At 43.2% G+C, this 113,824-nt stretch overlaps 1 protein-coding gene and 3 long non-coding RNA genes across 20 annotated transcripts; 2 read left to right on the top strand and 2 right to left on the bottom strand.

The window, feature by feature from the left end:
* Positions 1–1,411: 1,411 nt before the first annotated feature.
* LOC147820511 (uncharacterized) lies at positions 1,412–61,123 on the bottom strand. 16 transcript variants are annotated; one of them, XR_015448442.1, is made up of 8 exons: positions 60,938–61,123; positions 57,508–57,563; positions 56,623–56,651; positions 54,961–54,990; positions 50,286–50,387; positions 13,005–13,142; positions 12,352–12,429; positions 9,854–11,051 (listed from the first exon to the last, which is right to left on the bottom strand). It is a non-coding gene; the product is annotated as an uncharacterized LOC147820511 (long non-coding RNA). The 16 variants fall into 16 exon arrangements; XR_015448445.1 differs by lacking the exon at positions 56,623–56,651 and adding an exon at positions 16,045–38,443; XR_015448444.1 differs by lacking the exon at positions 50,286–50,387.
* Positions 61,124–61,191: 68 nt separating this feature from the next.
* On the top strand, positions 61,192–64,534 carry LOC147820510 (uncharacterized). The gene is made up of 3 exons (XR_015448454.1): positions 61,192–61,381; positions 63,545–63,644; positions 64,100–64,534. It is a non-coding gene; the product is annotated as an uncharacterized LOC147820510 (long non-coding RNA).
* Positions 64,535–75,758: 11,224 nt separating this feature from the next.
* On the bottom strand, positions 75,759–104,650 carry LOC147820509 (anthrax toxin receptor-like). The gene is made up of 17 exons (XM_087204155.1): positions 104,077–104,650; positions 101,061–101,132; positions 99,735–99,806; positions 96,385–96,466; positions 96,252–96,285; positions 94,827–94,906; positions 94,682–94,750; positions 94,364–94,444; positions 94,162–94,273; positions 90,602–90,697; positions 89,027–89,096; positions 88,410–88,524; positions 86,878–86,991; positions 85,524–85,556; positions 84,415–84,564; positions 84,156–84,233; positions 75,759–76,492 (listed from the first exon to the last, which is right to left on the bottom strand). Exons 1-17 carry the CDS (start codon positions 104,316–104,318, stop codon positions 76,115–76,117), a joined length of 1,878 nt encoding a protein of 625 aa, XP_087060281.1. The 5' UTR covers positions 104,319–104,650; the 3' UTR covers positions 75,759–76,114.
* Positions 104,651–104,741: 91 nt separating this feature from the next.
* Positions 104,742–111,771, top strand: LOC147820508 (uncharacterized). 2 transcript variants are annotated; one of them, XR_015448436.1, is made up of 3 exons: positions 104,742–105,188; positions 110,303–110,374; positions 111,544–111,771. It is a non-coding gene; the product is annotated as an uncharacterized LOC147820508 (long non-coding RNA). The 2 variants fall into 2 exon arrangements; XR_015448437.1 differs by having other exon boundaries at positions 111,415–111,771.
* Positions 111,772–113,824: the final 2,053 nt, after the last annotated feature.

Below are 113,824 nucleotides of genomic sequence, written 5' to 3'. Positions count from 1 at the left end.
TAAATTATATCTTTTTGGAAGGTATAAGGCAGGGGGAAGGAAGTTATTACATATACCTTACAATCTGATTTTATAAACCTAAAAAGGACAAAAACATGTCTATTGCCTTTCTTTGCTATATTATCTATCACCACATGTATTGCTCTTACATTGTATTGTAAATGGTGTAATGATGGAATTACTATAGTAGTCCCACATTTGAAAAGATGTCTTTTTGAATGGTTAAGGAATCTTTAAAAAATACACACTAGTGTCAAAACAATAACAATATTAACTAGTGAATCCTAATGATGCCTGTCAATTCTTTAAGTATCATAAATGTATGTCTGTATAACTATGGGCCTATCTGTATGTGTGTAAAAGAAATACTGTATTTCTTTTAGGAAATATTTCTAGCTATTTATCTCAAAATACCCTCAAAAGACTTACAAGGACCAAATTATAGAAATCTATCAGAAAAGTATCAGCACAATACACACACTCAATAAATGTTAGCTAATATCTGTAGAATTTGTTTTGCTAAAAGTTTATCTATTTTGATTTCTCCTGCCATTCTATGAGATAAATATCACCATCTGAGAATCATATTCAAACTTTTCAAATTTATACATTTAATTAATTTCTTTCAAATATTAAGAATAAAAGCAAGAATGGCATATATTGTTCTGGTTATTACTTTAATTTCCATATATCAAAAATATGTTTCCTCGATCCCTGGTACCAAAAAAAAAAACAAAACAAAAATATGTTTTCTAATCAAAGTTATTTGATGGTCTGTGGTCAGCATATAGCTTATGCAGCTAAAGTCAGTGTGCCTATTCTAATCAACCATACTGTTATTTATACATTTGTTTTTTTCAGGAAACGTTAACAGCTATTTGGAAAAAATTTTTTTCACATACATTATTATATAATTCTTATTAAACTATTCAGAAGACATGGAAATGGGAAATAAAAGGGTAATTCAATGAGAAACAAACAGAAAGTTCTTAAGGTTAAAAGTTGTAATTAATATGTAATAGTTTAATAAAGTTTGTACCGATTATAAGAATAATAATAAGAAATATTACATGGTAATTTAGAAATTCTGATATAAGGAAAGATCTTGAAAGAAAATTCAATCCCAAAGAAAGTATATTTCTTTGAACTAAATCTCATTACAGGAAAATAGGAAATTTAAATAACATATTTCTGTAACATAATTTTAGCACTCATTATATTGGCACATGATAGTAATTATAATCAGGATCATAGCGAGTAGATCATTAAGCTCTTATCCTTCAGAGAATCTAATTTAGGAGGCACAGGAAATTAGGTAATTTTGGGGCCTTTGTCTTAAAAAATGCAAACTTATTACTTGGAGACTGTATACTAACTCTCTTGTTACTCTCTCAGGGCTTTGTCTCTTGGCTTCAACAGCCATTAGATAAAAAGAACTATATTTTTCAATTTCTCTGCATAATTAATATCCTTTGCATAGGATTTACACAAAAGTACTAATATATTTTGATTGTCTCCATAAACAGCAAAAATGAAATTGTGAATCTCTGTTTTACCTATTTTTTCAATTCCACCACCATGTTAATAACCAACATGTGGTTGACAGATTACAGAAAAATAATTACATAGATGTGGTCTCTACAGCTTATGACTTCTCATCTGTTTGCCTTTTTTTTTTTTTTTTTTTTTTTTTTTGGTACCGGGGATTGAACTCGGGTCCTTGCGCTTGCGAGGCAGGCGGCAGAATCACTGAGCTAAATCCCTGGGCCCTTGCCTTCCTTTCTAGTCTATAAGATCCCTATTATACTCATCTTCCCCACAGAGCAAAAAAGCAGTGGACATGGTACATTTTTTAATTCTCTAAAATTAAATGAATCAATGAAAGAACATACCATTTAAACAATCATCTAAAAGATATATGGAAAGTAATCATACTTCAAAAATGAAAATATTAAATACTATGCACTAATATGATGCCCACATGCTGAGAACAATGTAAAAAAAATTAAGGAATGCATTTGTTCTAAGGGAAGATGAAAAAGAGGGGGGAAAACAAAAAGAGTAATACTTGAAAAGAAGTAAACAAAAGTTGGTGGAAGAAGGGAAGTGATCTCAGTGATGTTGGCACTATCCAAAGATATTCATATAATTTTAAATTTTCTAGTAACCATATTAAACAAAAAATAAGGAACTAGTTAGCAATAGTAACATCATAAATATTAAGTCAAAGGAAATACAAAAATAATTTTGAGAAATTTTACAATCTTTCTTTGTACTGTATTTACAGAAAACCTCAGGTTGAACTAGCCACATTTTGAATGTTTGACAGCCACATGTGGCTAGTGGCAACCATATTAGAGAGCACAGACAAAGATTATTATGTAGTCCTAATAAAGTACACTGTATATATATTGAGGGGTGTCAAAAAACATATTAGAGTAGAGCCTATATGTAGATACAAGGTACTGAAATAGCTTTTAGAAAAGTTTGTAAGGCCAGAAAATCACAAGACCTGTCAACATCACATAACTTATTCATTTGGATATTTGCATTAGAGAAAATAAGCTGCATCCTTTATATTCCTATATGCAGTACGTAGATTCGTCTATGTGTAATTAGATAAACACAAATGCCACAAAGAAGAGGTGATATTATATCTCTGATTAGTATAGTCCATTGACTTAATGTACAATGTTTCAAATTATCCATTGGCTACTCATGGAAATTACTAGACTTTTGTTGTTTACTTTATTGTTAAAAAAGCTATGTAAAGTGAGGGTACTACACTAAAACTTTTTAAAAGTTTTTGTTTGTTTTACCAAGTCTTAAATGATGAGTACATCAATATTTATTCTATTGGAAAAAATTCAGATTTCTGCCTAAGAACTATTTAAAGTAAATGCATATTTGAGAAATTCTATCATAATGTTTAAGATTTTCAACTTCAAAATTATCATATGAATGTAATGAACACAGTAAAATAATGTGATCTTCTAAGGTTTAGGCTAATTTTTTATAAATACACATATAAATTAAGGTTTGTAAACTTGTATCACCTTGTTTAAAATATTAAAATATTATTTAGGCTGAAATGATTGTGGAAACTATCCTAAAATTTGATTAAATAAGAAAAACAGTAAATTTTATTATTTTTCTTTCCCAGTGATAATGAGCTATTTGGCCATTAAAAATATATTTCTAATATTTTCAGCCTTTCTTAAATTTTCCTAAAAGAATAACTTGTGTAAGGTAACTAAAAACAAATGAACTGAGTAGGTTTAAATTTCTACAACTGAAAGGAAAATAAGTTTAATAATCATGCATTTTTTGTTAAGGTGTGAACACATCTCAATTATCTGTGAATTTAACGATTTCATAAATCATGTATGGAAGACAAATTTTCCCACAATGCATGTAAAGAGAAAAAACAGACTTTCCTTATATGGGCCATTTATTTTGTTCAAGAATATTTTTAGATTTGGAAAACAAAACAGAAGAATCACCAGTCAGATACTAAGCGGGAATCACTGAAACATAATGTTAGTTCTAATGGATGGATGATTGTGTTTGGTCTTTTGAAACTTTGAAGTATAGGTAAGTCTTGATCACACAAATTAATAAATCCTAAAGCTGGAGTTAACAATAACCATTACACCCAAATTCTGCAGCTTAGCCCAGCCAATTTTTCAAAAGGTCAGGTTGTGAACTGGAGAAGATCAGGGAGGTCCACCGCATAGCTTTGTTGCCAGGCATCTCTCGTCTGGATTGTTGCAGGCATTTATTAGTATTCGTCAGCAGACTCAACAAAGCAAACAAGAAATTCAAGCACGAATAATAAAATGAAATGCTGCTATATAACCCTTTGTCATTCAGCAAATATGGGACTTTTTAGCTACATTGTTCCTAAACCTGGGTTACTACTTTAATTTTTCTCCACAGTGCTGACTGAATGAGTATGCGTGTGTGTTAAATGCAGAGCTCCCCTAACAACTGCAGAACTGCCATTTAATCTGTTGGTAGATGGACCATCTCCTGTGGGAACCCTAGCTATGATTTCCAGATCCACCAAATAAATCTCAGATTAAGATTCCAAATGAAACCTGCCTTTGGCAGATAAAAAATGTCAAGATGGATATAAACAGTAAAATTATAAATTATCTAGGTGTTGCATGACAAACCAATGCTCAATTTTTTTGTTGACATGTGCCCAGATATCAAAACTATATGAGACATTCATCAAATGTCACACTTTCATAATATTGGAGGCATCATTAAAACTGTTTGACTAAGGACCTCAAAGTGTTTAAGCAGTAGCTCAAAAGTATATTTGTGCAAAGTAGAAGAATAAATTTACATATCAGCAGCAGCTCATAAGGGATGGGTAAATATTCTGTTTATCTCTCATTGTAATTCAGGTTATTTTAAATACAAGGTTTTAGGAAATCATCATACTTATATGGCATCATTACATAACTTTATGTAAATGATATATTTTATTCAAATTTACGATTTGTCCAAACTACAAAAACAAAAGGGTAAAAGGAAAAGGTATGAGAGCTACTTCATTAACCAACTTAACTGCTAAACTAGTGTTTTATTAGTCAGTTAGCCTCTAGCATCATCAGACCTTGGTTAAGAGTTGGCATTTTAAGCTTTTTTTAAAAAGCATTAAGTACTTGAGACCAAAAAAAAAAGAAAAAACCCTCAGAAAAGTAAATTTGTTTTTTGATAATGTGTTCATTTTAAATGACTTGGGGGAGGGGCAGGGATACTTTAAAAAGAAAATAAGTAATAAAGGGCCAATACAGAACATCTTAGAAAGTAAATGTCCTAATAAAAATGCAGAGGAAGTCTCTGGTGTTAGTTTCTACTGCATTCTCAGGAGATTGAGCCCTGCTTTTTAATGAAAAAAATTTTTTGTCTTTGCTCTTCTTACCTGCACTAATGCAGTCTTGTCCTACTCTTAAACTCTATATTGGTTATAAAATACAGACAATGAAGGTTTCTAAAAGGAAAAAATCGGATTTGCTGGCTCCAATCATTCCTTTTTTAAACTTTTACTTCTTAAAAGCAATTGAATAAAAGGCCTCAGTGACTTCATAGTTTGCAGCATTTGTTTTTGATACATGTATTTAAAATAGGAGTTCTTTGACATTATAATTTTATACTTATAGTTAATGTGGCCAAAGGATACCAAATACTCTATACTTTATATTCCAAATCTCAGAATTTGAACATAAAACAGATCTTAACTACACATTTGTTGTTTCTCCTATCATATTTCTTTCCTCCAATACTTACTATTGGTGCAAGAAGATTAATGTTAAATAAATCTTACCTATCCTAATTTACTAAGAGTATCTACTTACCTATTTTTAATTTTCCAGGGTAGAAAAGGATATTTAAAAAGAAATAAGGATATTTTGTGCTTAACTTGACTATACTGTTATATAAAAATGCTCAAATCAATGAGCATTGTTAGTTATATCAATCCTGTTAATTTTCTAGTATACCAAGTTATTAGGTAGCGAAAACAAAATTGCATTAAAGTGAAGGATTTCATTGTTTATTTCTAAAATATTGAAGTAGCAAAAACTTACATATGTAGTTTCTATAAAGCAAATACAATTTTGTCAATATGAACTGACTGGTTTTCATTTTTCACCCATTTAGTATCCTAATTTTTAAGCACTAAAAGTTCATATGTGAAACATAGAATCAGTCCAAAAGTAAACATGAAAGTCAAAGTATGATTTTTTAAAATAATAACTTTATACCTTATACTGTATCAGTATATTTTACTATTTGGCAAAGGATTATCAATTTCACCCAAAAGCTACAGATTAGATTGGGGTGGGGGTGTACTGGGGATTGAACCTAAAGCCTCATGTACACTAATCACACTATGTACCAGTGAACTACACTCCCAGTCACCCTCAGAATATTTTTAATTTGATTACTTAAACTATAAAATAATCTACTTAACCAATTCAAAATTTTGAAACCTGACCTATTCTGTTTGGCTTTTCATATTCCCTGCAAACTAGCAAAACACAAAGAAAAATAATATTTGAAATTCTCACAAAAAGGCAATAATGTCCTAGGATTACAGAAACTAAATAACTAAAAGTTGGGGTATTTGGAGAACTCCTCCAAAAGATTTTATTCTACTCCTCTTGATTTATTTATAACAAAAAGAAGTGAATAAATGTACACTAAATATGTAATTTTGTCATTTAAGAAATATTTTTTTGTAGGAGCAATATTTTTAAAAAAGTATTCTGAATACCTTTAAATCAAGGAAGTCATATCAATCTTCTCTACAGTCAACCAGGATCAATTCTATAAATAGCCTCAAATTCAGTCTACATCCCAATGTATTTAGGTTTCCTACAAAATGCCAATGTATACTCAGAAATTTATAGGAATCATAGAAAGGAAACCATACCAGTGATATTAAAGAAAAACTCTAATTTCTAGAAAATTAATGATTCAGTAATATCATAATAAGATTTGTATTATAAATACATGTTCCAAGAAGTATTCTGGCATGAAAGATCACAACCAAAAATGAATGAAGATTTTTAATGAGAAACTTTAAAAAAAGAGAATCTAAAATGAAGCAAAATAAGTTAGGCAAATTCAAGTAGCTTCTTCTATTTCAAACATTTTTTTCATATTTTCATTGTCACAAATTTAAAAGAGCTTGCGTATTGGAAAGTTGGTATTTCCTTGAATCGAGAACAAAAAATAGAGTCACAAGTTCTACAAAGAGAAAATCATATCAACAGAACAGAAATGGAGGGCCAATTAAAAGAAAAATTTACGATTTTTATAAGGATTTCTATAAAATATAAGATAAAAAAATGTCATAAGAATTACACATGAAAAGTTATAGCCTGAATTTAATTAGGAAAGAAGGGAGAAGAAAGAAAAGAGAGAGACTGATTTCTAAAATATCACAAACTTGTCCCTTAATTAAAATTTATGGATAGGTTCATGGATTTTAATAAATGTATCACAGTAGTGCAGGACATTGTTAGTGAGGGAGATTGTATATACATGGGGTAAGAAGTATATGGAACTCTGTATTTTCTCTAGTTTTCCTGTTAACCTAAAACTGCCCTAAAAAGTCTATTTTAAAACCCCACCACAAATTTTTAAAAAGAAACATACAACATAAGCTCATCACTGTGAAGTATTCATATCATAAATGATGACTAGCAAAACAGTTCATAACAAATACTATAACCAGCTAGAAAGCTAAGTTACTCTTGCAAATGTTTTTTAAATTCTATTTTTCTACAGAAGCCAAGAGTAGCAGCAGAATCATTCATAGCAACAAAAGAGAAAAAAGAAAAAAGAAACCTAGAATCCCATTTATTTTCATAAACTCATTTAAATTAAATTATTTTTTAATGAAAGAGTACAACCTGAAGCATTATTCCAAGAGTAGGCTCAGTACTTCTGCAGGAAACACATCTGTCCTTACCGGTCCACTGACAGGATCCTACCAGTACTTCCTCAAATACTGGAGATGATCATGTTTGAGAAACTACTAGCACTCTATTAAGCTAGGTCGTTTGGAGCTAAATAGTAAATTTAATCAGACTTCATGCATGTTCCTTTTTTTAAAACTCTCTAGGGCATACAGAAAACTCTTAAATTTAATCTTAAGTTTGTACTTGCCAAAAGGAAAAGGCATACATTCTGTGATGTCACTAGTCTGAATGAAGGGTGTCACTGCAATTAGAATTTTAATACAAATAACATTAGATTTTACCCTAAATGAATATTAATGAATCTGTATTATACTCTATCAAATATTTAAATATAGGCTTACTTCTCCAAAAAACAATATTTTAGTGATGTTCAGTATATTTGAGAACAGCTAGAAAAATGGATGTTTACTCTAATCAATTTGCTATTTCCTTCTTCCCTTCCTTAAACATAACATAGTTACTAAAAATGATGTGAGATTCTACAATCATGTTTTAGTCATAATCATCAATACCATCTAAAAGTATATCATAGACATCTGTCAAGAGTGTTTCCTGAGTTGTCTACTTATAAAATATTTACAAATCATGCAATAGTTTCAGTTATAATTCCATTAGAGGACAATAGATAAACAAAAGGTAAAAAGAACATATACCTTGCAAACAGAAAGAATGAGGAATGAAACAATAATAAAAGAAGTAGATAGTGGCACAGGTTCAATACACCAAGTGAAAATAAACAGTATTCTAACTCAATAAGGAACTAGTAAGACACAAAACTTTTAAAAATTATACTTAGTAGAGTAATTCTTTAAACCTATAAAAATCATGGCTATAAAAGATACAGTCACCACTAATCTAATTCTAAAATAAAGAGAACGAAAGTTGCATTTTACTTAAACTTACCAAGGTAAGATTTTTAAAAATACTTACTGAACTCCAATATACTGCAATATGTAAGGATTCTATTAATATAAGAAGTTCTAGAAGTAGTTTCTCACCTTGTTTCATATGAGTTAAAAAGAATCCTAATTGAGAATTCTATTCACTTTACGCTTAAAGAAAAATTATACTAAAATACAATCCATACCAACATTTAGATAATACATAAGTGAAGATGCCATGTGTGCAAAATACATATTAAATACAATTCCAGAAAATAACAAAATTAGAAATAAAAATTCATTAAGAGATTTTTGTTTAAAGTTTCTTGGACCTGTGTGATTCTCACCATTTCTTACTTTCGATTAGTAAGAAAATTTAAAAGACAGCAGACTTAATAATTAATTTTGGTAGGCACAGTAACCTTCTTTAACCTTTCTTAGGGAACACTGACCCCTAAAGGCTCCAAATTTTAAATGAGTTTCATAATTTTCTAAATGTAACTGGTATCCAGTTCTTACTTTTAACTATATAATTGTAAATATGTACATTTATGCCACACATAGTGGTCCATAAATAATACATAAATTATTTCCAAAGGATTATCGTGTACAGTAAAACCATTAGACCTTGTCTTTGCTAATAAAAACCACCAAATTTAATTTAAGAAATTTAAGATGCTATTCTAGTTACTTATAAAAGATGTTTGAATTCCATACCGCTTTTCTTATATAGTTAAGTAAATACAGTTACGTCTTTGTTATCCTTGGGTGTTTGGTACCAGGACTGTTCACAGATACCAAAATCTGTAGATGCTCGAGTCTCTTACACAAAATGGTGTAGAATTGGCATATAACCTACTCACAATCCTTCTAAATACTTTAAGTCACCTCTAGATTACCTGATACTATGTAAATAGTTGCTATACTATATTGTTTAGGGAACACAAGCAAGAAAAAGTCTGTACATGTTCGGTACAGAGACAACTTTTTCCAAATATTTTGGAAAAGTTCAATTCTCAGACACAGAACCCAAAGTTACAGAAAGGTCAAATATAAATGGCTAAACAACCAACCACAGGCCCAAATTCTTTCTGAGTGACTTTGCATTAGCATAAACTCCTCTAATTATTTCATTTTTTTTCCTTAAGCAGACAAAAAGAAAGATTTCACAAAAAAAAAGCAAAACAATTTACTTCTTAAGAGGCCAGAAGATACTAAAAATACTCATATGGCAACAAACACTAATTCATACCTATATTGTTTCTATCAACTTAAAAAAATTCATTCAGGGTTGTTTTTAAACTACTTAAAGAAACTTTGTAGATGTCTTCACCTTTTCCAACTACCAACTTCAGCTTTTCATTTTCCAAGATGACAACAATGACAAAGAAAAAAATGTGAAGGATCATACCTGTTACATTATATAATTTATCAACTCTTGAAACTTTTCAGCAAAGTTTCTACCATAAAGCCAGGAAAAGAATCAGTACTCTTTATAAAGAAATTTAAGGGAATACAAAGGCATATCTGTGTAATACAAGCTTTAATTAGCTCAATTTGCTAAAAAATTGTGAAATAAAATTAAATAACTTTTAACACAAATAGATTGTGAATAGATTTGTATAAGATAGAACTTTGAAGCAATTTGTGCTTTAAGATAAGCCTTATGAACCTTGCTATCAAGATGACCACATGAGGGTTTACTGTGGAAAAAGTTATCATAGCACGCCAAAGATACTACATTTACCTGCTTAACTTTCTTAATAATGCTTATTAAGAGACTGTAATAAAAGAAATGTCTTGTTTTTATTTCCAATGGAAAGAAATGCCTTTAAAAATGCAAATTTTCTTAATGTTTCAGTCACATTTGCTGAGGTCTGCCTCCTGCAAACTACATAGCATCTATGTCATCACATCTAAAAGCTGCTTTCTTAAGTATTCAGAAGCTTCTTTGAAACCTTTACTTATTTTACATGTATGAGAAATACTTCCTCCACAGCCCCTATCTCTTTAGATTTATTAAAAATAATTCCCCTGGCTCCTTAAAGTCCTTTTGGTCTCCAGTGTGAACAATATGATTTTCACAAGGTGACTTGTCAATAAGGAACATAAATAATATGCACATCATTATTTGCTTACTTTTTCTTTATGCATAAATTTAGTAGAATGCTTTTTGAGCTCTTCAAAAGAAGACTTTTATTTACTTGAATAAATCAAAATAGCTACAAAAATAGTCCCCAACATCAGACCAATACATTCTTATCACAAATGTGAACCTAAGTACAGTGAACCAAAATGAGGTGTCATATAATCTATGCACTAAAACTATTAACTTTGCATTAAAAACCTTTTAACTACTTACTCAGTTATTATATATTATTGCTTTGTACATAATTCAGTCAATTATTTGGATCCTAAACTCATGCATCCCAGAGTCCCAAAGAAGAAGGTAATGGTAGCATAAACAGCAAGAAATTTTATAACTAGGGAAAAAGATACAAATGCAGAAATCGGGGGGGGGGGTACTTAGAAAGCACACTATCTTTCTATACAACAAAATAACATGTAATTTTTACCTTATTTAATGTAATGATTATAGAAGTCTCTCAAAACAGTCTTTAACCTTCTAAGCAAGTAATGTGGTTCAATATATGGGGAAAAGAGAGTTCTGCGGGAGGAAAGGGAACCAAAAAAGGGGAGAGACTGTATAGTGTTTTTAAAAGAATACTATGCTTTAATGATAAAACTGAAAGGAAATAAAAAATACATATAAAGGTTTAAGTCTCCAACCACAGATCCTCAAAATGATGATGTAATTTCCAAGGATTTCCAATTTTCAACATTTTACCATACCGGATCTTACATCCCCCTCAGCCTTCCCCATGTACATACTGTGCACACCCTTCTCTCTCTCCCCTCCCCTCCCCCTTTCCCTCTCCCTCTCCAGCTGTAGTCCTATCTCAATCTCTTTCTCTTCAGGTTATCTCTCAGTCTGTCTCTGTTTAGACTGTCTTTCAAAATGTGTTTCTGTCTCCTGACTGTTCTCTGCCTCTCAGGCTGTCCCTCTCCCTATGAATATCTGTATCCTTTCCCTGTCTCTCCTATCGTCTTCTTTGATCTGGGTCTCCAAGTCTTCCTCTGCCTCCATCTACATATTTCTGCCTAACTCTGCCTTTGCAGCTCTCTCTGGCTCCCTCTGACTCTGTCCCTCTGTGAACGCCTCTAGAGGAGTCTCATGATATGCATGTGGCTTTCTCTGCGCCTCGCTCAATCTCTTTCTACTCTGTCTCCATGTACATGTCTCATCCTCACTCTCTGCATCTCTACTTCTGGATTCGGTGTGTGTCTGTGTCTCTGGTGTCTCTCACTGCCCACGTGTGTGTCTTCTGTCTCCTCCTCTGGGAGTGTCTTTTGCCTCTGAAGAGTCTCTTCTCTGTGTTTGTGTATGTATGATGTGCTTCTACCTCTCCTTCACTGTTCATCTTTGTCTCCTCAGGGCATCGCTCTCACTCCATGAATCTATGTGTTTCTCCCTGTGTGACCTCCTACATGCCTTTCTATGGAATCATCTCCTTTTCTGTACCTCCTTCTCTCTGAGTGTACCTCCATGTCTCTCCCAGGCATTCTCTTAGTAAATTCTGTCTTTTTGTGGGCACGTTTGTCTTATTTTTTTCCCTGTGCATCTTTTTCCTCTTCCTCTCTCAAAACTTTTTTTGTGTCTCTGTATGTGTGTGTGTCTCCCTCTGTGTAGGTATCTCTTTCTCTGTGTCTTTGTGTCTCTTCTGTAGTACATGGGTCTATTTGTCTGAGTCTCCTTTGTGTGTGTGAGTGTGTGTGTGTGTGTGTGTGTGTGTGTGCACATGTGCTTGTCTGCTTCTAACATATTGGTTAGAACAAATACACTTCATTCAGTGCCTTGAACTGCCATAACACCTGGAGCTTGGTATTAATACCTTAAAAGACCTTACCTTTTGACCAGTCCTCCATTTGTACTTCTGTTCTTGTTTGCTCTGGCAATGTCCCTGGTTTTTGCTCCAAGACTGAAGCTAAAATAAAGCCAACTCTAGATAAATAAACTTACAACAATGTAACAGAACACACCTAAACCTTACCTTTATTTAACAGAGAATTTACAGGATAAATGGTTTTCTAAGACATGTATAATAAGACAATTAACTGTGTATTTTCAACAGGTGAAATTAAAATTTTCAGGAAAAGTTTCTTTTCTTCATAATTATATTTTCATAAATACCCTTCAGGTTAAACTTTTAGGTATTCTTGTTCCTTTGGTTAGAAAACATTTAGTATATCTAATTTAAATCTTCTCCAACTAAAATTTCATATGTTTATAAACATTTTATTATCTATGCTGTATGTTTTATATCAAGAACTTTAAAATGTATTGACTTGAATTTACTATGCATATATTCATATAAAACATTTAATACCTATAAATCCAATTTAAGGTTACCACTCTAAGTTTTTAGAAAATATAAAGACCAGCATTAACTTGTGGAAATATTGTTATTTCTCTCTTGCATTTGCTTTAACAGTAAACATGATAAAAGCTAAGCAATTTGCGGGGGGGGGGTGGTTTTAAGGAGAATAAAATTAGATTTACCTCACAGCTAGAACCCTGCGTTCTTTAAAAAGTCCTCAAATAAAGCTGTAGTAAGCTTCTCCTTTTCCAATTTTCTCTAAATATGTTGATCTGGAGTTGGCAGTCTTTTTCTAAGTTCCTCATTTACTTTTGGATTAGCTAGAAATATAGGAAGTTATTAATATCAAAGAAATATGTTCCAGTCAATGAAGCCATTTCCCTACATATTGCCCAAAAAGGTTAATAATAATTGCAGTATTTTAATAAGAGATTCATATACCAAGACATGTAGAAAATACAGTCTTTAATAACCTCTGGAGTATTTTAAAACATGTCTTACAGGCCTTAATGTGCTTAGTAATATACTATTTAAAACCATAATTTTATCCCTCTGCAATATACAGTCACTCTTCCTCATCATTTACCCAGCTAATGAATGCCAGCAATTAGTAAAATGTAATCCCATTGCACAATCATTTTAATGCTTTTAGCACTCAGAAAAGTAAACACCAAATTAATACTGCTCAAGCCATATCAGATCCTAGTTGGAAGCAAGCAATTATAGTTCAGCTCCTCAGGTGTAATTAAATGATTGGAATGATTTAGTTCCATAAATGCAAGTTAATTCATAAGCAAGCAACAAATATACTGGGAGTAATTACAAGAAACATTGACAGTCTAAGCAGGGCAAATTCGTTGAAGAGCCTGACATAGTAAAATGCTGCCCTCTCCTGGGCATATAAGTGAATATCTCAGAGACAGAAAAAATCCAATTAACCAAACCTTTTTAAAAGCTTCTTGGAAAAAAAAAAAGACTAATATATCAGTTTGATTTTCTTTCCTCTATCAAATCTATATGTGTTTTATATTATGATAATTTATAGATACCCACATAATTAATGGTTTTCCCAATAAAGTTCTTAGTCTGAGTCCCAAAACACACGGAGCAATTCTCAAACTTTTAATGAAACCAAGCAACACTCATATAACACTGACAGACTACAAGTGAATCTTCTAGTGCCCATGTGGGCTGCCAGTCAAAACCTATGATCTACCTGTGGTAGGGCTTAAGAGGGTTGTCACATACAATAATTAGACATGCTTTCTAAGTAGTAAAATTTGCATGAAAAAATATAAAACAAAATACCTAGTATTATTGTGACTTTGCATGATACACTAAGATTGTTTTTGATCAACAATAAAATAAAAGCCCACTGGTATGTATAACTGTCATAAGCATATTTGAAAACATAAAGTGTTAACGAGTATTACACAACATAGAATGCATGGTGGTTTTAAAACATTTCTACCTTGCATCCCTTTGCCCTTCTGTAAAATTGAACATGTTCTTCAATAAAACATAGTAATTAGGACAACAAATGTTTACTTATTCAATAAATGCAAATGGTACATGAAGAAGATAATGCACAACACTATACCAATATCATTTGGGAAGGAAAGAGCATTAAATTAATGCCCTTTTGATTTGCTTTCACATAAATACATATTCTAAGTCATATTCTGTGCAAACTATCAAAACAAATCAAAATATTAAAAAGTCCTGTCACTAAGTTTAAAATGTACAGCACATTTGCTTTGCCCTTGATGTCAGAGTCTTATTTTTCAATTCATATCTTGTACACTGTAAGTTAATTGCTTTTGGAAAGTACTTATTATTCATGTAAAAATTAATGTGCCAATGTGTTTAAATCCTCTTAAATGACCATCCATGCATCTTTCTTTTTTAAGTACCAATGAAACCTGTCAAAAGACATCACTGCAAAATGATCTTTAAGAAAGTTCTAATAGAGATTTTTTTCTGCTAACACAAGATTTTCATATTCACCAACTTTACTTAAATTCCATTAATTTTTTAAGCTACTTTTAATAAATTCACCAAGTAAAATTTTTAGGCCCCATAGTCTGTCATTTGTGTTCCAGCTGACATTATGAATATTAATAACAGTGTTATCCTGATTAAATAGGCTTCATATGAAATCCCTGTGAATCCTATAGCTCAGACATCTCATTTTTCCAACTCTTTATGAATTTGGATTCAGACATTAAACTGGAAAAATCTTTAAAAAACAGATTTAATGGCACATTTTCATATTCTTAAGCAAAAATTATATGTTTTAATGATCCAAACAATTAAAACATATATCTATATATCATAACAGGAGATTTCTGTAAACATGCAACATATTTTATCCCTGTGTCACTTTTAGCACAAAGCATTAATGCTGATAAAATACTATCTCTTGTCCTTATCTTAAAGATTTGATATTGAGAACTTATTTTCAGTAAAATAAAAGTACCTGGATATTTCACAGCTGACAATCAGATAAACTGGGCTTCTTTTTCTCTTTTATGGTGCACCTCCCATGTGGCAGTTCTCTATCAGTGAGCTATGTCTGCAGACCTAAACTGGGCTTCTTAACCAAAATGCTAACTTACTACAGACAAACATAAGTTAATTGTTTTATTATTCCTAATCTACACTAGGCTCAAAAAACATAGTCAAAACAATTTCCAACTAAAATTTGTTTATAAATTACACTGTAAAAAATTATTTGTTTTAAAAAAAACCTAGTACAACCAACAAAATACAGTATTAGTATCTATACAATCAAAACTTTCTCCATCACAGATGGCTAACTTCATTCTGCCAAGTTATTTTTAATTCTCAAAGAGAGTGAGTCTTATTATGCAGAAGAAAAGAAATATAAATAAAGCAAACTTCACATCCCTGACTCTCTAGATCCATGGGAATCTGAATATATCTGATGAAGTTTCCTACATTTACCAATCAAAACATGCAGATTAAAAAATTTAAACATCTCTATGCTCTTAAATGTGACTTGTCTCTTCCTGTTTACTCAGCATTAAAACACTCTGTGAAACAAAATTTGCTTTTTGACCAGTCTAAAACTTCTAATTTCCCTAAAAAATAAGCAATTCTGACATCTACCCTTTAAAATTAAATAATTCTTTTTCATAGAGAAGCATTTAAAATGAGATTTTATACCCCAATGCGTTCCCAGAATTTTGTAAAACTTACCAGAGGATGTCTTTCCTAACTTCCTCCATAAGTCACCTTCTAGCAAAGGTTATTAGTTGATGGAATTTTAAAAAATTATAATAGCCCTTTAATTTAATTACAAATTTGTGTAAGTTGAATCCAAGAATCAACCTAGGAATCATAATATTTTACATAATATTTTACTGTACATAATATTTTACTTTTACATAATATTTTACTGTATCCAAATATAAATAGAAAAATTCCAATTTTTTTTGTTTCATAGAAGGAGGAATGCTCATAATTTCTACAATGGAACAGTTTCATTAAATGGCCAAAAGAAAACATTGCATTTCACAGAGCAAAATATCACTTACTGTAATATACACAAGATAAGCATATGTCCTACTGTTGGATTTTCATCTCATTATACAAGACTCTCAGTCAGAGTTCTTGGCAAAAGTATCCCCTAAAAAATATTACGCTTACCCAATGTACCCACTTCCTGACCTATGTAGCAAATTAAGTTCCTCAAATCTGGATTAACAAGAAAAAATTCAGAGATTAAGGATAAGAGATAAAAATGGTTTTACACCATGGCTATCAAAATTCAAAATGCACATATTATTTATAGTTCCATGGCTGAAGTACAAAAAATATTTAAAATATAATTTTGTGTACAAAGATATTTGTTGAAGCAATATTACTGTACTTGAAAGAGCAAATACTTATGTCCCAGTCATGTGGGCTTCTTTCTTATGCTTGCTATTTCTGCTGCTTAGAATTCTCTTTAGTTCTCTTCATTTTTCTCATCATTCACGCTTTGCTTAAAAGTCATCTCTTCAAAAAGGCTTTGCCTGGCCATCCTATCTAGTATAAACTCTCCCTCATCACATTACCTACACTACTGCCTTCATGAAACTGACTTGTTTAGCTTTTCTTTGTTTTTTATACTATATGTCATGGATACTATATGTATCCTTAGACAAATGTGTGTATAAAGTACTCAGTACATATTTGAGGAACAGATGGGTGGAGGGACAGATAATAGCTGGATGAACATCAACAGAGAACAGGTCAAAAATTTTAGCTCAACCATATAGTAAATCTATATTGTTTATACCACAATTTCAGGGAATTATGTACTATGTATAAAAGATTATTTCAACAATACTTGTTAAAGAGCTTATACTATGATCCAGACACTGTTCTAGGAATTCGATACAAAATGATACATAAAACAAATCAATTTCTTAAATAAATACAACCTTAGTCAAAAAGACAGGCACAAAATATGGATGAATTAAAAATACAAAAATGTAAAACTATATGTACATATGTATACAGGCTTAAACAAGCCTACTATTCTTTTTCTAGATGGATATACAGAAAACTACTCACAGCAATTAGTCTCAAGAAAAAGGGCCTTAAAGGCCAGACATAGTGGCTTATGCCTGTAATCTCAGGACTGGGGAGACACAGGCAGGAAGACAGCTGTGAGTTCGAGGCCACTCAGGGTTACATTGTGAGATCAAGGCCAGACGGAACTATACAGTGAAACCCTGTCTCAAAAAAAAAGGAGAAAAAGCCTTAGAGTTGGGGTAAGTAGACAGAAAATAAGGAAAAGAAACATTTATCTTTCATGTAATATCTATATGTATTTTTTTTACCACGTGCCTGGTGCCTGTATTACTTTTTTTTCCCTTAAATTCTTTTATTGGTACATTTTTGGAGTACAATAATACAGTTACATTCATCATTGGGAACTTGTACCTTCACATGATGTATCTTGGTTCTGATTTTTCCCTATTCCCTGCCCTCCCTTCACCCCCTCCACCCTTCCCTATTTACAAAGACTTTGTTTCATTTTTTCCATTTCTCATAATTTTTCCTTTCCCTTCTTTAATCTCCCCTACCCCTCCCACTTCCCCTACCCCTTTGGACCTTTTCTTCCTATTTCGCATTATCAATTATTCATTTTACTCATTGGTACATTTTAGGTATACAATAAAGAGACATTCATCATTGGAAATTTGCACCTTTGCATAATCTCTCTTGGTTCTTATTTTTCCCCCTTCCCCTGCCCTTCCTTCAACCCCTCCATCCCTCCCTATTTACAAAGATTTTGTTTCCATTTTTTCTTTTTCTCATATTAATTCCATTCCCTTTTCCTTTCCCCTACCCCTCCTACTTCCCTTTTCCCTTTGTCCCTTTTCTTCCTATTTCACATTATCCTTATTTATACTTTCAATTTCTCACACTTGAGAAACTATTCGGTATTTACACACGCATGTCCTATTTATTTCACTTAAGAGTATCGCCTCAATGCGCATCCATTTAGCTATAAATGTCTCCAATTTCTCGTTTTTTATGGCTGAGTAGTACTCCATTTTATTTTTAAAAAACACGTTTTCTTTATTGCAGTTGATGGGCATTTGGGTTGCTTCCAAGTTTTAGCTATTACAAATTGTGCGGCTATGAACATGGGTGCACATATATCGCTGTGGTATGATTCTTTTAATTCTTTGGGGAAGATACCCAGCAGGGGAATAGCTGGGTCAAATGAGACTTCCAGTCCTAGTTCTTTGAGGTATCTCCATACTGATTTCCATAGTGTATTACTTTTAATAATTATAACCTTAGAAAATTCAAGAAGAAATCCTAAAGATGTCACATTACAAATGAGAATTAAAATGAAAAAAAAGTAAGTGATTTTTGTGACTCTCTTAAAACTTTGGATAAGTATTATTTCCTAAATAACTTTTTACAATTACACTCTTTTAGGGTTGTTTCCTTGTTTGCTTGGTCTAAGTAGAGTGAAAAGCTCAAAGCACACTAAAATTATGCCAAAAAAGTTTCAGGAATAAAGAAGTTCAAAATGTATGAAAGAGTTTCTGAAAATTAAGCAAATTTTCTTGAAACTACATTTCTTAGTTCAGTTAGGGACTATCTGTAATAGTGTCAGAGTTCAGGAGTATAAAGTTTAAAATGTATAATGAAAATAATATTACTATTTTATCTATGTTACAAATAATTCCTTTTTGGTACATGCTTTAGTAATCATGAAATTACTATCAAAAACAACTTTTTTCCATCACTGAGAGTCATTGTAATAGATAATTTTATGTATCAACTTCACTGGGTCACAGGTACACAGCTACTACTGGTCAAGCATTATTCTAGCTATATCCTGAAGGTGTTTCTGGATAAGATTAACACTTGAGTCAACAGACTAGGCAAAAGTGGACGACCCTTCCTAATGTGACTGGGCCAGTCAGTCAGCTGAAGGCACGAACACAATAAAAAGACTTACCTCTAGAACATAAGAGAGAACTTACCTAGCCTAACTGCCTTGGGTTGCAAAGTCAGTTCTTTCCTGGCCTCACTCTCTTTTTGGACTAAGCCTGCCAGTCCTGAGTGGAACTATAACCTCACCTCTCCAGGTTCTCAGGTTTTCAGACTTTGTTACAGAAGTATATCAGCTCCACAAGGTCATCCAGCTTGCTGACTATAGATCTTGGGACTAATCACTTGTCAGCCTCTACAACTGCATGAGCTACTCCTTTAGAGTAAATCAATCTCTCTCTCTCTCTCTCTCTCTCTCTCATTATGTTCTCTTGAGATTCCTAATACAATCACAAAATGACATCAAATTAAGAGAAATAAGTATCTGGCATTTCATATATATGGCTTCGCATTTTCAAAATTTGGAAAGCAAAATAATATATCATTTTGAATAGTGTAATAGTCTTGTATGTGAACTGCGAATGACACGAGAATGGACATGGTGTGACACACCTTACTGGTTAAAAAACAAGTAAAACTTTAAAGTTACCATTATTTCCAGAAGGCTGATCATATATCAGGATTTTATAAAATATCTTGAAATGCTTTACCCTAACCCAAACTAAACTAAATCACTTTTAATCTAGCACAGAACAGAATATAAAAACAGTCATCTTATAGAACAGTTTCTCAAGGGAATAAATAGCCTGGTTTCTTAAGATTCATATGGGTGCCAGGTTCTGATGTAATGACAAACTCCTGCACACACAAGCTTACATTTCCACCTAACTAACTGAAGTTCTTGGCAAATCAAAGGTTTTTTAAAAAAAAAAGCATTAGAGCAAGTAAAATCTCTCTGTTGTGAAGAGCAGCCACTTGAAATCAAATAAAAACAATGGCTAGCAGAAAATGTCTTTCTAAAGTAAAAATAATCATATAAAGTATTTATCATATATAGTACTGTGGTACTAGATTTTGTCTAACTGAAACAATCAATTTAATAATTTTCTATAAATTCTGTTTAATATTAACAAAAAGATGTAAAATAGAGGCATACATTTGAGAATAAGTATATTCTAATAACTAATAACATTAAGCTTTGAGTTTTGAACACTGAATAACAATTTCAGAATTGACATCATTTAGCTATGCAATTTGCCAAGATTATTCCCAATGGGTAATGGTGGATGTAAACAATGTATTTCATTTTTTAAAATTATAATATTAAAGACATCTTTTAGGTCATAGTATATAATTACTAGAAATCAAGTCTTTAAATATAGTAAAATAAATATTTGACTTATGGCTTGAATTTCTTGTCCACTATCAAGAAAGTCACAGCCAACGCTGTTCATTTTCTAAGAAACTATAAAGCTCAAGTAACTTCTTGAGTCATTCTTGATAAATGTTTTCATTAATAAAAAGTACACAATAAGAACATGATCCTAAAATAGATATCCCATAGTTAATGTAGAATAAAAAGGCATCATGAAAAGAAAAAGAGAAGCCAAATTATATAGAGAAATTTTCTTGAAGAAACAATACTTTTATTCTTCTTAAAACTTAAATTTAAAAGGGAATTTCAACCATAAATTACATTTAAGTATTATACTCCTTTTTACCAAACTATAATGTTTTATAGGATCTAGAAGTATATGTTCAATTAACTCTGAATTAAAAGATACACTTTTAAAAGATGTATTTTTAAAAATCTCAAAATGGAAAATTAGCTAAATTTTAAAATATTACATACAATATAGTAATATAATATCACACAGCATTCCAGATTGTATGCTATTTTTAAAATACATTTTCCAAGTGATGTTAATGATTTTTCATTTTAAAAAAGAATGTCTGAGAAAACTGCATCTCTGATATGTATACTTTATATAATATAATCATTACTGTAAAATGACTGTGAATAACTTGACATTTTACACTATTAATTCTACAAGAAAATCTTCCATAAACTGCATATAAAATGAAGAGAAATCAAAAACTGAACTTAAACCTGAAATAAATATTTAAAATATTACCAAAATATCAAACATTATATGCCTCCAATGAATGAACCACTAATAAGTATTTTCCTCAGGGATGAATTGGGATCAGGGAGAAAAGAGGAGGGTTCACAAAACAGGCAGAAGAATATGGGGATGTAGTTAAAGCAAGATTAGCCAATATGAGCCATAAAGATAATGTTGCGGCTAGGTGATGAGTACATAGATGTTATTTTTGTATATGTTTGCAGTCTCCCAAAATTAAGAGTCAAATATGTACATTGTAAAATAAAAGAGAATATACAAGATTTACTTCCTAGCAAAATTCACTGAGTAATTCTTTCACAGAACAAACAATGAGCATTTCTTTTTTATATTAAAATGTTATCAAAACCCCACAGTGTCATACCTGGTACACATACATACAATACACCATATACATCTTTCATGAATGAATATACTGTATAAATATATGTAATATAGACATTTATATCACAAGGGTTTTATACAGCACATCATTAAGAGAAAAATATACAAATTTCATTTCAGCATGGAGGCACTGCAAAGAAAATATTGTCACATGAAGGATATGTACTTTTTCAATGCTTTATAATTATTCCCTGGTCTTAGATGTAACAATTCTTTGAAACTAGTAATTTCTCAGCTTCAAGAAATTGTTGAAGCTCTTACCAATGATCTAGTGTATATGGGAAACAGGGCAGGTACATTCCGTCACTGTTAGCAAACATTTTCCTTACCAAGTTGTTCACAGGTCATCTGCTGTACCCTGAAGCAACTTCCAAGTTATTGTTATTGACCTGTACTATAAGTAATCAAGTTTATCATTTGTTGGAGTCATAACTATATGAATCTGAAATATCTCCTAATTTTATTTTAAAGGACATTTATTTTTATTCAGATGCTTCCCATTTATAGATCAGTCATAATTCTTTGCACAACTATAATATATTTAAACTAATGAAGGTGGTGACCTTCACAAAAGAATCATAAACAGAAATAGTGGTCATGATGTACATTTATGTTGAAAATTTCAGCACCTTTTATTAATTTTATTAATAGGTGCTAGGTCTATAGACAAAGGAACAAATTTAGGTAAAATGTGAAATTTATCATAAGTTAATAATAATTTAATAATTTATTAAATATATACACAAATACAAAGAATATATTATTTAAAATAACTTCATATCAGTGAAAGAAAACTATGTAATTTTTCAACAAAGTAAAAATCATAACTTGTTATAGGTCATGTTCTGCATCCAGTTTGATTCTTCTTTGACTCTGTATTCAAAGGATGCAAATTTAATCCCACTACAGTTAAAACAGCTAACTACTTGTTGAACATCCCCTGAAACCTATTATTCCAAATTTTGAAATAATACTGACCAAAATATTTTAAAATATATTTTTAAAAGATAAAATTCAAAAAAGAAAGAAAGGAAATGTCCATATATCAAAATCATCCCATAAGAGTTAGTAAGTGGGAGTTAAGCCAAGTAGTCCATGAAAATATGGAGACCAAGAAGCTAAAGGGTTGGATTTCAACTATACAAACTTATCCCTTCTTTGAATAGCAATCGGGTATCTCTAACTACCTGCACAATATCTTGGCCAGACACCAGTCACTTGCCAAGTTAGGTGAAAAAGACACTTATTTAAGGTCAAAATCAAAGCCTTTTTCAGAGTGGGGTAGCAAATCTAATTCTGTGATTAAATGAATCAACTAACATAAACTTCACTAGTAGTCTAATAATCATAGAGTACAGCCACGTTTTTTTTTTTTAAGTCACAAACTAGAGTCCTTTATAAGATAATTTCTTTTTAAAATAAGATCATAACCCAAAAAACTATACATGAAACAATCTGATATAAGGAGAAATAGAATAGACATATAAAAACAGGGGTGGGGATTCACACTTGAAAAACTAGAGACAGCAAAACAATCTGAAATCAGTCTTCAAAACAGGCATAATTTCTTAAATTGCCAAAGAGGTAAAGCAACACAACCCACTAAATAAAAGCAGAGACTTACTAAATAAACATACTCAGATTTTTTAAAAGAACAACTTAGAAATTATAGAAGTGAGAAATATGTTCACTTAAGTAAAGTTCTATAATGAAGCTAAAAACCATAGGAGAGTGGAATATAGAACTAATGATTTGGAAGAAGAAATAAGGAAATTTCCCAAAATGCAGCACCAGGTAATAGAGCTAGAAAATACAGAAGAGTCATGGAAGATAAAATAAAAAGCTGTATCATATGTCTCAAAAGGATTAAAGGAGAGAACCGAAAACAGATGGAGGAACAAAACAATTATACTACAAATGGTGTAGAAAATGTGCCCTGGGAAATGAATATGAGAAACAACATCACATGTTCTTTCATTTTCTTCAAACTCTCTAAAGTTATGACAACATATAAATTGTGGTGGTTTTTTGTGGGGGGAGGGGTTGCCGGGGATCGAACTCAGGACCTTGCGCTTGCGAGGCAGGCACCGGAACCACTGAGCTAAATCCCAGGCCGGACAACATGTAAATTGTTTAACTAGCTACAAACCACAGAGTAATCACCTAATACCTAGCATAATATCAAGAGATATTCAAGAACTGTAAGTCTACTATTATCCTCTGTTTCATCAACCTTTAAATGAAGGCACAGGGAGTCATAGATATACTGCATGTTAATATCCAGCATGATACCATTTCTGCACTTTTTATAACTTGCATACCTCCCATCAGCCAACTTGCTCAAAACTGATTGCCAAAATATTAAAATAAATGGCAGAATGTAAAGCCATCTTTAAAGGATGAGAGGATATATAGTACAGTCTGCAGTCTTAGTTCTCAATGGCTAAGAGCATATGATGGCACTCAAGAGTATAGGAAAACTACAGATGAGCAATGCTCCATAAAGTGTTTCTACATAGAGATAAATAGGGTGCAAAAACTGACCTCATCTCATGTCTCCATTCTTTCTCAGTTAGCTAGTAGAGAACACACTTCACCAAAACAAAGGAATAAAGCAAGAAAAAGGAAGATACTGGTCTTGGGGACCACCACAAAAAAAGAGGTAAAAGTAATACCCAAGTTTATAGTGAGGAAAAGTACAGAATAAAGCTATAACCAGACACACAGGGAAATAATTCAAAGCCAAAAATACTGTATTAAGAAAACTCCAGGAGCAATTTATTCAGGAAAGGAGGTTGAAAAGAGAGTAGAATGTTAGTTTGGAGTTGATTCAATCATAAGTACACAGAACACTAAGCAACAAAATAAACAAGACAATAAAAAGCTAAACAGAGGAGAAGGCAAGAGAACATAATCAAGTTACACTACAAGTACCTGTTGTGAACACATTTTTTATGACCATAATATAAACACTATATATTTTTCTAAATAAAATCACAATGTAAGCATAGTTGAAGGTGAAAACAGAAAGTGAACATGTGCATACTGGTAGTAGAATATCAAAGCTATATCTTTATGGTAGTTACTTGAATTGGCCCTTTCAAATTTCATTCTTCTACTTGGAAAAGATAAATAGCTAAAAAGTCCACTTCCCAGTCTCTCTGTAGGCCATGTTCTGCTGCAAAATAGGTTCTCCTAAGTAGATGTACTCCAGCAAGATATGGAAGGAGAATGGTCGTCTGTGCTGCATGTTATGTACAGACGGTGTTTCCAGTGGCTGAGACTCTGCAGTTCAATGTTTAGTATAAGCCTTTTAGATGTAACATGCAGCTGTGACCATGGCAGCTAGACTAGTAACACTACTCTGATTTCAACTGTAACAAAAATATCATGACCTTGAACCATGGTATGGAGATGGTTCTTGACTTCTGTCCTAACACCTGGAATACTTTTATAATTTTCTTAATTCCTCATATGAATTTTATTTCTTCTCAGAATGCCTTAGTGTTTTTAAAATTTTCTGTCCTGTAACATGACTAATCTTTCCATCTTCTAAAACAGAAAGTAAATGATTCAGATAAAACTGGAGAAGGAAGTAATTAAGAAGCAGTAATATAAGTATTCTATATAAAAACAAGAAGGTACATTTCAAAGACTGGCCAGAAGATTCTTAAAACAAGCCTTTTAAAAATTTGACTCATCAAGAAATGGGTAAACTACACAGATGTAATCCCAATACTCAGTTCCTGTAATCTTAGCATTCACAAGGCTGAAGCAGGAAGATCAGCAGGAGTTTAAGGAATTTAAGTCGAGTCTGGGCCAGATAATGAGTTCAAGGCCAGATTGAACTACGCAGCAAAATACTGTGGAGAGAGAGATGGGGGGGAGGGGCGAGGGGAGGAGGGAGAGGAGAGGAGAGAAGACTAGGGAAGGGAAGAGAAGAGAGTAAACTGTAAGATTATACAGGCCAACTCATTTTTATGCAGATAATATAAAATCTTCATTTTTTATAATGGAACACAATGTCTTTATCAACTTTCTAGTGTGATCAAAAATACAGTGTAAAAATAACACAATTATTACAAAAAAATGGACAAATAAAACATTGTGCAGGTGGACAGTGATGATAGCTGTAAAACAATATGAATGTACTCAATCTCAGTAAACTATATACACAAAAACACACAGTGAATTGAATATGAACAGAATATCAGTTCAATAAAACAAATTTTAGGTAGCAATCATGATTCTTCCTAGTGTCACTTTCTCTTCAGCTGTTTGGATAAAAACCATTTGTACCACATAAAGGTACCCAACCATAAAGGTACCCAACCATAAAGGTTCACATGCTACTTTCATACTGCAATCCTGTTCACAAGTTATAATTAAAAATTGAGTACATTAGTATTTTTACTACTACACTTAGGATTCAACTAAACCAATTTTATTTACTTTTATAATTAACTTTGTGATATAACTTACATTATGTGAAAAATGCATTCATTTTGAGTGTACATTTCATGAATTTTCTTTTTTTTTTTTTTTTTGGTACCAGGGATCGAACTTGGGACCTTGTGGTTCCGAGGCAGGACCGGAACCACTGAGCTAAATCCCTGGCTTATGAATTTTGAAAACTGTTTATAATGGTATAAGAAACACCCCCATTAAAAAGTGTCCTTCATGCTTCTTTACAATAAATCCACCCAACTCCCAATCTGAGGCAATCACTAATCTGTACTCTCTTACTAGAGCAATTAGTTGCTACTTATAAGAGTTCTCTATAAATGGATTCATGTAGTACATAACTGAGCAGCTCCTGACCAAAAGACCTACTTGTGATTTCTGAGGCTGAATCACAGGCAGTTACAGAGGCTTTACCTTGCAGGACACAGAGGAGGAAGCTTCCCTTTCCATACCAGACTCTGCCTACCCAACCTATGGTGGTCTCTATGAAGACAGCTGCAGCCAAGGACTTCGGTAACCCTGGCTAATCATGCTCTTATGCACAGCTGCATTCCTAGCTGAGGCACTTTTATTTGAAGTCCTCTTTATCTAGATAGAGCCTTGGCTAAATTCTTCCTCAGGAATCTCTTCCTAAACCTCCTTAACCTCTTTAGGGATGGAGTAGGGCTGGAGGGATAGGCCCAGGGTTGAGGGGTACCTTGAAGATGCTTTTCTCCAGGCTGACTTAGTAAACATCACTCTTCTACTTTTAACCTTTCCCCTTTTCCCTCCTCCAGCCTTGCTTTGCTCTGGTGCTCCCTCTGCAATGAGATAAGCCGATCTACCTCTCAACCAGATGCACTGCTCCAAGGAAGCAATGGAATTGCAGGTTTCTCAGGCTTAGCCTCTTGGTTTTACTATCATAATTAGTCTTGAATGTTAACTCATTTTGGCTTATTATTTTAATTGGCTACCCTGACACCTGGCAGAGAAGCTCTCTAGCTCAATGGCCCTTGACAATATTCTTTTGTATTTGAGTTCTTTCATTCAGCATGAAGTCTTTGAGATTCATTCATGTTCTCTGTAAACTAGTTTCTTCATTCCTATTGTTCAGTTGTATTCTATTCTATTTTGTAAATATACTGCGATCTGCTTATATATTTCTGATAATAAACATACAGAGGGCTGGGGGTGTAGCTCAGTGGTTCTGCCGCCTGCCTCGCAAGTGCAAGGTCCCGAGTTCAATTCCTGGTACCAAAAAAAATTTGGATTATTTCCAGTTGTGAGCTATTATGAATAAAGCAGTAATGAGTGCTAAGATACAAGCTATTTTACAGACAAATGTTTTCAATTCTCTTAGATAAATATCCAGGGAGGAACTGCTTGATCATACTAATTTTTATAAGAAACTGCCACATTCTTTTATTTCATATACTTATCAGCAATATCAGAGAGATCTAGATGATCTACATCTTCATTACCACTTTACATAGGTACACAGTGACTCTTTGCATTGGCCTCCTTCCCATGGCTCCACTAGGCATTGCTCTGCCAGGGACTCTGCAGAGGCTCAGCCTCCAACACCACATTTCCACTAAGCAATGCCCTGATAGGGGCATTATAGACAGCTGAGTTAGATAGAGATTAATATATATCCAAAGGGCTCTCAAGGAAGTCAGCAGAAAAAATAAAGACATTAGAATTATGGCTGAAGGCACATCTGAAGCCCAGGCTTCAAGAGAAAGATGCAATGGCCAAACCTAAATGCCTCCCTAAGGGATAAGCAGTAACTTGGAATTATACTGCAATTAGCACCATCTGGTCCAGGAAGTCCACACAGGCATCAGTTGCCCAGGTGAGTGGCCAGAGCATCTGGACCCATCCCTCCCCCAAAATGCCTTTGTTCTTTTCATGTACCCTTGCTATGTGCTCTGCTTCCCTACTGGACCAATATTAGCTAAGTAGTTCTACTTGTAATCCTATGGGTTGATTACAGTTTGACCTATGTTGTACCCATACTGTGACTTTGCTATATAAATTACCCTGGTCAAAGGTGGCAACCTACTTCCAGGACCTTTTCTGTCTCTCAGGAGTTATCTCTCAATAAACCTTTCCTACTCTTACCTTCTTTGTTCTTTGCAATTCATTCCTCAATTTCAGGGGAGAGGAACTCAGCACATCTAACATCTAGCAGGTTGGGAGTTATATTTTCCCTTACATCAGGGGTTTTTTACAGAGACTCCTTCCTGGCAACAAATCTCTGTCTGGGTGTTTAGGCTGTTTGCAACAACTGAAATCTAGGTGAAAGAAACCATGCCTCCACAGTTCTTATGCTCTGCAAGACTAGAGTTAATACCATGAGAGAAGTCAAGGTTTACCCTTTATGTCCTTCAGAGTGGTTCCCTGAGCTGTACCTGTACTCACTTGAGCTATGACTAAGGCAGCTGAGAGGAACTGTCCCAAACACAGGGAGCAGAGTTCCATCTTCCCCCAAATCATTCTGCACTTCTAGAGCCCTAGACCTATGATGAGAGGGTGTTACGGTTTGTATCTAGATGTCTTCCCAAAGCTTCATGTGCTCAAAGGTGGGACTTCTGAAAGATGACTGAATTATGGGGGCTTACAGCTGACTTGCTATTATAGGAGGTGAGGCCAGGTCAGAAGAGGCAGGTCACTGGGGGCGTGGTCTAGAAGGGTATTACTCCCTCCCTGGCTCCTCCCTTTGGTCTCTCTGCTTCAGGGCTGACGTGACGTGAGTACCTTTTCCTCTGCAATGCCCCTCTGTCATGTTATCCTGCCTTGGAGCCAGCAAACTATGGGCCAAAACCTCTACAAAACCTGCGGGTGTTGGGTATTGTGACTTTGTTACTAGGAAAGTGTCCCTCTTTGAGGGGCAGCCTCAAAGATCCCTGAAATGCCTTCAGTCATTCACCCATTATCTTGATAATAACATCTATTTACCTTGATTTAAAACCTCTGCCTTTTATGTTATGTATATCTTACGATACAATAAAAAACAATGGATCCTTCCTTGTGATTAATAAACAATATTTTAATTATTGTATGTGCACATACACATATAGACACAGAGAAAATAATAATGCTTTAAAATGGCCTTGCTGAGTGTAGTGGTACACATCTGTAATCCCAGTACTTGAGAGGCTGAGGCAGGAGGCTCACCATGGTCTGAGGCCACCCTGAACTACATAGGGAGACCCTGTCTCAAAAAAAGAGAAGCCTCATTCTTGATATATACCTGAAGAAATTAAAGTCAGCATATTATAGGAGTACCTGCAATACACCTGTACATTGTGGCACAAATCACAAATGCTAAGATACAGAACCAGTTTGGTGCCCAACACCTATGAATAGATAAAGAAAATGTTGTATATACATGCAATGGAGTACTAGCCAGCCATAAAGAAAATGACATTTTGCCATTTACATGATTTAGAGATCATCATGTGGGATGAAATAAGCCAGACTCAGAAAGACAAATATTTCATGTTCTCCTAAAGATGTGTCATCTAAAAAATTTGACAAAAAAGTAGAACAGTGACTACTATTAGACAAGAAGAAGGAGATAAGGGGAGGAGGATCACATGTAAGGGCAGGTAATGGGGGGATGGATATAAACAAACTATATTATACACATTTAAACCCACAGTATATGTTGGGGTGAGAGGATAATGGGAAGGAGAAAATTATCAAAGTATGTTACATGAATGTACAAATCTGCTAAAATGAAACTCATTAACCTGAACAACCAATATGCATTATAAAAAAGATGTGAAACAAAAAGTATTTTTATAACAATCAAAAAACCCAAGAAACAAAAAGAGTCTGAGATATTTGGTTTCCAAATTGTGTGCAAAGGCATCCCCAAATAATACAGCAAACGCAGGACTATACATTTTAAAATTTTAAGAGAAACAGTGACATCTATTGAACATTGTGTGAACTACTAGGTCAAGAAGGTTTACTTTAGAACATTAGCTCTCATTACATTCTTTTCAGTGATTTCATATCACCACAAATCTGTTTTCTGTGCTTAATGAAATATAAAGCATTTATTATGCATAATTACTATGGAATAAGACAGAAGGGTAGCTTAGAAGCAGCATGGGTATCATAAAACTAACACAAGAAGGGAATCATAAAAAATCATTTGGGAATTACTGCTGTAAGAATTCATCAAGTGGAGAAAAGATGGTTGAGCAGAGGTGTCTGCCATGCTTCCATTCAAAAGAAAGGCCCAGAATAAAGAACAACAGCTATGTCACTGGAGGGTTTGAGGCAGAGTGCTAGAGTGCAGTGAGAATGTAGCAAAGCTATTGTAAACAGTGGCCTTATAAATAAGAAAACTAAGTGGACAGCATCTACTGTCCTGCCAGGAAAGATGGACCCTGAACCAAGAGGGTGTTTAGCAGGAAAAGAGTAAGCAGGAAGCCCTCAAAAATCCCCACTCATACTACAGATACCTGGAGTGCTTGCTGGTGAAGAAGCCTGCAGAACACACAGGCCCTGAGCTTCATTAGCCTACCACCACATTGCTCCAGACAAAGAGTGCAAGCCACGTCAGAATCCTGCCCACAGCACTACTGGAGACTCTGCCTACCTGGGGTCCTGTAAAGCAGCCCAAAAGCTCAGCTAGCTCAGCCCTGCTAACCAACCAGGTTGCACAACCCACCTTCCATGGCTCTAAGATTTGCCTGGGAAGCCCACTGTGGGTAGCTGGGCTCACCAGGGCCTACATTTTAATGGCATACTCACATTTCTGCTGCCCTGGAAACAGCCATGCAAACCTATGCACCCAGTCTTGACCCCATGAAGTAGGTGCACACTCTGTCCTGCAGAGCTCCAGAAATCCCAGTACACAGCTGAGTGACCTTCTACAGTGTCCCTCTACAATGTCCTCCTTAGGCCTAAGGAGCAGCAGGGTAGCCATTCCTAGATGCTCAGGCCACAAGGCCTTGAGAAGCAAATGGCTGCCTTTCCCAGTCGCTGTACCTGGTAAGTCCACCCTAAGCAAGTTTGCCACCAGACACCTTATGAAATCACTTACACATCCCTCAAACACTGCTAGGTACCCTTTCTGGGCCCACAAGTACAGCATAGCCCAAGTGGGGCCCTCTGACAATGAGAGGAACTATGCTTCCACTATCACGTCACCCATATATCACCTGCATGGGCCCTCCAAGGTGGCCTCACCACTAGACAACCCATGAAAACTGACCAGTGCCATACCCACAGGTAGGCACAGCAAATCTACTCTAAGAGAGCTGCAATCCCTGCATCCTAGGACACTGACACACCTATAAATATCACTGATGTTGATTACAGCTGAAGAAGCTTCACAGACACTACACTAAAGCACCCACCAGGAACTAAAGACTATCTAAGAGAAAGTCTTTTACTTCGAGAGCCAGCCTATAAAACTGGTAGGACAACTGATCTGCCAGATGTAGAAATGTGCAAGTAAGGACACAAGATATATGAAAAAAACAAAATACCACAATATCTCCAAAGGAACTCAAAAACTCTCTAGCAACAGACCAAAGAAAGCAAATTGATGAACTATTCAAAAATCATTCAAAATAATGATTTTAAGGTAACACAATTACATAGAAGAGAATAAAGACAGAAAATACAAGGAAGACAATTCATGATCTGAAAGAGAAAGCTACAATGAGACAGAGGTCTTAAGAAAGAGCCAATGAGAAATGCAAAGTATAGTTGAAAACCTCAACAGCAGATTAGATTAAGCAGAAGAAGAATTTCTGAACTTGAAAAAAGGTCTTATGAAATAAGAGAAAAAGAACAAAAGAAAAAACACAATGAAGATTCTTGGGCTGGGGATTTAGCTCAGTGGTTCTGCCGCCTGCCTCGCAAGCTCAAGGTCCCGAGTTTGATCCCCAGTACCAAAAAAAAAAGATTCTTTCCAAAGCACATTATAGTCAAAATGTTACAAGCACAAAATGAAGAGAATTCTGAAAGAAGCAAAAGGAAAGTGTTAAGTCACACATAAAGGAATTATCATTAGACTAACAGTGTATTTCTTACTAGAAACTTTATAGGCCAAGAGAGAATGGGGTGATATATTCAAAGCTCTGAAAGGAAAAAAAAAAAAACTGCCAACCAAGGATATATTTATACCCATAAAAAAAGATACAAAATGAAACAAGGCCACGGAGTTAGCTCAGTGGTTCCACTGCCTGCCTTGCAAGCACAAAGTCCTGAGTTCAATTCCTGGTACCAAAAAAAACAACAACAACAAAAAAAGATATGAAATGAAACAAAGGAGAAAAAGTCTTTCCAAAATGAAAACATTGAGGAAATTCCTCATCACCCAATTCGGCATTATAAGAAATACTTAAGGCAGTCCTACACTACATGCAAAAAGACAGTAATTATCATCATGAAAACTTGAGAAAATACAAAATTCACTAGTAGCGGTGATACACAAAAGAGAAGAGACTCAAACCTTGTCAATACAGAAAACTACCAAACCACAAAAAAAAAAAAAAAAAGAGGGAGGGAGAAAGAAAGAAACACAGGATATGCAAAACAACCAGGAAAAAGAATAAAATTATAGGAGTATATCTTTACTTATCAATAATAACTTTGAATGTAAACAGATTTAATTCCCCAATTAAAATATATAGACAAAAAATAAAACTCAATGATATGGTCCCTACAAAAAACTCACTTCATCCACAAAGGCACATAATAATGAAATAAAGGGATGGAAAAAGATGTACCATTCAAACCAAAACCAAAAGTGAGCAGAAGTACCTATATTTATATCAAATAATACTGTGAAAAGAAACTAAGAAGGTTCCTGTATAATGATGAAAGGGTCAATTCAATGAGAGAAAATAACAACTGTAAATGGGGCCTTGGTTCAAAAACTTAATTCTTCCCACAATTCTGGTTGCAAACCAAACTGGATGAGAACAGAATCATAGGCAAAGGTTAGGTTCAATGTTGACCTTATGGGGAAGTTTGATTCAGTTCTGGTCCAATTCCGTTTGCAACCAGAATCATGGAAAGAATTAGGTTCATGAACCAAGGTACCACTGTAAATATATATGCACCCAATGCTGGAGCAACTATACAATGCAAAAATTATTACATCTAAGAGGAGAGAGAAAATCTAACAGAATAATAATAGTTGGGATCTTCAACTCCCACTTTCACCATGGATAGGTCATCCAGACAAAAAATTAACACAGAAAAATTGTGGTTAAACTCCACTATCGACACAGTGGACCTAACATATTTTCATGACATTTCATACAATATCTGCAGAATATGCATTCTTCTTATCACCATATGAACATTCTCCAGGACAGACCATAAGGTTGGGACACAAAAGAAGTTTCAACAAATTTTTTAAAAGTTGAAATCATAGTACATATCATCTCTGACCACAATGGAATAAAACTAGAAATCACCAACAAAAGGAACTTTTGATATTATACACATAAATGGAAATTAAACATCATTTCTTAGACAACCAATGGGTCAATGAAGAAATCAAAATGGAAATTTAAATTTTTGAAACAAATGAAAACACCATACTAAAACCTGTGGGATACAGCAAAAGTAGTCCCCAGAAAAAGGTTTATTGTGATGTGCCTTTATCTAAAACACTGTTTTCAAATAAACAACCAAAAGATGTCAGTCAAGGAAGTAGAAAGTCAAAACCCAAACAGAAAATTAGTAGAAGTAAATAAATAACCAAGATGAGAGCAGAAATAAAGAAAAGAGTTAAAGAAATACAAAAGGTTAATAAACCAGTGTTGTTTTTTTTGAAAAATAAAAATTAAATATTACCTAGACTAACCAGAAAAAAAGAAAGAAGATCCACCCAAAACTAAAATCAGAAATGAAAAAGGAGACACTACAGTTCATGCCAAAGAAATACAAAGAACTTGGAAAACTTATAAGAAATGGATAAATGTCTGGATCTATCAAAACTGAACCATGAGGACACAGAAAACCTGAACAGACCAATGACAAGTAAAGAGATTGGATCAGTAACAAAATGTTCCCCAACAAAGACAGGCCCAGGGCCAGATGGCTTCACTGCTAAATTTTACCAAACCCTCAAAGGAGACCTAACACCAATTATTCTCAATCTATTCCACAGAATGTAAAGGGAGGTTACTCTTCAAAACTCATTCTGAGGTCAGCATTAGTCTGATACCTAAACCAGATAAGAACACACACACATGCACACACACACACACACACACACACACACACACACACACACAAAGATCAATACCTCTAGTGAATATAGATGCAAAAACTGTCAACAAAATACTGGCAAATCAAAGTCAACAGCACATCAAAAATTATACATTATGAGCAACTGGGATTTATCCAAGGAATTCAAGGATGGGTCAACATAAGTACATTAATAAACAAATCAAATTATTGCACTGAAAAAATATGAATATTTCCATAGATGTGGGAAAACATTTGATAAAATTCAACATCTCTTCATGATGAAAAAGCCTAAAATTAAGTATAGAAGGAACATACCTTAACACAATAAAGATTGCAGATGACAAACCTACAGTCAACATCATAATACATGGGAAAAAGCTGAAATCCTTTTCTTTATGATCAGAAACAATACAAATATGTCCCCCTTTGCCACTCTTATTCAATGTAGTATTGGAAGTCTTAGCCAGAGAGATAAGGCAGGAGAGAAAAATAAAAGGCATCCAAATAGAAAAGGGGAAAGGAGGAGGTCAAACTATCCCTGTTTGTAGATGACATGATTTTATTTATAAAAACTAAAGATTCCATCAAAAAGTTCCAGATCAAGTAAATAAATTAAAAAAGATTTCACAATACAAAAATCAATACTCAAAAGTCAGTAGCTTTTTATATAATAATAATGATGAAATTCTGGGGAAAAATCAAGAAAGTAATTCTATTCACAGTAGCTACAAAATAAAGTAGGAATAAATTTAAGGAGTGAATGATCTGTGCAATGAAAGTGATAAAACCCTGGTGAAAAAAGCTGAAAACACACACACACACCACACCAAAGAATTAATATTATTAGAATATCCACACTATCCAAAACAATCTATAGATCCAGTGTAATTCCTAAAATGACAATGACATTCTTTACAGAAACAGAAAAAAAAAAATTCCTAAAGTTTACATGTAACTACAAAAGATCTCAAATAGACAAAGCAATCTTGAACAAAAAGAACAAACTGAAGGCTTCACAGTACCTGATTTCAAAACACTACAAAGTTATAGTACAAATAAATAAATAAATAAACAATACTGGCATAAAAACAGACACACAGTCCAATGGAAAGGAACAGAGAGCCAAAACTAAATTTGTAAGTTCAATCCCTAGTATCAAAAAAATTAAAAAGAAATTAATATATTTATAGTCACTTGATTTTAAACAAAAGCAGCAAAAACATACACTGGAGAAAGGCAAGTCTCTTCAAGAAATTTTTCTGAGAAAACTACATATCCATATGCAAAAAAAAAATGGGCCCTTATCTCTCACTATATATAAAAATCAATTCAAAATCCATCAAAGATTTAAACATAAGACACAAAATGCCGAATCTACTAGAACAGTGGTGGTGAGCTTACAGCACATGTTTCACAGCCAGCTGTCTGTTATCACTTAAAGCTCTAAAAGGTTCGCCATCACAGTACCAGAACAAAACAGGGAAAACACTTCAGGTTATTAGTCTGGGCAGACATTTTGGATATGATTCCAAAAGCACAAGAAATTAACAATGAGATTATATTAAACTAAAAACTGAACATCATTATTTTGTATTACAAACATGCACTAATAACAAAAGTATAGAAAGACTAATTACTTAATTGTGTAATTTTCTGTGAATTCTATTTATTAGTGAATAGGTAATGGTTTGGCAAAGGAATCTTGCTTTTCTTGTATACTGTATCTACTATCTACTGATCTATAATATATAATGATATAAAGTTATCATAAATACAGGTTATAGGATAAAAATAAGCAACAATGAAAAGCTATCAGTTACTCCACTGATTAATTTTTAAATTATTTTATTAGTATACTTTAGAGATGCTCTAATATCTAGATATGATCTAATGATCACATTCATAGTTTATAGCTGTACATAATACATCTTGATTAGTTTTTCCTCAATCTCCTCCCTTCCCTTTAACCCCTCTTCCTCTCCTTATTTACAAAAGCTTTGTTTTCCATTTTTACCTTTCTTTTCCCTTCCTTCCTTTCCTCCTCCCTCTACCTCATTGTTCTTCCCATTTGAACATGTTCTTCCTATTTCCCAATATCTGTTATACCCTTTTGGTTTCTCACACCAGAGAAACAATGTGATAAACATGTGTGTCTGATTTATTTCACTTAAGAGTATGGTCTTAAGATGCATCCATTTACCTAGAAATATCTCGTTTATCCTTTGTGTTAGAGTATTTCTCCATTGTATAAAAAAACCATATCTTTATTCACCTATCACAGATTGTGCTGCTATAAACATGAGTGTGCAAATATCACTGTGGTATGATGTTTTTAATTCTTTTTGGGAAGACACCAAGCAGGGGAATAGCTGGGTCAAATGGAACTTCTAGTTTTAGTTTTTTGAGTAATCTGCACACTGATTTCCACAGTGGTTGCACTAATCTATACTTCAACTGTGGAGAAGGTTCCTTTTTACCCACAGCCTCAATAGCATTTTGTTATTGGTTGATTTCTTGATAATAGCCACTCTTTCTGTTGTGAGATGGAATCTCAGTGTTGTTTTCATCTGCATCTCTTGAATGACCAGTGATGTTGAACATTTTTTCATATATTTATTTGCTGTTTGTACTTCTTCATCTGAGAAGTGTCTATTCATTTCAGATGCTCATTTCTGGATTGGGTCTTTAAATTTGGGGTTCTGATTTTTTTAGTTCTTTACTATTCTAGATATTAGTCCTCTGAGGAACAGCTGCCAAAAATATTTTTCTCACTCTGTGGGTTGTCTCTTCACTCAGTTGGTGGTTTCTTCAGCTGTGCAAAAGCTTTTTAATATGCTGATTCTTTGTAATATTTCCTGTGCAACTGGGGCTTTGTTCATAAAGTCTTTGCCTACACCTATGTCTTCCAGAGGTCTACCTATTCATCTTCCAGCAGATTTATTGTTTCAGTATTTAGATCTTTGATCCGTTTTTATTTTAACTGAGTGCATGGTGAGAGATATGGGTCTAGGTTTAATCTTCAGTATTCCACTGAATAGATGAGAGTTTAGAAGGAGTTCTGGTTAAGATTAGAGCTGCCTTAGACTCCCTTATTATGGAAGAACCAAATTATAGATCAGCTTTAACTTTTTGTTCACCACTCATTACCTATTCTTTACCAGTATTTTCTTGCCACGTATTTTCCAGTTACCTTTTTATAATTGTCTTGCAAAGTTTTCTACAGTATTTCATGTGAAGGAGAAACAGTACTATCCCAATGACCAGGGTTTCAGCCATCCCACAGGTAATCAGACTTTTCTCTTCAAGATAGGTCAATTGCAACTATATATTTTCATAAGTATCTTAACATAATTTTACCATTCTATTGTTCCCTCTTCTACCAACAGATATTTTTACCTTCTTATATGTATTGATGGAGACATTTACTTGCATGTGTATTTGTGCAGGGCCAAATTTACTTCTTTTTTGTCCATTTTCCAAAAGAATCTTGTCAGTTGAGGATTTTAAATCAAGCTGCCAAAATATTTCTAATTCTGGAGATCAAATAAATTTGATTTTTATTTAGTTCTGTTGATGAGCCTATCATCATATTGCTACATCATTCTACTAAGAACCAAATTATAGATCAGCTTTAACTTTTTGTTCACCACTCATTTCCTATTCTTTACCAGTATTTTCTTGCCACGTATTTTCCAGTTACCTTTTTATAATTGTCTTGCAAAGTTTTCTACAGTATTTCATGTGAAGGAGAAACAGTAATATCCCAATGACCAGGGTTTCAGCCATCCCACAGGTAATCAGACTTTTCTCTTCAAGATAGGTCAATTGCAACTATATATTTTCATAAGTATCTTAACATAATTTTACCATTCTATTGTTTCCTCTTCTACCAACAGATATTTTTACCTTCTTATATGTATTGATGGAGACATTTACTTGCGTGTGTATTTGTGCAGGGCCAAATTTACTTCTTTTTTGTCCATTTTCCAAAAGAATCTTGTCAGTTGAGGATTTTAAATCAAGCTGCCAAAATATTTCTAATTCTGGAGATCAAATAAATTTGATTTTTATTTAGTTCTGTTGATGAGCCTATCATCATATTGCTACATCATTCTACTATGGCTAAAGGCCAAACATTAAAACTTCATGGCCAGTTTAAAACTGCCAAATTCTATTGTGATTAAGATATTTTTGAAAGAAGATATAAAACTTCTCTGGTGTAGTGGATGTGTATACTATTTCATCAGCTTAGTCTGTCAACTCCTAACATAAAGAACTAATTAAACACTAGAAGGAAAGTGGCACCTTAGAAGATAGCCAAGTAAATAGGGAAATAAAAAAAGGCTTTCCATACTGCAACCACTCTCCCCAGAAAAGCATTGAGGCCCATGAGAAAATAAATCTGTTGATGCTTAAGATATTTATTAAATGATAGTATGTGTCAAATTATTATTCCAAATGGACCTTTATTAATGATATATCTAAAATATCAACTAATTTGCCTACGTAGCCCTTCCAATTAAGCAGTCTTGTTTCCTCTTATTGGTGTGCTTGACTAATAATACTCAAGAAATGTGTGAATTAATAAAATATCATTTTTATACATAAAGCTATAAGACAGGTTAATGGACCAAGTTATAATCTCACCACTAATAAACACCAAAGCTATTCATTCATTTATCCAGCAAATATTTATTGTTCTAGATACTAGATATAAAACCTAGACCTTCTAACTCCTAGACCAGTATTCTTTCCATAAAAGTTGAAGTGGAGGGATCTTCTACCTTTTAAAACATGAATTTGCTTTGATAGGATCCTGGTGGGAAAGGAAAAACTCCTATTGGAAAGGAACACACTACTAAACTAAAGCCTTCTCCTTGCATATCGGAAAGAAAAAAATCCTGTGGTAGTTATACCTGAAGAGGCAAGAGTACCTGGGCTAAATTTCTAGAGGTTTTGGGAAAAAAGAAACCATACAACAACAAATCATAAGATCTAAAAAACCCATTATATTTACTAAAAGTCAACACTGAAAAGCTATGTAATTTGGTAGGCTGTATCTTTGTAATCTTTAATATAGATTTATTTTCTTCTCAATACCTAAATTTATATAATTTAGATTAAAACAATCTTTTGTATAGAACTTACAGAATTTCATGCACTTTCTGTCCCATACTGATGCGTAAAAGCTTTCTAGTCTTATTCATAGCCTCCTCACATCTAATTTGGTATTTTTTTGTTTTAGCAATCTACTTTTACTTGATGTTCCAAAATATTCACCTTGTTTTTCACAAGAATGCTGTTTATAACATTTCCATTAGTTTTAATTTTATTAAATTATATGAATATGATCACAGACAATTGGTTTAAACAGATCTGGCAATAAACACAACCAACACTTGACAAATATATAAACCAACTTAATTGGTAGGCACAGAAGTATCTATAAGAGATCAATTTACTAGCCCAGGTATTAAGCATGCCATAGCAATCAGTCAATATGTTTATACCAAAAAAAAAAAAATGTAGAAACTCAATCATTTTGCAAATTGTTGAATGGAAGCCATGTAATATAATTTCAACTGTATACTGAAAAGTGTTTTACATGTTTTAGTCCTTTAAGCACTCAGTGAAAGTATAAGGATACACAAATAGAAACTTAACAACTCTGCTAAATATTCAACTGTACACATTCCCCACAGAGGATTGGTAACATTTTTATATATAAGGAATACAATTATATTTACTTGTATTAATATATTGGTTTACTTAAATTTAATCTAAGGTTATCTCAGACACATGGCCTTGTTTATAATGGGAATACCATAGAAAACAGCCCCATCTAGTGGAGAAATAGACTACCATTTCCAGAGCTTGTTTCAGTCCTTTTTATTAATGTTGCAGTAAATTTCACAAAACTGACTTTTACAAAGACTGGTTTTTCATTCATAGCATGTAATTACCCACATTTATCCTAATCAACATTCTGATCAGAATTTTTCATTTGATAGTGCTACTTCTTTCTGAACATGGGATTTTCTCAACATCTAACAAATTTTCCCACAGTAAAACAAATAGTGCCATTTAATTTTTCAAAGGCAAAACTCTGTAAAATAAAATACACAGAAGTTATTTCATGAAGACACAGATATGGAGCAATATTCAACAAGCATATGCAATAGTTCTCCTCAAAGTTCCTAGGGCCCTAACAACAGCAAGGGAGACACACAAAAACACAATGTTTCTAAATACTTTTAGTGACTTTTCTCCATTAATAAATCATATAATAAAAACTTGTATTTTAAAAGAAATTGATGAAAAAATTGTCATAACAGATTTAAAGATTAATAAAAGTCCCCTTTTTAATGACCACTTTAAAATGTGTATTTTATATTGACAAAAATTGATTAATTTATCCTGTAAAATATTTTGAAATATATTTATACATTGTGGGATGACTAGAGTCAAGTAAAATATTCATGAACTTCTCATATTTTTTCCTGGTGAAACACTTAAAATATACTCCCTCAGCAATTTTCAAGAATACATTGTCAACTATAGACAGCAACAATAGACAATACATCTACTGAATTTATTCCTAACTGAAAATTTGTATCCTTTGACCAAATCTTCACATAACCCTACCCTACCAGCACCAGCACCTGGTAACCAGCATTCATTTCTTCTGGTTCCACATACAACTGAGATCATGGGGTATTTGCTTATGATCCCCTGGATTACCACAGTGTCTGTTGTAATTTTTACCTTTTTCATTTCTAATTACCTTGATGTGGCTCTTCTCTTTCTCCTGGTAAATTTAGCTAAGGGCAATTTTATTTATCTTTTAAAAGAACCAACTCTGATTCATTGATCCTTTGTATTATTTTTTAAGTCTCAATTTCATTTATTTACATTGTAATCTTTGAATTTTTTCCTTTTGCTAGTTTGGGGTTTAGATTGTTTTTGTTTTTCTAGGACTTTGAGAGACATCATAAGGATATTTATTTAGGATTTTTCTGTTTTTCTAATGTAGACACCTCTAAATTATGAACTTCCCTCTTAAAACTGCTTTCACTGTATCCATATATTATATTTCTGGTGTCATTTGATTCTAGGAATTTTTAAATTTCTTCCTTGATTTCTTCTATGATCCACTGATAATTCAAATACATATATATGTTCGTGTATTTCTGTGGGGTTTTTGCTTTGTTTTTTGCTGTTGGTTTCTAGTTTTGCTCTACTGTGATCTGACAAGATGCAGGAGAATGTATCAGTTCTTTTGTATTTATTGAGATGTTTACAGCTTTGAATATTGTCTATTTGGGAGACTATTCCATGGGGAGCCAAGAATGTATACTCTGGTGTTGATGGATGAAACAATACTCTATAGGTATCTTTTAAACCAATTTGTTCTATGGTATGACTTAACTCTGGTATTTCTGTTGACTCTGTACCTGCTTGACATACCTACTGTATTTGTGAGAGTGGGATATTAAAATCAGCCAATATGATTATATGGGAGTCAATCTATCCTATTAAGTAGTTTTTGTTTAATGAAATTACGTAAAATGTCATTTAGTGCATATATATACTTAGAATTCTTATGTCTTCTTTGGGAATTGTCCCCTTTACCTACATGTAGTGAACTTTTTGTTTCTTCTGCTTTGAAGTACTGCGCTGAAGTCAACTTTGCTAGAAATCAGAATGACTACTTCTGCTTTCTTTTGGGCTCCAGCTTCATGGAATATTGTTTTCTATCCTTTCAATTTCAGTGTGTGTGTGTGTGTGTGTGTGTGTGTGTGTGTGTGTGAAGTAAGTTTTTTGTGGGCAAAATAAAGTTGGATTTTGTTTTTTGATCCTTTCTGCCAGTCTTTGGCTTTTTAAAAATTTTATTTTATTGGTACATTTTAGGTATACAATATAATGACATTCATCATTGGAAATTTGCACCTTTACATAATCTCTCTTGGTTCTTATTTTTTTGCCTTTCCCCTGCCCTCCCTTCAACTCCTCCATCCCTCCCTATTTACAAAGACTTTGTTTCCATTTTATCATTTTCTCATATTAATTCCATTCCCTTCTTTCATTACCCCTGCCCCTCCTACTTCTCCTTCGCCTCTTTTCTTCCTATTTGAAATTACCTATTATACCTTTTAGTACTTATTTAAACTTTCAGTCTGTGGCTTTTGATTGATAACATTTACACTGAGTGTTACTGAAAGATATTTATAGATGCCTGTCATTATTGCCTTGTGTTTCTTCTCTTTAATTGCTTTCCCAGTGAGATTAGGTATTTCCTATGGATTTTTCTTTTCTTTTATTATTAATTATATTGGTACATTTAAGGTATACAATATAATGACATTCATCATTGGAAATTTGCACCTTTACATAATCCATCTTGGTTCTTATTTTTTCCCCATTCCCCTGCCCTCCCATCAAACCCTCCACCCCTCTCTATCTACAAAGACTTTGTTTCCATTTTTTCTTTTTCTCATATTAATTCCATTCCCTTCTTTCTTTTCCCCATCCCTCGCATTTCCCCTTCCCCTTTGTACATTTTCTTCCTATTTCACATTATCTATTATACCTTTTAGTCCTTATTTACACTTTCACTTTCTCACAGTAGAGAAACTATTCCGTATTTACTCATGTGTCCTATTTATTTCACTTAAGAGTATCGCCTGAATGTGATCCATTTAGCTACACATATCTCTAGTTTCTCGTTCTTTAAGGCTGAGTAATACTCCATTTTATTTAAAAACCACATTTTCTTTATCCAGGCTACAGTTGCTGGGCAATTAGGCTGCTTCCAAGTTTTGGCTATTACAAATTCTGCTGCTATGAACATGGGTGAACATATATCACTGTGGTATGATTCTTTTAATTCTTTGGGGAAGATACCCAGAGGGAAACAGCCGGGTCAAATGGGACTTCCAGTCCTAGTTCTTTGAGGTATCTCCATACTGATTTCCACAGTGCTTGCACCAGTCTACACTCCCACCAGCAGTGGAGTAGGGTTCCTCTTTCCCCACAGCCCCACCAGCATTTGTTATTGGTTGATTTCATGATAGCAGCCATTCTTTCTGGGTGAGGTGGAATCTCAGTGTTCTTTTCATTTGCATCTCTCAAACGACCAGTGATGTTGAACATTTTTTCATATGTTTATTTGCTATTTCTATTTCTTTGTCTGAGAAATGTCTGTTCATTTCAGATGCCCATTTTTGGATTGGATCTTCAAATTTGGGAGGTCTGATTTTTTAAAGTTTTTTATAGATTCTAGATAGTAGACCTTTGTCTGAGGGACAGCAGATGAAAATTTTTTCCTACATTGTGGTTTGTCTCTTTACACTGTTGGTAGTTTCTCTTTCTGTGCAGAAGCTTTTTAATAAGAAGAGATCCCACTTGTTGATTGTGCTAGTTCACGGGCTACTGAGGTTTTGTTCATAAAATCTTTTCCTACACAAGTGTCTTCAAGAGTTCTTCCTAACCTCTCTTCCACCCTGTTTAGTATTTCTGTTTCAATATTTAGATCTTTAATCCATTTCAATTTTAGTTTAGTGCATGGTGAGAGATATAGGTCTAGTTTTAGTCTTTGGCAAGTTGAAACCCAATTTTTTCAGCACCAATTATGAAAGAGGCTATCTTTCCTCCAGTGAGTGTGTTTGGCTCCTTTGCCAAAGATGAGGTGGCTGAGAGTGTCTGGAGTTGTTTCTGCATCTTCTAATCTCTTCCACTGGTCCTCAGGTCTGTTTCTTTGCCAGTACTATGCTGTTTTTATCACAGTAGCTTTGTAGTATAGTTTCAATTTGGGGATTGCAATACCCCCTACCTTCTTTTTATTGCTTAGTTTTGTTTTTGCTATTCTAGGTCTCTTCTTGTTCCAAATGAATTTTTGGATTGTTTTGTCAAGGTCCATGAAGTATGCTGCTGGGATTTCAATTGGGATTGCATTGAATCTATACAGCAGTTTTGGAAGTATGGCCATTTTCACTATGTTGATTCTTCCTACCTAGGAGCAAAGGATGTCTTTGCATTTTCTGCTATCCTCTTTAATCTCTTTTTTCAGAGTGCAATAGTTTTCAAGTAGAGGTCTTTGATTTCTTTTCTTACATTGATTTCTAGGTATTTCAGTTTTTTGGATGCTATTGTGAAAGGAATTATTTGCCTATTTCTCTCTCAGTGAGTCTGTCATTAGTGTAGAGGAAAGCTATTGATTTTTGTGTGTTGACCTTGTAACCAGCTGCTTGACTGAATTTGGTTATTAAGTCTAGAAGACTTTTGGTGGAGTTCTTGGGGTCTTCTATATAGAGTATCATGTCATCTGCAAATAATGACAATTTGACTTCTTCCTTTCCTATCTTCATTCCTTATATTTCTTTCTCTTGTCTAATTGCTGTGGCTAATGTTTCCAAAAGTATATTGAACAGGAGTGGTGATAGCGGACATCCTTGTCTTGTTCCTGATTTTAGTGTGAAGGATTTCAGGTTTTGACCATTTAGTATGATACTGGCTGTTGGTTTTTCATAAATGGCTTTTATCAGATTGAGGTGGAGTCCATCTATTCCAATTTTCTGTAGGGTTTTTATCATAAATGTATGTTGGATTTTGTCAAATGCTTTTTTGCATCTATTGAAATACTCATATGGTTTTTGTCCTTGGTTCTACTAATAGAGTGCATTACATTTATTGATTTGTGTATGTTGAACCATCCCTGCATCCCTGGGATAAATCCCACTTGGTCAGGGTGTATGATCTTCTTGATGATTGTCTGCATTCTATTTGCCAGTATCTTATTAAGGATTTTTGTATCTATGTTCATTATTGAGATCTCTTTTGGGGATCAAGGTGATGCTTGCTTCCAGGAATGAATTTGGGAGTATTGCTTCCCTTTCAATTTCCTTGAAGAGTTTAAACAGTAGTGGCAGTAGTTCCTCTCTAAATGTCTTGTAGAATTCTGCAGTGAAGCCACCAGGAACCAGACATTTCCTTAGTTGGTAAGTTTTTAATTACATTTTCAATTTCATTGACTGATATTGCGTTGTTTAGGATTTTTAGGTCATCTCCATCCAACTTTGGTAATTCACACGTATCTAGGAATCTGTCCATTTCTTCTGTATTTTCCATGTTATTGGCATATAGGTTCTCAAACAGGTATTGATGATCCTCTGGATTTCTGCTGTGTCTGTTGTAATTTCACCCTTTTTATTCCTAATTGCATCGATTTGGGCCTTTTTCCTTTTTTTGATAAGTTTGGCTAAGGGTTTGTCAATTTTGTTTATTCTTTCAAAGAACCAACTCTTGGCTTCATTGAGTTTTTGTGTCATTCTCTTAGTCTCCATTGCATTGATGTCTGCCCTGATCTTTATAATTTCCTCCCTTCTATGGGCTTAGGGTTTGTCCTGCTCTTCCTTTTCTACAAGCTTGAGGTTGAGCATCAGGTTGTGTAATTGGGCTCGCTCTGTTTTCCTAATGTGAGTATATACTGCTATGACTTTCCCTCATAGACTGCTTTCATTCTGTCCCATAGATTGCAATATGTTGTACTGGCATTGTCGTTTAGTTGTATGAACTGTCTGATTTCTTAATTTCCTCTGTGACCGTTCATTATTCAGAAGTGTGTTGTATAGGTTCCATGTGTTTATGAAATCCTTGAGGTTTCTTTTGCTATTGATCTCCAATTTCATCACTCTATGGTCTGACAATATACAGGGGATAACTTCAATTCCTTTGCACTTACTTAAACATGTTCTATGAGCAAGTATGTGGTCTATTTTAGAGAATGACACGTGTGAAGCAAAGAAGAATGTGTATTCTGATATTTTAGGGTGGAACACTCTGTAAACATCTGTTGAGTTCATTTGTTCAAGAGTTTGAATGACTTCTAGCATTCCGTTGTTTATTTTTTGTCTAGTTGGTCTGTTTGTGACAGTGGAGTATTATGGTTCCCCACTACTATTGTATTAGTGCTTACATGATTTTTCATGTCCGTTAGTATTTGTTTTATATAGTTGGGCGCACTAGTGTTTGGTGCATATGTATTTATGATTGTCATCTCTTCCTCTTGGATTGTTCCCTTTGCAAGGAGGTAGTGTCCTTCTTTGTCTCTCTTAATCAGTGTTAGTTTGAAATCCACTTGATCTGTAAAGAGGATAGTGACTCCTGCTTTTTGGGGGGTTCCTGTCACATGGAGTATTGTTTTCCACCCTTTAATTTTCACTCTATGAGTTTCTTTTTGAATTAAGTGTGGTTACTGTATGCAGCATATTGTTGGATCTTGCTTCTTGACCCATTCTGCCAGTCTATTTCTTCTGATTAGTGAATTGAGACCATTAACATTGATGGTAATAATTGATATGTATTGACGCATCCTTGTCATGACTTTTTCTTTTTGTTGGATTCTTCCCCTTTGTGTTTAATTTCTTGTCGTGCTTGATGGATTCATTCTGCAGGGCTTCCTGGGGTTGTGATCCTCATTGTCTTTTCCTAGTATATTGTCTAAAATTTTTTGGAGTGCTGATTTGGTATTCGCAAAGTTTCTAAGGTGCTCTTTGTCATGAAAGTATCTTATTTCTCCATCAATTTTGAAAGGTAGTTTTGCAGGGTACACCAATCTGGGTTGGAGGTTGTTTTTCTTTAGGGCTTGAAATACATCATGTCATGCTCTTCTTACCTTGTGGGTTTGTGTTGAGAAGTCTTCTGTGATTTTGATGGGCTTTCCGTTATATGTGATTTGTTTCTTTTCTTTAACTGCTTGTAGAATTTTGTTCTTCTGTTGCATTTCTGGAATCTTAACTATTATATGCCTATGTGTAGATTTTTTTTTTTTTTGATCACCGTTAGTTGGAGTCCTATATGCCTCACTTATCTCCATGTCAAGTTCTCCCCTATCTGGGAAGTTTTCTGCCATTACTTCTGTGAAGAGATTTTTTATGTCATCTGCACTCTCTCCTGTTTCTTCCTTCACTCCAATCACTCTGATGTTATTCTTCTTTGCACCGTCTAGCAGCTGCTGGATTGATTTCTCATGCTCCCTTACTATTTTTAAGAAATTTTTCTTTTCCTGGTCACTAAATGCAATCCTATCTTCTATTATCTGAAATTCTATCCTCCCATTGGCTCAGTCTGCTATGTAAAGTTTCAGTGGAGTTTTTAATCTCCTGGAAATCTGTTTGCTTCTGTTTTATGGATTCCATTTGTCTCCTATGTTGGGTTTCCATCATGTTCCTCAGATCCTCTATTGTTTTATCTGTGTCTGCTCTAGATTCATTAATCATGTCTTGTACTATGGGCACAATCTCTGCTGTTATTTGAGAAATTATTTCTGATTTCATTTTTTCCAGGTCCCCTTTCATTGCCAGTTCAGGGAGTCCAGGTGCCTGAGTATCAGATTGTTCCATCTTGTTTCCCTTTGGGGTTCCCTTAGATGATCTGGAAGTCTGGTTTGGGGGCTCATTTACGTGTCTTTTCATTTCAACAGATGCAGCCTGCTGTGTCTTTGTTAAGGCGACTTTTTAGTCACCCAGTGGCACCCAGTGGTCTTGAATTCTCAGCAAGCCACTGAGCAGCCTTTACTTTGCTGCTCACCAGTACACCAATTCCTGGGTGCAGAGTGGTGGCCTTCTAGCTCCGTGAGCTGACCTGTTGTCTGGGCAGGCTTCTGGTTGGGGCCTGAGCACACATGGGATGGTATCTAGGTGTGCCTCTCGCTCGGACCCCTATGTAGCTATTGTCTGGGAGGGCCTTTGTTTGGGGGCTGTGTACCCCAGTTTCTGTTGTCTGCACAGGCTTTGGCTAGGGTCTCCTCACACTAATGAATGGCATGGGGCAAGCCTCTGGGTATTGCTTGTGTGCCTGTACAGCTCTTCTCCAGGTGGCTCCTTGGCTGTGGTCAATGGTATGCTAAGCCTCTGGCTGAAGCCCATGTGCCCATGCAGCCCCTTTCTGGGTGGGCCTTTGGCTTGAGCAGGTGTGCCTGAGCCTTTGGGGTCAGGGCAGAGCCCCGGCTAGGATCTGTCTGCAGCCACCCTGGTCTGGGTCACACAGCTACTCCCTGGGATCTGCAGGCACTCACAGATGGAATGGTGGGCCTCTGGCGAGAGCTCACATGCCTAGGTAGCTCCTCTCTGGGCTTTCCTACAGACTTCTGCATTATGCTGAACTCAGCTCTGCTTAGGATTTTCTCGAGTATTTTTCTCCAATGCTGTTTTGATGGTCATGAACTTTTAAAATTCTCTATACTGTGGAAGGTCTTTATTACTCCATCAATTCTGGAGAATTGCAAGACACAGTAATCTGGAAATTATTTTCAGCCATAAAAAAGGATAAATTTGAGTCATTTGTTGGAAAATGGTTGAAAGTTGAGACCATCTTAGTAAGTGAAATAAGTGAGAAGGTTAAACATCACATGATTTCTCTCATAAAAGAAATATACTAAATACAAAAAATAAACTAAACAGTAAAATAATGGCAGATGTTTTGAAGCTGAGGAAAGGATCAGGAGAAGGGGGGGTAGGGTACAAAACTGGAAAGAGGGGATTGAAAATTATTAAGATATGCTATGCATATGTACAATCCCCCAAAATGAATGTAAAGTTTATGTACTACAAACATATACCAGTAAAAAAAAATGAAGAATGAAGCACACACACGAAAAGCCCACAAAATCAATCAACAGCATAAACAACTAATCAGTCTTAGCAGAAACATATTTCTCTTCCTAATAGTTTGAATTCCATATCTGCACATAAATTCAATACAGAACTTAAGTTTCTTGGTGTTGTTGAGATAATTTCATTAATATTAGTCTATTACTCTGAAATTAATATAAGCTTTTAATACTTTAATCTTTTAACAATGTTTATGAATTTAATGATGCACATGTTTCTATTTCTAGTGTTCATTAGGCACAGTACCTAACAGAAGAGTAATATATATGTTTAAATAAACTACCTGATGTTAACATTTTCAATATAATTCATGGCTTATTTTCAAAACATTAACATTTCCAACCTTCTAACTTTTCTTTAATGGCCAGGGTGCTTTTTTTAAAAAATCAAATAATTAGTTTTTAATATGCTTTTGAGTGTCTTAAGAGGCTAACTAAACACTAAAACGTTTGAAGCAATGTACTTGTTTTGAAAAAGTGATTTTTATATTATTTCAGACCCTCACTCTGACCTGAAGAGAGAGGGTGAGAATAGTGTCAGTAGTTGGAAAATATGCTTGTTAAAGCAACAATCTCTGGCCAAAGTAACCAAATACAAAGTTTTCTCCTATTCTCTGGGTCACTTCCAGATAATCAAAATTGGCTTATCAAAATTATTGTGATCAACAACATAGGAAGAAAGTGCATTTTCTATTTATAAGGACAAGAAACAAAACTGTTTTCTCAGTTAATACTAGGTTGCAGTTTTTTCCCTAAGGAAGTTTTATTCAGAAATAAGGAAGGCTTCCAGTTCCTCTTAACACAATGAATTACAAAACGTTGCTGGCTCTCTCCGCCAGCATTAGCACAGAACAATTACAAAAGGAATCAATGACCCAAGAAACAAATCAAAACCTTCAAGCGGTCTTGAAACAGAATTGAGGGAAAAGAAAACTAAAGTCTTGGGTGAAGAGCAGATACCACGGATGCTAAAAGAATGGGTGAAAGTGGGTCAGGGATTTAGCTCAGTGGCTCCGAGTCGGCCTGGCAAGTGCAAGGCACTGAGTTCGATCCCCAGTACCAAAAAAAAAAAAAAGATGAAAGAAAAATTTCTGACTCTTATGACCACCTTGTTGCCTTAGAAAAATTCTTGTCTGGCCCATCAATACATACATCAGCAGTCACAGTCCAAGTGACAAGTGCTGTAAATTAATGTTAAGGCAGGGCAAAAATCTTACCAGGGTAATGAAGAGATGAGATCTAACCATCATTTACTCTTCTGCCCTCTCCCCTTCCAAACTTCAAGACCGGTTGGATTATAACTGTAGCAGTTCCCATCTCTGAAACCAAGAAAATGCCATTTCCTAGGCTTCATCACATTGGGTCATTGTGCTGTAACCAAAGCAGCATTAGCAGACATAACACAAAGCAATTTCAGAATTCAACCTTAAAGGCAATGGATAAGATCCATTGTCCTTCTTTTTCCCTCCTTCAACAACTTTGAAAACTGTGATTGTTACAGTGGAATCGAGGTTGTAGATGAACTTTTGGGAAGTGACTGCATAATAACTTTATCAGTAGATTAACACATTGATGGCATGGGAGGTGTGGAAACAGAAAGTGCAGCCTAGGTGAAGGGAGTGATCAAGGAGATGTGACCTTCAGACTCTCTCCAACTCTATCAACTCTATCAGTACCTGACCCCTTCCTCTCTAGTTTTTCCACTCTCTCTGCTTCCTGGATGCCATGAAATAAGCAGCTTTCCACTACCACACCCTTCTACTATGATGATTCTGTCTTCCCACAGGCCTAAAACAATGGAGCTGGCAGAACACGGACTGAAATCTCCAAAATCATGAACCAAAATAAATCTTTCTCCTTTAAGTTGTTTATCTTAGGGTATTTTGTCACAGTGACCAAGAGCTAACATAGCATTATGGTTTACACCAGCATGTCTCCCTAAAGGCTCATGTGCTCACAGAAAGTCTCCTGAAAGGTAACTGAATCATGGGGGCACAATAGCTAAATGTCATGTTAGGAAGTGGGGCCTGGTTGGAAGAGGCAGGTCACTGGGAGCATGGTCTGGAAGGGTGCATTTCCTTCCCTGGTTTCTTCCTTCACACTGCTTCCTAGCCACCATGAAATGAGTAGCTTTTCCTTCACCATGCCCCTCTGCCATCCTGTCCTTCCTTGGAGCCAGCCAACTATGGACTAAAAAGTGAGGCAAAATAAACTTCTCTTTAAACTGTGGGTGTCATGTAAGTGTTCCAGCAATGACAAAGTGACTAAGACACACAGTGATGATGGTATCACAAGATGGAGGAAACTGGGATCTCTGCTACAATTTGGATATGCCATGAGAATAACCAAGACATTGCTACATAACTTGTTAGTAATCATGTGATGAAACATTCTTACATGAGATCATAATTTTAAATGATTAACATATAATACATGAGCATTTAAAGATGCATATGAGGTTTTAATTTAAAATATGGTCAAAATCAATAACATGCATGCAAGAGAGATAGCAGAAATTAAGATGCTGAAATCCTAAACTCAGACTTTACCAGTGAAGAATCAGAAAGAAATTCTAACAGCACATTTTTGTACATGTACTTCCTAAGCTGCAGATCACTTACCCAGATGAATTAGAATAATCTTGCCCACTGTGCCAGCTCATGCCACTGAATAAAATGTTCTACTTTGGGATATCATAAGCTATAACACACAGTATCTGAAGCTACCATGCTGGCAGTAAGCTGTCCGACATAAATTAAGAAAGTGGCTTCAATTTACATTAATTTTAGAAGATAATAAAAGTATTAAAGTATTCATTAGTTTTAAGACATACTGCTTTTAAAAAGTCTGTCATACTTCAGAAAAAAATTCATTGAAAGAAATTTAAGTGTTTAAATTTTATTTAGGTTTATGCATATGGTTCAGACAATGCTAAACAGCATTTTAACACTCATATGCAAATATCTGTAAGAAATTACATTCAAATTCTATCCAAGAAAATAATACTGCAAATTGTTTTCTAATAATGTGATGAATACTTATATCCTTGTGCCTGTGCCTTAACATAAAATTACAGGATCTTAGTTCACACTCGATATTTCCTAAAATCAAAATATTATTTAAAATAAGGATAATTTGAAATAGGAAGAAAAGGTGCAAAAGGGAGGGGGAAGTGGGAGGGATAGGGGAAAAGAAAGAAGGGAATGGAATTAATATGAGAAAGAGAAAAAAATGAAAACAAAGTCTTCGTAGATAGGTCGGGGTGGAGGGTTTGAAGGGAGGGCAGGGGAATGGGAAAAAAATAACAACCAAGATGGAATATGTAAAGGTGCAAATTTCCAATGATGAATGTCATTATAGTGTATACCTTAAATGTACCAATAAAATTAATTTTAAAAATAAAAAATTAAATAAGCAAATAATAGATTGCACATAAAAATGGAAATATCCCACAAATTCTCCTTAACTATGTATTACTTATGGTAACAGAGCACAATAAAAAAAACATGTAAATACTAATCAAAGCAAAGCAGGAGTGGCCACATTAATATCTGAGTAAAACAGAATATTACCAAAACTAAAACAGTACACTAAAGGGTATGATTCACTATTCAGACATAAGAAACCACAAATATGTAAGACCTTAACAGTAGAGCATCAAATACTTAAGGTAAAAACTGATGAGAAGAGAAACAGACAAGTCCATAACCACAGATGGAAACTTCACCATACCTCTCAGTGAGCAGAAAAGTAAGCAGTCAGAAAATCAGTTAGGTTACGTAAGACTTAATCTATCAGAAACAAAGCCCAAACCTTAATTAGGCTGCTATGAATCCTCAACTCAACCTGTAGGCTTCAGTGTTGATCTTTGCATTGTTTAGTTTTAACAAGAATCCTGATAAATCAGTTTATAGAGCATCTCCCATCCAGCAATCACCCTGGCCTGGCATCAGCAAGAATCCTGTCCAGTGGGTTTAACTAGAACCCTCCTTCCCTTGATGTTCTTTCCATCCACTGACCTCTACCTTGCTCCTTCGAAGTAAAGTCTTACTTGTCCTTGTTCTATTCAGACTTGAGTGTGGCTCAATGCTGACACTTTTTTCCTATTGCAATAGTTCCTGAATAAAAATCTGTTCTTATTACCTTAACTATTGCCCAGTTGGCTTTTTTTAATATCAACCAACTTGACCTAACAGACATTTATGGAATATTCCACCCAACAAGGGCAGAACACATGATCTCTTCAAGTGCACATGGAGTACTTACCAAAATAAACCCTATTCTGGACCTTAAACAGACCTCAGCACATATATAAGAACTAAAATCATAAAAAGTGTGACATCTTACTACAACAGAAATAAACTCATAATTAGTTATAAAAGATATTTGTAAAATCCATGGGCAACTCTAAATTACAGATAGTTCAAATAGAAAGTCAAAAAGGAAATCATAAAATATTTGAATAAAATAAAAACAGAAACAATACATCAAAATTTTGGGGATACAGCTAGGTCAGTTCTTTGAGGGAAATCTGTAATAGTAAATGTATTACTGAAAAAGGAGAAAGATCTCTCATCAATATTTTAGCTTCTACCTTAAAAAAATTAAGAGGAAAAAATCCAAATCAACCAGAAGGAAGGAAATGATAACAAAAACCAGTGAAAAGGAAAATGCAAAAATCAGCACACAAAATTAATGAAAACAAAAGCTAGATCTTTGAAAAGACGCATGAAAATTAAACTTCTTGGAAAGTTACAAATAAAGAAGACAAAAATTACCAATATGAAGAGGGAAAAGGGATGTCAAAAGATGCTACAGACATTTAAAAATGAGAAAAAATAAGAAAATATAAGTAGCCCTCTTATCTGAACAGGACACGTTCCAAGACTCCCAATGGAACCTGAAACCAGATAGTACTAAACCTCGTATGTGTTTTTTGCTATACATACATACCCATGATAAACTTTAATTTAAAAATGAGCTACATTTAATCCCTGGCACCAAAAGAGCACAGTAAGAGATTAACATTAACTAATACTAACTGAAAAATTAAAATAATATAGTATAAGTTATTCAAAACTTATAAACTGTTGATTTCTGAACTTTTCCGTTTAAAATTTCCTGACTGCAGTTAACCAAGGAAAGCTGAAACTGTAGATACAGGTGCAATGGGAGGCTAATTGTATTACAAACAACTTTAAAATAATCTATCCGTGCTAACTCAGTTAGAGACACAAAGCCGGTACAATTTTTCATCTACTAACAAATTGAATTCACACTTCAAAAAACTTTCCAACAAAGAAAACTTCAGGCCCAGAGATTATAAAACTTCTTAAATCATCTTTATTTCCTGGAAACCTCCTTTCCTGGAGGCTTATCTCTAATATGGACAGATTACTTCTGGGCTGGCCATAAAGCAGCCATCCCTCATTTCACTGTATTTCTGGGCTGGGTTTAGCATTTCCTATAATCCAGGCCTTATTTCACTTCTTTATTTTGCTAGTCCATAACTCAAGAAACTCCTGAGATGTTCTACTTAAAAATATCTTTGTTGGGCTGGGTATTTAGCTCAGTGGTTCCGCCGCCTGTCTCACAAGAACAAGGTCCCAAGTTCGATCCCAGGTACAAAAAAAAAATGTCTTTGTTCTGCCTTCAATGATTATTGAATAGACATGGGCTTTGGAGTTGAAAAGTCTTGTCCTTTAAAACTGAAATCATTGCAACACTGTCTTTTAGGAGCCAATATTCTATCAAGAGGAAATCAGTATGGAGAGTCCTCAAAAAACTAGGATTAGAGGACACATTTTACCCAGCTATTCCTCTACTGAGTATCTTCCCAAAAGAATTACAAGCATCATGCCAGGGATTTAGCTCAGTGGTACTGGCACCTACCTTGCAAGCCCAAGGTCCCAAGTTTGATCCCTGGTACCAAAAAAAAAAAAAAAAAAGAATTATAAGCATCATACCACACTGATACATGCGCATCCATGTTTAAAGTTGGTAATACTTAAATCTTGCAAACAGCCCAAATGCCCATGGACTGGTGACTGGATAAAGAAGATACTTTTTTTTTTATATAAAATGGAGTACTACTCAGCCATAAAGAATGATAAACTACAGATATTTATAGCTAAATGGATGCACATTGAGGCCATACTCTTAAGTGAAATAAATAGGACACACATGTGTAAATACCAAATAGTTTCTCTGGTGTGAGAAACTGAAAGTGTAAATGGGGACCAAAATGTATAACAGACAATGTGAAATAGGGAGAAAAGGTCCAAAGGGGAAGAGGAAATAGGGGGAAAGTGGGAAAGGAAAGAAGGGAAAGAAAAAAATTGAGAAAAGAAGAAAAAAACAGAAACAAAGTTTTTGTAATTAGGGAAGGGTGGAGGAGTGGAAAGGAGGGAAGGGGAATGGGGAAAAAACAAGAGCCAAGGTATATCATGTACAGGTACAATTTTCCAATGATGAATGTGATCATAATGCATACCTAAAATGTACCAATAAACTTAATGAATAATAATTTTTGAAAAAGGATGCTGGCCAGCCCTGGCAGCTCCATTCTGGGAGGTGATGGCAGGTGGATACCAAGTTTGAGCCCAACTCTGGCAACTTAGCAAGACAAGTTTGTCAGACACTGTGTCAAGGGAAAAAAAATTAAAAAAAAAAAAGAAAGCATTTATGTAATATATTCAGTTGTGGTCATTGTGGTGGTTTTCTCTTTCAGTCAGTCTGTCTCTGTCTGCCTGTCCATCTCTCTCTCTCTCTCTCTCTCTCTCTCTCTGAAAATATTTAGGATGTTTTTTCATCCCTGGAGTTAACAACTTTCACAAATATATGTCAATGAGCAGGCTTTTATTTTGTAACTGAACACTCTTAGGAAGAGAAAAAAATACAGTACACTTGATTTTTAATGAAACTTGTTTTGGTTAAGGTGGTAGAATTCAGGGTATGTTTCACTGTCGTCTTTTTATTTATCTACATTGACTAAACAAGTTTATAATAAACATTTACCATTTTATGAAAACAATGTCATTTAAAAATTAAAATGTCTCCAAAATATGAAAACTTTACATACACAAATATTAGTTTCTATGATAACTATTAAAAGAATGCTAAAATATAATATATAAAGGAATGAAGTGACCAGATTACCACATATTTTAAGACCAAAATCTCCCACTGGAATTCTTTTTTTAAACTCCATATAGTAACCAAAGGCAAACTGATATAGTTATATCAAAACAGAAAATGGAGGGCCAGGGATTTAGCTCAGTGGTTCTGCCACCCGCCTCACAAGTGCAAGGTCCTGAGTTTGATCCCTGGTACCAAAAAAAAAAGAAAGAAACAGAAAAAGGAAAAGAGTAAAAAAGAAAACAGGAAACATGACAATGAAAACAAAGAGTATCACTAGAGATAAAAGAGGGTAACCCACAATGGAGAGAAAAGTTTTGATTTACAGGAAACGTGAATGTCTTAGTTACTATTCTCATTGCTGAGACAAAATACCCAACACCCACAGTAAAAGGAGGAAAGGTTTATTGAGCTCACAGTTTGTAGAGGTTTTGGTCCATAGTCAGCTGTCTCCAAGGCAGGGTGGTGTGGCAGAGGGGCATTGCAGAGGAGAAAGTCATTGGGAAAGCAGGCCAGACAGAAGGCAACAAGAAACAAGCCATAGCAGCAGCCCTGTTTCTGTCCCTTATATTCCATCCAGGCTGTCCACCCTTAGGGTAGGTTGCTTTCACACTCAGAGTGAGGTTATCTTTAATCCCAGCATTATATCCTTAATTCCAGCATCACATCCTTAATTCCAGCATCACACACCCTAGATGCAGCCACTTCCAAAAAGCCCTACCTATGACCACATGAGCTTTGGGGGGACATCTAGATACAAGCCATAAAAGAGATCGATCCTAAGGTTATATATTTTGAATATGACCTCAAAATAAATACATAAAACACTGACAGAACTACAGTCTGAAACAGATTCCACAATTACAAAGGGAGATTTAAATTGTCAATAATTATCATTGCAAGCACATACAGGCATGTACATACATACATACGCACACATATAAATCATTAGGAGTTTGATAACAACGTTAACAAACTTCACTTAACATACACAAATAAAACACTGGCCCCATCACATGAAGAATCTCTCTCTCATATACATGCATACACACACACACACACACACACACACACGCACGCACACACACACAGAACATTTTTTAAAAAATAACCATATGCAAAGCAAGTACTAAAAAGTTGCAATGATCATTCAAATAAAAAATATTTTGATGGTAGTTACTTGGGTGCTTTCCATTTATCTAGTAAACCATGTATGTTTTACATTTTTCTTTACATGTATTATATTTCACAATAAAGGTTTTAAAAAGTTAATTGATTTATATCATTTATTTACATACTCACTTATTTTTTTCAGTTCTTCAAGACTTGTTCCATAGCAGCAAAATCCTCAGGAAAAACTATGAAGAGGAGAGGTTGGTATGCTTCAATAAGAAACAATAATGCAAGATTCAGAAGTAAGAGTTCCAGTAAAATAAACCCCATTGTCTATGAGTAGCTTTCAAAACACAAATCCAGGGAATTCTCAAGGTAATAATTATACATAAATCAAATCATCATAATGCAGAACTGCAAATAACAAAAGTAGCTACAGGTCTTATATATCCCAAACAGTATAAAATCTAAATTGAAAATACTTTCAATATTAACTGCATCAGAACTAGAGGTCCTCTTGCCAATGGTAAAAAGCAGTTCTACGGTAATTTGTCCCATCAGTGATCCATTTTATGAAATACCAAACCAACTAACCTTTCAAAGAGACCATTTTTTATGTTGCCAGCTTAGAGATAAAAACAAATACCTAGCAATTAAAACTATGGAAAAAGAAATTTATTTTTAAAAAGATATTTATGGTTAGATGGTTAAAATACTAACATTTCAGGACACAAAACAACACATCCTCAAACATATTTAAAGTGATACAGGTCAGGAGTAGTGTGCATCCCTGTATTTCTAGATACTTGGGAAGACTACTTGAGCCTGGAAGTTGGTGCGTAGGCTGGACAACATAGAGAGTCTGTTTCTTTAAGAAAGAAAAGAGAACAGCAAAAACAAAAGAAAAAAGAATAAAGTGATACAAACGGCTTGAAGCTGTATATTTAAAAACTTTATAACAAACCATTTCATTAAAATTTTTCTGAAATAAGAGCAATGTCTTAGTTTTCTATTGCTGCCCAACACATTATCTTATCCAGAATTTCTATGTTAAGAAAAGCTTAAGGACTGCAATTCCTTGGTGGAAAAAAGTGGGGCCTATCTTAAATCTGTGTTTGCTAACAATTAAAACACTCAATTATCCATATCAAAGAAAGTACCAAGTTGATGGAGATCACCTCCAAGCCTCTCATTAATATTGATATATATCCATCTAAATATATACTAAATTCACTTCTATAACCCACCTAAAAATAGAAAGTGTTAGCTGAAAGTGTTAACTGAGATAGTATTCAAGAAAACTTTTTGTTGGTACTAAGTAAAAGGCAGGAATCCAGAGTGAGAGGAGGTGGGTATTTAAAAAGAGAGAGGACCTCCATCCTGAGCAAGGGCATCACAGTTGTTTCAGGGCCCACGCCGCTGACTACTGCTTCCCACATCATGCAAATATTCCATCAGAGATGAAAATTCAATCAAGCCATCTCAAGATAAACAGTTCAGAAGACAGTATCTCTCTCAAAGTATTGAAAAAAGTTCATTATACTTTTTACCTCTGTTTCTGTACATCCTGCGAGTTAAGAATGGTTTTCACATTTTTAAGGACTGTAAAGAGATGGTGAGAGGGAGTTAAAGAGAAAAGGAAAGAAGAATATGCAATAGACTTTTACACTTGTGAAACCTAAAAATAAACTGGTAGTCCTAGCTTTGCACAGTACTGTGCTAAAAGAATCTCCACAAAGTAGGGACTGCTTAAATTTACTGTCTCCCTCCTACAGAAATAGAGGATATGCAAATGGTCAATAAAAATTGAAGAGGTGTTCAATAACACTAGTCATTAGGGAAGCTAAGGGGAAACCCCAACATGGTATCAGTCTAAACACATGTGAGTGGCTAAAATGAAAGAGATAACACGAAGCGTTACAAGTATGTGGAGGAAACACAACTCTCATACACTGCTAAGGGAAGTGCAAGTTAACACAACCAATTTGAAACACTTTATGATAGTGTATACCATAAATACATATTTGCATAGCCTGTAACACAGCCATTTCACTAGTAGAATATACCCAACAGAAATGTATGCATAATTTCACCAAAGTATTTATAATTGACTTTTTTTTTTGGTACTGGGGACTGAACTTGGGTTCTTGCGCTTGCGCAGCAGGCGGTGAAACCACTGAGCTAAATGCCCGGCCCTCACCAAAGTATTTATAAAATATATATAGCAACCCTATTGGTAATAATTACAAATACTAAAGCTCATGGCCAAAATACTAGTTATAATAACGAGAATTAACAAACTATTGTTACATAACTGGCATAAATCTCACAAATACAATATTGAGCTAAAGCCAGAAAGAGATCTGTATATGATTCCTTCAATGTAAAGTCAACAATAGGTAAAAGTCATTTATAATATTATAAGTCAAGATAACAGTTGTTACCTTTGGAAAGCCAGCACAAAGTGGCCTACGGGATACAGTGTTTTCAAGTGCTTTCTTGATCTACAGAACTGATGCGGGCATATGCACACTGTGAAAATTCAATGAATTGTACTACCCATATGATTCAGACACTTTACTCGATGTCTGTTATGCTTTTCAATTAACACAAGAGAAAGATTTCTATAAACCCTGTGACCTTGAAGAAAATTTGTGTACATTTCCCCTTCACTTTCATAATGTGCTAACCTTCCTTCTCTTTTAATTCCTATTACCTGTCAGAAAAGTCAGCTTTGCTTTAAGTTTATTGGTACTAATGCATAGTATGCAATGATTATGTACTGTCACTTTAGGATCATTCCATCTGTGATCCCAAGGAGAAACTTTGCTAACCCAGTATCTTGTGGTAGTATGTTAAAGCTATCTGGCGATGAAAGAAAAAAAAAAACCTCCTTGAAATATACTACCACTGTTACTACTACCACTGCGATTTAACTTGCATAAAATGTTCAAAGAAGTTTTTCAAAAAACCTGGTCTCGTGAAAAGTTGTTTGTTTCTACTACCCTTGTCTAATCGTGCAGCTATCTTGTGTTTGTCCAGCCCCTTCCATCCACAGAGTTTAAAGTACTCCGCAAACACTGTAGGGTGGTGTCGCCTTCCAGTCAGAAAAATGCGGGCCCCCGGATGTTGTGAACCAAACCATTTCTAACAGTATCTTTCTACGGCGTGGCTCGGTGTGCCTACAGAAGAAACACTGCATTCTTGCTCACACAAGTGTGAGAACTGAAATACAAAATGATCAAGTGCCTTGCAAGGGCGCAAAGTCGATCAGACCTTGAGCCAGAACTAGAACCCTGTAACTCGCAGGGATTTAAGGGAAAAACAAACAAAACCCTACACTTTTTAACAAATGTTCAGCTGTTGAACTCTTGTAATAGCAAACGGATGACGATGCCAAACCCAGGCCCAGAAAGAGCGGTCGGTCCCCTGAGGACCCCACGGCGCTGACCTTCGAGGGTGCCTGTCACCCATGGCCAAGCGAGGCCAGCCTTCGCTGGGGCAGATTCCGTGCGGCCCTGTCGGCTTCTCCAAGGAGGTTCGGCCGTAAATTCCGAGGCTGGTTTGTACCCATTCCTCTGTTCCTGCGGTCGCCCAAAACCCCCACCTCCCGGTTTACCTGGGACGCGCCTGCCAACACCCCGGGAGCGGACTCTGCGAGCTGGCCAGGAGTTTCTCAGGCCCGAGGCGGCAACGCGTTAGCCAATCGCCGTCCGCTCGGAGCCTCTGGCGGGCGCGCGCGTCCCCAAAACACGGTGCGTGGCGGGGCGCGGTCGCGAGCGGGAAGGGAGCTACTGTACGCCAGGCGTGAGGGCCCGCTGGGAGCAGAGTCGGCGCGCTCCGGGCATGCGCGAGGCGCAAGGCCGTGGCGCGGGGCGGGGCCTCCAGGCGAGCGAGGGAATTTGGAAAGCCCTCACTGGAGCCGAGGAAGAGAGGGCACCGAACTGTGCTTGTTGGGTCCGGGACGTCGGGTGCATCCCAGAAGAGCGAAAATTGACCAGGCAAAACCTTATCTGGTTGGAGGAGGGATTTGAAACGCGTCGTGTGGGCTTCATCTTAGCGTGTGAGTCTCCACGTAACTTGTGGAACTCGGTGTGATAGAAATTGTGTGTGGGGGGGGGGGGTTCAAGGTGAGAGGGAATAGGGCTCAGGGGAAGACAGAGGCGTGTAGCGAGGTGAGGTGATGGGTGGCTGAAAAGGACACGAGTGAGTGAGCAAAATGATTCCTTGATCCTAGCCAAAGAAGACTAAGATCTTGAAGCTAGTGACTTTTTTACCAAAGTACTGAAAGGATATTTGGATTCTTACAGTATATAATGTGTAAATTCTCAAAGGCCTTCCAGAATTAATCAAAAACGCCTCAATTTGTCTACCCCGTTCCCTGCTGAAACAAGAAATAGCCAAGAATATGCATAGAAGTAAAATAGCCTGGTTTAATTAATTGCTAGTAACTCAAATGTGATTTTCTTGTTCCACAGTCGAATATTGCTTTTATAAATGTCACTTGAACTCCTGTTACTTATTAATCTGTTAGACACCAGGTATTTACTGAGCACATGGTACGTGCAAGGTACTCTTCGGACTGCTGGGTAATGAATTATAAAAATAAAAATAAAAATAAAAATGTGGAAGTTTTGCACATGCCCAAAGAATAGGCATACATTGATGATAGATATCCAAGTTTATCGGTCTTGTCAGGCCCCGAGCTTCCCACCAGGCCTCCTGCTTCTCATTCATTGCTGCCATCACCACCCAGTTGCTCAGGCCAGGTTCACTGGGTGTCATCCTCTATTTAATTCTCAGACACCCTGAGTCAGATTCGTCAGCGCATCCTGTAAGCTCTGGCTGAGAATGGACCCTGAGCACATCACTTACTATCATCTCCAGCTGCCCCTACACCAGTCACAATGAGCTAGGCTGGTCTTGTCACAGACAATGCCACACTCCTTGGGGCTTACAATGACAAGGTCATTCCTTCTTGTGCTATGTGTGCACTGTGGGTCAGAGGTCTGTCTCTTCAAGCAGCCCTGGCACAAAGACCCACTCTGGCTATGCCCTGTCACCAGGTCAGGGGAAAGAGCTCTCCCAGAGTTCTCCATGCCGCCTGTCCTCTTGGCCAATGTTGGTTACAAGGTCACCCCTAACTTTAACAGCAGTGGGAAGTGCAATCCTCACGGATGCAGGTAGCCTCCCTGGGGACACAGGTGAGCAACATGAGCCACTGCCACACCCACCATAGATCCATCTCCATTCTCTCTCCCACAGCACTTTAACAGCTCAGGCTGGTATCCCCGTGTCCTCTTGCCCTGTAACCCCTTCTCCAGTGAACCCCAGAATGATCTTCTAAAACATAAATCCGAGCCCTTCACTCTTAGGCGTAACACCTAAAATGTCCTCCATCTGGTTAACAATAAAAGTGAAAATCCTCATCCAAGCCTGCAAGGCTCCAGAACAAGGCAGCCAAATCTGGCCCTTAGCCTATCTTTGTCAATACAGTTTTATTGGAACTAGGCCTTACTTATTCATTTACATATTTATTAGCATGTTGCTTTCATGCTACAATGGCAGAGCTGAGTAGATACAACAGCAGCAAGACAGAAGCATCTGCCAGCTGGCCCTTTTCAGAGACAATGCCAACTCTTGCTCCTCCTGTCTCTCTTCTTCACCCACATCCGTGGATCCTCTTCCTCGGCTTTCTAGCACAGCTCATTTCTTCCTCCCCTCCCACTTTGTTCTCCAGCAACACTTCAGGGCCTCCCTGATCCCCACCATAGCACCTGGCCTGGGCACTAACCCATCTGCAGGGGCCCTCCACTCACAGTGACATGGCAGTCTATGGTCATGTGTCTCCAGGATTTCCCCACACTAAGGCTCATGAATCCAGAATTTGGGACCAACAGACTCCAGGTGGTCTCAAAACCTTGAAAATCTTCTCCTAAAACCTTTGCCTTCCAGTGTCTTCTTCCAAGCTGACTAGTGACCTCTTGGGGAGGACATTTTCAGTTTTTTTTATCTCAGCTCCAAAGAGACCACAGGAGTTTTCAAAATCATTTCATGCTTGAGGATTTTTAATTTTTGTGTTTGAGGCTCAAGGACAATAGCGGCATTGTGATGCTGTGTGTGTGTGTGTGTGTGTGTGTGTAGAAGGCTGCCAACATCTTTGGGTTGGCCCCGGGAGGCAGACTTTGAACATCTCTGCTGCCCTGAGAAGAACAATCTTCTACAGCTTTGAAGCCGACCAAATGGGATTTCTGAGAAGGAAGTTACAGTAAATTGAGAAATATCATCGGAGCATGGAGAACGGTGGGCTCGGAGGCCCGTGCTGGGTGAGTCTGAGACAGGGGCCTGTCTGACTGGTAGACCCACGAGGTGGCGCAAACATGGTGGCCAGTGGACCAGGGTTCAGAGACCACCATTCAGGAAGGGTGAGCAGTGAGCACCTGTTCTCAGGTAGACAGTTCAGGTGGGTGGAGATGGCACAACTGATGCAGTAAGACCCCTCACCTCTTTCTGAACAGAGGTAGTTGCAATTCAGCAGGCACAGAGTAAACACAAATGACAGGTGGTGGGTGAGAGGGGAGGGTGGCCCAGGGCCCTGGCCACCTGATCAGGCTCGTCCCTGCCCTGTCTGCCTTCCTGCCAAGAGGACCTGCTGCCCAGCTGTTTCCCATACATGGCCCCCGCCACCCCACTCTTGGTGCAACTGCTCTGGGCCCTTCCAGAAGTCTCCAGAGTCTTCTGTCCTGGGCCACCCTAAATGACCTCCTCTGTCCCTACACAGGAGCCACAGCTCAGTGTGGCACCCAGGACACCTGCACCCTGGGCTCGGGGTCTCCTCCATCCTGCATGTGCCTTCTCTGTGTCCAGCTGGTGGGCATCGGCTATTCCTCAAGAAACCTAGCTTGGTCCACTCCTGTTGGACCAGGCTCTCCGCATCTCCCTGGGCCTCCTCCTTCGGCAGGGGACAGGTCTGTGCTCCCTGGCTAACTCCAACTGACCTCCTTCCGGCCCTGCCTAGGCTTCTTGCAGGCATCTGTGCCCCCACCTGAGCATACCCAGAGCTGCAGCAACGGAAACTCCTTCCTCCAGGAGCCTCGGTGGGACCAATGTGCACCTTCTTCCTCTTCATCCTTCTCTACCCTGGGGTTCCAGCACCATGTTCAACCAAGAGGATAGGTTGGTGTTTATCAAACGAATAAATGTTCTGAGAACAAGACCAGTCCTCTAATTTACACTAAGATGTAAATAACAAATAAGATTTCCTGGGTGGTCCTTTGAGAAAGACCTGGCATCCCTGAGGTAGGATGAAGGTGGTGGAAAGGGTAAGAAACTTACACCTGGGAAGACTCAGGCCATGGCTCTGGGACAGGCTGGACTGCTGCAGGTACTGATGGGAGTTACTGACTGGGGTCAGGGGTGGGGATAGGATCATCTCCCTGAGCCCTGTGCAGGGGACTGGATGTCTGGTGGCCAAGAGGAGTATACAGGAGTAGCACATCTCTGGGAAAGGGCTGAACTAGAGAGAAGGGGAGGGTCCATGCCAGCCTGAGGGATGGGGTGGGCTAGGCCTTAGAAGAGGCAGGGGCGAATGCCCATGCCCTGGCTGCCACCCCTGAAAAGTTTCCCTAGCTGTGGCTCTGATGACAGGCAGGCACTGGCAGGTTGCCGGGCTCCTGCTCCCAGCACAGCCGACCATGGTGCCAAGCACTATGCCTGCTGGGGTTGGCACAGAAGAAAGGCCCAGCAGGCCCTGGAAGCCCTCAAAGGCTGCTGCTTCTATCTGGCGGCTGCACACAACACAGCAGTCCTTGAAGTTCTATTAAACTGTGGAGCCGGCTGTGCAGAGGGAAGAAAGGACCTGTCATGAATGTCCCAGAGGGGCAAAAGGGCAGGGAAGGAAGGAGTCAGGTGAGCAGGAGGGATTGTAGTGTCCAGGTGAGGGTGGGGTGAAGCAGGAAAGGGCTGGGACACTGAGATATGGCAACTTCCTGTCTCAGCACAGCCCCCAGCTCTGCCACTGTGGTGGGGAAAGTGAGTCTAGGAGTAGAGGGTCCTTCAGGAGCCAGGGCAGTAGAAGGGACAGAAGCATCACAGCATGGAGGGGTAGCTTCCCCTTTCCTGTGGACAGTCACATCTTCCTGTGCATATGGGCAGACTCTGGTGGGCCATGGTACAGCTGTGTAGGAGAGGCTAATGGTTACTCTAGAGGGCAGTGAGGCCCTCCCTTCCTGTCGGTCCTTCCTCACCACAGTGGCATTCTGTAACAGCAGCCTGGTGTCTTCCCAGGCCTACCTGCTCACACAGGTGTCAACTTGGCATCAGGTAAGTGACTCTCCAATCATTCTCAGTGGCCCTCTTTCCAGTCTCTCCCTGATCTTCTTACTTCTCACTCCCCCTCTCAAGAGTGCCCCCTGCTGTCCCCGCTTCTGCCAGCCAACTCTACCCTGAGCTCTTCCTCAAGTGGCCGTATGGCTCAGGCCCCCAGCACTTCACTTTGCTCCACTCTAGGAACACATTATGTGCTTTCATGACTTCTGTTGGTGCTTTGTGCAAGCTGTTCCATCGGTCTTGCTGGAATAGTATTCTTCTGTTCTCCTGCCTTGGGCAAATGCTGTGTGTAGGGAGGAAGTTGGCTCTCCAGTGAGGGAGTCTGGGCTGGGTCCTGCTGGACAGCAATCCTCAAACTAGCTTGTGCAGCACAGCTCCTGGAAGTCATGAGCTCTGTGCAGAATTCCATGGCTTTCTGGTCAGTTGCATCCCCCTCTGATAACTGGAATGTACTAACTAGATCAAAAGATTGTCTCCACTTACACAACCAGTCACATCACGTGCCCGCTGGTGTTGGCACACGTAAAATGTCTTAAATAGATCATATTTCCAAGTATTTCATGTAATGTGATTTTCTACTTGCTCAATAACTTTCTGATCTGTTTGGGTTCATAAATGGAGTATGTATCTGTGTATATATCCTTACCTTGGAGAGTCTTGGGTTTCTTTTCCTGGAAGATAGGAATGAGACCTCCTAGAAAAATTTGAGTGAACTGAAGCCCCTGGAACAAAGGGAGATATTCAGGATGTGCCAGAGGCCTTGGTACCCATTTCTTTTCCAATATACACCCCACTGGATCCTCTGCTTGGCATATGCTGTGGCCCATGGCCCCTGGTTAGGACCCCAATCTGTGTCCACAGCATATACTGTATTTAGTTATTTTTCCCTTCCTAATGCCACCTCACCATCTTTATGGGGAATTTATCTTTTCCCTGAGTGGAGGATTCAAGGAGGTCAGTGCAGCTGCCTGCCTCCCATTAGGACCACAATACGCTTCCAAGTGGGGTTGTTGAAGGAGCCAAGGCTATTTCCAAAGTCGTCACCATGTAAGGTTCTCAGATGTACCTTTTCCCAGTAGGATAGGTGCTTGTGGCCTTGTCATTAGATCTGTGGAGGTGGCTGAGACCCAGGAATTCTCATGGCTGCCTATTACTGTATTTGTCATCTTGACCTTGCCAGTGAAGTCTTAGAAGAAAGTGGTGGAGAACCCTGGGTTCCCTCAGGTGGGTAAAATGCTGAAAGGCTAAGAAGAAAAGGATTATGTAGGTCTTGGGCTCTCTACTGACACCCAGGGAAGAAGGCCATTTCTTGGACCGATGTATGGTGCATCCCTAAGGGGCATAAATAACCGCTCCTGACAGGACAAGATCCAGCCCTTCAGAAGGCACATGAACATGTCCACAACCATGGTGGGTTGGGGGGCCCTGGAGAAGGAGGAGCTGCAGCCATGTGAGGCAGAGAGAGACAGGTGGCTTTGGAGCCTCAGTGTCCACCACCTTGGCCAGTGTACCATCTGTTCTAGCATCATGTTCTAGTTCGGATCTAGGAAGTCCCCCAAATGCCCATATGGCAAAGGGTTGGTCCCCAGGCTGTGATACCACTGGGAGGGGCTGGAAAGTTTAGGAGGTAAGACTTAGAGGAAGGAAGTTGGGCCATAGGCCTATGTCCTTGAAGGGGCTCCTGGGACCCTGACTCCTTCCTGTCTCACTGTTTGTGGCCTGGCTTCTGTGAGGTGAGCAGCTTTGTCCCAGCCACATCCCTTGTGCCACCTTACAACAGGCTTGAAAGCCACTTGGCCAACCAACTGTGGACAAAGCCTCTGAAGCTGAGAGCCAACAAAGACCATTCCTTTTCTAAGTTGATTACCTTAGGGATTTGCCCCAGTGACAGAAAGCTGAGCACCACACACCACTGGGTGTGTCCCTGAGCCTCTCTCCTTATCCAGTAAGTGAAGATGACATTTGTCTCAGGGTTGTCATGGAGATTAAAGGCCATGATGTGGAATCATGCATCAGAAGCTCCTGGGACACTGTGGACACTTGATAAATGTGATCTTCTTGTCCTTGGGGCAGATTCCAGCAGAGGCAGAGGGAAGAAGCCTCTGCCATGGAGGAAGTTGGTAGCGTCTACCTGAGCCCATGTGTAGAATTTGTAGCAAAGAGGAAAAGCACATGTGGCCAGGGCTCTGATGAGGGCAGGATGGCAGCAGAAGAGCAAGGACTGAACCATAACAGAAGACCACAGGCTCGGAGCTGAGACCATATACCCCTCCCTGCCCCATGCTCGGGGCTCCTGGTCCCCATGCTGGTCTCTGTGAGTTCAAGTAGAGACTGTGGGGTGCACACTGTGGAGGTGTAGGGTGGGCATGTAGGGGTTGGGGATCAAAATAACACACACTAGAAAATTCTTTCCTACTTAGTTGTTTCTCTGAACTTAACTGCCCAGCAAATGGAATTTGGGCGTTTCTCCACAGTGTGATTGGGTTACTCTCTAATAATCTGCTCTGAGCTACCTATGGAAGAAGGCTAAGTGGACAGGGCTTGTTTGCAGTAAGGATATACTAAAGCAGGTGGGACCTTCTGCTCCCAGGTGGGGCCTGGACAAGAATGGCTCTGTGGTTGGATTGGCACCCATGCAGGGAGAGGAAGGCCCTCATCATGGTCCCATATGGGCCATCCCAGTGCCCAGTTCTGAGGATGAGGACACAGATGGCAGGCTAGACCTCTCTTGTTCATTTCCTCCTCCCTAGGAGGCAGCATGGCCTCACTCCCTGCATCTCCCCTTCTGAGGACACAGCCCAGTCTTCCAGAAGAGGAGAGATGAATTTCTAATGTAAAACAGAATTTGGCTGACCCAAGCCCAAAATGGGTATCCAGTTCCCGGCTGCCATGCCAAGGGACCCTGTGGTATGGGGCTGAGGGTTGGAGGAGGATGGAGAGGACACAGCTGATGACTCATGTCTCTGCTGCCCTTCCTCACCTGCCCTTGTCATTCTGCCAGGGCTCCTCTCTCCTGCCAACCTTGAAGGGGCCAAGGTCCCTGGACCCCGTCTGAACCTCATCCTAAATGGGGCTGCCAGTCAGCCTATGGGACAGGCTGTGGAGATACAGGCAGTTGGCCTCCATCCACTCCAGGGTACTACTCATCCGGGGACACAAGAGAGGCTGCCATGCTGGAAGAGACACCAACAGAGATCTGCCAGAGGGGACACAGAACATGTGTGGGGACCCACCATCCTCCCTGCTTCTGGTCTCTGCCACTCCTCCCAGCAGTGCTACAGCTTCTTCCTGGTGAAGGTGGGAAAGGAGACCTGAGCAGGGGCCATTAGGTATCAGTGCTCAGTGTCTCTAGCAAGAAGGGCAGACTCTGTCAAAGCACAGGGAAATGCTCAGAAGAGAAGCAGAGCTGAATATCATCTAAGCCCTTCCCAAATTGTCAGGGACATTTGAAGTTCAAGGGTCTCCCTAGCTGAGGTGAACCCAGGCCCAAGACCCTCATGTGTGAGAGAGTTACACACCAGGGACCAGCTACACCTCACTTTATAACTCTGCAGAAAAATCAGCCCCAGACTGTAGCTCAGAGGAGATGTAAATAGACTTCAAACTGTGCAGGAAAAAAACCTTGGGGAGAATGTACCTATGCTGTATGACAACACATAGAAATAACTGTCTGTATCAGCACATGCAAGATTGAAACATATCAAGGCATCTGTGCTAGTTAGTCTTTTTTCTCCCCATTAACTTTATTGGTACATTTTAGGTATAAAATACAGTTACATTCATCATTGGGATCTTGTACCATTACATGAGTATCTTGGTTCTTATTTTTTCCCCTTCCTCTGCCCTCCCTTCACCCCCTCCACCCTTCCCTATTTGCAAAGACTTAGCTTCCATTTTTTTTCTTTTTTCATATTTTTTCTCTTCTTTCCTTTCCCCTACCCCTCCCACTTCCCCTGTTCCTTTAGACCTTTTTTCCTGTTACACAATATCAATTATACATTTATAAAGTTACAATATCAAGATCTAGGAGACATTACCACAGATTTTACAGATTTTAAAAGGATATAGAAAGCATATTACAAAAATCTGTTTTGAAATAAATTGGACAACTTCTAAGAAGTACCTTGGAAGACAAATTAATGAAACTAACTCTGGAGGGAATATAAAATTTGAATAGCACCTATTAAAGAAAGTATATTCCTAGCTTGAAAACCTACCTATATGACAACAACAGGCTCATGTACATTTTAACTGATAAATTATATCAAACATTTAAAGCAGAAAAAAGAAAGAACATGTCTCCCCTCATTTTAGGAACTCAACATTGTGCTAATCCTAAAACTGGATAAAGATAATAGGAGAAAAAAGTATGAACATAGATAAAAATTTGTTTAACAGAAGGAACTATAAGAAGTCAGATCTGGCAGGATGTAGCTAGTGGTTTTGTTATAGGGATGGCAATGTTGGTTCAGCATTGGAAGATCCACTCCCAAAAGTCATCATTTTAACAGTGGAAAGGAAAAAGCCATATGATACTGTCACTAGTTGGAGAAAAAGTATTGGACTAAATTCTACAGCTGTTCATGGTAAAAGCTATCAGGAGACTAGAAGTAGAACAGAAACTTCTCAACAGATCAAAGACATGTACTCCATACTTCCAGCAAAAACACCTTATATGAATTGAGAAGATATAATGCTTAGTCCCTAAGGTGGGGAACAAGGGCAGATATGCCTACTCTTCATCTGTCCATTAAACTTTGAAACACAAGCCCAAACCAAAATAGTCTGGCAGTAAAATGACACAATTAGGATAGGATTGGCAAGGTAGAAGCAAAATCTTTATATGTAGATGAAATGATCATCTACAGAGAAAATATTAAGAAATCTCTAGGAGCCCATAGAACTTGTATTTGAATTTAGCAGGATTAGAAAACACAAGGTATATATAAAACTTCAGGTCTGTATATACTTGCTATAAATGAAGAATTGGCTATTGAAATTTAAAAGTTATGTAGGAGTACAAAGGACCCAGAAAAGTAAAAAGAATAAGAAAAAAAATAGTGTTGAAAGACATTTAGTACCTAATTTTAAGACTTCCTCTAAAGCTACAGTAATCAAGGCAATGTTGGTCTAAGGAAAGGCATATAGATCACTGGAATAAAACAGAGAATCTAGAAATAGAACCACACATATATGGTCCACTGAGTTTTGAAGATTATTTAACATTAACATTTTGTAGAATGTAAACTCAATTCAAGAGCAGAGGAAAAAGATAGTGTTTTCAGCAAATGGCTCTAGAACACCTGGTATCCATATATAAAAATTAACCTCAACCCTTTATTTCCATACATAAAAATAACTTGAAAGGATCTACGAACCTAAATATGAAAGACTAAAACTATAAAACTTTAAGAAGAAATTATAAGGGAAAATATTTATGAATTCAGGGTAGGCAAGAACTACCTAGGATACAAAAAACATGATGTATAAAAGAAAAAAATTGATAAATGAGATTCCATCAAAATTTAGAACTTTAAATGACATCGTTAAAATGAAAGTAGTCCTCAAACAGACCATATTTCCAATGCATATAACCTATGATGTGCTGTCAACTGGCCTGGATTAACCCACTAATGCCCGAAGCTGAATGTGAAATTAGGAGATGGGACTAGTTGCAGCTAGTCCCTGGGTGTGGGCCTTTGAAGACTATCTCTCACTGGTGCTCTCCTCTTGTGCTCTGCTTCTTCACTATCATGAAGTGAGCAGCTTTGTTTTGCCACACCCTTCTGCCCTGATGTTCCTGCCTTGGTGCCAGCCAGCCATGGACCTAACCCTCTGAAACCATGAGCCAAACTAAACCTCTTATTATGTTTAGATGCCCCCTCCCAAGCCTCATGCAGTTTTAGATGGGGCTTTTATAGAGGCAGCTGGATCTAGAGTATATGATTGATTCATGGTACAATGCTAGGATTACGGGTGCTAGGATTAAGGGTGTGTGATTACTGCATCAGTCCACTGATTGGTTTGGCTACCCTAAACCAGGTAGCCTAGATAGAATATAAAAAGGGGAAAAATGGTGAGCATTTGGGCCAGAGCTTCTTTCCTAGGATGCCCTGCCCATGCACAGTGAGCCAGAAAAAAGGAAGGAAGGACCAGAATTTCTGGTCACAGGAATTGTACCCCTGAGCTTGACGCCCAAGTCAACGTTGGGCTCCTGAGCTGAACCTCTGGCTTTCTGGCCTGGATGTCCTTAGAGTCCCGGAACCTGCACAAGGACCTCAAGCCCAGGGCCATGGTCCAGAGAATGGCCAGGACTCTGGCCCGTGCTGCCCTAGCTCCTCATGGTGAGAGGAGGTCCTGTAACCAACTTGCCAGCTGCTGAGCTGCTGGGTCCTAAGCTGGTATCAAATGCCAGAGCCCACCCTGTGGCAGCGGCTGCTCACTGTGTGTGTCAGGCAGGGTGTCCATAACCTCACCCTGTCCTCACCTCAGCAAGAGGGGTCCTGGCTGTGGCACCCCCTTCCCTGTGACCATGGAGTCCATGAGAGACCGTGGCTTTGCGTGTGCCCCAGGACCCCATCAGCAGAGGAGCTTCTGACCATGTCACCGATAAAGACTGGTATGCACTGAACGTGTCCTGCTGGATCCTTGTATCAAAGTCCTAAGCCTGTGTCTCAGAATTTAGAGATGAATTAAGTTAAACGAGGCCAAAAGGGTGGGCCCTGTGTGAGATGGCTGGGGTCCTCATGAGAAGAGACGGGGACACAGAAAGAGGCAGAGGGAAGACCATGGGCAGAGATGGTGGGAAGGCAGCCACCTGCAGCCAAGCTTCCTGGAGACTCAGAGCCTCCAGACCCTGCCTGCACCTTATACCAGAACTAGGAGTTGGGATGGCCCAAGGCCCATGTGTGGAAGCCTTAGTCCTCGGCTTGGCACTGTCGGGAATTGGGGGAAACTTATGAGACAGGGCTCAGGAGAGGTTGCAGGCCACTGAGGACATGTCCTTGAAGGGGACGGGGACCCTGGGCCTTCTGCTTGCTCTCTCTCCACCTCCCCAGACACCATAGTGGAGAGCTTGCTCTGCCACACTTTCCCCACCGTGAGGTGTAGCCTCGCCTTAGCCCCTAAAGCAACTGGGCTTCCCAGCCATGGACTGAAGCCAGCAAAGCTGTAAAGCAAAACAAACCCGTTTTCTCTTCAAGTTGATGATTTCAGCTATTTTGTTACAGGAATGGAAAGCAAATATACCTTGATTTTGGATTTCCAGCCTCCAGAGTTGTGAGAAAACACATTTTGATTTTTAAGCCTCTTGGTCCATGATGATCTGTTACAGCAGAGCCCTCACAAACCAACGCACAGGTTTGCTGCTAGCAGCCCAGACCTCAAGTTCTTGTACAGAAGGGATGGAGCTCCCTCGTCCCTTCATTGCCCAGGGCCAGTCCTCTCGTCCCAGGGGGCACAGGCTGGTTGTAGGACGGGGACTGCAGGCAGGAGAGGAGGCCTGTGGGGGGAAGCAGGGGCCGGGGTGGGAAGAGTGGAACTAAGGAACTTTGCTTGCCACACAGCTCAGCTTCCTGTGGGACAGCAGGAGGGGAGGTGGTGACAGAAAGGAGCAGGCATGAAGGATGTGGGTGGCAGGGCCGCTGATGGGACACAGGTGGCAGACCCTTAGCATGTAGAAGACAACTGCGGTGGCACCTGTCCAGCCCATGGCCACATCCTCAAATTTCCCTAAGCCTCATGCTCGGCCCACAGTAGCCACGTTTGTGTGAAGTGACTCTGTGGTCAGACCAAGTGTGGATCCTGACTTGGTTTAGGTCTGAAATGCCCTTCAGCAGCCCATGTGTTGGGCTGGAGGTATGGCTCAGTGGCAGAGCACTTGTCTAGCATGCGGGAGGCCCTGGGGTTTAGGCCCAGCATCTTTGGTCTTTGGGGGTGCCCTGGAGGGGACTGTGAGACCCCAGCCCCTTCCTGTCTCATTTTGTTTTTGTGGTTCATGTTGTGAGCAGTAAGTCAGGCATCTCAGGTATTTCATTATCCTGAGGCAAAGCTGAACAGCACAGATATTTGACCCAGGATCTTTTCCCCATCAGTGGCCCTGGGGAGCAGCCAGTCAGCTTCTGCAGGTCATCTGGGCAGAGGACAGGCAAACAGGGACTGGAGGTGGGCAGTGGCAGCCAGGTGCATAGACAAGGTAAAAACCACAGGAGAGGGACACAGAGGCAGGGAGAGGGAAGACACCAAGTTCAGGAGCTACATGGCCATAGAGCAGGAGGACCTTAAGGAGAAGGCCAAGAGTGCTCCTGGGGGCTTTGCAGTGTCTGGCCACTGAGACCTGTCTGCCCTTCTGACCACAGACCAGTGAACCACAGCCACCTATTCTGTCGTTCCATCTCCTCTCGGGCCCTGCTTCCGTGTAGCCAGGACAGTCCAATGGCAGGGTTTCTGAAATGTTCCCATGGCAACTCCCCAGCTGGCAGGAGGAAACACATGCTCATAAGCTGGGGCACATTCCCATGTGGTCTGTGATGTGTTTGCAAGTTTTGTCATTCATCTGAAAGACTTACAATTTAGAGATTTGGGAATATTTTTCCAGCCTGCTTGTGCCTTCAGTCCTGGTGGCTATGGTGAGGCTGGGTCCCTGGGCCTGGTCACCACCCAGCTGCCCTCCTTCTTTCTTTTACCTGGCTGCTAGGATATGAGCAGCTTTTCTCTTCCATACCCTTCCACCATGCTGTTTTTGCCTTGGAGCCAGCTGACCATGAACTGAACTCATCAAAACTGTGAGCCAGTTGTGTGTGTCAGGTATTTTGTCCCAGGTATGAGAGAGCTGGCTCATACACCCTACATGCCAATCTGCCTCCAGTGTGTATTTCTTGAGCTCAAATGACCCAGGTGAAGGGACTCATCAAGGGATCTACAACCCCATGGTTGTTGCCCTCAGTGATGGGAGCCATGACAGACAAGAAGCTCCCCACAAAGCCACACTGACTCCTCCTTCTTGGGCCACACCTGGATTCCATGACAGCCTTCTCTGTGTCTACATGTCATGTTTGAGCTCCCTGCAGGATGCCTGGATGTGGGTGTAAAAAGCCCAGCCTGCCACCTTTCTCTGGTGGCCTGGAAGCCATCTCAGAAGAAGCTTCCTGGGTGGAACAGCCCCCTGGTATGTTGGAGTCCTTGAGTGACCAACAGAGGATGCAGTACCCTGGTGACCTAGAACCTGTGAAGTGACAAGGTGAAGGCAGTCTAGAGCCAGTCACTGCACTCCTGGGAGGGTGTCCATCCCTCCCCACAAGCACGGCACCTGTGACTGTCCCTTCTGTACCTTTCAGCCTGGCTAGGAGCCCTTAACTTAAACACCTCTCCCTGTCTAGCAGGACACTGAGGATGTTCATGTCTTTGTTTAAAAAAATCTCTGTATGCACACGACTTATAGAAACTGCAACAAAAAATTGACCAAGTTTGGCCTCAGATTCCAGTAGGACTGTCTGGCTGTGCCCTGGTTGGGGGGGGCGTTGCTGCTTGTTCTCCCAGCTGCTCTGGGTCTGAGTTTCCCAAGGGGCTCAGGCTGGACCACCAAGTCCATCCCTGGATCGTAGCTCCCTTCTCCATTGCCTGGATGGTGACTCTGTTTCCCTGGAAGCCTCTCATAACCAGCTGCAGATGGAAGAGAGGCTGAGAAGGGTGGGCACCACCCAGGTCCCATCCTGGCAGCAGGTGAGACCAAGGTGTGGAGCCCAGGCTGTGGCAGCTCAGGATAATGCGGGACAGAGAAGTGGAGGAAGGGACAAGGAACAACAGTTCCTGGAATGAATGAAAGGTCAAAGTTATGGGACCTAGAGAAAGCCTGTGAATGGCCCCTACATGTGAGACACAGCCACTCCAGCGATCCCTGTCACTTTGAAAAGGTGGGGGCAGCATGGTCATCACTGGCCATCCTGTTAAATCCATGCTGAGTCAAGTCCAAAGTCTGGCCTTTTTCTACTTGTGCGAACTTTACAGAAATTCACCTGCAAAGCTGAAGGCAGCCTGCAGGGAGAAGGGGGCAGATGGGAGCTGCCATTTAATTAATTCTCAGGATGGATTAGGGACAACTGGGCAGCCTGGACCCGGCCCCTGGGAACCCTCCGGAGGTCCTCAGGGCCCCTTGTTGGGTTCCCATGCCTGTGTGCCCTGGTCCTAGGTGGTTGGTCACAAAAACAGTGGTGCATGTGCTGGGCGGTAGGATGCCATGTGCTACACAGCACTGTGAGGATCACACTTTCTTCTCTGGTGAAATGCAGGGCATCTGCTGGAATCACCTGGGCTTGTGATGGTGTGGGTCCTGGCAGGTGTAGCACAGATATGTTTCAGACCGGAGCATCTCCCAGATGACAGACTCTTATTGATGAGCAACAAAACCCAATACCTTTTGACAATAAACCAAGACAGAATACATTATGTTCAGGTCAGAAACAGAGATCTCTTAATCACAGGTTTTTGTGCCATTAGAGATTGGGCAGTGGAAATGGGAGTGACCAGGGGATTCTGCGGATTTCTGGGTGAGGGGTGAGAGCAGCGGCAGGATTCTGGGAGGACACTTGGATCGTCTGGCTGGGAGGTGGTGACACTGTGTGCAGAGACTGAGTGGGACATTCTCCTGGCTGGGAGATAGGTGCATCCGTGGGCTGCAAGGTATCTGTGGCATGGAGACACACTTCCTGCTCTGTGGAAGGCAGATGCTTGGCATACATGGTGGCTGTGTAAGGTGGTTGGACTTCCTGCTGGGTTGGCGGCAGATCTTCTGGTCACGGGAGGCCTGCTCACAGTGGGGACTGATCAGGGTGCTGTTGGTGTACCTCCCCTGAAAGGAAGAGGAGAGGGAGATCACCAAGATGCCAGTGGGAGTTAGGCCAGAGGCTGCAGGTGCCAGCTGAAGGGGATGAAGTCTGGGCCCATCGGGATGGGCAGTGTGGGCCTTCCTTGTCGATGCTGTGAATCAAATCCAACCACAATCAAGATGGAGTCACTTGGGTCAAGTACTAATAAAAATGAAAATTAAAGTAGATAAAGCTGAGAGTTTATGAAGAAGGGCAACTCATGGATGGTTGTTGGAGAAGCACAATTGCAAAAGTCTCTGCCAGGACCACAACTTTGAACCAAGGCCACCACAAAGCTTTCAAATCAGTGGGTTTACAAATACACAGATTCACAGCAACCAGTAGGCCCAGATGCTGAAGGCTCTTCCCTTTTTAAATCCCTTATGCTGAAAAATACTGCTACAAAGACATCTATACATTAACTGTACAGCCAAGGCCACCTTTGTTATTGATCCTGTAATACCCTTTTATGAATCCTTGCAGCCAGGGAGTCTTGGTTCAAAATAACTACATAGTTGTTGTTTTGCCTTTCAAGTTCCCCTCTGCTTAGCCCTTTTAATAAGCCCATGGTTTCTCCTGCTGTGCATGTTCCCACTGCCATGCTCTGCATCACCCCAATAAACTCATCATCACTGGAGAGTCTCTCATGGTTATTTAGTGTGGTATGTTTGGTGTCAGAAGTGGGATGTGAGAAGAGATCACCTGCAGAAGACATCAGTGACTCTGGGGACCAGGTGCAGTGCCCACCTTGACCCCTGTGTTTCCCCCTCTCTATGCTTACCTTTCTGCCCCAGTGCATCTTCTCTTAGGTGGGGCCCCTTTCATTTTGCCTGGGAGTTCCCATTGAATTTATTTGGGACCTATTTTGCATAAGGGTACCTTAATTAAAGAACCTTACCATTAGTCTTGGGACTATAACTTTTCTGTGAGCCTTTTCTGGTATAAGGATAGGTGTCTTTCTGGTTTCTAAGAACTCACATTCTGTCTGTAAGGACCGCAGGTCTTTTCTGGTGAATTCACTCTTGATTTTCCATGCTTGATTACATATTTCATTTTATCTGTACACTTAGTTTAAAAGTTTTGTTAATTCTCCTATTTTGATTTCATTTTTTATATGTATCTATAAGTAATTTGGCTCCTTTACTCCCTGCTTGTTTCTGAACTTTTTTCAAGAGCAGAAATGAACATCTAAATGCTGAAAATGGTATGGCCGCTTAAAAGCCAACAAGGCACTTGATCTCCAAGGAAACAAGGGACTCTGATTTCTAAAGAAAAAAATCTCCTTTGTAAGGACAAATAGGTCACAGATAGGCAAGAGTACTATTATGACATCTGCCAGTCTCAAAACAATTTCCATGCAACTAGGGAAAATTGGTCACAGGCTAGACAAACTAGGACAAAAGTCATCCAACAAACCACAAATGAATTTGAGTCAGGTGCACTCATCAGAGCAAAACAATGTGCTCAAACCATTAAAATTAATTGATGGGGCTTGAAGGACTTTCCTATGTTCTTGAAAGATTCACAAGAGACAAAATAGGATCCCAGAATTCCAAAGCATGCAAAAAACTTCCTTTTGGGGGACTCTAACTGGCTTTATTATGGTACCTTCCCATGCACACCTTTCCACTGATTGGCAAATTATACCACAGATCTACTCTTCACAAACAACTCTGGGGTTCAAAAATCTGAATAGACACTGGCATTGGCAGGCAATAGCTCCTGGCTGGGCAAGTGCTACAGATGGGGAATCTGTCCTCTGCCCTGTCTCCTCCCCCATCCCAGTTCTGAGTTTGTCTGCTGTGTTCTCACCCTCTCCCACACATGGAAAGAGGACCAGGAAAAGTGCCAGAAGAAATCACATGGAGCACCTTGTGTCTCAGCGCCCCCTACTGTGGGGCTTCACCTTGAAACGTGCAAAAGGGAAACAGTAGCTCAGAAAGAGGAAGAGGAACTCTGGGATTCTCCTGGGGTTCACATTCCCAGGCAGGTGTCTCCATTCCTGATGTCCCCAACAGCCAAGGAGCCCAAGCTGCCTGTCCATCCTGATGCTGAAGAGGGCATCTGCTGCCAGGTGCAGGCGATGACCAGTGGGCCTGGATTGAATCTAGAGACAGGACCTGGAGAACTCCTGGTCATGTGGCTTTACTGGTGCACCTGGCTGTCCCTTCTGTCTGCCATGGTGTGGTCCAGCTTTCTTTATAACTGCAGGAGTTTCTTTTTATCCCCTTTTGTGAGATGGAAAAGGTAGAGCTCAGAGAGGTTAAGCAATCCAATGTGGCTGAGCCAGGTTCTGCTGTGGTCACCCTTGAAACTGCCACAGGGGCTCCTCTTCATTCACTGCAGTTGTTCACAGAATAGATTCCTGTCCCTTCATGTACATCAGATAGGAAAAGCCTCCTTATGTCAGAAAGGACTGTAAGTCTACTTGCAGGAGCATGTCTGACTGGGCATGCTCATCCATCCATTTATTCATTTGCCTATTCATTTGTCAACAGACAGCTTTTATTTATTTATTTATTTTTGGTACTGGGGATCAAACTCAGGACCCTGCACTTACAAGGCAAGTGGGAGAACCACTGAGCCAAACTCCTGGCCCAACAGAGAGCTTTTATCTGTGAGTCCAGACACAAGACCACTGCTTCAGCAAAGCTTGTTCCTGTCAACACTCACACCCACATGGCTGCTGTATGTCTGTCTCCCCCCTCCACATAAGTGTGATGATAACTGTTGTTGAGAACAGCTTGACTTGGATAACAAAGACAGTGTTTGATTCTTGCCTTTCGCTTCATGAAGTCCAACCTGCCCCAGGGCATTTGTACTGGTTGTTTCTTCTGCTTGGAAGGAGTTCCTCTGATTTTCACTTCACTGACTTACTCTTACCAACTCGTTTTCAGTGTAAATGTCAGTGTCTTTTCTGGCCAGCCAGACATTTGCTGGCATATCAGCGACTTCCAATTCTCTGGACCATATGTGTTCTCCCCTGACATTCCCCAAAGAAAATGTAAGCCCATCATGATGGTGGAACTTTCTTCTGCTTCACTGTATGTCCTCAGCACCTGATGTGGAATAATCTTTGCTGAATTAATGGGGACAGTTAACCCCATGACTGTTTTCCTTTGTGAGTTCTTCCCACTGCTTTAATGCTTGCCTAGATCTCTATGCTGACATAATTTACTTGCATTTTATTGTACTTCTTAGCAGTAATACTTTTTACCTATTTAACATTTGAAACCACTTGGGATTTATTCTATTATGTCATGAAATGAAGCTTCAGTTTGTACTTTTTCCCAATAGCTTGTCAAATTTTACAAAATTGGGCCTGAGGATTTAGCTCAGTGGTTCCACAGCCTGCCCCACAAGTGCACGCTCCTGAGTTTGATCCCCGGTACCCAAAAAAGTTTTTACAAAATCATTAAACAAGCAGTAAACATACATAAGTCCATCTGAGTATGCCCGCATTCCCAGTTTGATCGCCTTGGGCAAGTGCTGTAACTGCAAAACATATTTATTCCAGGTGGTGCTTGGTTGATTTGGGGCTATTGTTTGATGGGACCATTATTTTAATTGTTGGAGCTTAAGGTCTTGATGATATAGGATAAGGCAAAGTTTCCTTCACTATTTTTCCCTTTTGAAAATTCCTTAAAGGTTCTAGACTCTTTACTATTTTGAGTGAACTTTAGAATCATTTTGATCAAATTCCTTAAAATATTTCATTACAATTTTCACTAAAGTAGTATGATGCTCATGAATTGCTCTGGGAAAATATGACACTATGGTTCAGGCTTTTATATTTTCAAATCTTCTCTTACAGCAATGAGTAAGGCTTTGTGATGTCTTTTCATCACAAGTGGGTATATTTCTGTTGCATAGGCATTTGGGTTTTTATTGTTTCTAGGAACAGAATGGAATCTGTTTTGCTTATTTCCAGATTTTCTGCTTATTTACTCTCGAACATGTGCAATCATCCCAGGCCTAGCGCTTACCCCTCAAGAGCACGAGTGCAAGGGAGGGGGCTGGAGCTGCAGGAACATGCATGGAGATGGGTCGGGGACACCACACCACGGGGCCTGCCTCCAGTGGGCTGCAGAGGCCCAGAGTCTGTGTAATTGCAAGGGGAGGGGGAGGTTCCCCTTTCCGGTCAGCCTGTCTACCAAATGCAGAGGTCTGAGCCAGCAAACAGTTATTTCTTACATCACTCAACTACTTCACAGTGAAGGGACATTTCCCAAGGTTATCGGCAAGAATTTGACAGATGGCTTTTTCTTCCAGTGCTGGGAGCTCTGTTTCTGTATTTCCTGATTATTTCATAGAGGTGTGTGTGTGTGTGTGTGTGTGTGTGTGTGTGTGTGTGTGTGTGTGTAGGTGGGTGGGGTCAGAGGACTGCCAGCTGCCATGGCAAACCTATACCTGGGACCTGAGACTTTGGCTTGCAGGACAGTTAGGTTAGAATTCCTGGGCAATGGAGCGCCACCACTTGGCTTTATCACAGTGTCCCTTGGCCTAGTTCCTCCCACGTCAAGGTTAGAAGGAGAAGAATGCAGGTGCCCCTTGCTCCTGAATGCATTCTGTGGCCCATCTGTCACTACGCTGTGACTGCTACCCAGAACAACGGTTTCCCAGCAAATAACAGGTATGTTCAAAGTTAGGAAGTCAGCAAGTAGTATGAAAACCAAGATACAAATATTCACAAGTGTTTTGTAGGTAGCCCATTTTGGGCAGAAAGATGTACTTTCTGGATATTTTCATGGATCTCACCCTGACAGTATGATGCTGGGGACATTGCTTCCCCTGGGTCATTTCACGGCACAGTGATAATCCTGCATTCTGAAACCATCACTAAACATCAGAGGCTCAGTTTCCATGGCTGCAATATGCACTGTGGTGACCACCTTGTATAACAGAAGGGGTCCCTGGAGCTGAGCTGCTGGAGGCAGGCCCTGTGGTCTCCTGGCTACGTGGCTATGGGCAACTTACTCCACTTTGCAGACTCTAGCTTCCCTGCAACCATAGTTGTTGGTTTAATTAAAAGCACCCATTTGTGGGAAGCACTCAGAACAGAGTCTATATAAAAGGCAGCTGCAATCCCTCGGGGGCTGCCATGACAATGAATCACCCAAGATGTCCAGATCAGCCTTGTCTTGATTAATTTTAGGCCCCTTTCCTTCCAGACCCACCACACCCAAAATTCCTCAGGAAAACTGCAAGTCCATAAATTGGCTTAACTGAGAAAGTGGAGTAGAAACCTGAACCTAAGATAAAGGAACAGGTTGATAGGAATCAAAGAATGCTTACATTATCCATCCTAAAATTAAAAAAAAAAACCAAAACCAAAACCAAAGCCTGGGCTCATACCTGTAATATGGACCAGCATCCTTCTGGGGTGTGGGCCACCTTTTCCTGACGTCTCCATCTCCCTCCAAGAGAAGCAGTTTCCGGCTTCCAGAAATAATATGCCTCTCTCCCTTGGGCCTGATCTCTATTTCTTTGAGTGTATTCCCTTTAATTTCTATCTAATAAACCTTTCCTGTGTCTCTTACTGATGAGTCTTGAAAATTATTATTTTTGGGGATGGCAGTCAGTGAACCTACAGATCAGGACCGTGTGAGTTAGGTTCCTTATTCAGCTCTGGGGACTGCCTTGGACCCTGTCTGGTGACATGGGGTAGCAGCTCCTATAAATTCTAGGCCAGGTTCATATGAACAGGCTCATTACCTGTGGAGCTTGTTTTCATGCCCAGGTCAGCTACCACCTGACACCAGGAGGAGGAGGAGGAGTTTGGAGAGCCCCCTGCCAGTCCTATGGGCAAGACTCTGAGCACAGCTTCAGGAAGAGGGGTGTGGGGCACACAGGTGACTTGCGGGGAGAGAGGGCCAGCAACACCTGTCCTGGGAAGGACACCTGGTTGATGGTGCTACCCTGTACCTGGGATCAAGTTGCTGGGGTGGTGAAGTTACCTAAGCTGGCCACCAGTGGGTTCCCACGAGATAGGATCCTCTGGTGCTCAGCCAGAGGGGCACCCCCGATGATGTAGCCCCAGGCTCATCCCAGCAAGTGGGAACCTAGCTGAGCTTGCCAAGTAGGCAAGGCTGGTGTCAGGGCCCTGTGTACTCTGCAGAGCTCTCTCAGGGCACAGTGCACAGGAGACACACCTTGGACTTGGGTGCCTGGCCAAAACCTTATCAGACACTCAGGAGGGCCTCTAGGACTACAGTAGGAATGGATGAGGTCAAATTAGATGGTGGCACAGAAGCCAGAAGGAAGGCCAGGTCTAAGTAGTATGAGCTTCCCTGGGTTCCAGAAAGAGCTCCATTGATTGAACATAGCCCTGGATGCTGGCCCTGACTATCTGGGTGCCCTTGGGAAACTTCCTGTCACCCTATGGGCCTCTGCATGGCCACCAGTGACACAGGGCTCCTCGCCATAGGATTGCAGGGTGAACCTGCCGAAACAGTAGTGGAGGGGGCCTGGCACAGCTGGGCAGCTGTTAGAGTTCTCTACAATCACTGGAAGCCTGCCTCCAAGCCTTTGTGACAGGGCTGCCCTCAGGTCCTGAGCCTCACCCTCTGAGCTTCTTTCCAGCATCCACTACCTGGTCTGCTGCTTTCCTCTGCTTGGGGGAAGGCATTTTCACACCTCTGCCCCTTGCTCTGTCCTCCCTCTCCAGTGGACACTGGATGTCACCCCAGTCCAGTGCATAGGACAGGAATGGAATACAAGGGCCACTTGGGCTGTGATAATGGGAGCCCCACAAGAAGTAATGTGGAGAATGGGCATGCAGGCAAGCAGGGCAGGCCTGAGAACCCCATCAGAGAGAGACCAGAGCCCCCTGCTGGAGAAGCCACAGCCTCCACACCAAGCAGCCCTACTGGAGTCCCTGGGCCTGGGTGCCTAGCTGCTTTTCCTGAGCAGCACCAGGGCGTCCAGCCAACACGGACCTTCTAGATATTCCATGTGCCCAGCCACTGAGACGGAGTTGCCTGATTCAGGGAGCAAGGCACCAAACATCCTCCTGTCCCCAGCCCTGTTTGTGCAGAGGGCTGGGCTGTGGCCCAGGAGCATCTAGAGGTTTAGGGACTTGGGCCTGAGCAGGACGGGCCTGAGCAGGACAGTCCTGAGGCTGACCCAGCAGGGATCTGGGCAGTGGGGAAGAGGGAGTCAGGCTCAAATTCAAGTTCTGATTTCTCCCTCCGAGGCTTTGTCATGAAGACTCTCTGGGCTTCTGTCCCCTGGGTAAACTGGGAAAAAATAATTGGCTACTGCACTTTGTGGGAGGATTACAAGGGAACACAGGGACAGTCCTGGGCTGGCCCGAAGGAGGATGTGGTGATTACCAGCCCTCAGGGGCAGGACATTCCAAGGAAACAATCCTAATGATGTGGCTTCTCCCCATGGTTGCCAGGCAATGGCACATCTGGTAAATGGGTCTGTGCTGGATAGCCTGGTCCACCTGTCTTCCTGGCCCAACTCACCAGTCAAGGGTTGGCATGGGTGCCACATCAAGACACCATCTGGGAAGCTATGAGCTCCATGTCCTGTATCCTGGGGGGGCCCCCTCAGCATGTGCCTGGCTCAGCCCTGAGCCACATCCCAGAAACAAAGCAGGGGTCATGCTACCCATAGAGAGCTTTCCAATGTTCCACTCACCGTTCTGGGCTGACACCATGTCCGTGGCATTTGGTGGCAGCTTGGGTAGCCACAGTTGGAGGAGGAACCCAGATTTCCCTGAAACACAAATGTGGCACTCAGGAAGCAGCATAGCATAGACATGGCCAGGTTTCTGGCTGTCCACTGGCACCAAGAACCACAGTGCCACAGAGCCACGTGCCCTCCCAGGCTCAGGGCCCAGAGCTCCTGTCCCCAGAGTGACCATCAGGGTCACGGCCCCCACCCTAGGCCTTCTCACCTTTATGGTTCTGGCCTTCCTGCACCCGCAGCGGTGGACGATCACAGTGGGCCTCGTGTTTATAGGAGGAGGAGGAGGAGGTGGGGGTGGCTGCTGAGAAGGAGTGTATGGTGGGGGAGCAGAAGGAAGCAATCTCTCCCCTTCTGGCTCCTAGAAGTGAAAAAGAGCTGTCTGAAGGCCCTGGGGAGCAGAGACATGGGGACCTTGACCTGGCACCTGCATGTGGGGTCAGCTAAGGTTTCGGGGTGACAGAAAGGACAGTAAGCAGCACCCACAGTGAGGGGAGGGCCCTGTGTGGAAGAACAGCCAAACTCCCCTGCTTCCCACATCTGGCTCTGCCCCGACTGCCCACAATCCCAGGGCAGAGCCTTGGTCTCCTGAGGTCCCCCTGGCTGGCCGAAGACTGGCAAGGGGCTGTGCAGGGATCGGGTCACTGGCAGGTGACTATCCCCTCCCCCTCGCCCTGGCCTTGCAGATGCCACCTCCCCAGGCCACAGTGCTGCAAGCACAGGTCCCAGGCAGCACCCTGTTTCCTGGTACCCCCTGCCGGGTCCCCTGGCCCAGCCACTTAGCACTTCCGGTCCCACTCAGCTGAGCCCCAGGCTGCCCCCGCCCCATCCCTGTGCTCTCCTGGGGAGAGCCTCACAGCTCAGCCCCCAGACCTCTCCACCCTCAGCCCTGTGTCCACAAGGCTGGGCCCAGCCCAGCCCTGGCCCTGCAGGAGGCAGAGATGAAGTTGAATCCGAGGGAGCCCAACACAGCCAGGGTGGACACAGAGCCAGCTCTCCTTTCCCAAAACCCTGAGTGTTCAGATCCCAGAAACACCTTTGGGGCTGAATAGCCCATCAGGGCAGTAGGGACGGTGGCTGCTGAAGCAGGTCCCCAAGGTGCTCTGTCTGTGACAAAGGTCAGGACCAGCAGGTGTTGGGGCCTGGGGGTGCTGTCTGGGGATGTCACTGAGTCTCCTGTTATTCCCTCCTTGACCCTCTGTCCCCTCTCCTTCACACAGGTGGGTGGAAGATTTGGGCACAGGCTTCCTGGTTGCCTCATTTGATGGTTGCTACCCTGCATGGATCTGTGCCAGCATCAGGACACAAAGCAGGACTCACCATTTGTGGCCTGGGCGCGGGTGGTGGCTTGAGCTGGAACATAAAGAAACACAGCATGGGCTGAGAGTGTAAGGGTTGCTATGGTTTCACTGAGAGTTCCCCAAATGCCTTGTGCGGAAGACTTGTGCCTAGGATCAGGAGGTGCTAGAGCCTAGGGGTGCTGTCTGGGGACGTCATTGAGTCTCCTGCCCTCTCCTTGACCTCATGTCCCATTTCCTTTGCCCAGAGGGGTGGGAGAACCTAGGCACAGACTGCCTGGTGCCCCTTTGGAAGGACAGCACAGTCCTGGGTGTGTGAAGACGTCTGGACTCAGACCTCCACTAACCGTTTCAGGCTCAGGTGGAGGTGGTGGTGGCTCCTGGCGGTGCTGGAATGGAAGACAGACACAGCCCGGGCTGCTGGGGTGGGTGGGCTCTGCCTGAGCCCTGCAGCCTAGGGGATCCTGGTCTGAAGCAGCAAGTAGGACACAGGTTTGGGGTGCGTGTTGGGCACCCTGTCTCTGTGGCACTGTGCCCAGAAGCCCACCTGACCCACCCCTCCCTCTGTGGTGGGCCAAGGCACTGTCACCCCCAACCCACCCTGCACCACAGCGCACTCCGGCCTCTTCCTCCCTCTGGGAACCTGGCTGTCCTCAGCCCTCCCTGCTGACCCTTGCCAAGTGCACCCTACCATGCCTGCTGGCTCCATCCTGGCCAGAGCCAGGCACCTGTTCCGGGCTGGACATCAGCCCCTTCAGGCCTGCTCTCTACTCCCTCCTCCAGTTCTGGATGCCTCCTTCCACCTAGTTGCCCAGTGCTCCACATGCCCTGCACCCCAGGCTCTGCTGTGCCCAGGCCCTGGCCGCACCCAGGCACTGGTGACATTTCCCTTGTGGCTGAGCAGAGGCTGCTCTGAGCTCCCCGTGGGTGGATGGCAGCTGCTCCATCCTCTTCCGCCCAGCCCAGCTCAGGCCTCACACTCTGCTCAGTGACAGGGGCAGTGTGTATGGTGTGGAGACATGTAGGTAGGTCCCGTGGGATTCAAGGCACAGCTGCCCCAGCCAGTCCTCCCTGATCAGCACCACCCTGCATCTAGGCCATCAGTGCTCCATGGGTACCCTGTCCCCTTCCCCACACAGTGGCTCCTGGATATGCATCCTCCTAGGGCCTGCAGACTTTCTGATGAGGGCCCCTGGAGTGGTCTCTCTTCTGGAAACGAGGCCTAAGGGAGCCTGCCTAGAACTAGGGTTGTGACCCTGAGTCACAGGATAACCTTGGAGCAGATGGAGATGGTCCACAGCTGGATCACGGGCTGCCACATGTCCCTGTCCCTTGGCAAGAAGGTGTGTGCAGTGCCGGATAGCAGAAACCCTTACCTTCCTCCACCACAGTCCCCAGCAACAGCACAGCAGCAGTGGGATCAGCAGCAGGGCTGGCAGGAATTTCAGGTAGGGCTTGATTTGGAACCCTCCTCCTGACACAGGGTGACTCTTTGGAAAAGGATGAGGCCAATAGCATGAAGGGCTGGCACTGGGCATGGCTAGGGGGCTTCTTCCTGAATGCCCACCTGGCTTCCCATCTTCCCCTCCTCCTCCACACAGTGCCAGACATGAGGGACATCATGGAGCAGGGGCCGGCCCTGACCCTCAGGCTGCAGGCTGCAACTCTGCCCCACTCAAAGCTCTGCACTGAGCCCAGACAAGAAGGCCCAGGAGCCCCATGTGACCCCAGCCTCACTGCTCGCCTCGGGGCCAGCACAGCTCATCCTGAGGACACAAAGAGCTACAGGTGCCATGTTGGGGAGGCCGGGCTGCTGGGGATCCCAGGGAGGACAGGAAACTGGGGCCCCTCAGGCCTTGCTGCCCACCTCCCAGTTCTGGATCATGGGCTCACCTCACCCTCCCCGAGCCTCAGTGAGCCCCTGTGCACAGGGGTGGGAGCCACCTCCTGCCCATGCACTCAGGGGCTCAGAGAGTTTGGGGGAGCCCAGCTCAGGCCCCATGCACACGGGTGAAGTAAGGGGTGTCCGTGGTTGTCACAGTGAAGGTTCACAGGCTGCCTGGCTGGCCTCCCCTGAGTCAAGGGCTAGGTCGGGGAGGATGCACAGGGGACAGGGCTGAGAGCACAGAAGGGGCAGTGCTGGCTGTGGGCTGGCAGATCCCAGGTCTGCACCTGCTCTCTCTCCTGTCTGTGCTGTCCCCACACAGCTGTAACAGGTGGGCCCTGAGATCAGATGCTACCCTGTGTGTGGCTGTGCAAGGATCGGCCAAAGCAGACACATGGGGGCGATCACTCTGTGGGTCCCCACGGGCTGAGCCTGGACCTGGGTGGCAGTGGGGAACAGCCCTCTTCCTCCAGGGAGGTCCTCCCACCCTTGGCCCTGCCTGAGGGCTGGTGACAGGGCTGGAAGAAGCCCCTTGTTGGAGCAGCATCTTCCCTCCCAGGGTGTCTGACTGTGCTGAGCTGACACACCTGGACAGCATCCCCAAGCCCAAGAGGGAGGAAAGCTCTGTGGGTGACAGAGCAGGCAGGGGGCTAATGGGAGCTGAGGCAGGAGGAGGGCAGGAAGGGGCAGAGTACACTGCAGATGACAGGGCTGTCACCATGCAGGCTTCAGCCTGGGCTCCTGAGTGGCTTTGGGCCATCACTGTATCTGGGGCACTGATTCAGTGACACAAACTCCTACCCCAGCTGGTGGGACTCCAGATTCCTGTGCCTATAACACCCATGTGCCAGGGCTGGGTGCCTTGGACCTTTGGATAGGCTCCAGGCAGAAGCTTCCTCCTCCCCGAGTGGCTGAGGGAGAACCCAGGTGGGGCCCAGGGTCTGTGTGCTCAGTTGCTGTCTGTATTGCTGAGACCCCCTGCCTTGACTTCCCCAGGTGGATTGTGTCCACTTCAGGGCTCACCAGAGTCGGGGAGTGCAGTCCTACCATGGGGTTCACACAGTTGGTGCTGCTGATTTTGAATTTGTCCCCAATGAAGCTGGTGCCATTGTTCAGGCTGAGGTCAACAGAGAGCTTCCTGTGCACAGAGATGCGGCAGATGGTGAGCACCAGCCAGGGTGCTGCAGCCCAGGGCCACCCTCTCTAGAGTCCCAGCATCTGGAGCTCCCAGAGGGAGGGCAGGTGGGTCCTGAATTCTCCTTCCAGTCACTGCAATGCCAGCCTCAGCAAGGGCTGCAGCTCAGGCAGTGAGTGGCCCTCACGGCGGATGGTGCCATCCTCGCCATGGCTGAGGGACCAGGGAGGTCTAAACAGCATCACCGTCACACTTCTATCACGTGCTGTGTGGTCCTGGCCGGGAAAGGTGACCGGAGGAAAGGCAGCCATGCCTGGCCCAGCCTCTCCTGCACCTGCCCTCAGCAGTGCCTGGGCCTCTGTGCGTCCCTGGGCACCTTGAAGGTCACCCCCAAGGGCAGGTGGGGAGGGCGCCTCAGCCCAGAGCAGGCCGACCCCAGGACAGGAGATGGTGGCAAACAGGCCACACTGTCCCTACCTCTAGGACCCAGAACCACGGCACTTACCATGCAGGCTCATCTATCCTCGGCCCAGGACAGGTTATGGAAGCTTCTTCCACACTGGTGGGTTTTCTTTCTAAAAAACAATGGCGCCCAGGTTTCTGTGCACCTGTCTTTCCCCCATGCCCTCCACCTGCCCTGGGCCAGCAGAGCCACCACTGAGCCCAGTCCAGCACCTCCTGCCCTCCTTCCTTTCTAAGACCCCTGCTCAGCTCCTTCTCTCCTGGGCTCTGAGCAGTGCTGGTGTGTGACAGGGGAAGGCAGCGAAGGTTCCAACTTCCCGGGCTCAGTGTCAGGGATGAAGGGGACAGAGGAAACACTGCAAAGCGAGCAGCCCAAAAGGCAGGCGCATGGTGCTGGGGGGTCCAGGCCACCTGTACCGCCTTTGGAGATGCAGTTGCTCTTTGAGAGACACTGAAATATCGGCACTGAAATGGTGCCAGCCCTGGAACTGGATCACAATGCTCTGTGGTGCAGGCGGTAGGAATCCAGAGGACATGGGTAGGCACCCCAGACAGCAGCCACCAGGCTTCCAGTTCCATGCAAGTCTTGTTCCCCTTACAGGCAGGGGCCTGGTCTGTCAAGTCAGCTCTGCCTGAGCAGCAGGTTTCAGCTAAGCCCAACCAGAGCAGCAGCAGCTGGGAGCGACGCATGGGAGCAGAGGCTGGGCTGTGTGAGTGGCAGGTGCCAAGGCCTGTGGCAGGAACTGAGGGGCTTGTGGAGGAGGGAAGGACGGGAGCCCAGTGGTGGGTGTCAAGTGGAGGACTGGGTTTTGCTCCTGGTGCAATGAATCCTTGTGGGTGGGCAGATCCTGGGCACCGTGTGGACGGCAGTATTGTGGGACTAACTGGGGGACTGGGTGTGAGAGGACCAAGGGTGACCCTGGGATTTGACCATAGGGACCAGGTGGGGTCATTACTGAGCTGGGGCAGCCTGTGGAGGAAACGGGGATGTTTGATGATTTCACTGTTTCCTTCCTTCCTCCTTTCTTTCCTTCTTTCCCTCCCTCCCTCACTCCTTCCCTCCTTCCCTCTCTTCCTCCAGAGCCTGACAACCATTCCATAATGTGTAGGAGTAGAAACCTCCCAGTCTGGAGCCCAGCCCTCCTGACATGGAGCTGTGCTTGCATGCTTGGGATGCTCGGGATGCCCACTCTCTGGCCTGGAGCTTCCAGGTCCAGTGTCCCCTCTGCAAGCTGGAGTGGGTGGTTTCCCAGCAGCTTCTCTGTGCACCTGGCCAGGTTCAGAGCCCAGGGCTGCAGTGTTCTCCCTGTAGCAGACTCCTGCCTGGGGTTCCAGCTCTCAGGGAAGGGCGTGGAGGACCAGGTGAGACAGATGCTGCTGTGAGGCCAGCCCAGGCTCACACCAGCCTGCCGAGGGCGAGACCTACTCCAACCCACTCCTGGGGTGCTGGGGTTTACCAATACCCACTTTGCAGAGGAGGAAGGGTCCCCTGCTCCCCCTGTCCCCTAACCTCATGGCATCCTCTGGGAAAGGTCAGCCCTGGCTGGAGGCTTCCAGTACTGAGGGGAAGGATGTCCTGAGGGAACATGTGACCTAGAGGCAACCAGGAGCCACTTACCAAAGATGGTGCCACCGAACTTGAATCTGCAAATAACCTGGTCTGGGCCTTTTGCATTATGAAAACCTTGTCCTCTGATGACCACCGTGTAGGGCTCTGCAAGGATACATTCAAACTGGGAGTGTGGGAGTGGGGCTCTGGGTTCACAGCAGTCACCCCCAGGGAGACTCTCAGGGTTCCAAGAGGTGGCAGCCGTATGTGAGCCTCTGTAACCCCCAGACCAGATGCAGCAGAACCAGCCTTGAAAATGTGGGAGCCCTCCTCCTCCCACCATCCAGACCACAGCACCATGACAGGCACCCAGCTTCCAGGGACCACCTCAGCTGGGGCCTCCACCCTGAATTCCCATGGTTCCCATTGAAGTCCCCAGGAGCAGGGCCAGGATGGGAGCACCAGAGGCCCCTGTCCTACCAGGAGGGGGGCTCATGGGGGTCAACACCTCCACACCTAGCCTCTTCCTGACCCACAAGGAACACAGCCCACTGCCCTCTGGACCCAAAAGCCCCTCACTCTACCAGCATGGCCCTCCCTGCCCCTTAGCCTAAGCCACAGGGGACAAGAGAGGGCAGCTGGGCAGCTCTGCAGCACCCAGGCTGGGTTCCTGTGGGTCTTCCAGTTGCAGTTTCCAGCTACTTGGCCTGACAGCAGCTCCTGGCCCAGGCCTGTATCCTTCCTGTCCCCATGGCCCTGGAGTGGCCCCAGGTCACCCAGCCCAGGACCCTGGGCTGCAACAGCCCTGTCCCCCAGTCCCTGCACATGGACTGGCTCTCCACGCCGGCCTGAGCACCCAGGCCATTCTGTGTCACCTGGGGCCCAGGCTCCTGCCTCAGCTTGCCCCTGATTCACTATGCGTATGGCAGCTCTGCTCAGGACACCCAGGAGTGTAACAGGTCAGCAGTGGAGCTGGTGTCTGGAGGCACCTGTCACCTCAGCTCTGTGGCTGGGAGGAAGCAGTGGCAGCTCCTGTCCTCACCTGGGGTTTCTCTGGCTGCCCAGACGTCAGGGCCTGTGTGTCAGGGCAGCTGATCTGCTGAGGTGCTTCACACCAAAAGCAGGAGAGACCCTGGGGTGAGGTCCCTGACCCACCTCCACCCAGCACTGCAGCCCCCACCCTGCCCAGCATCAGAGGGGCTCGGGTGCAGAGCAGAGGTCCAGGGTGGAGAGGTCAGGTCCAGGCATCCTCAGCTCCTATCCACGTCCTGATGCTATGCCATCATTGTCCATCTGTCCCCCAATGTCCCCACAGTGCTATTTCTATCCATCGAAGACCACACTGCAGCCCAGGTGTTTGGCACCTTATCCCTCCCATGGGCCGTGGGTGGCAGAGCTCAAAGTGGGCACAGTTCTGTCTTCCCACAGCCTGCAGTCATGGTGCCTCCCACAAGGGACACAGAAGCCAGGACCCAGCAGATGCAGCACCCAAGATGCCACTTGTGAGAGAAAGAGCCTGACCCCCCCTGTCCCCTCCACTTGGGTGTCAGAAGCCAGCCACGTGGGGATGATGGCTGCATACATAGTGCCCATGACAAAGAGAGGTGGCCTCCCTCTGGACCACTTAGGAGCATCCTCAGTGCACCAAGGCAGGGACCTGGGCTGGACTAGGGGCATCCATGTCACTTCCAGCCTTGGGGACAGGCACTGCTATTTCCCCATGGGCTCGAGGTGCACCTGGCTGTCTATGGAAACTAGGTCAAGTGTGGAGGTTTCCTTCTCTCTCCAGCCCAGGGATGGATGCTGAATTTGTACAATGCTTTTGTTTCATCCCATGTGGTGACACCTTGCATCTGTCTCCATCTGGGGATGTGGAAACTGTTTCTATTTCAAACCCTGTATCTGCCCATCCCTTCTTGCTGAGCACTAGCTGCTGTGTCTGTGTTGGCCTGTTTAAACACTGCTCTGTCCCATTGCTGGGTGTCCTTCAGCATTTCTAAAACAAACTTTTCCTACATTCACAATTAAACTTTGTGTTGTGATAAGTTTGAACAGTGACTGTACACATACACCTACACTGTCACCAGACACACAAGTGTACAAACCCAGTGCACAGTCAGGCTAAACATCCACTTACACCACACATGAGATGCATACCATACCCTCAGGAAGACAAACATACCCATCCGTGTACTGTCTGCTCCATGCACAATCACACCACACCATGAACACTACACAACCACCATGCAGATGCACCATGCACCCAAATACTGTGCTCCCAACATAGGTACAACAACCCACACACATACTATAAAAACACAATGTGCACAGCATAAGAACACAATGCTATACTCACACCATACTTTCCACATACATACTTCACATTCCAACATACACACTGCATTCATACACAACATATTTTGACAAACATCCCCACACACACCAAACATAACACACACTGCACATATATGCATATGCTTATACCTTATGTACCTACAAACCAGAAATACACTCCAATATCACACTCCCTGTAGAAGCACCGCACACCACAAACACACATGTCACAATACCATACACACGTTCCATACCTCGTAACCACTCACAAATAGTCACACCCCACACCCTCCACAAAACACCACATGATTCATATACAGCCACCTCACATGACATACACATTCTGGAAACTCAGTACTCTCGTGCTCACTAAATACCATATACACCACCACTCATATACACACGTACCACACACATCGTGTACCACATGTAAACTCAGAGATACACCACACATCACAAAAGCATATCATTCCATACAGACACACTTCATTCCCTCCCACATACCCCACACAACACATCACAACCACAACATAAACAGACCAGACAGCCTCTGACCATAACCATGTGTGCCACTGCCTCCATAAACCTCACACACTTCACATACATCACACATGCTGCACACACTGCACATACACCACACACATCACAAATACACTCACATCATGCACACATCACACATACAACACACACATCACACATACCACCAACACCGAGTGCCCTCCACACACATCACACACACTCATCTCCCACACCACACGCATAGCACATACTCATCCCCTACACCACACACATCACACACAAGCACAACAGTCCCACACCATCCATTTCCTCACATCCCATGGCACACAAACTATGGAGACACACACCACACATTGCAAACCCAGCACACAGACTCCTCCAACACGTATGACACCAGTACATATAGGACACTTGCTACACAACCTGACACTTTCTCCACACTCATACCACACACTCATACCACATCTACACACATCCCCATCACCTTCTTCCCTAGTATACCACAAACAAGTGTTATTAACATGTCACCTAGACACACAAACAACACAAGCCCCCTACATACATTTCATATACACATTCTAATACATATACCACAAACCCCTGCTCATGAACCACCCACAAACAATACATACACACATCACACACCAAAGAAGGGCCACAGGCTACCCAAACAAAAGCACAAAAAGTATACACAAAGCACCCACACAAAAGCACATGGCACCACAATCACCTGTTCACACACACACACACACACACACACACACACACACAAATACCTGCAATGACGGATTGAGCTGTCTGCTGGTTCCCAAGCCCACAGACCTTACTTCCCACACACAAGTTGGACGGCTCCACCGACGTCACCTCAAGACAGGACTTGGAGACAAGCTGGTAACAGGGCAGAAGGAGGATGGGAGTGTGACACTTGGACCTTGGAGTGATGTCCCCAATGTGCCCAGGTCCCCCCACCCTGCTCACCAAGTCCACGATGTCCTGCAGACCCTTGAAGCCACTGTCCACCGTGAACATGTGTCCTGGGGTGTCTGCGAGTGCCACCATCTATGTGGGGAAGAATCAGCTTGATGCCCAGGCAGGGCCTCAAGGAGGCACCAGGTCTCCAGACCCAGGACAAGGACACAGTGCCTTGCCCTCAGGGCTTGGGGACAGTGGAGAGTCATACTCTCACAGACAGACTGGCTCCTGTGTCAGGCCAGGTTCGGGGAGGGGGAAGGTCTCTACCTGCCCTGTGAGGCCCCATGTATTCAAGCCCCTTGGTGGGCACCTGGTCTGAAGTACCTGATCTTTGTCGTAGTCTAGCACACCCACAGTGTAAACAATGGCCCCCAAGTACCGGGCATTGTCAGCCTACAAGAAAGGAGACATTTAGGATAATGCACCGAAATGGGTGGGGCAAAGTGCTGGTGACCACACCTGGGCTCACCTCCTCCTTTGTCTCTTCAAATGAGTCTTTCCTCAGCCTCCCACTGGTCAGCATGATAATCACACTGGCAACTTTCTCGCCTGTGTAGGAAGCAAGAAGTAGGGGCCAGGTGAGCGAGGCTCAGGAGTGACCGGCAGGGGACCCAGGACCAAGGCAGACTGTCAGGACCCAGCACTGCCCACGAAGGCAGGTGGGTGCTCCTCATACTTAGGGCTCCTGGGCCAGGTGGCCAGACCACAGAACCTGCCACCCAGAGACTCCAGAGTGAGAAGGGGGCCTCGCCCAGGGCCATTTTACATATGAGAAGAGAGGGGTTCAGGACCTTTCCTGACCCTAACCCTGCTGTCCCCCAGACTGCACACCCTCCTCCCTGAGGACAGCCCAGCCATGTGCCCACCAGTCTCAGCCCATTCCCGGGCACAGGAAGCAGCAGCCCCTCCTGCAGAGCAACCCAGGGAGGGGAGGTGCCGGTGCCTATTTGGGGCACAGCCTGTCGGCTTCTGCTTGGGACAGCGGCCCAGCTGCTCAGCACTCTCATGCAGGGTCCTGGACAGGGGACCCCATTCTTCCCCAGCGCTGTCCCCACTGGGCCCCACCACTCTTGCCCAGAGCTGCCAGCCCACAGTGCAGAGGGATATGTGTCCTGGGCCACACAGACATTTGTGTGGTGGGAGGTGCAGGTCCAGGAGCAAGTGGGCCACGGAAGATGGGAATGGAGAAGGGGAGGAAGGTCTGGCCCTGGGGACAAGGTGGGCACCTCATGCTGGTCCTCAGGCTGCTCAGGATCTGGGCTTCCTCCTTCTGCATGCAGAGCCCAGTGAGGGACCAGGAGCTCAGAGTGACCAAGTGCCCTGGGTAGACCCATGGGGCCTCCTGTCCTGTGAGAACCATGCCGAGGCGGGCGTTCTGCCCACCAGAAGGGCTGGTCTCGGACAACTGTATTCTATTTTGGAAACTTGATGTTTCCCAGAATCTTATGTGTTGAAGGTTTGGTCCAGAGCTGCTGGTGCTATTGGGAACTGCGGGAAACTTTATGGGGTGGGACCTCACGGGTGGAAGTTGGTAATAGGGTGAGTCCTTGAAGGATGAACCTTATCCCTGGCTCCTTCTTGTTCTTTCCTTCTCCTGTCCATCTTGACATGAGCAGCTTTGCTCCACCACACACTGCCCACTATGGTGTTCTGCCTCACCACAGCCCAGAAACAATGGAGGCAGCTGACCATGGACTGAAGCCTAGGAAATTGTGAGCCAAAATAAACCTTTTCTACTCTTAAGTTGATTTTCTCAGCTATTTTGTCATAGCAATGAGAAGCTAACACAGAGTTCCCAGATTTGGGACTGGGAGGAGCCTGGAGACTGTACACAGACCTCCCTGAGAGCCACCAGCTGTGCACCCAGCTGCCTGAGGGGGTGCAGGCCACTCACCTCCAAAGTGTGATCTCATGATCTGCTTGTTTGCCTGCAAGGGAATGGACATGGGTTGGGGAAAGCACTGGACAGACATGGTCACATTCTATGCTGTTAGGTGGTTTTGCCCCTGGGTTCCAGCCTTCTCTACCTTTTCGAACCCTTTCTGCATGTATGTGTAGTCTCCAGGCACCACCGATTGGAGTCTGTTAAAACCATTGTTGATTTTGTCTCTGAAAAAAAATCAAGAAAGAGGTTAGTTGTTACCACACACCCGGAGCTGTCCCACAGCCTTGTCCATTGACCATCAGGATGGGTGGCTCTGTCCCCTGTACTAAACTGGATCATTTGCTGGAGGTCTGTTTCCTTCTCTGTCCCCAGCCTGCTTAGCCCTTTGGCAGGTGCAGTGGCTAACAGCCGGTCTCATGGGAAGGCCTGATTTTCTCTGAGCTCACCCTGTCTCAGGCACCCCACTCTTGGAGACATCCCATGGGCCCCGTGAGGCCTTCCTGGTGAGTGTGGTGCCCAGGGATATGCAGCTTGAGGCCGGGGATCCAGGGAGACCCTCATGCCTGGTGCTGACCAGAAGCCAAGGATACCCTGGCTGAGGCCTGCTCTCCAGCAGAGAAGGCTGGGTCACATGGATCACTAGCTCAGCCTGCCCTGCTCTGTCCCCATTGCACAGACCCTGACCTGCCCCTCCTTAGCCACCAAAGGAAGGAGCCAGGCTGCTTCATGAGCAGTGTGGGCCCAGGACTTCAGTGTTCCTGACACTAAAGTCCTGAGGTGGGGACATGGCCACAGGCAGCTAAGGCGGTCAAGCCCGCTCAGGCTGCTGGGACCAGGCTGTCAGGGGCTGTTAGAGACAGGGTTGATTGGGGCAGGCAGCACCAGCTCTGGTGGCAGCAGTGGGACAGAAAAGGAAGACTGTGTTCAGGCTGATTGGCTGTGACAGGGCTGAGCCTGCACAGCAAGGCCACCTAGAGTGAAGACCAAGGGCAGCTTCTTCCTGGGACAGAGACACTGCTGTGGGCCAAGCTCTGAGGGCCCTAGACCCATCACTGCCTGGCCCTGTCCATGAGGGGTGAAGACACAGCCAGCCCTACCCAGGGGAGGCTCAACCAAGTTCTGCCCAGCCCAGCCCCTGCCCTGTGCCCAGCACAGTCCCACTGCCCCTCAAGAATTCTGCCAGCTCCTTCTCATGGACCACTTCCCCACCCATTGTGGCCATTCAAGTCTCTCCCACACCCTGCACCAGGCCTCTCGTGTGTCCATGGAGCCAACCGCTCTCTGCTCTTCCTGTCAGCTGGACCCGGGGCAGGAGGGAGTGACCCTGCCTCAAACAGTTATGGGCCACCATGGGGGATGGTGTTGGAACAGAAGGATGGGATGACACATTTAGCTCCTGAGCACAGTATACACCCTGGTAGCATGGCACATTCCAGCAGATCCATCAGAAACCACAACAGATCCTGATAAAACCACAAAAGCAGAAAGTTGGCCTGAAGTGAGAAATTGTTCCCAAAAAGGGAAACTGCTAAATAATCCCTCGAGCTTCACTTGCTCTTAGTTAACTCATAATCACTAATTTTGGATGTCACACAGCTGGGCAATACATTAATAGCTTCCCACAATCAGCACCTTTGAAGCATGGGTCTGACAACAATTTCCTGGGTTACTTCACAGGGACTCAAAGGCACTTTAGCTGAGAACCACTGATTCTTCTCTTGAGCCTTGTGATGGTTAGCTGAGTGTCTGCTTCATTTGCTTGGCATCTGCCTGTGGGATTGGTGAAGCACCTTTCTGGGTGTGTCTGGGTGGGTCACGGAGGTGTGACCTTGAGTCCTATATATGGTTTCTGGCTGCTTCCTGTCTGGCGCTATTCTCCTGCTCTGTCTCATGGCTGCCATGAATTAAGCAGCTTTGTTCTAACACACCCTTCTACCATGCTGTTCCTGGCATGCAGCCAGCCCATCATGGATTGAATCTCCTTAAAACATGAGCTAACTTAGCCTCTCCTCCTTGAAGTAGTGGGTGTTGGGTATTGTGTCTAGCTGAATCAGACAAGTCCACAGATGTCTGATGGGTAACTGCAATGGGACAAAATGCCTGACATAGTGCATGTTCATGTTTTCTGTCCCTTTTTCTGCCACAGCCCTAGAGCCAGACTCTACCCAGCTCTGTACAGGGACATGTTGGTCATTTAAGAAATATGCTGTCCAAGACTATGCTACAGGGTTAACTCAGCTTGTTGTCCCTTGGAGCTGGTGCTTTCAATCCATCCTTGGACTCTCAGCAGCTCCAACACTGAATGTCCTTCAGCCCTATCATACTATACAAGATGATGACACCAGCTATAAGAGTAACTCAGGAGTTCCTGAGTCAGTTGACCACCCATGAGCCCCCCAAGTATGAGGCCAGGACGATTTGTGCAGGATGATGGCACCAGGTACATGAGCATTCAACAGCCTCGATGATGAGTTCACCATGACCATAAAGCGATCCATGTTAGTCACAAGAAGAAACATTGTTTGGAACTGAGCACCCAGCATGGGAATCCCTGCACTTCAGCCAACCCCTGCAAATCAACACAAACCTGCTGCTCCTTTGCTCTCTGAGCACACCCTGGTCCTCAATCAATTGCTGGCTTCCTTTGGCCAAAGCCTCAATTAGGCTGAATGTCTCCACCCCATACTCCATGCGCCCTTAAAGCTTTGCCTGTGCACAGTGTGTGCGCTGCCAATGTTGACCCAGTCTCTTTTCTATTGTCCCTGGATCAAAAGATCCTGATGTCCAGTGTCACTGTCCTCAGGCCCCAGGGCTTCCTGTCCCTCCCTCCCCTGAGTGCTGGCTTGTCCTTCACTGTCTTCCCCTGGCTTCTCCCCAGGGCCCCACAACTCCAGGCTAAGAGTACCCACCTCTCCTCTGTACTCCTCCCTCTCAGGGTTTGAATTCATTGCTATCCCTCACCCTACAGCTGATCAGCAGCTCTCCAGCATCCTCCTGGGTCTCTGCATCTCTGGGCACACTGAGCCACCTCCCCCTGATGTTGGTTTCTCAGGTCTCTCTGTTGAGGCCTACTGGGGGGCAATGCTGCCCTGCCAAAAGCCCCCAGCCCTTCCCCAGCCCTCTCTGTGCCCCACTGGCCCTGGGCAGAGGGTGACCTGTCACAGTAGGCCCCACACAGGCCAAGGTGCTTATAGGAGTCTGGTCTGCTCCGCCAGCCCCCTGGATCCCGCAGGTCCCCACAGCCAGCCCAGGAAAGAACTCAGGTCTGTTGGAGTCTGGGCAGACATGGGGACTTCTGGATGGCAGGGTCTGTGGGTACCAGTTCAGCAGGACTGTGAGGGGCTGGGCATCAGGCTGGAGGCCAATGTGGATCCCTAGGGATCCCAACCAGCCCATCCCATGCATGGATGAGGCCCCACAGAGCCGGCAGTGGAGCCCTCAGTTCCCTGAAGTTCCTGTGGCCTGGTCCCCAGCCCTCCTCAGGTCACCTACCTGTCTGCAGTGAGAGGCACAATGACTTCGGCATCTCTGGAGCCGATAATGAAGGACATGCGCAGGTTGGGGCTGCAAGGAATCAGGGCAGTAAGAAACCCATGCATTTGACCCCAGGAGACTGCCTGGGATGAGGGGCAGTCTCTGTGCGCACCCCTCTCCGCCCTGGGCTCAGAGAACCTCAGCGAGAGGTGCTGCAGCCTATGGGGACGTGGGCCCCAGGGAGGGTCAGGGTGGCCTCACAACCACGCCTCTGCTCCAGCACTCCAACACACAAGCAAGCACAGGATAGACCCCTAGGTGTGCCCACAAATACATACACACTCATCCACACAAGCTCACACACTCACGGGCACTCACATCACACACATCCAGGCTCACACACTCATGCGCACACCAGTCACACACACACACAAACACCCTAAAGAGGACAGACCCTCTGCACTCCTTCATGAGGCCTCCCTCCCATCTGTCTCTCTGCTGCTGCTACTTTTGTATCTCTAGCCTTTTTTCCTCTTCCCAAACCCTCCTTCCTCCCAGCTCAGGAAGTCCCACTCCCTATGGGCACCATTCACAAGGCCTTCCCTTCCTGTCGCTGACCACTGCCCTTGGTCCAGGACCTCTGACCCTTGCAAGGTGGCTGCAGCCTCCCTGGCTGAGCTGACCGCTGCTCCTGTTCTTCTTCCTGGCTCTATTCACCCACAGTTGCCAGGGTTTTTCTTGGAGCCCATCACTCCCCTGCCCATGAACCTTCCATGGCTCTCTATGGCTCAGAGGAAGAATTCAAGCCCCTCCTTGGCCTGGCACAGTCAATCCTGGGGGCATTGGCCCCAAGCTACTTGTGAGGGTTTGTCTCCAGCCCTCCCCTGAGTTACCCACATTCTTCAGCCTAAACAGACCCCCCACTAGAGGGCACCCTGAGGGTTACTGTGACCCTGACTTTTCTCCAGCCTTCGAGGTCAAGTTCACTTCCCACCTCCTCTGGGAAGCTGCCCAGGACCACTTCCCTCTAGGAATCCTTGCTGTCCCCTCTAACCTTCCTGGCACACTCTCTGTCCCTTTCCTTTGGCCCTGAGCACCCTGTGTCCAGGTGGCAGCTACTGAGTTGCTGTCCTGACTTCCTTCCCAGCCTGGGGGTCTGGAGGGCAGACAGTGTCCCTGCAGGTGCCCAGGCTCTGAGGCAGGACAGGCACACACCTGAGACCTAGAGGAGCAGTGCACTCTGTCCCCTTTCCTGCCTGGTCATGCTGGGCTCTGTGTCCCCACCCAAGGGACCCCACCAAGTCTAATCAATGCTCAGGCAGCCTGCACCATGGAGAAGCGTACTTTTTAAATCTTGCCACCAATTCTGCCACAAATGAAAGAACATTAATCCAGTTGTCGTCCACACTGCCAGACCTGATGACAAAGGAGACACAAATTAGGGCATGAGATGCCTTCATCACCCAGAGCAGCTTCTTTCTCTGTCACCTCTCTGCAGGATCCTTAACACTGGCTCCCACCCCAATGCCTCGGACAACAGCAGGTTATCCTGGAGGTGACTGTCATCAGGACCACCAGTGGGCAGAGGCTGGCCAAGCAGGCCATCTACTGGGATTGAGGAACCTCTAGGAAAAGAGATGCTGGTCACACTAGCTGAAGGCTGCAGGGACAGGAAGTGGAGAAAGAGGATGTGACTGGAGAGGTCCTTGAGCACCTCTGCTTCTTGGGCTCTCTGGGTCTCCACTGGCCTTGGTGTGACCTTCCCAGCTCCCTGTGGGTGTGTAGAGACCTTGGCATCACAGCCATGGGAAGCCTTTGAGAGCCATCACCAGGTCCAGAGGTGACCAGACATGGCTTGTGGTTCCCCTGCTGGACTCCTGAGTACCAAGTGTTAGAGCTGCCCTTGGGGTGAAGAACCTGCTCAGCTTTGTCACCAGCCTGTAGTCCAGCCCCTGCAGGCCCAAGGGGCCTTTTCCAGCAGGCACTGCCAGAGAAAGGGAACAGGCTGGCCACTGCTGCCCTGGTGCCCACACTGTGGACCAGCAGGGATGGCTGCAGGCTCTTCCCATCCCCACTCCAGCATCCTGCTCCATTGTGTGTCACTCTGTCCCAGATGGAGAGTGAGGAGCAGGAGGAGCCTGGGGTCTCGTGACTCCTGTCCAGTGGGAATCAGTCCCATCTGCCCTATGTCCCTGGCAAAGGTCTCTGGGTCCCCACAGCTCTTCCGGTCAAGCATCAGGGGGCAGAGGAGAACTGCGCCTGGTGCGGAGGGACGTGTGATACTCGGGGCTCCATGGTGAGTGGGTGAGAGGCACCTGCCAGGAGGCCACCTTCTCCCCTCCAGAGATGATGGTGCCCACAAATGGGACCCCCTGAAGGTCACACAAACATGTGGAGACTGTAGCACACCAAGAGCCACCTCTTTCTGTCCCATCTACTGCCTCCACTGGGCTATGTCTAAATCAGTGTGGACACTAGGAGGAAATGAAGGCCTAGATGATTCGAGACGTATCAGGATGATTTCTCTGAGCGTGTGTGTCCCAAGCCCTGTGCTGTGTGCTTCCATCCAGGGAACACTCACATCAGCTCATTCCCTTTTACAGGAGAGGAAACCGAGTCTCTCACACATTAAGAAAACCCTGACAGTCTCCATGCCCAACCTAGATCTGAACTCAGTCTTTCTCCGCACCCCGTGCATTATTCCCTGCACATGGCATCTCTGGGGGACACATTGCTGTCCCACAACTGCTAACGGAGCAATGAGCTCCCCTTCCATGAGGGCCAGGAGTACTATAGTCCCCGGGGCTGATGGTCTGTGCCAGGCCCTCCTGACTGAGATGGGAAACAGGTGCAAAGGGTGCCTTCTTTCACCCTAGCTGCAGCAGCCAGTAGGTGGGAATGGCAAGTGGCAGGTCTAGGGCGGGAGGGGAGGCACCCAGCAGACAAGCCTCCATCCAGGAGCTCAGCCTGGGCACGGGGGCTGAGCTGCTCCCCTTCCTCCCTCAGAGAGAATTCAGAGCTCAGCTCAGGTTCCAGCCTCAGGTGAGTGTGGCCGAAGGACTTGGCCCGTCCTAGCCTTGAAGATGCCTTGCCTGTCCTCTTGCAGAGGCAGGAGGCATGTGGACTGGGGCTGGGGTGGGAAATGAGGAGCCTCAGCTCTGGAGCACATCTCCTTGGGCCTGTCTAGTCCTCCCACTTCCTTCGACTTTAGGAAAAAGGGAAAGGAGAATTTTCCCACCCTCTGATAGTTTGCTGCAGAGTTTTGACTGAACTTTCCCAAGTCATGAAGCTTCTTTCAGCCTCAACTTCACCCTCGTTGAGTTGAGGGCACAGAACTGACTTCCTCAAGCTGTTGGGAGGCCTACAGTGTCCACATCAGTAGGCACACAGCAAGTGTCCAACTAATGCTATTCCACATCCCCACCTGTGCCCACAGCCCTCCTCATCCATCCCACATGCAACAGGGTGGCGGCCGAGAGGGGCTTTGGGGTCTTGGCCTGATTAGGCTGTCAGCACCCTGGGCACCCATCCTCCCCAACTCTGATGCCCAAAGGCAGCCACCACCCACGCTGTGCTAAGGATCCGAGGGCACCGCCTGCCCAGGGCATCTCAGAGTCCCTGGGCTGGAAGGGAGGAGGGACTTCTCCCATGGTGGGCAGGGGGCTCCTAGGTGGCTGTTTTGGCTCAGGAGCTGGGACTAGGCCCTGTGTTCCCCACCCTCAGTGCCCACAGAGAAGGAGATGAGAGGGCCACACCTGTGACTGTGGAAAGAGCCCAGCCCAGGAAGCCCGGGTCTTGTCACCACCAGCATCCTCCAGGCACCTTGGCCACCTAGGAGCCCACCCTGCAACAGGACATCACAGAGAGACCCCCGGGCTACTGTGCATCCAGAGGGGGAGGGATGAGGGAGGAGGGCTGGGGACCAGGGAGGGCGTCCCCCTGCTGAGGGCTGCACAGGCTCTCATTGGGTCCCAGCCCCAGCCAGCAGGAGGGCTGGGATGGAACCCAGCCACCTCTCTAAGACCAAGACCCACCTGCCTCCCTCTCTGACAGCCAGCAGGAGCCCCAGGGACAGCACAGCTTCCCCAGGGCCAAATGAGCCCCTGGCTGCCCTGAAAGTGGAGGGACTGTGCCAGGTCTGCAGGGTGGGAGGAAGAGCAAGGCTTAGAGGAGAGGCCACTGGGCAGGGATGCCGCCCCCCCCAACCCCAAGGCCATAGGTGGTCTCTCCCACAGAACCCGAAGGGCTCTGGCTGTCCTCTTGCAGAGGCTGGAGTCCCATGAGGCCTTGTCCTGCCTGTAATGACTGGGAACCGCTGCTTCCTGGGGTCAGGTGGAAGGATGACCTAGGGGACACTCACATGTCCAGGATGAAGTAGAGGTCGAAGGAGCCCCAACAAACACCGTCCTCACTGGGGTCCCGGTGTCGCCTAGCTTCCGGATTATGGGTCACGATGTGGTACGGATGGGGGCCTAGGGACCTCCCTGCGCCGAGCAGGGGCAGGAGCAGCAGCAGTAGGAGCAGGAGGAAGAGCACAGAGCAGGGCCCACAGGGGCTGTGCCTCCCCATTTTGCTGCCCGTCCCTGTGACCTCCTTGCTCATGGGACCCTGTCCAGAGCCCAGGGAGACCGAACACCAGCCACCTCGGGCCTCCTGCGTGGCCACCTCCTCTGTGCCCAGGGACCAAGGCCCCTGGAGCCCTGTCACCAATGCGCAGCGGGCCCACACCAGTCCCCTCTGAGAGCACAGTGACTGAGGACACTGCTTCCCTCGGTGTCCAGCCAGGGACTGTCCCCAAGGCCCTCCCCCCACCCCAGGGCAGAATACCCTGTGGTTATGATGGGCAGAATGGTTGTCATGGTGACTTTGTGACCCGCAGCTCTGCCCAGGGACCTGCTTGTTGACAGCATCAGGATCATGGTCAGCATCATGACCACATGCAGTTCCCTGGGCGGAGCTGTAGGTCACAAAGTCACCATGACAACCATTCTGTCCATCATAATCCCAGTGTTTTGCCTAGATCAGGAGGAAGGGCCTTGGGGACAGCTGGCAGCAGGACACCTGGGGCAGCAGTGTTCCCAGTCTCTGTGCTCCGAGAGGGAACTTGTGTGGGCACACTGGGCATTGGTGACAGGGCTCCAGGAGCCAGCCAAGGTCCCTGGGCACAGGGGAGGTCGTCAACCAGGAGGCCCTGGGGCAGGGTTCAGGAGCAAAGAGGTCACAGAGACAGCCAAGAAATGGGAAGTCATGGCCCTAGTTCTGTGCTCTTCCTCCTGCTTCTGCTGCTGTTCCTTTCAGCCCTGTTTAGCACAGGAAGCCCCCACATGTAGTTGCCAGCTGGAGAAATGTCCAGGGACTCGGCCTGGGCTCCGGAAGTTTCCAACCCCAGGTCTCAGTGCACAGCTGGCATAAGAGGAATGCAGATCAGCCGCCATGCCCAGGCGTCTCCGACATCTACTTCATCCTGAACAAGTGAGTGGCCCTCAGATCCTGCCTCCACCCAACTCCAGGAAGAAGCAGTCCCAGTCACTGCAGGCAGGATGGGGCCTCAGGGAAACCCCATGTCTGTAAGAGGACTGGCAGGGCCTCCAGTGCTCAGCCCCCAGCACAGGCCTCAGTGACTTCCTTATCTCCTCAAGTGGGGGTGTCACCACAGGGGTGGGCTCTGGGTGGCTCTCGCCCTGCAGCAACATGGCCCAGCCCTGGGTCCTGCAGGTCTCTCAGTCACTGGGCCCCAGGAGCCACCTCCCAGCCCTGGGAGAAGCCCCAGCAGGGATCTCTGGGAGAGACCATCTGTGGCCTCTGGGGGGAACTCAGCTGCATCCCTGCCCAGTGGCCTCTCCTCTAAGCCTTGCTCTTCCTCCCACCCTGCAGACCTGGCACAGTCCCTCCACTTTCAGGGCAGCCAGGGGCTCATTTGGCCCTGGGGAAGCTGTGCTGTCCCTGGGGCTCCTGCTGGCTGTCAGAGAGGGAGGCAGGTGGGTCTTGGTCTTAGAGAGGTGGCAGGGTTCCATCCCAGCCCTCCTGCTGGCTGGGGCTGGGACCCAATGAGAACCTGTGCAGCCCTCAGCAGGGGGACGCCCTCCCTGGTCCCCAGCCCTCCTCCCTCAGCCCTCCCCCTCTGGATGCACAGTAGCCCGGGGGTCTCCCTGTGATGTCCTGTTGCAGGGTGAGCTCCTAGGGGGCTAAATTGCCTGGAGGATGCTGGTGGTGGCAAGACCCAGGCTTCCTGTTCTGGGCTCTTTCCACAGTCACAGGTGTGACCCTCTCATCTCCTTCTCTGTGGGCACTGAGGGTGGGGAACACAGGCCCCAGTCCCAGCTCCTGAGCCAAAACAGCCACCTAGGAACCCCCTGCCCGCCGTGAGAGAAGTACCTCCTCACTTCCAGCCCAGGGACTCTGAGATGCCCTGGGCAGGTGGTGCCCTCGGATCCTTAGCACAGCGTGGGTGGTGGCTGCCTTTGGGCATCAGAGTTGGGGAGGATGGGCACCCAGGGCACTGACAGTCTGGTCAGGCCAGTCCTGCTGGAGAGTGGGCATGACCTCAAGGCTCTTCTTGGCCACCACCCTGTTGCATGTCTGTGCTTGCTTCCCTAGGCCCTGCTCTGAGGCTCCAGGGTCCAACCCAGCCCTGGGATGGATGAGCAGGGCTGCTGGGACCAGTGGGGATGTGGAATAGCATTAATTGGACGCTTTCTGTGTGTCAAGCAATGTGCCAGGCACACAAACCACTCTCAAGCAGCTAGCCATGGCTTATCTGGCAGGTCAGAGGTGAAGGGCTTGCTGGGTAGGGTACAGGGTAGGGACAGGTGGGCCTGGTTACTGCTCTGAGCCCTGACTCATGACTCCTGGGCTCATGACCGTCTACACTTGGCAGTGGGTGCTGATTCCCATCCCTGGCAACATTAGCCTGCCCAGGCTGCCCTTGTCTAAGAGGTCAGTGTTCTGAGCCTCCCGGACCTCCCTGCTTCTGGTGAGGACCCTGCTAGCTCACTGGACACCTGTTTGGGGGTGACCCAGAAGGCTCTGTGTTTGGACCTCAGTAAACACAGATGAGGGAAGGTGGGGGTGTGGCTCTGAGTTTTGTCGGCAGGCATTTCCTTGGTTCTATCTCACTGGCTAGGTGTTGGGTACTCAGAGCTCAGAGAGAGCTGTAGATTGAGAAAACCTCCGCCCACTGAGGGGCAAGGTCAATCTCTTCCAGGCCTCCTGGGCAGCGGGGACCTGTTATTTCTCGGTCTCCAGGCCCCCAGTGATGGGCACGTCAAGTACCAGGACTGTCAGCACTGGCTAACGCTGTTTGCCTCATCTGCACCCTTTGTACCAATGGTGTGCAAGGGAATCAGTTTGTCCACCATCTTCAACCCCTGCTACCTAGGCTCTCTGCTCTGAAGCGAGCTCTGGATGTGCCGAGCACCAGTTTCCACACTGCCACCAAATGTCTCCAGACTCCAGTGTCTTTGACAAAGCCTGATGTTTTGCTGTCTTGCTTTGCTCTGCTTTTCAGTGTGTTCCCCAGGAATACTTTCTGCTCTGGGCTTACACATCCCCAGGTTCTGGTCCTTCCTTTCTGCAGCCTGAGCCTTGGACTTCAGGCTAACCTGAGCTGTGGGTCGAGTGTGTGCACAGTGTTAGCATCCCCACTGCCCCTGAGATGGGGCCAGCTCTGGGTCAGGGTGGAATGGGCTTGAAGAGGTTAGGCAGCATGTCCATGACACACAGTAGAGGCTGAACTTGGTTCTTCCAACTGGAGCCTTCCTGGTCTCCAGCCCATGCTATGAGGTTTTCTGTTGTTGCTGTTATTTTAAGCTGCTTTTGTGATGGTATGATATGCATTATATATTCACATCCTTTGCCAATTTTTTAATTGCATCTGGATACTAATCCTTTATCAGAGAGATGATTTATAAACATTCTCTACCATTGTAGATGAAGTCCAGTTTTAAAATTATTTTCTATTGTTGCCTGTGCTTTGGTTGTCTTATCCTAAAAATTATATTTTGCAATAGTGTAAGTTCATGGTTTGAATTTATTCTTTTTTTTTAAGAGTAAGAAAATTTACTGGAGAATAGGAATCAGGAATAGGAATGAGGAGTAGGAATAGCTTGTGAGAGACAGGAAAGATCCTGAATGGGTTGTTAATGAGCCCACTCCACTGAGAAAGTTTTATAGAGCAAAATCATGAAGTGGGTATAACCTGGGTCAAAGCTATAATCAACCAATATGATTATAAGTATAGCTGTTTGGCTAATATTGATCCAATAATAGCAAGGGCATACAGATGACATCATTAACATATAATCTATAGTCTTAGTCTTGCTTTAGTTTCAGTCTTAGTCTTAGTAGTCTTAGTATTAGTCTTAGTCTTAGTGAGTGGGAAAGGATGGCCCACCCCTAATGAGATAATGGTTTCTTTATACAGGAAATCTCAAAAGGGTGGTAGCAATAATATCAAACTTCTGTTTATCCCTTAGGGAAGTATGCAAATTTGTCCATTGGGACTTTAATCTTCTTCAGATGTACCTGTAGCCACACTTCCTATGTGTTCTCATCTTCTGCATTGACTCCGTTGACTAGCCCTGTCTGATTGCCTATAATATTTCTACCTAACTTAGCTGTCTATACTATTTCTCCCTCTGAAGAACTATCACTAACTGTGGTTAGGGAGAAGGGGCTTAGTGTCCCTTAATCTAGAATTAGATTCTAGCTAATCTAATGGGCCTTGGATAGAAGTCATGTTGCAGTTTAGCAGTTATGAATTCCTTTCACAAGGTTGATCTAGTGGATCTTAGTAAAAGGAGTCTGGCACATTTGTCATTGTTTCCATATGCTGGATCACCTGGTGTTTGGCAGCCTCTAGGCAAGAATAAACAAAGTTTCTAAGAAATTAAAGCATGTATGATCAAAACAGGAACATTAGAATGGAAAAGCAGGTTGGGGAAAGAGCCACATCCAGACCCTGCTCTTAAGTGGCTGGAATATCAATTGTAAACAGTTGGCTCTTAGACCGCACTACTGATGGAGGTTATCTGTAAGTCTGATATTTCTTGTCATAAGTCCCTCTGGCAGTGCCTGCTGGAAAAGGCCCCTTGGGCCTGCAGGGGCTGGGCTACAGCTAGTGACAAAGCAAGGCTGGCTCCCCCATCCCAAGGGCAGATCTGACACTTGGAGCCCAGGAGTCCAGCAGGGAGCCACAGGCCACATCTGATGATTCTCAAAGGCTTCTGATGGCCATGGTGGCAAGGTTTCCACCCCACCCACAGGGAGCTGGGAAGGTCACACTAAGGCCAGTGTGGACCCAGAGAGCCCATGAATCAGAGGTGCTCAGGGACCTTTCCAACCATGTCCTGTTCTTCCACTTCAGGTCCCCATAGCCCTCACCTAGTGTGACTAGCCACATTAGGTGGCCACCAATGTCCCTTATGCTAGGAGGCCACTCAATCACAGCAGATGGTCTGGTTGGCCACCCTCTTCCCATTGGTGGGCCTGATGACAGTCACCTCCTGGATACCCCACTGTGGTCAGAAGTATTGGGGTGGGAGCTCAGCCCTGAGTGTCATGTGTCCCTCCACACTGGGCACAATTCTCTTCTGCCTCATGATGCTCATATCTGCAGAGCTGTGGAACTCTAGAGACCATTTCCAGGAATGTAGAGCAGATGTGACTGATTCCCACAGGATAGAAGCTCATGCAGCTCAAACAACCTCCTGCTCTTCACTCTCTGTCCAGGGACAGAGTGGAAAAAGAGGGGAGCAGGATACAGAAATTGGGATGGGAAGAGCCTGCAGCTGTACCTGCTGGTCCACAGTGCTGATGCCAGAGCAGCAGTGGCTGGGCTGTCCCCCTCCCATAGCAGTGCTTACTGGAAAAGGCATCCAGGGCCCACAGTGGCTGGGACTGCAGGCTGGTGACAAAGCTGGGGTGTCACAGTCTATGGTACTGGTCACCCTTGCCAAGACCCAAGTTCCCATAGGAAACATCTCTCTCTGCATCCATGGTGCTGGGAAATGTGAGGAGGGAGAGGAATCTGGGGCGTGGCGAGGAGAGGTGCAGAGCAGACACAGCCTGCAAAAGGTTCCTCACTCCAAGGGGAGTTCTGACACCTGGAACCCAGGAGCCCAGCAGGGAAACCACAGGCCATGCCCGGTCAGCTCTGGACCTGGTGATGGCTCTCCAAGGCTTCTGTGGTGCCAAGGTCCTCACCCATAGGAACCTGGGAAGGCAGCACAGTGGGCGAGTGGGGACCCAGAGAGCCCACAAAGCAGGGGTGCCCAGGACCCTATCCAGTCAAGTTTCCTTCCTGCATTTGTTGTCCACGCCACCTTCACCTACTGTGATCAGACACACTGGACAGCAGCCAAGCATCCACTGTGCTGGGAGACCCCTCAGTCTCAGTAGATGGTCTGGGTGGCTCACTTCTGCCCACTGGCGGCCCTGATGACAGTCTCCTCCAGGATGACCCACTGCGGTTGATGGTGTTGGGAGGGGGAGTGCCTTATTAAGGATCCTGTGAGAAGGGAGAAGGCAGAGGATGTTTCCTCCTGAAAGGGTACCTCATTCTCTGACTGGTGTCTTTTTGTCTTCAGGTCCATCTTCGTGGGTGACTGCTGGAGTCACATTCACCAGTTTATGGAGAATATGGTGGCCAGTTTACCAGAGTACGCTTCTCCATGCTGCAGGCAACCTGAATATCCATTAGACTTGGTGGGGTCCCTTGGGTGGGGGCACAGAGCCCAGCATGACCGGGCAGGAAAGGGGACAGGGTTCACTGGTCCTCTGGGCCTCAGCTGTGCGCCTGCCCTGCCTGGGAACCTGGGCACCTGCAGGGACACCATCTGCCCTATAGACCCCCAGGCTGGGAAGGAAGTCAGGACAGCAACTCAGTAGCTGACACCTGGACAGGGTGCTCAGGGCCAAAGGAAAGGGACAGAGAGTGTGCCAGGAAGGTTAGAGGGGAAAGCAAGGATTCCTAGAGGGAAGTGGTCCTGGGCAGCTTCCTGGAGGAGGTGGGAAGTGAACTTGACCTTGAAGGCTGGAGAAAAGTCAGGGCCAGAGTAACCCTCAGGGTGCCCTCTAGTGGGGGGTCTGTTTAGGCTGAGGAGTGTGGGTAACTCAGGGGAGGGCTGGAGACAAATCCTCACAAGTTGCTTGGGGCCAATGTCACAAGGATTTATTGTTCCAGGCCAAGGAGGGCCTTGAATTCTTCCTCTGTGTCACAAGGAGCCATGGAAGATTCACAGGCAGGGGAGTGATATAGTGCTCCAGGAAAAATCCTGGCAAGTGTGGGTGAACAGAGCCAAGAAGAAGAGCAGGAGCAGTGGTCAGCTCAGCCAGGAAGGCTGCAGCCACTTTGCCGAGGGTCAGAGGTCCTGGGCCAAGGGCAATTGGTCAGTGGCAGGAAGGGGAGGCATTGTGAGGGAGTGGGATTTCCTGAGCTGGAAGGAGGGAGGAGGAAATGGAGGGAAAGAGGGATGGGGTTAGGATAGAAAGGAGGTGATTGTAGAAGACAGGCCAGGTGGGGGGAGGCCCCATGAGGAGTGTGGATGTCATCTTCCCTGTTTAGTTCATATACATGTGTGTGTTTGGTGGGTGTTGGAGCACCGGGGTGGGGCCTGGAGCCATCCTGATGTTCTCCCCTCCTTGGGACCATTCATTGCTGTAGGCTTCAGAATGGTCCTATATTTGTTCAATTCCTCAGCATCTCGAGGTGTGCCCCAAAGTGAAAGCAAAGGGGTTGGGAGGGAGTCATTTGGCCCAACCTCTCCCTGACGCCTGGGTGACAGCATGTTGTGCATATGTGACTTCTCACGGCCCTGCTTCCTCCCAGTCCAAACCTGCGCATGTCCTTCATCACCTACTCCTGTAAGGGCAACATCTTGCTGCTCACCTCTGACAGGTAGGTTGTCTTGGTTACTTCTGCTTTGCTGAGACAAAATACTCAACACTCAAAATTTAAAGGAACAAAAGTTTATTTTAGCTTACAGTTTATGGAGGTATCAGTCACTAGTTGGCTGGTTCCAAGGCAGGGTCACGTAGCAAAGGGACATCACAGGGGAGAAACAGTCTATGGCAGACTGGAAGTGGTGAAGCAGCAGCCTACTGTTCCCTTTTGATTACATCCAAGGTATGAGCCTAGTGGTTGTGTTGTGCGCTCACACACAAGGTGGGGCTTCTGTCTTCAGCAAATCCATTCAGCCACCTCCAGAATTCTGCTAAACCCATCAGTGGGTAATCCAGTACCAGACATACTTAATCCCAGTGTCACACACCCATGATCCAGCCACCTCCTCACAGTCCCAACTGTGAGCTATGAGGCTTTGGGGGAACACCTAGGTACAGGTCATAACATAGCTGCTGACTCAAATCCCAGTGCAAGCCTGGTTTTCAGACCACAGGGGCAGACTGCTTCACTGAGATGGCCAGAAGGCGCTCCCTGGGGCACAGGGTGGGCTAGGTGGAGACACTTCAGTGTTACCATTGACCTCCGACTGGCTTCCTGTCCCTGAGAGTCTATAGGCAGGCCCAGGAGGGGCTATCTGTGACAAGCTCAGCATACAAGAAGCCTGGTAGAGCAGGTCTGTGGGTCCCACAGGTACCGTGGACAGACTGGAGCCTCCTAAGACAGGTCACAGTCTGCCCTGGGCCAGTGTGGCAGGGACCAGGGGAGGAGCTGGGAACATTGAGCAGGACAGTGGGGTCCTCAGGTGGGTCCCAGACGGGGCATGCCCTGGGGCTGTGGAGTCCTGGCTGTCTGGGTGCCACGACGAGGCCTAAGGAACAAGCACGGGGGGAGAAGGTGTCCCACCGGTGCCCAGAGGCCAGCAAACTCCAAGTAGGGGTGCTGGGGAGGAGCTGACTGTCCAGGGTCTGGGAGTGAGTGAACGGTCACCTTGCATACAATGCCAAGGACCCCTTCAGAGAGGAGGAGCTCAGAGGAAAGGAGGAGGGCTGCCTGGAAATGTAGGGGAGCTGGTATGGGGAGGGTCTAGAGAGAAGCCAGGGGCAGAATGAAGCAGGACAGGCCAGACCCCAGGGTGGAAGGGTGGGGGCTCCAGGCCCCATGCACATGGCGTGGCTGGGTATAGCTGTGAGGAGAAGCAGGGAGGGGCTGGCTCAGTGGGCAAAGGAGAGGTGTGGTATACGCTGGTGTATGTTGTGCTGGGGGTTGGGGGAGACCTCCGTGGGCATGAGGGGTGGAGGAGCTGAGAGGGGCAGTGGTTGGGCACAGAGCAGGGCTGGCTTGGGCAGGACCTGGCTGGGCCTCCCCTGGGCAGGGCTGGCTGTATCTCCTCCTAGGGAAGCTCAGGCAGGGAAGGGTCAAGGGCCCTCGGAGCTTGGCCCACAGCAGTGTCTCTGCCCCAGGAGGAAGCCGCCCTCAGGGTCTTCACTCTAGGTGGCCTTGCTGTGCGGGCTCAGCCCTGTCACAGCCAATCAGCCAGAGCCCAGCCTCTCTTCCTGTCCCAGTGCTGCCCCTGGAGAGAGTGCTGCCTGCCCCAGTCAACTCTGTCTCCCTCACAGCTCCTGACAGCCTGGGGCCAGCAGCCTGGGCATAGAGCTCAGCAAGCTCAGCAGCCTGTGTCCATGTCTCCACCTCAGGCTTTCAGGGTCAGGAGCATGAGGTCCTCGGGCCTCACTGCTCATGAAGCAGCCTGGCTCCTTCCTTTGGTGGCTAAGGAGGGGCAGATCGGGTCTGTGCAGTGGGAGCAGCACAGGGCAGGCTGAGCTGGTGATCTGTGTGACTCAGCCTTCCCTGCTGGAGAGCAGGCCTCAGGTAGGTTGTCCTGGGCTTCTGATCAGCATTAGGCATGTGGGTCCCCCTGGAGCCCTGGACTCAAGCTGCATGTCCCCGGTCCCACCCCACCTGGAAGTCCCTGAGGGTGGGGAGCCGAAAGCCAGGCATTGATGTGGGACCTCCTCTCGGCCACCCCGCCTGCCAGAGGTCTCAGCAGGATGGGGACAGAAAAGGGCACAAACCTGGCAATGACCCAGCACAGAGCTGGGTGAAAGGGCAAAATTGCTCACATCCCCTTCTACAGGGTCAGCAGACAAGGCTGTAGGAACAGCTTGGGGTCAACTTTCCTCATGTCATCTGCTTTTCCATCTTTTTT

This window comes from Heterocephalus glaber, unplaced genomic scaffold (assembly GCF_053883595.1).
Source record: "Heterocephalus glaber isolate CG9 unplaced genomic scaffold, H.glaber_assembly_v1.0 deba00001865, whole genome shotgun sequence".
Lineage (NCBI taxonomy): Eukaryota > Metazoa > Chordata > Mammalia > Rodentia > Bathyergidae > Heterocephalus > Heterocephalus glaber.
Note: the sequence above shows the minus strand (reverse complement) of the source record. Positions and strands in the feature narration are given on the sequence as shown.

Coding starts and splice junctions, on each gene's coding strand:
- LOC147820509 (XM_087204155.1), bottom strand. CDS start 104,318: ATGAGCAAGGAGGTCACAGGGACGGGCAGCAAAATGGGGAGGCACAGC. Junction 96,286..96,384: donor TGCAGAAAGGGTTCGAAAAG/GTAGAGAAGGCT, acceptor ATTCCCTTGCAG/GCAAACAAGCAGATCATGAG. Junction 76,493..84,155: donor CATGGTGTCAGCCCAGAACG/GTGAGTGGAACA, acceptor TCTTCCTTTCAG/GGGAGGTACACCAACAGCAC.